At 32.1% G+C, this 144,179-nt stretch overlaps 3 protein-coding genes across 15 annotated transcripts; 1 reads left to right on the top strand and 2 right to left on the bottom strand.

Moving 5' to 3' along the window:
• The first annotated feature begins 74,782 nt into the window (after positions 1–74,782).
• Positions 74,783–128,625, top strand: LOC134685285 (trichohyalin-like). Of its 13 annotated transcripts, XM_063544895.1 has the most exons (23): positions 77,154–77,273; positions 81,421–81,480; positions 92,068–92,184; positions 98,220–98,327; positions 103,191–103,277; positions 107,604–107,681; positions 108,470–108,566; positions 109,499–109,543; positions 110,805–111,041; positions 111,496–111,897; positions 112,148–112,237; positions 112,511–112,591; positions 112,969–113,043; positions 113,838–114,308; positions 114,832–114,894; positions 116,754–116,813; positions 119,047–119,139; positions 120,981–121,101; positions 122,785–122,885; positions 123,520–123,563; positions 124,640–124,681; positions 124,975–125,077; positions 127,527–128,625. In XM_063544895.1, exons 4-23 carry the CDS (start codon positions 98,269–98,271, stop codon positions 127,530–127,532), a joined length of 2,355 nt encoding a protein of 784 aa, XP_063400965.1. In that variant the 5' UTR covers positions 77,154–77,273; positions 81,421–81,480; positions 92,068–92,184; positions 98,220–98,268; the 3' UTR covers positions 127,533–128,625. The 13 variants fall into 13 exon arrangements, with proteins under 13 accessions (XP_063400974.1, XP_063400965.1, XP_063400964.1 ...); XM_063544894.1 differs by lacking the exons at positions 92,068–92,184; positions 127,527–128,625 and adding an exon at positions 125,956–125,992; XM_063544893.1 differs by lacking the exons at positions 77,154–77,273; positions 81,421–81,480; positions 127,527–128,625 and adding an exon at positions 125,956–125,992 and having other exon boundaries at positions 92,062–92,184.
• Positions 128,626–132,225: 3,600 nt separating this feature from the next.
• LOC134683679 (uncharacterized) lies at positions 132,226–136,644 on the bottom strand. Its single transcript, XM_063542990.1, has 6 exons — positions 136,290–136,644; positions 135,328–135,567; positions 134,554–134,783; positions 133,855–134,003; positions 133,281–133,397; positions 132,226–132,547 (listed from the first exon to the last, which is right to left on the bottom strand). Exons 1-6 carry the CDS (start codon positions 136,591–136,593, stop codon positions 132,283–132,285), a joined length of 1,305 nt encoding a protein of 434 aa, XP_063399060.1. The 5' UTR covers positions 136,594–136,644; the 3' UTR covers positions 132,226–132,282.
• A 1,334-nt stretch (positions 136,645–137,978) lies between these two features.
• On the bottom strand, positions 137,979–139,679 carry LOC134684375 (uncharacterized). The gene has a single exon (XM_063543661.1). It carries the CDS (start codon positions 139,668–139,670, stop codon positions 137,979–137,981), a length of 1,692 nt encoding a protein of 563 aa, XP_063399731.1. The 5' UTR covers positions 139,671–139,679.
• Between the last annotated feature and the right edge of the window lie 4,500 nt (positions 139,680–144,179).

Here is a 144,179-nt window from a genome sequence, read left to right as displayed (position 1 = left end):
TTGGATTCAGCTGGTATTGCCGATAATATAATGACAGTGCCATTAAAGTTCTTATTCTAGCGTATGTTTATTAATTGAATGATCAATATGGCTAGCTAACAATGATGTCATATATTGGAAATTTTCATATATAACTATTATTGATCAAACAGTGTGTACGTCCGCGTGACTGAAGATAGCTGTTGAACTCGAACTTGACATTGAAGTTTTAAATAGAATAGAAACATGATATTTGCCTAGAACTATTTATCTATTATTTTCAGATAGGAATTAATGAATAAGTAATAATGCATGATTACTTGGTCATTAATTGAGGCTTTAAATTAGGTTCTATAATAGGCGTTATTTTCCTTTTCATTTGTCAGAATAAAAAATCAGTAATTTTTATTGGTCATTATACTTTTAGAAAAAAAATGTACATCATAATATTTGACAGAATGTAAAAAATGAAAATAAAATAAAACAAAAATCAAGTCAGATTGGTACTAAACGAGCCAGTAACATAATTTAATGCCTTTTCAGGTTTCTAGTTCCCAAATCAGTTATGTTAAAATGGTTTCATTTATTATTTTTATCAACTTCATATAATGCAGGTGTAAGCTGAAACTGACGTCAATTTTATATAAGATAAAATAACTTGTGCTTCTTATATTTCAAGTTTAGGTTTATATATGCTTGGAGACATCATTTGATTTTCAAGCATTTTGTATGAGGTCTATTTTGAGCTTTGTGGACCCCTTTTGTTCATATTTTTAGCCTGTCTAGTCCGGAATGATTCTTCATTGTTATGATTTTAACAGGATTTTTGTTATAAAGTACCAAAAATCTTTTGTTTTTGTGTTGTTTATTATATGTAGTTGGTACAGCGGAAATGACATATTTTTGTAATAAAATATAAAAAAAAATAAGATAAATTCATGGAGGGATAGCTGAGGTGTATCAAACTTTATTTCTGTTGCTGATAATTTTTATTGTCTGGTAATGTTCGTCGATCGCTTTACTTTTGAAATTGTTTTTTTGTTTATAACTTACCAAAAATCTCTTGCTGTTCTGTTTGTTATAATAAAAGAAGGGCTAAAGTTACCAGAGGGATAGTCAACTCATTGAACGAAAAAATAACCAGGTCATGGATAAAAATTAAAAAGACAAACAGAATAATAAGTTGGTAAAGAGAAATTAAAATTCATTTTACCTTTTTTGGATTCGAACGTCACTGATAAGTCTTTTGTAGACGAAACTGGCGTATATACAAAATTTAGTCCTGGTATCTATGATGAATTTATTTATTTATATATCATATAGATATTGGTCAATTGGATAGCTGTGATGTATTTTAAAAAAATAATTCCTGTCTTAAGTTATTTTTTTTGCATTAAAAAAGGATTTGAATTAAAAAAAAAAAAAAAAAAAAAAAAAAAAAACAATTTTATTGAGTGCAGACATTTTAGCGGGTATATTTTGTGTTTCAAATCATACCTGCATGTTTTTTCATTTTTATTGATTATTCTCAGTTTGTGTGTGTGTTTTACCTATCCATGGACTATTTATTTGTAACTTCAACAACAAATCCATACAGCTTATTATGAAAATATTGTACATATATTTTGCGATTTTTAATATTCATGGCTAATTTTTATTATTTGTATCAACAAAAAAAACCGCTATCAATAACTGATTTCATCATAAGTACGAACAAATGGAAACTACTTGTGATTTGTTTTAAAAATGGTTGTAATTTTCCATTAGAAGACGGCTATTATTTTTTAATATAATGCTATTACTATTAGCGCTCAAGTTATAATTTGTTTTCGTTCAACATAGTAAGCGCATGTCATTTTAACAAAGTTCTTGTTCAATGGCAATGAATAATAAAAACAATGCCTTCGTGTTAAACCTAATTGTTTTCCTAAAATGTGGAAATATTCAATTTTTTTTATTCCAAAATATAAGGCAGTAGTTTTAATTTTTGTGTGTTTGAGTGCAAGCATACTTTATATCTACATACTCAATAAGGACTGTGATAAATATATTATTTGATTGTATATAACATAACTAATTTCGCATTTATCATTTGATAATTAACGTATTTCGCTTTGTATACATATCTTTATTTTCAACAATATTTTAAATGACATGTTCACGTACTCTGTCTTGATTCTTTAATATCCACACCCAAGCACAACTATTTAAAGTAGATTCATGGTATACCGCCATCTTGGATTGAACAATCACAAAATAAAATCGGTCTGGTTATTTGCCTAAATCTGCAAATCAGGACAGATTTGCAATTCAATGGTTAAAAAGAAAACTTGCTTTTTTTTGGTTTAAAAATCATTTTTTTTAAGGGGAGATCATTCTTTCGTACTTTTTTGGCCTTTTTAACTTTTTAGCTCACCTTTCCTAAAAGGAAATGTGAGCTTTTGCCATCACTTGGCGTCCTTTGTCGTCCGTCGTCGTCGTCCGTCCGTCGTCGTCGTCTGTCCGTCGTCGTCGTTGTCTTTGTAAACTATTTCAAAGATCTTCTACTCTGAAACTACTGAACCAATTACAACCAAATTTTAGCTGAATGATCCTTAGGGTATCTTGAATAAAGATTGTGTTTTATTTTCCATTTTGTGAAAAAACATGGCCGCCATAGCTAAAAATAGAACATGGGGTAAAATGCAGTTTTTGGCTTAAACCTCAAAAACGAAAGCATTTAGAGCAAATCTGACAGGATAAAAATGTTCATTAGGTCAAGATCTATCAGCCCTGAAATTTTCAGGCGAATCAAACAACCCATTGTTGGGTTGCTGACACTTAATTGGTAATTTTAAGGAAATTTTGCAGTTTTTGGTCATTATCTTGAATATTATTATAGATAAAGATAAACTGTAAACAGCAAAAATGATCAGCAAAGTAAGATCTACAAATAAGTTTCATGACCAACATTGTCAATTGACCCCTTAAGGGGTTATTGTCCTTTAATGACAATTTTTCACAATTTGTTCATCATATTTGCTAACTTTAAAAAATCTTCTCCTCTAAAACTACTCAACCAAATTCAACCAAACTTCAACTGAATGATCAGTAGGATGTATAAAATAAAGTTTGTGTTTTATTTTCTATTTCGTCAAAAAACATGGCCGTCATGGCTAAAAATAGAACACAGGGTAAAATGCAGTTTTTGGCTTATATCTCAAAAACTCCAGCATTTAGAGCAAATAAGACAAGAAGTTGAAGTATTTATTAGGTCAAGGTCTACCTGTCCTGAAATTTTCAGCCGAATTGGGTAACTGTTTTTTTCAGGTATAATGCCCCTGATTTGATGATTTTAAAGAATTTTTGCAGTTTTTGGTTATTTTTTTGAATATTATTGTAGATACAGATAAACTTCTTATAGCAAAAATGTTAAGCAAAGTCTTCAAATAAGTCAATTTGACCAAAATTGTCAATTGACCCCTTAAGGAGTGATTGCCCTTTAAAGATTTTTTTCACAATTTGTTCATCATGTTGGTTGACTTACTTTAAAAAATCTTCTCCTTTGAAACTGCTGTATCAATTTCAGCCAAACTTAGGCTAAATGAGTTTCAGAGTATCTAGTATAAATTTTATATTTCCTTGTATGTCAAGAAACATAGCTCCTATGGCTAAAATAAAACATACGAGAAAATTATTATTTTTTTTGCTTTTGAAGAAAATAGGACGATTCAAAGAACATTTAAATAAATTGAAAAGCCAAAATAATCATTGATGAGAGATTTAACCAACAAAAATTAAGGTGAGTGATTCAGGCTCTTGAGAGCCTCTTGTTTAGATTCGAGCGTTACTGATGATTTTTTTGTAGACGAAACGCGCGTCTGGCGTATATACACATTTTAGTCCTGGTATCTATGATGAGTTTATTTACTACAAAGTTAATACTAGGCCAATAGGTTTTTTTTATTTATTTTTACTTGTAGCAAGAAAACAAGTTCGGTTACACCATGTTTTCTTTTTATTTTCTTAAAAAATATTATGAAACCTATCTTCTCACAATTTATTTCAAAATTCTATCACATTCTATCACATACAATTTTTGTTATGCTTACTAATGTGTTTTTTCATGAACAACCTATCAAAATTTTGGCAATTTTCAACGACCTATAGCTTGAAAAATAGCACGGTGACCATTCTTTTAATAAAAAATTTGAAAAACGCATAGAAAAATATTCATTTTGGCAAATTATGACAAAATTCTGTCTCAAAAAATATACTTATGATCTACCTTAAATCAAGAAATAAATATACGGTCGATATAAGGATAACGATTCAGAAAATAGTTCAATCATATAAACGATAAATCATATTAAGAAAATCGTAATTTCATATATATATATTTTTTTTAAAATTAAATAGGTTTTTTAATCATTCTTTTAAACAAAAAAATCATGATGTACAATTGTTGCACTCATATTATGTCCCATTATAAGTTAACAATTAACAGTTAACCTAGTATTTTATTTTTGTTCATAAAAAATGAAAATCATATATAATTGTGTGTTTTTTTTCTTAGCTTAAATGAATCGCTATTTCAATTTTCTTTTCACATTGTGTTTCATGTTTCGTTTGTTTACAATTTTTTTTAACATCTGTCTTTTCCTTACTTAAAAGCCATTTTTTTATTAACAAGAGTACAAATTATCGATTTAAAACTTTGGAACACAGCGGTATGCTATTGTTGCCTTTATATGTGAGGATGCTATTATTTGAAGGAACTAATTTTACGTATAATATCGACGAATATGAAATAAAATCACCTTTTAATTAGTGATGGTTTTAACCTTTCACCTACAAAAGTATGTGTTTGTGTAAAATATCGAAAATGTCTGGAAACCTGCAAGAGATGTTGATATTTTATAAGTTACATTTTAAAACAAAATCAGCAACCACTGGAGTGTTAAGCTATACTATATGTTTGTTCAACTTAGTAAGTGTAAGTCATGATTTCAAAAATTCTTGCTCTATGGCATTGATTTATAAAAATGTATTCCTTTTTTCAAGAAAACATGGTGATTTGTTATAAACCTCAAATATTTAAACAAATATCACATTTGTGTTTTTAGAATCATTATTTTATTTATTAAAGAAGGTATATAAGTGGAGATCATTCTTTTAGTAAAAAAATATTTGATTTTTAATTTTAGTTTTTTGTGTATAATTCAGAGTTTAGCATGACGTCCATTATCACTGAACTAGTAACGTATTTGTTTATGGGCTAGCTGAAGAACTCACTCCTTCGAGTGCAGGAGTCTCTCGCTGCATTGTAGACCCATTGGGGGCCTTCGGCTGTTGTCTGATTTGTCTGGGAAATTTATTATCTTTACTTGTAGCAAGAAAACAACTTCGGTGACAGCATTTTTTCTTTGTGTTTTCTTAAAACATATCATAAAACCTATCTTCTAACAATTTATATCAAAATTATATCTCGTAGTTTTTTTTATGCACACGAATGTGTTTTTTTCCATGAGCAACCTATCCACACAGAAGGATATTTAGAGGTTTTCTTTGAAAGATAAAACATAAACTTAAAACAATCGTTGCAATTATAGTAATTACTCGTTATAAGTTGATAATTAACCTCTTATTCGATTGTTCATAAAATAAAAATGGAAAATAAAAAAAATAAAAAATTATCTGTTTCTGTGTTTGTTTCTAAACTTAAATCAATTGCTACTACTATTTTGTTTCTTTTCTCGTTGTTTTTTCATGTGTCGTGTGTATGAAACCAGTTTTTGTTTTAACATCTGCCTATTTCCTAAAAAAATATCCATCATTTATATTTACAAGACTACAAATTATCGATCTATAACTTTTGAGCAGCGGTAAATAACATTCGCCTAAATTATATATATATTGGATGGTGTAATTATTTGAATGAAATCATTATAACTATAATATCGACGAATGCGTCACAACAGTGGTATCTGTTCTCACTAAGGTTCCGTAAACATAATAAAGTCATGTGATAATATGAAAACTAATGTCAAGTTCAAGTTCAAGTTCAAGCCAAAGTCACGTGGACGTACACCATATTGATGCAGGTGTTGTAATGATACGAAAAATACTAAAAACTTTTATTGTGATGCTTTTGTCATTGTATATGACACCAAATAGTGTGGTTCACTTTGTGATTTTTTTATCATGTCTTCGACAAATATTATGATTGTCAAGAACGGCCAGGTACAGTGTAGACACCAAAAGACTCAAAAATCTCAAAATTTACTGAAATATAAAAAAGAAGATGTGGTATGATTGCCAATGAGACAACCCAATGAAAACCCAATGAAATGCCAATGAAAACCCGCAAGATGTTGATGTTTTATAAGATACGTTTTTTCTACCCTATCTGAAACTTGATATAGAATAGGGCGCAAATATCTTTAATTTATAATTTCAAACTAAAAAATTTAAAAATACCCATGTGTATTAATTAACTCTTAAGAACATTTTATGTAATGTGTATTCTAAAGATAGGATAGCAGATTTAGAGTTGAAGACTTAACGTATTGTGCATTGCTATCCGGTTATAAAATCATATGGTCCTAAATGGTAAGTTGGTCTCGTCAAAATCTATGTTTAAGCCCTTTGTCGAAAAACTAACACACTTGGATTTATCAAAGGAACACACACCGTAAAAATAACTCTTTGAGATTTAAAAATAACTCTTTGAGATTTAAAAAAACATGTTGATAATAAAAACATGAAAAACTCAATAAGAATCTAAAACAATACCATGAGATTAAACGAATTAAAATCACTCACAGGGATTTGGGAAAGAAAATCAAACAGACACCGAGAATTGAAAGTAACACAATGAAATTTCAAGAAGACGTACTTAAAATAAAAAAACGAAAAATACACATTAAGAATTCATATATAAAACACACAAGCACACACATTGAAAATTGAAAGTATACACTGATATTTCAAAAGTACAAACTGAAATTTATATTCGCATTTCTAATGTACATTCAAGAAATGAATTATTCAACAGATTAAAATATTTGTCACCTGAACTCTTTTTGTTAAACATTATCTATCGGAACTCTTCGCGAGACTTACGTCAATCGTCTCGATAATCCCATTGCATGCAATTTTCTGATTATGTAGATCAACGCTACAAACATTTTAAGGGAATGCTCAGTAGTAGAATATACCATTTTAATTAGAAAATATATTGTATTTAGCTAAAAAATATTATTTTTTTCAAACACTAGATGTAATAATTCTAATAAGTATAGACTAAATTTTGTCGTAATTTCATATATTTGTTTGTTTGAGAGCAAACGTATTCTAACCTTACATCTATATAACGACATTCCATTCTCAATTTTATGTTGTATATTTATTAATCAATGTTATACAACATAATTTATTTTCGTAAAATTGATGTATGTAGCGTCGTTTAAATATTTTCATTTTCATCAATATTTTAAATTACAATTACATATATAAAAAAACACACAATTTTACAAAGTTTGTTTAACAATTTTTATTAACAAAATAATCATAACCCACAATTGTTGCCATAATAGTAAATACTCGACATAAGTTGAAAATTAACCTCGTAATTTTTTTCTTTCTCAAAGTATTTCTCAAAAATGTATACAAATATCTGTTTTTGTGTTTTGTTTCTAAACTTAAATCAGTTGCGTATACTCTTTTATCTTTTTACGTTGATTTTCATGTGTCGTTTGTATAAAATCAGAATTTTGTATTACATCTATTAATTTCCTAAATAAATATGCATCATTTATATTTACAAGACTACAAATTACCAATTCAGAACTTTTGAACTGCAGTATACTACATTTGCCTAAAGTATATATATTATTTAAATGAAATCATTATTTCTATAATATCGACGAATGCGTCATAACAGGTGTATTTGATCTCATTAGGCTTCCGTAAACATTATTGAACTTATATGATGATATGAAAATTAATGTCAAGTTCAAGTTCAATTTCAAGATCAAGCCAAAGTCACGTGGACGTACACCATACTGAAGGAGATGTGGTAATGACATGAAACATACTTATACAATATATTGCGATGCTATTGTCATAGTGCATGATACCAAATAGTTTGATTCCTTCCGTAAAATATTCAGTATGCCTACGGAATTTACAAATGATAAGATTGTCAATAACAACAGGGTACAGTCTAGACACCAAAAGACTCATCAGATTGCAAAAGACTTAAAAGGAAAACCATTACTTGAAATTAGTGATGTGGTTAACGGTACATTTTTCACGTACAAAAGTATTGTTTGGGTAAATTATCAAAAATAAATGAAAACTAACGAAGAGATTTTATAAATTCCATCATTTCTACTCTGTGTTTTAATATATAAAAAACGCCAGACGCGCGTTTCGTCTACATAAGACTTATCAGTGACGCTCATATCAAAATATTTATAAAGCCAAACAATTAAAAAGTTGAAGAGCAATGAGGATCCAAAATACCAAAACGTTGTGGCAAATACGGCTTAGGTAATATATGCCTGGGATAAGAAAGTCCTTAGTTTTTCGAAAATTTCAAAGATTTGTAAACAGGAAATTTATCAAAATGAGGCGCAAATTTCTTTAACTAATAATTTCAAACTTTAAAAAAAATAAGTCTTGTGTTAACCTCTTAAGTCCATTTTGAAGAACGGGTATCAGAAAGATAAAAGATTAAAGGTTTAAGATTTAACGTAGTATATATAATATTCTGCACCGGACATGACTAAAGAGCTATAGAATAAATTAATTTCATACTTTGAACGACAGAATCTTTTTTTATCGCTTCCTGTGTGACGTTTACATTCTGACCGTCAAACGCGCGATTATACATTAGAGTCAATAATAGTCTTACCATTTGGTCCCTGTACTTAAAAAAAAAATTTCAATGGTTATTTGTGGTTTTAACATTCATGAATAAGATTCAAGATTAGGAAAGCAATGAATGAGGTTATTGAATTTGATTTGCTTCTTTGTTAAGGATTTGTTTGTTTTTATTGTGATTAAGATACTTGTAAGTGGTACTTGTTCATCTTGTCAATATTGTTTATGATATTCTCGTATTTTTGTTTTTCATTTGTGCGTTGTCTATATGACTTTTGATGTTTCTTAGATACATATAGCGTGGCTCTGTACTTATACATCCCGTTATTGGGCTATTGTGTAACTTGTTTGTTGCTTGTCTTTTATTTTTTTCTATGTGTTTTAACTATATATGCTTTTTTGTGTTTCTTTTTTAAAAATATGTGACATGGCTCTGTACTTATACATCCCGTCATTGTGTTTTCGTAATAGTGAAAATTTGTATTCTTGTCTTTTATTTTTGCTTATTTGCTTGGTCTATATGCCATTTTGTGCCTCTTCGTAAGTTATTTGTTTATTCCTCAGTTATTGAGATCATAATACAATGTTGACTGCTGGTTTTTTTTTTACACCGTTAATGTTATTTCTATATATATATATAAATATAATGTAATCTGGTGCGACTGTCATACAAATAAGAGATTTAGGTAGCTATTAAACCAGGTTAAATCCACTATTTTCTACATACGAAAACTCCTTTGTCAATTCAGGAATATGACAGTTTTGATTTATTTGTTTGATGTGTTTCGGCTTTTGATCTTGATAGTTGATTACGCACATTCCGTTTTGAATTATTCTCGGAGTTCAGTATGTGATTTTACTTTTTAAATCATATGGTCCTATATGGGAAGCCGTTATCGTCAAAATATATGATTAAGTAATTTGTCGATTTGTCGAAAAATTTGCACATTGGAATTTAAAAGAAACACACTAAAAATTCAAATAACACACTCAAATGTAAAAAAAAATGATAAAAAGATTAAACACATACACTGAGAATTCCAACCAACACATTTATATTAAAAGAAGAAAAAATCACACACTGCGATTTGAAAAAAACAGTCACTGAGAATTGACAATTACACACTGAGAATAATAAAATGAAAAGCACATATTGAGTTTAAAAAAAATTAAAACACACACTGAGGAATCAAAATGACAAACAGAGATTAGAAAAATTTAAGAGCACACATTCAGTTGTCAAAAAAACACACTGAAATTAAAAACAAATGTAAAGCACACATTGAGAACGCAAAAAGACACACTGAGTTTTAAAAAACAGACATAAGCACGAAAAAATGTATGATTGAAAACGGCTTATGATTTGTAATGCGAAAGATATGTTTTAGAATTCGAAGCTAAGACAAATATTATTTTTTTACATACTACTATTTCTTTTTTATGACATTTAAAATTGAGGAAGCAAGATATAATATGTTTTCTTCCAACGTAGTAAGTATATTTCATATGTATTACAAAAAAACATAGAAGGAAGTAGTTTTAATTAGAATAAACTTAATTGTCTCGTAAAATATATTTGGTTTTTTTAATGAAAAAATGTTATCCTTTTGTATATAAATATCGACATGATATATATAAAATTAGTTAATGCATAGATATATATATTTAATTAATTTTATATAACCTTTTTAGTTTTCGAATGTGCTCTTTTGGGATGTTTTTTTTTTAAATATTACAATTGATGTATGCATATATGTCGCGTTGTTTAATTTTTCAGTTGTTTTTAAAAAAAGAAATTTACCGAAATAATCATAACCTATTATTGTTGCAATGATAGTTATTACTCGTTATCAACCTCGTATTCTATTTTTCATCAAAGTAGAAAATACAAAATATATATATACAAGTATCTGTTTGTGTGTCTTGTTTCTAAATTTTAATCAATTGCTTCAACTCTTTGTTTTTCGTTGTGTTGTTTGTATATATTTTTTTAAAACTATCAATTTCCCGAACAAGTAATCATCATTTAGTGTGGTAAATCTGATCTCATTAATCTGTATTCATGTGATAATATGCAAATTAATGTCAAGTTCAAGTTCAAGTTCAAGCCAAAGTCACGTGGACGTACACCATATTGATGGAGGTGTGGTACTGACACGAAACATACTAATAATATTTATTGTAATGCTTTTGCCATTGTTTATGACACCAAATAGTGTGGTTCCCTTTGTGACTTTTTATTTTGCCTTCAACATATACAAATATTAAGATTGTCAAGAACGGCCATGTACCAGTTGTGACACCAAAAGACTCATCAGATTGCAAAAGAAGATTGCAAAAGACTCGAAAAGAAAGAAAAAAAAATACCTTGAAATTAGCGATGTGGTTAACCTTTTACATACACAAATTATGTTTGTCAAAAATATCAAAAATGACTGTGAAACAGAAAGAGATGTTGATGTTTTAAAAATGATATTATCTCTACTCAATCTGTAGCTTGATATAAAATAGGGCGCAAATTTCTTTAACTAATAATTCCAAACTTAGAAAAAACACGTGTTTCTAAGACAGTTTTATGATTACCTTAGCCGTATTTGGATTTGGCACAACCTTTTGGAACTTTGGAACCTCAATGCTCTTCAACTTTGTACTTGGCTTTATAAATATTTTAATATGAACGTCACTGATGAGTCTTATGTCGACGAAACGCGCGTCTGGCGTACTAAATTATAATCCTGGTACCTTTGATAACTTATTATGGAATGAGTATTAGAAATATCAGATAAAATATTAACGATTGAAGATTAAAAGTATTGTGTATTTTTATACGGGTATCAAATCATATGGTCATATATATGGCAAGCCGTTTTCGTCGGAAACTATGATTGAGCCATAACAAATGTCAAAACAAATTAACACACATGGATTTAAAAAAATTACACATAAATTAAAAAAATTAACACACATGGATATAAAAAATTAAAACACATGGATTTAAAATATAACACATATGGATTTAAAAAAAACACACTGTAATAAAAAAAATATCATTGAGATTTAAAAAAAAACATGCTGATTATAAGAAACACACTTAGAATTTGACGACATGATGATTTTAACAGAATAAAAAATCATATACAGGGATTTGAAAAAAAAATAACGATACAGGCACTCAGAATTGAAAGTTACACTAAAAATTAAAAAACAAATACAATGTACTGAGAATAAAAACGAAAAGCACACATTGAAAATAAAAAAAACAACAAAAGCACACACTGAGATTAAAAAATACCCATCCACACACATTTGAAATTGAAATTACACTCTGATTTCACAAAGTACACAGTGAGTTTATATTCGAATATTTTATGTATGTTCATGACATGAATAGTTTAACAGATTAATATATTGGTCACTTGAACTCTTGTCACATAAAATATTAATCGAAACACTTCTCGCGGAACTTAATCCCATCGCCTCGGTGATCAGATTGATATGTTACAACGCTTGCAATTTTCTGATTTTATCAAGGGAATGTTCAGTCGTGGAACATTCATATTAAATTGGAAAAGATATTTTATTTTTCAAAAATTTTCAAAACATTCCGCCCTGTTCTGCTGAAACCATATTTTTTTATTTTTCATTATCATGTTTTGTTCACACCTCCTTGTCAATTTAATAGAATTATATGCGAATGTCATACAAGAGAGAGGTTTAGCTACATGTTTTTCGTTATAAAACGAGGTTTCGTCCAGCGAGGTCTACACAAGAAAATGTCTGTATCAAGTCACGAATATGACAGTTGTTCATCAATTGTTTGATGTGTTTGAGCTTTTGATTTTGCCATTTGATAAGGGACTTTCCGTTTAGTTATCATAAAAGGTCACTTTTTTCTAAATTTTACTCATTTGGTAGGTGGATTGTTGAAAGTTGTTGAATACAGAGAAGGCGGAGTAACATTGTCCGTTTCTATGTATGTTGGTGTTTGTTTTTGTAGCAGTTCTTTGGGTTTTTTTTCTCTCTTAAAAGTGAGGTTCAAGCTTGCTATAGATTCAGAATAGGTATGCTAATTAGATATATGTGCATTAAATGTGCGCACAATTCTAAGGGTTCTCAGTGTGTGTTTTTCAGTTCATCAAATGTTTATTTTCTCAGTGTGTTAATTCAATTCTTAATTTGTATTTTTCAGTTGAGTTTATGTCATTGTGAGGTTTTTTTTAAATTTTACTGTATCTTTCACATTTTCTTAATCTATTTTTGTTTTTCAAAAATGGCGTAAACAACGTTTGATGTAAATGGTTTCCTTAAGAGTCCAACACCCTGTTCATACATAAAGGACATATTTTATGTTATCGTGAAAAAGTTGCAATCATTAAGCCTTAACACACAATTTAATCCCCGGGCAAAATGGCCATCATTATATTTACAAGACTACAAATTATCGATTCATAACTTTTGAACAACGGTTGAGGATGCGATTATTTGAATATAATCATTATTTTTATATTTTCAATAAGTGAGTAATAATTGTGGTATATCTGCTTTCATTAAGCTTCCGTAAACAAAATTGATCTCAGATGATAATTTGAAAATAAATGTCAAGTTCAAGTTCAAGCCAAAATCACGTGGACGTACACCATATTGATGGAGATGTGAAACATACTGTATATAAAAAAGAAGATGTGGTATGATTGCCAATGAGACAACTGTCCACAAGAGACCAAAATGACACAGACATGTACACGTTTTCATAATATATGGCACCAAAAAGTTTGGTTCCCTCCGTACAATTTCCAGTATGCCTTCGGAATATACACATATTAAGGTTGTCAATAACGGCCGGGTACAGTGTAGACACCAAAAGATTCACCTGATTGCAAAAGACAAAAGAGAAAAAAACCTTGAAATTAGTAATGTGGTTCAATTTTCCCATACAAAAGTATATGTTTGTGTAAAATATAAAAATTGACTGAAAACTCGCAAGATGTTGATGTTTTTATAAGTTATGTTTTTTCTACTTTATTTGTAGCTTGATATAGAGTAGGGCGCAAATATCTATAATTAATAACTTCAAACTAAAAAAAAATATGTGTTTCAATTAAAGTCATATGAAACGAGTGAGTGGTGAAACATAATGTTGTCCAATTTTTGAACAAATGCATGTATACATCATAAACTTAGTCCTCTGTGCACAATTTTATCATTATTTTCGCAAATATATCATATAATCGTCAATTTTTTTTCTCTCTGTTTGTTATGATTTAACAAATATGGCTTCTCATTAAATGTCGTGTTTTGAAGCCGAGTTTTACCGATTGTCACCTTATAGTAAACGAATCACAAAAAGCATGGGTATTGAGCACGTGTTTAACATGTATAATGAAATATTTGTTTATTTCAATGACAGATCCATGCGTATTGTGGTCACCGGATTGTTACGAGGAGGGTTACGCTCGGGTCACTATGCATACGGAAAATATGTCGGCTAATTGCTTCCTAGCAGCAAGCAATTAAGAATAAGTAAACTTCTTCTAAATGTGGACAAATTAAATTATTTTCCTCAGAAAAAAGTATATGTACATAAGTTGTATAATGAAAACTATCCATGTAGTTATAAAAAACATATGCATTTATTTTTAATTTGAGGTTTCTTATGACTTTAACCTTTTAAGACCATTTATGTAATGAGTACTAGAAAGATACGGTAAAATATTAAGGGTAACATATTAAACGTCTTGTTTATTGTTATTCAGGTATAAAATCATACGGTCCTATATGGTAAGCTGTTCTCGTCAGTAACTATGTTTAAACCATTTGTCGAACAACTAACAAACTTGGATTTTAAAAAGAGCACACACACTGTAATAAAAACAAAATTCACAGCGGTTTTAAAAAGACATAATAAAAACATGAAAACCATACTAAGAATTCAAAAACGACATGATGAGATCAAAAGAATGAAAATCACACACGGATTTGAAAACAAAATGAAACAGACACTGAAAACTGAAAGTTACACACTGAAATTTCAAAAAGATACACCGAGAATAAGAAAAAACGAATAGCATACATTGAAATTTCAAAAAGACACTGAAATTAAAACACATAAACACACACATTGAGAATTGAAATTACACACTGAGATTTCAAAAGTACACAGACATTAATATTCGCAATTATCATGAATAATTGAACAGATTAATATACTGATCACCTGAACTCTTGTTACATAAAAATATCAATCGGAACAATTCGCGAGACAAACGTCCATCGCCTCGGTGATCCAATTGACATGTTAGAACGCTTGCAATTTTTGATTGTGTATATCAACGTTACAAACATTTTAAGGGAAATTCACTCTTCAGTGGTGGAACATCCCATTTTAATGGAAAAATATATTGTATTTAGTTAAAATTGTCCAAAAGATTCCATTCTGTTCTTCACATCCTTATCAAATGATCGTAAAAATGCTTTTTGGTTGAACTTCATTTCACTTTAAATAAATGCAGATGTTTCACAAGCTAAGACTCTATTGGGGAGATATATAATATTCAGAGATATTTTAATTTGGTTTGCGTACTGCTCCAACTGGTCGACGTACTGGGTAATTATACATTCCTTCTAGTGGATTATCATGTTTCAGTATCTATTAGATTTTACAGTTTGTTCTTATGTTATCTTTTTATATATGTGTTGCAATTTGGAAAATTATGCGTCCGAAAAACAGGTTTATATAATATGTTAAGCCCGATGTTTTTGATGAGTATTTTAACACGACCACATTCTTTATTTACCTGTTCCGGGTCAGGAAATGTAATCCAGTGGTGGCCATTGCCCATTGACTGCCATTTGTAACCCATACATTAACGCAACAATGATAGCAATGCTACCACATGTTTTGTCCTTCTTTTGGCTAGACTTGAAAACAGCCTTTTATGACATCTTGTTAGCAACACTTTAATGTTTTTTTTTGTCTTTTTAATTTTTCGCCATTGCGAATCAAACTATGAGTTTGATTTTCCATCTGGTATCTTTCGTCCCTCTTTTATTGTGTGTAGCATTGAGGAACAATATCTTTCGAGTAACGACAGGTTTAACTTAATATAGCTTGACTGCTGAAACCATGTTTTTTATTTTTCATTTTTATCTATTATGTATGTGTGTTTTGTTCACACATTCTTGTCAATATAATGAAATTTTATGCGAATGTCATACAAGAATGAGGTTTAGCTACATTGCTTAGTTATAAAACCAGGTTAAGTCCAACGTTTTCTACACAAGAAAATGTCTGTATCAAGTCCCGAATATGACAGTTGATAATCAATCGTTTGATGTGTAAGAGCTTTTGATTTTTCCATTTGATTAGGAACTTTCCGTATGAGATTTTATAAGAGATCGTTTTTTTTTTTAAATTTTACTCATTCGGTAGGTCGATTGTTAAAAGTTGTTGAATACAGAGAAGGCGGAGTAACTTTGCCCGTTTTTATGTATGCTGGTGTTTGTTTTTGTAGCAGTTCTATGTTTTTGTTGTTTTCTCTTAAATTATATTTGTTTTCCTCGGTTTTGTTATTTGACTAGGATTTGTTTTCGCTTAATCGATTTGTGATTATTGAACAGCAGTTTACTACTGTTGCTTTTTTTTTTGGTATAACTGTTTTTTACTTTTTTTATTTTTAATGTTCGTCAACTTCAGAGGCAATACCAAAAAAGATGTCGAAATGCATTAAAAAAAAAAACGAAACTTTCTAGATGGAGTGTCAAATAGGTAAGTCAATGTAATACTGTGATCAGAAAAACATTAGTGTTTCTAATAATTTAACATTTAAATATAAACATGGGTACTGCAACAAGTTACGTATATTACATCTGCAATCTAGTTCGCAGTTGTAAGATTTGTGTCAGAAACCTTTTAATCTTCATTCCATGGCATGCAATTTTGACATCGTGCAGTCTGATCGAGATATCTTAATTTTAAATCGATTCTAGATACGTTAACGGTACAAACACGAATAAATTAACCGATACTGTGTCTCTATCTTAACACACATGCAACATGCAAGTATTTGAGGTTTTAAATCTCAGATCACAAAAAGTGGGTGTGAATTCGCATGGCGGATCAGCCACGCATTGCCGGATACGCCTACCCTGTCGACATTAATAATCTACCTGTACGAACTGTGACGCCCGTATATGACACGGAAACCAGGCGTAAAAATCATACTTTATCCTGGTGGCATTGCAGTGTTTCAAAATGCATGTCCAGGCGTCAACCAGGCGTAAATTAGGCGTAACTAATGCCTAAACCAGGCGTAAAATTAGGCGTAATATTTAAATGAGTACGCCTGGTTCACAAAAAAATTGGCGTAATATGCAAATGAGTACGCCTGGTCAATAAATAAACCAGGCGTAATATCCTTACGTAGTACTACACTTATTTTAGTTTAGTGTATTTACCTAGCTGTGTACTTTTGTGTATTTGATACAAACTTCTGTACTGTTGCTTTTATTTCTGATTGTTTGACAAAAAACTTGAAATATTAACCATTGAAGAAGCTTATATAGAAATAAATAAATTTTATGCAGACAATGGCTCAAATAAGTTTAAGTTTAAATAAGAATTATGACAATTATTATTTCTTGAAATAAAAGTAGCATTTTAACTAAGTTGTTTTTGAAAATTATTGTCTTTTGAACTAAAATATAAATGATAATACTGCATTTAACGTACAGTAAAAGATTTTAATGTAATTATCCAAGGATAAAGGTTTTGGGATTTCAAAAATTCTGATAGAACATTATACTTCATAAATTAGTTATACTTACATTATTATCTACCATGTATTACTACTTTTAAATTCCATTAATTTCACAACTTTCATTCATTTATTTGATTCAGTTTTTCCAATTTCAGATTCTTCCAAAAAGAACAAAACAAGCAAATTATCCCTGAATACATGAAGCTGCCATGTGTCCAACTCTTGCAAACAAAACCAAAGAGCCAAATTTTGAAAAAAAAATCCCATAATCCTTTAAACAAAGCATTATGGGTATTTCTATTTACGCCATACCAACAGTTTTACGCCCGTAAGAAAATTTACGACTGCTTATTTCAATTTACGCCCGTAAGAAAACTTACGCCTTGATTATTCCAATTTACGCCAGGTTTCTGCTTTTTTCTACGCCCGTAAGGACTACAAATTTACGTTTCCTTCTCCCTTACGCTTGGATCTAGACACGAAACTACCACTTACGCCTGGTTTACGCCTTATTTCCAGGCGTAATACGCCTCATAATTTCGTACGGGTTGCTTCGTTTGAAGATCTTAGGATACTATCTCTTTTTCCTTGATTTGTTTATTTGGCATGGATTTATAAGATCTGAACATCGGTAACTACTGTTTCAGTGGATATGTAACACACACAATTGTGGTGAGCTTAAAGTTTTACATGAGAAGTGACTTTTCACCCTACTTATCTTGCAATCTCCCATGCAGAGTTGTCGGTCCTTGCTCTCTCTCAGAGAGCAAGGACCGACAACTCTGCATGGGAGATTGCTTATCTTGATCAATGGCGTAAAAGGAAAGCAACCAATTTATACTTGCACATTTCAGATACAAAAGGATGACCAATAATCATGGTAACTTGAACATACAAACAAAATGAAATGACAGCACATTTGGGAAGAATGACAAAAATGTGCTGGATTCAATACTTATATATATATAGTAAAGGTAACAAAAGCTGTTCGTTGAAAATATGTCCGCTGCATGACCACAGTAAATTTATAAATTCCAAGGGTTAACTTCTGTATCAATTTTAATGTTATAATTAATATTGTCATTAGAGCGGGAGGTTTGGCATGTCACAAACCCAGGATCAACTCACCATTTTTTCATAAAATGCCCTGTACCAAGTCAGGAAAATGGCCATTCTTACATTATAGTTTCTTTCTCTGTGTGTTACGTTTCGGTGTTGTGTCTCTGTTGTGTCGAAGTTCTCTTATATTTGAAACGTTTCCCTCAGTTTTAGTTTGTAACCCAGATTTGTTTTTTTTCTCTATCGATTTATGAATTTTGAACAGCGGTATACTACTATTGCCTTTATTTGTAGTTTGAACTTTAAACTGCACTTCGAGTTACCTCTTCTCATCGGTCTTAGCAAGTATCATTAATTTAACTTCCTTTTCCACATTTGCTCTTCCCTGTACCAAACATTATGTTTGTGACATACATTGTACATGTAGTTAAAAGTTATCGACAATGTGTTAAGATCTTCTGAAGTATAATCAGGAAATATTAAAGGTCGAATTATAGGAGGTCTGTACCCACAAGCATGAATGGCCTTAGTTGTATTTGAATAACTGTCCGTAATACTATTGATCTTCAGCTTTTTTTTAATTTGAACTTTCATCTGTTTTGATTTGACTGCCACTTAAAAATGTGCCCTATATACACGAAATCCGCATATTCCACACTATAAACATGGTATCTTACCGTAAACAATGTATTTGATATCAGGGTTTTTTTTTGTTCCAATTATCGTGTGAAAAAAGGTTGACAAGCAGCATGACACATAATCGAAGCCTTTTAGTACGTTTATGATGATGGAAGTTTTTAACGACCTTGACTGGCTATACAGCACTTGGACAAGTCGGATAGTACTTTAACATATACTCTCAATGAATGTTTTTTTTTATAGTAAGTGAATGATGTAGAACAAAAAAACATTAAATCTATCGATATTTTTGTTCCTTTTTTATATGAAAAAAACGTTTTACACAAGCGCATTCAATTGACCAATTAACGATCATATTCAGTGTAATTTTGTTGGTTAAAGAAAAATAAATGATAAGTAAATGAATAATAGATCATTCTTTTTACATCTAAATCATGATTCCATAACATCCACGTTGTATCTGTACATTTTCTATGATATAATATCTGTACAACATATATCTTCACGTTGTATTTATATAAGATTTCTTATTCTACAGATATTTCCTTCATACATCATTTTGTTTGTAATATCTTCGTTATATATGTTTTGTCGTGATGAATTCTGAATAATATATGATCGGAACAGTACTTTATGGTCAACATTGTCTTGTAGTCATTGTTGCTCTTCTTATATTCAATGTGGGTAGAAAAAAAATAACATTCAGGTAATTTATAGTTACCACCACAGAGAAAATAACTGTCTAGACAAAACGGGATAGAAAGTTATAAATAAAACCCCTGGAAGTGTACTAAACTAAAAGAGAAAAGCAGAATTATTACAGTTTGGGATGATCTGATGATGTTATCCGTTCTAATTCTGTAACGAGATCGTTATAACTGCAACAGGTCACAAAAAGGCAACAGTAGTTTAGCGCTGATAAGATATGTGTTATAAACTAACAAAAATCAAGTAGTTCAACATTAAATATTGCAGTAACCAAGAGTTCCAAATGGTGAAGTTGAAATCATCCCTTCGTAAATTTTACGGACGCCATCACGAGTTGATTGACCGTTATGAAATTACCGTTTCACAAATGATATCGGATATGTTCCTTACGTCGTAAATACACTCCCCTTCCCTTTCATGTGACCTACCGAATTAGACTATTTACAGGATTTGTTATCACATAAGCAACACGACGGGTGCCATATGTGTACAGGATCTGCTTACCCTGCCGGAGCACCTGAGATCACCCCTAGTTTTTGGTGGGGTTCGTGTGGTTATTCTTTAGTTTTCAATGTTGTGTCATGTGTACTATTGTTTGTCTGTTTGTCTTTTTAATTTTAAGCCATGGCGTTGTCAGTTTGTTTTAGATTTATGAGTTTGACTGTCCCTTTGGTAGCTTTCGTCCCTCTTTCATTATGTCAGAACTCCTAAAAAGGCTACTTCTATTTAGACTTCAGACCGGGTTTGTAATAGAATAAGCAACACGATGTGTACCACACTTTTGTCTGTTTGTCTGTTTGTCTGTTTGTCATTTTCTTTTTTTATCATGGCTTTGTCAGTTTATTTTCGACTTATGGATTTGATTAACTTTTGCCTCTATTTTACAAATTCATTGTCTGTATGTTATTCTCTTCAACTAGCTTATAAAATTTCCAAATACTAGATTGAATGTTAGTTGTGAAAAAAGTACGAACGGAGCAATGTAGGTCATTTTTTTTTCGAGAACAGACCAGGTTTTAGTATCGTAAAAGTGTATATGTGTATAACCGCGAACAGGTTTTTCCGACGTAGTCGGTATAGTTTCGGTTTGTGCACTTTGAACTTAATGACGCTTCACTATGGCAACAGACTACGCATGCTCGAAAATCCTTTCTGTGATTGGACAAAATGCTGTCATGGTTGGTGATTTGGTTGTGTTTGAAAAACGTCTCGAAAATTATATCGTGATGGAAAACAAGTGAAAAACTACAAATATTTGAACTAGATCTTACAAAGATTTATATTTTTATTAAAATAATTGTTTCTCTAATAGCTCTTTGCATCCATGACAGCTGTTGATTCGGGACTATTATATAATTATATAATTTTTAATATAAACTTTGTTGTACGAACGTACATGACTTTTAGAACACAACTACGCATGTGAGATTTCCGCAGGGTTTAGGTGAATGTAAACAGAAAGATGCTACTTACACTACCAATATTTTCTAGCTTTGTTAACCATGAATTAAGTTTAATGTAAACAGTAGAAAATGTATATTTGTTTCTTTTTATGTGCACTAGATTTTTCGACAAATAAATTTTTTAGGTGTCTTCACAATATTCTTATATATTATTGCATTTCTAATATAACCAGACTTAGTAAAGAATTTCTTGTAGTTACATTCAGATGGAGATTTTACTAAAGAGGTCCTGCGTCTTTAAGTCATTGTGCTTCTGAAGGTTATCGAAATGATAGTTTTAAACATATACTCAAGTTTAAATACGTCGGATATCTTTTTTAAAGATAGTTTTTGTTTCGAGTAGCTTCGAGTGAATAAACCGTATAGATCTTGGTCAAAATGTGATTCTTCAATTAATTTGCTTTATGGGAAAAATGATAATGTAATTTGCAAACCGAAAAGATAAAGCACGTACGTAACCATTACAGACAGTGAATTTGATCATTCTGTTATTACAAAAATAAGGAGATGTGGTATGACTGTCCACAAATATGCAAATGAAGTGGACGTAAGCAAATATAAGCCACCATACGGCATTCACAATGTGACAACAAATTATGCCGTACATTAGACGTGTTGCCTTTACATACTCACAAATAACAGATTTATGATTTGAATGTATTCCGTTTTTATGGATTTGAATATTAATGCTGTACATATATTTTTAATTGATCATTTTAGTATAAACAAAGTGCTTTTAGTTTAGGTTTTTACTTCTTGATTTTAAGCAGGAGACAACAGTTACATATATATGTTATGATTGACAATTCATAACATATGTACAACTGGCTAACGGAAGAGGTCATTAATGATAAATGAAAATAACATTACTGGGATGGAGAGTTGTCTCATTGGCACTCATACCACATCTTCTTATATCATTACACCTGTAATTTACCTGTTATTTACCTGTAAAAAAATCGGCGCAAATGAAAAAAAACAATCGGCGCAAATGAAAGAAAAAATCGGCGCAAATGCAAAACGCCGCCCGCAATTGTGTTATGATTGTGCTGTGGTAATTTTTTTGTATTCTTGTCTTCCATTTTTTACTATGTGCTTGGTCTATTAAGTATGTATACGTGTCACTTTGTTTTTCTTTGCCGGCATATATGTTTGATGTTATAATGATTAAGAATATAACACAATGTCGACATCTGTACCCTTTCTTTTGACATTTTTATCTGTTATGTCTCTTTGTTTTTTCTCACACATTACTGTCAATATAATGGAATGTTATACGATTGTTGTACAAGTGAAAGGTTTTAATTTGCCATCTGTTAAAGGACTTTTCGTTTTGAATATTCCTTTGAGTTCGGTACCGTACCTTTTAAAATACGTTGATACATCAACTTCCGAAGCAAGCTTGTCGACACTCCGAACTTTGCCGAAGACTTTTTTGGCCGTGTTTATAAGCTTCGTCCCTTGGAAGTTGGTTGATACACGTTAATACATCAACTTCCGAAGCAAGCTTGTTGACACTCCGAACTTTGCCGAAGACTTTATTGCCGTGTTTAAAAGCTTCGGTCTTTGGAAGTTGGTTGATACATGTTGGTTAGCAATGTCTTTCAATTTATATAGCAATCGTTGTCAAAGGGCTTTCAACAGAAAACATGTAGCGCCTGATTAACATTTCGAATTGACGGAAAACGCAAATTATTCAAAGAATGTTTCAAGTATGGCCTACTAGTATATGCTCTTAAATGTTCAATTTCCAATAAGATATGACAACCTATATTTTTTTACCAACCAGATGACCAGATTGAGTAACAGTTTTCAGATAGGTGCTGACATCGTGAATATAGACAACACAGTGTTATTTATACTTTAAACATGTAACACGAAAAGACCCTTTTTTTACATCACAAAATGACTTCTTATTGAGAGTTGTGGATATATTCCTTTCAGTTTACAATATTAAAATTTATTCTGGAATTTATTATCCCCTTTCTTATCATCGCTGTTATTTATTTTTTTGAAAATGTATATGATACTGACCTGTAAGTGACACTCACCCTGTTTATATTATCTGTTGTTGCTTATAAATTCTTTTGATCTTTGAATGAGCATGAGTGAATGAAGCTGATAACCGACTAAAAAGAAGGGACATTTAAGGCAAATCGTTTTACTGAATTCAGTCAAGGTTGATATAGTCATGACATATTGTTAACTTTGTACCAATATCTGGAACAATACCTGTCCCTGAAAGTAATATGTATGTGAAGTAAGCGGCCGTTGTTCGTAAAGGTAGTTTGATAAGTTCATTGTACATATAATTTCAGGTAAACAAAATAATTGATGTACCTCTTCATAATAGTTTCCCATTAAATAGTTTTCTACGTTTGTTTGTTGTGGATTTTAGGGAAATGTTAGATTGAGGGCAGCTCACAATAAGGCATCAGCTAATCATATGTGTTTATAGAATTTTATTTTTTGTATTAAATTTCTAAAATGTTATCGTTGAAAACAAGACGATTTAAATGAGACAGCAAGCCAACCACATAAGCAGAAAAACCAACAGAATATTGAAGGCAACAGACAGCCTTCCACGTCTATGTGTCTAATGTTGATAAATATCATAACGTTTTGAAATAGAAACCAAGGAAATATTCTTATTAAAAATAGACATTAACCATAGTTTAAAAGTTTCGTCGAATACGTGGTTATACTATCCACTCAATAAAAAAACTAGAAAATTGATTAACAAGATTTCAGCAGGAGTATACATTTTGCCTTAAATTGACTGATTTTTTAAAAGTTCTTGCAAATGAGTACCATGTTAAAAAAGATATAAGAATATTTCAGAACAAATGAGTAATGTAGTGTGTTCTTATGTTGTGTTGTCACACCACTGTTCCATGTATGGTGGAGGGTTGAGCTGTTGTCACACCACTGTTCCATGTAAGGTGGAGGGTTGAGCTGTTGTCACACCACTGTTCCATTTATGGTGGAGGGTTGAGCTGTTGTCACACCACTGTTCCATGTATGGTGGAGGGTTGAGCTGTTGTCACACCACTGTTCCATGTATGGTGTAGGGTTGAGCTGTTGTCACACCACTGTTCCATGTATGGTGGAGGGTTGAGCAGTTGTCACACCACTGTTCCATGTATGGTGGAGGGTTGAGCTGTCACACCACTGTTCCATGTATGGTGGAGGGTTGAGATGTCACACCACTGTTCCATGTATGGTGGAGGGTTGAGCTGTCACACCACTGTTCCATGTATGGTGGAGGGTTGAGCTGTTACACCACTGTTCCATGTATGGTGGAGGGTTGAGCTGTCACACCACTGTTCCATGTATGGTGGAAGGTTGAGCTGTTGTCACACCACTGTTCCATGTATGGTGGAGGGTTGAGCTGTTGTCACACTACTGTTCCATGTAAGGTGGAGGGTTGAGCTGTTGTCACACCACTGTTCCATGTATGGTGGAGGGTTGATCTGTTGTCACACCACTGTTCCATGTAAGGTGGAGGGTTGAGCATTCACACCACTGTTCCATGTATGGTGGAGGGTTGAGCTGTTGTCACACCACTGTTCCATGTAAGGTGGAGGGTTGAGCATTCACACCACTGTTCCATGTATGGTGGAGGGTTGATCTGTTGTCACACCACTGTTCCATGTATGGTGGAGGGTTGAGCTGTTGTCACACCACTGTTCCATGTAAGGTGGAGGGTTGAGCATTCACACCACTGTTCCATGTATGGTGGAGGGTTGATCTGTTGTCACACCACTGTTCCATGTAAGGTGGAGGGTTGAGCATTCACACCACTGTTCCATGTATGGTGGAGGGTTGAGCTGTTGTCACACCACTGTTCCATGTATGGTGGAGGGTTGAGCTGTTGTCACACCACTGTTCCATGTAAGGTGGAGGGTTGAGCATTCACACCACTGTTCCATGTATGGTGGAGGGTTGAGCTGTTGTCACACCACTGTTCCATGTATGGTGGAGGGTTGAGCTGTTGTCACACCACTGTTCCATGTATGGTGGAGGGTTGAGCTGTTGTCACACCACTGTTCCATGTATGGTGGAGGGTTGAGCTGTTGTCACACCACTGTTCCATGTATGGTGGAGGGTTGAGCTGTTGTCACACCACTGTTCCATGTATGGTGGAGGGTTGATCTGTTGTCACACCACTGTGCCATGTATGGTGGAGGGTTGAGCTGTTGTCACACCACTGTTCCATGTATGGTGGAGGGTTGAGCATTCACAAACATGTGTAAGGCTGTCATATTCTTAATGTACATGTCCCAAGTCAGGAGCCTGTTACTGAGTGGTTGTGGTTGGTTCGTGTCTATCACAATTGTATCTCTTGAATCATATTGTAATAGATTATGCCGTTCGTTTTTACGTTTGAATTGTTTCACATTTTTCATGATAAAGATTTTTACACACGGTATGGGTTTTTCTCATTGTTGAAGGTTGTGGGATGACCCGTATAATTGCGTTTTTCTTCATCATTTATATAATTATCCACTATTTAGAGTATTTGTCTCATTTGAAATCATATCACATCTCCAAAACTCGTAGTGTAACCTGTGTGCGAGGGCCAAATTCCTAACAATAAAGCGTCTCATCTCACATAATAGACTTTCTAAATTAAGATCCTGAATTTTGTCACGTAGATTTACGAGACTTAATATGTTTATTTGGATATTTGGGAAATATTAGTACCTTTTATCAATCAATATACCACGATTCGGTATTGTGCAGATATTATATGCTACGGTAGATTCTACCCTAACAATTAATCATTGAAGAAGATGAAGCAGTAATCATTAATTATGAATACTCGTGAATTATATATTTTTCTTATATAAATCTAATTAATTTCTAATGTAAGTAAACTATGGCATTAACGGTCAGAATATCATGACACTTACATTAGATTCTATCTATAATCGTGCTTATATATTCGCGTAGGGTTTCAATACTAGTTAGTACACAAAGGACACATGCTTTTATGTATATATACATGTGTTGTTATGAAAGCCTTGCAGCGATTCTGTCCTTTTGATATAATTGGTAAAATTTTAAAATACAAAACGCAGCAGTTTTTTGGGGATAAGTTTTTCTATTCGTCTGTCCATATTCCCAACAAATATTTACTTCACATTTTTCTCAGATATTTTTAATCTGAATAACTTTATCTTTTGCACTTTTCGGATCTGTCAGTACACCTGGCGGTCGTTTGTCGATACATTGAATTTTGATTGTAACAGTTGATTGAATTTGAAAATTTCCGTAACATTAAGTCTTTAGTATGATAACATAATAAAATCACATCATATTTACTCAGTAACATAACAGTGATGAGTTTTAATGTGCAAGCACGTATGACAGTTGTTTTCTGGTTTCTTATACTTTTGATAACGAAGTGGGTATGCTAAGGGTCCAGGGGCGTAGCTTGCGTGCATTCTTGTTGGCCATAACTCAAGTTTCTCCCATATAGATTAGCAAAATTGTCGTTTTGTATTTATAAATGAGTAAGTACCTCCATACCCTTTCTTATAAACTGCAAAAGAAACAGTATATCAGACAACACGAACTACCAAAAACTAAATATGTTGGACGGTGATTATGACAGACTATCCGAACTACCAAAAACACCGTGTTTGTATCTGTACCAAATGAAGTGTGCCATGCATTTTATATATATATATATTTACTATAGATAATTTAGCTAATCTGTAACAATAACATCTTCATGCCTTATATATCATGTACTGTAGTACGACGCTAGATTAAAACTGACGTGGAAAGGTAACACATGAGCAGCGAAGGCTCTTTTTTTTAGAGCCCATGTGGTCGTGTGGTCTAGCGGGACGGCTGCAGTGCAGGCGATTTGGTGTCACGATGTCACAGTAGCATGGGTTCGAATCCCGGCGAGGGAAGAACCAAAAATTTGCGAAAGCAAATTTACAGATCTAACATTGTTTGGTTTATGTTTAGACGAGTTATATATATATATATATATATATATATATATATATATATATATGTGTTGTTGATTGTCTTTATTAACACGTTTGGCTTTTCTCTCGAATGTGTCAGATTTTGGTGGTTTGTGTTGTCTGTTGTACTGTTCAATATTTTATGTGTCTGATGGTTTTTGTTGTCTGTTATACTGTTCAATATTTTATGTGTCTGGTGGTTTTTGTTGTCTGGTGTACTGTTCAATATTTTATGTGTCTGATGGTTTGTGTTGTCTGTTGTACTGTCCAATATTTTATGTGTCTGGTGGTTTGTGTTGTCTGTTTTACTGTTCCATATTTTATATGTCTGGTGGTTTGTGTTGTCTGTTGTACTGTTCAATATTTTATATGTCTGGTGGTTTGTGTTGTCTGTTGTACTGTTCAATATTGTATGTGTCTAATGGTTTGTGTTATCTGTTGTACTGTTCAATATTTTATGTGTCTGGTGGTTTGTGTTGTCTGTTGTACTGTCCAATATTTTATGTGTCTGGTGGTTTGTGTTGTCTGTTGTACTGTTCAATATTTTATGTGTCTGATGGTTTGTGTTGTCTGTTGTACTGTTCAATATTTTATGTGTCTGGTGGTTTGTGTTGTCTGTTGTTCTGTTCAATATTTTATGTGTCTGGTGGTTTGTGTTGTCTGTTGTTCTGTTCAATATTTTATGTGTCTGATGGTTTGTGTTGTCTGTTGTTCTGTTCAATATTTTATGTGTCTGGTGGTTTGTGTTGTCTGTTGTACTGTTCAATATTTTATGTGTCTGGTGGTTTGTGTTGTCTGTTGTTCTGTTCAATATTTTATGTGTCTGGTGGTTTGTGTTGTCTGTTGTTCTGTTCAATATTTTATGTGTCTGGTGGTTTGTGTTGTCTGTTGTTCTGTTCAATATTTTATGTGTCTGGTGGTTTGTGTTGTCTGTTGTTCTGTTCAATATTTTATGTGTCTGGTGGTTTGTGTTGTCTGTTGTTCTGTTCAATATTTTATGTGTCTGGTGGTTTGTGTTGTCTGTTGTTCTGTTCAATATTTTATGTGTCTGGTGGTTTGTGTTGTCTGTTGTACTGTTCAATATTTTATGTGTCTGGTGGTTTGTGTTGTCTGTTGTACTGTCCAATATTTTATGTGTCTGGTGGTTTGTGTTGTCTGTTGTTCTGTTCAATATTTTATATGTCTGGTGGTTTGTGTTGTCTGTTGTACTGTTCAATATTTTATGTGTCTGGTGGTTTGTGTTGTCTGTTGTACTGTCCAATATTTTATGTGTCTGGGGGTTTGTGTTGTCTGTTGTTCTGTTCAATATTTTATGTGTCTGGTGGTTTGTGTTGTCTGTTGTACTGTTCAATATTTTATGTGTCTGGTGGTTTGTGTTGTCTGTTGTACTGTCCAATATTTTATGTGTCTGGTGGTTTGTGTTGTCTGTTGTTCTGTCCAATATTTTATGTGTCTGGTGGTTTGTGTTGTCTGTTGTTCTGTTCAATATTTTATGTGTCTGGTGGTTTGTGTTGTCTGTTGTACTGTCCAATATTTTATGTGTCTGGGGGTTTGTGTTGTCTGTTATACTGTCCAATATTTTATGTGTCTGGTGGTTTGTGTTGTCTGTTGTTCTGTTCAATATTTTATGTGTCTGGTGGTTTGTGTTGTCTGTTGTACTGTTCAATATTTTATGTGTCTGGTGGTTTGTGTTGTCTGTTGTACTGTTCAATATTTTATGTGTCTGGTGGTTTGTGTTGTCTGTTGTACTGTTCAATATTTTACAGACACATAAAATATTGGACAGTACAACAGACAACACAAACCACCAGACACATAAAATATTGAACAGTACAACAGACAACACAAACCACCAGACACATAAAATATTGAACAGTACAACAAACAACACAAACCACCAGACATATAAAATATTGGACAGTACAACAGACAACACAAACCACCAGACACATAAAATATTGAACAGTACAACAGACAACACAAACCACCAGACATATAAAATATTGAACAGTACAACAGACAACACAAACCACCAGACACATAAAATATTGAACAGTACAACAGACAACACAAACCACCAGACACATAAAATATTGAACAGAACAACAGACAACACAAACCACCAGACACATAAAATATTGAACAGTACAACAGACAACACAAACCATCAGACACATAAAATATTGGACAGTACAACAGACAACACAAACCACCAGACACATAAAATATTGAACAGTACAACAGACAACACAAACCACCAGACATATAAAATATTGGACAGTACAACAGACAACACAAACCACCAGACATATAAAATATTGAACAGTACAACAGACAACACAAACCACCAGACACATACAATATTGAACAGAACAACAGACAACACAAACCATCAGACACATAAAATATTGAACAGTACAACAGACAACACAAACCATTAGCCACATAAAATATTGAACAGAACAACAGACAACACAAACCATCAGACATATAAAATATTGAACAGTACAACAGACAACACAAACCATTAGACACATAAAATATTGGACAGTACAACAGACAACACAAACCACCAGACACATAAAATATTGAACAGTACAACAGACAACACAAATCACCAGACACATAAAATATTGAACAGTACAACAGACAACACAAACCACCAGACATATAAAATATTGGACAGTACAACAGACAACACAAACCACCAGACACATAAAATATTGGACAGTACAACAGACAACACAAACCACCAGACACATAAAATATTGGACAGTATAACAGACAACACAAACCACCAGACACATAAAATATTGGACAGTACAACAGACAACACAAACCACCAGACATATAAAATATTGGACAGTTTAACAGACAACACAAACCACCAGACACATAAAATATTAAACAGTATAACAGACAACACAAACCACCAGACACATAAAATATTGGACAGTACAACAGACAACACAAACCACGAGACACATACAATATTGAACAGTATAACAGACAACACAAACCACCAGACACATAAAATATTGGACAGTATAACAGTCAACACAAACCACCAGACATATAAAATATTGAACAGTACAACAGACAACACAAACCACCAGACACATAAAATATTGAACAGAACAACAGACAACACAAACCACCAGACATATAAAATATTGAACAGTACAACAGACAACACAAACCACCAGACATATAAAATATTGAACAGAACAACAGACAACACAAACCACCAGACACATACAATATTGAACAGAACAACAGATAACACAAACCATCAGACACATAAAATATTGAACAGTACAACAGACAACACAAACCATCAGACACATAAAATATTGGACAGTATAACAGACAACACAAACCACCAGACATATAAAATATTGAACAGTACACAGACAACACAAACCACCAGACACATAAAATATTGAACAGTATAACAGTCAACACAAACCATCAGACACATCAAATATTGGACAGTACAACAGACAACACAAACCACCAGACACATAAAATATTGAACAGTACAACAGACAACACAAACCATCAGACACATAAAATATTGAACAGTACACCAGACAACAAAAACCACCAGACACATAAAATATTGAACAGTATAACAGACAACACAAACCACCAGACACATAAAATATTGAACAGTATAACAGACAACACAAACCACCAGACACATAAAATATTGAACAGTATAACAGACAACACAAACCACCAGACACATAAAATATTGAACAGTATAACAGACAACACAAACCACCAGACACATAAAATATTGGACAGTACAACAGACAACACAAACCACCAGACACATAAAATATTGAACAGTAAAACAGACAACACAAACCACCAGACACATAAAATATTGGACAGTACAACAGACAACACAAACCACCAGACACATACAATATTGAACAGTATAACAGACAACACAAACCACCAGACACATAAAATATTGGACAGTATAACAGTCAACACAAACCACCAGACATATAAAATATTGAACAGTACAACAGACAACACAAACCACCAGACACATAAAATATTGAACAGAACAACAGACAACACAAACCACCAGACATATAAAATATTGAACAGTACAACAGACAACACAAACCACCAGACATATAAAATATTGAACAGAACAACAGACAACACAAACCACCAGACACATACAATATTGAACAGAACAACAGATAACACAAACCATCAGACACATAAAATATTGAACAGTACAACAGACAACACAAACCATCAGACACATAAAATATTGGACAGTATAACAGACAACACAAACCACCAGACATATAAAATATTGAACAGTACACAGACAACACAAACCACCAGACACATAAAATATTGAACAGTATAACAGTCAACACAAACCATCAGACACATCAAATATTGGACAGTACAACAGACAACACAAACTACCAGAAACATAAAATATTGAACAGTACAACAGACAACACAAACCATCAGACACATAAAATATTGAACAGTACACCAGACAACAAAAACCACCAGACACATAAAATATTGAACAGTATAACAGACAACACAAACCACCAGACACATAAAATATTGAACAGTATAACAGACAACACAAACCACCAGACACATAAAATATTGAACAGTATAACAGACAACACAAACCACCAGACACATAAAATATTGAACAGTATAACAGACAACACAAACCACCAGACACATAAAATATTGGACAGTACAACAGACAACACAAACCACCAGACACATAAAATATTGAACAGTACAACAGACAAAAAAACCATCAGACACATAAAATATTGAACAGTACAACAGACAACAAAAACCATCAGACACATCAAATATTGGACAGTACAACAGACAACACAAACCACCAGACACATAAAATATTGAACAGTACAACAGACAACACAAACCACCAGACACATAAAATATTGAACAGTACAACAGACAACAAAAACCATCAGACACATAAAATATTGAACAGTACAACAGACAACACAAACCATTAGACACATAAAATATTGAACAGTACAACAGACAACACAAACCATTAGACACATAAAATATTGAACAGTACAACAGACAACACAAACCACCAGACATATAAAATATTGAACAGTACAACAGACAACACAAACCATTAGACACATAAAATATTGAACAGTATAACAGACAACACAAACCACCAGACATATAAAATATTGAACAGTACAACAGACAACACAAACCACCAGACACATACAATATTGAACAGTACAACAGACAACAAAAACCATCAGACACATAAAATATTGAACAGTACAACAGACAACACAAACCATCAGACACATAAAATATTGAACAGTACAACAGACAACACAAACCATTAGACACATAAAATATTGAACAGAACAACAGACAACACAAACCATCAGACACATAAAATATTGAACAGTACAACAGACAACACAAACCATTAAACACATAAAATATTGAACAGAACAACAGACAACACAAACCATCAGACATATAAAATATTGAACAGTACAACAGACAACACAAACCATTAGACACATAAAATATTGAACAGTACAACAGACAACACAAACCACCAGACACATAAAATATTGAACAGAACAACAGACAACACAAACCACCAGACACATAAAATATTGAACAGTACAACAGACAACACAAACCACCAGACATATAAAATATTGAACAGTACAACAGACAACACAAACCACCAGACACATACAATATTGGACAGTACAACAGACAACACAAACCACCAGACACATAAAATATTGAACAGTATAACAGACAACACAAACCATCAGACACATAAAATATTGGACAGTACAACATATTTTTCATGTCTGGTGGTTTGTGTTGTCTGTTGTACTGTCCAATATTTTATATGTCTGGTGGTTTGTGTTGTCTGTTGTACTGTCCAATATTTTATATGTCTGGTGGTTTGTGTTGTCTGTTGTACTGTTCAATATTTTATGTGTCTGGTGGTTTGTGTTGTCTGTTGTTCTGTTCAATATTTTATGTCTGGTGGTTTGTGTTGTCTGTTGTACTGTCCAATATTTTATATGTCTGGTGGTTTGTGTTGTCTGTTAAACTGTCCAATATTTTATATGTCTGGTGGTTTGTGTTGTCTGTTGTACTGTCCAATATTGTATGTGTCTGGTGGTTTGTGTTGTCTGTTGTACTGTCCAATATTGTATGTGTCTGGTGGTTTGTGTTGTCTGTTAAACTGTCCAATATTTTATATGTCTGGTGGTTTGTGTTGTCTGTTAAACTGTCCAATATTTTATATGTCTGGTGGTTTGTGTTGTCTGTTGTACTGTCCAATATTGTATGTGTCTGGTGGTTTGTGTTGTCTGTTGTACTGTCCAATATTGTATGTGTCTGGTGGTTTGTGTTGTCTGTTGTACTGTCCAATATTTTATATGTCTGGTGGTTTGTGTTGTCTGTTAAACTGTCCAATATTTTATATGTCTGGTGGTTTGTGTTGTCTGTTGTACTGTCCAATATTGTATGTGTCTGGTGGTTTGTGTTGTCTGTTGTACTGTCCAATATTGTATGTGTCTGGTGGTTTGTGTTGTCTGTTGTACTGTCCAATATTGTATGTGTCTGGTGGTTTGTGTCGTCTGTTGTACTGTTCAATATTGTATGTGTCTGGTGGTTTGTGTCGTCTGTTATACTGTTCAATATTTTATGTGTCTGGTGGTTTGTGTTGTCTGTTGTACTGTTCAATATTTTATGTGTCTGGTGGTTTGTGTTGTCTGTTGTACTGTTCAATATTTTATGTGTCTGATGGTTTGTGTTGTCTGTTATACTATTCAATATTGTATGTGTCTGATGGTTTGTGTTGTCTGTTATACCATCGCATCAGAGTGAATTTGAATTATCAAATAGATTCGGAAATTTTTTCCTTGGAAAAATCGAAACAATAAGGACCAACCTTTACTTAGTGAATGAATCGTCTGCATATGAGAATGAAGAATTCAAATACGATTTAAAATTTGAAGGTCAACCACTCACCTTCTTTACACCTGCATCTGTACAGGAAGTACGTAAAATTATTTTGAAAGCTCCAACAAAATCATGCGAATTAGATCCACTTCCGACAAAGATATTAAAACCGTGTTTGAACAGTTTGGCTGCCGTCATCACCAAGATAGTGAACTTGTCACTCGAACAGTGTTGTGTACCACCATCTTTCAAGGAGGCAGTTGTTCGACCTCTCTTGAAAAAGGCCGGTCTAGACAAAGAGGTATTGAAGAATTATCGACCCGTCTCGAATCTTCCGTTTGTATCCAAGGTAGTTGAAAAGGTTGTTGAGACCCGCCTTGAAAACCATCATACGACAAACTCTCTTCACGACAATGTGCAATCAGCCTACCGTGCGTGTCATTCGACCGAGACAGCATTACTTCGTGTACATCATGACATCACCGTTGCACTTGATAACGACTGTTGTGCCGTTTTACTAATGCTAGACCTATCGGCCGCTTTCGATGTTATAGATCATCCTATTCTGATAAAGCGGATGGAATACTCATGTGGGATTACCGGTACAGCACTTAGTTGGTTGAAGTCGTATCTCAAAACTCGGACTCAACGAATCGCTATTGGTTCTGTTCTTTCAGATGAGATTCGTCTCCTTTTTGGTGTTCCTCAAGGATCGGTCTTGGGACCAAAACTTTATTGCATTTTTTCAAGACCAATTGGCGAAATATGTAAACGCCATAACATGAGTTATCACTGTTATGCAGACGACACACAAGTTTATCTCGTATTCAAGCCACTCGATAACTGGACGAACATATCAAAGCGACTTGAGGCTTGCGTAGCTGATATCAGCAAGTGGATGTGCTCGAACATGTTAAAATTAAACGAGGATAAAACGGAACTGATAGTATTTGCTCCAAAAAACCGAGTGAAGGACCTTTCAAACATGAATCTCAACCTTGGTGGAAACATTGTTAGTGATGCTGAGTGCGTAAAAAACCTAGGCGTTTATTTTGAGAAAACTTTGACAATGGACAAACAAATTAGTGCTATTTCTAAATCATGTTTCAATCAGATCAGAAACATTGGACGAATTCGACCTTTTATTACCGAAGAAGCATGCAAAACCTTAGTATGCTCTCTTGTAACCTCCCGTTTAGATTATGGTAACGCATTACTGTATGGACTCCCAGCAACATCTATCCAAAGGTTACAACGAGTCCAAAACACAGCAGCTAGGGTCATTACAAGGAAGAGGAAGTACGACCACATAACACCAATCCTCAAGTCTCTCCATTGGCTGCCCGTAACATACCGATGCCAGTATAAACTTCTATTGTATGTGTTTAAGGCTTTGCACGAGGAGGCACCGGTCTACCTACAAGAACTCGTTCAAATATACAAACCAATGCGAGCACTTAGATCTAATAATTCCATGATTTTAACAACGCCACGTGTAAGAACTAAAACATATGGGGAAAGGAGATTCGACAAAGCAGCAGCCGTTCTGTGGAATGATTTACCAAGTGATCTACGAAACATCCATTGTGTGAACGTTTTTAAGAAAAAATTGAAAACTCATTTATTCAGTCATGCTTTTAATAGTTCTTAAAATATTTCTACATCATTGTAATTTTGAATTTTTAAGATATTACTTTATTTGAATTTTTAAGATATTACTTTATTTGAATTTTTAAGATATTACTTTATTTGAATTTTTAATTTAGTATACTTTTATTGGTTATTTTAGATTTGTTTTTTTTTAAGCAAATATTTTGAAGTTTTAACTTACTTTTATTGGTACCGTTTCAATATCTCCTTAATTTTATCATGCCCATTTTATATAAATTTTATTGTTTTATCAATGCTATATTTTTCAAATCTTTTTGTTTTTAAAAGTTTTAAACATGGGCTTTTATATTTTATTGTTAATACTTATATATGTATATGGAAATATATTGTAAAGCGCTTAGGGTAATTTTAATATTATATAATGCGCTGTTATAAATACTGTATAATAATAATAATAAAATAATAATACTGTTTAATATTTTATGTGTCTGGTGGTTTGTGTTGTCTGTTATACTGTTTAATATTTTATGTGTCTGGTGGTTTGTGTTGTCTGTTAAACTGTCCAATATTTTATGTGTCTGGTGGTTTGTGTTGTCTGTTGTACTGTCCAATATTTTATGTGTCTGATGGTTTGTGTTGTCTGTTGTACTGTCCAATATTTTATGTGTCTGGTGGTTTGTGTTGTCTGTTATACTGTTCAATATTTTATGTGTCTGGTGGTTTGTGTTGTCTGTTATACTGTTCAATATTTTATGTGTCTGGTGGTTTGTGTTGTCTGTTAAACTGTCCAATATTTTATGTGTCTGGTGGTTTGTGTTGTCTGTTGTACTGTCCAATATTTTATGTGTCTGATGGTTTGTGTTGTCTGTTGTACTGTCCAATATTTTAAGTGTCTGGTGGTTTGTGTTGTCTGTTGTTCTGTTCAATATTTTATGTGTCTGGTGGTTTGTGTTGTCTGTTATACTGTTCAATATTTTATGTGTCTGGTGGTTTGTGTTGTCTGTTGTTCTGTTCACTATTTTATGTGTCTGGTGGTTTGTGTTGTCTGTTGTTCTGTTCAATATTTTATGTGTCTGGTGGTTTGTGTTGTCTGTTGTACTGTTCAATATTTTATGTGTCTGATGGTTTGTGTTGTCTGTTGTACTGTTCAATATTTTATGTGTCTGATGGTTTGTGTTGTCTGGTGTACTGTTCAATATTTTATGTGTCTGGTGGTTTGTGTTGTCTGTTGTACTGTCCAATATTTTATGTGTCTGGTGGTTTGTGTTGTCTGTTATACTGTCCAATATTTTATGTGTCTGGTGGATTGTGTTGTCTGTTGTACTGTCCAATATTTTATGTGTCTGGTGGTTTGTGTTGTCTGTTGTACTGTTCAATATTTTATGTGTCTGATGGTTTGTGTTGTCTGTTATACTATTCAATATTGTATGTGTCTGATGGTTTGTGTTGTCTGTTATACCATCGCATCAGAGTGAATTTGAATTATCAAATAGATTCGGAAATTTTTTCCTTGGAAAAATCGAAACAATAAGGACCAACCTTTACTTAGTGAATGAATCGTCTGCATATGAGAATGAAGAATTCAAATACGATTTAAAATTTGAAGGTCAACCACTCACCTTCTTTACACCTGCATCTGTACAGGAAGTACGTAAAATTATTTTGAAAGCTCCAACAAAATCATGCGAATTAGATCCACTTCCGACAAAGATATTAAAACCGTGTTTGAACAGTTTGGCTGCCGTCATCACCAAGATAGTGAACTTGTCACTCGAACAGTGTTGTGTACCACCATCTTTCAAGGAGGCAGTTGCTCGACCTCTCTTGAAAAAGGCCGGTCTAGACAAAGAGGTATTGAAGAATTATCGACCCGTCTCGAATCTTCCGTTTGTATCCAAGGTAGTTGAAAAGGTTGTTGAGACCCGCCTTGAAAACCATCATACGACAAACTCTCTTCACGACAATGTGCAATCAGCCTACCGTGCGTGTCATTCGACCGAGACAGCATTACTTCGTGTACATCATGACATCACCGTTGCACTTGATAACGACTGTTGTGCCGTTTTACTAATGCTAGACCTATCGGCCGCTTTCGATGTTATAGATCATCCTATTCTGATAAAGCGGATGGAATACTCATGTGGGATTACCGGTACAGCACTTAGTTGGTTGAAGTCGTATCTCAAAACTCGGACTCAACGAATCGCTATTGGTTCTGTTCTTTCAGATGAGATTCGTCTCCTTTTTGGTGTTCCTCAAGGATCGGTCTTGGGACCAAAACTTTATTGCATTTTTTCAAGACCAATTGGCGAAATATGTAAACGCCATAACATGAGTTATCACTGTTATGCAGACGACACACAAGTTTATCTCGTATTCAAGCCACTCGATAACTGGACGAACATATCAAAGCGACTTGAGGCTTGCGTAGCTGATATCAGCAAGTGGATGTGCTCGAACATGTTAAAATTAAACGAGGATAAAACGGAACTGATAGTATTTGCTCCAAAAAACCGAGTGAAGGACCTTTCAAACATGAATCTCAACCTTGGTGGAAACATTGTTAGTGATGCTGAGTGCGTAAAAAACCTAGGCGTTTATTTTGAGAAAACTTTGACAATGGACAAACAAATTAGTGCTATTTCTAAATCATGTTTCAATCAGATCAGAAACATTGGACGAATTCGACCTTTTATTACCGAAGAAGCATGCAAAACCTTAGTATGCTCTCTTGTAACCTCCCGTTTAGATTATGGTAACGCATTACTGTATGGACTCCCAGCAACATCTATCCAAAGGTTACAACGAGTCCAAAACACAGCAGCTAGGGTCATTACAAGGAAGAGGAAGTACGACCACATAACACCAATCCTCAAGTCTCTCCATTGGCTGCCCGTAACATACCGATGCCAGTATAAACTTCTATTGTATGTGTTTAAGGCTTTGCACGAGGAGGCACCGGTCTACCTACAAGAACTCGTTCAAATATACAAACCAATGCGAGCACTTAGATCTAATAATTCCATGATTTTAACAACGCCACGTGTAAGAACTAAAACATATGGGGAAAGGAGATTCGACAAAGCAGCAGCCGTTCTGTGGAATGATTTACCAAGTGATCTACGAAACATCCATTGTGTGAACGTTTTTAAGAAAAAATTGAAAACTCATTTATTCAGTCATGCTTTTAATAGTTCTTAAAATATTTCTACATCATTGTAATTTTGAATTTTTAAGATATTACTTTATTTGAATTTTTAAGATATTACTTTATTTGAATTTTTAAGATATTACTTTATTTGAATTTTTAATTTAGTATACTTTTATTGGTTATTTTAGATTTGTTTTTTTTAAGCAAATATTTTGAAGTTTTAACTTACTTTTATTGGTACCGTTTCAATATCTCCTTAATTTTATCATGCCCATTTTATATAAATTTTATTGTTTTATCAATGCTATATTTTTCAAATCTTTTTGTTTTTAAAAGTTTTAAACATGGGCTTTTATATTTTATTGTTAATACTTATATATGTATATGGAAATATATTGTAAAGCGCTTAGGGTAATTTTAATATTATATAATGCGCTGTTATAAATACTGTATAATAATAATAATAAAATAATAATACTGTTTAATATTTTATGTGTCTGGTGGTTTGTGTTGTCTGTTATACTGTTTAATATTTTATGTGTCTGGTGGTTTGTGTTGTCTGTTAAACTGTCCAATATTTTATGTGTCTGGTGGTTTGTGTTGTCTGTTGTACTGTCCAATATTTGATGTGTCTGATGGTTTGTGTTGTCTGTTGTACTGTCCAATATTTTATGTGTCTGGTGGTTTGTGTTGTCTGTTATACTGTTCAATATTTTATGTGTCTGGTGGTTTGTGTTGTCTGTTGTACTGTCCAATATTTTATGTGTCTGGTGGTTTGTGTTGTCTGTTATACTGTCCAATATTTTATGTGTCTGGTGGATTGTGTTGTCTGTTGTACTGTCCAATATTTTATGTGTCTGGTGGTTTGTGTTGTCTGTTGTACTGTTCAATATTTTATGTGTCTGGTGGTTTGTGTTGTCTGTTGTACTGTTCAATATTTTATGTGTCTGGTGGTTTGTGTTGTCTGGTGTACTGTTCAATATTTTATGTGTCTGGTGGTTTGTGTTGTCTGTTGTACTGTTCAATATTTTATGTGTCTGATGGTTTGTGTTGTCTGTTATACTGTTCAATATTTTATATGTCTGGTGGTTTGTGTTGTCTGTTGTACTGTCCAATATTTTATGTGTCTGGTGGTTTGTGTTGTCTGTTGTACTGTTCAATATTTTATGTGTCTGGTGGTTTGTGTTGTCTGTTGTACTGTCCAATATTTTATGTGTCTGGTGGTTTGTGTTGTCTGTTGTACTGTCCAATATTTTATGTGTCTGGTGGTTTGTGTTGTCTGTTATACTGTTCAATATTTTATGTGTCTGGTGGTTTGTGTTGTCTGTTATACTGTCCAATATTTTATGTGTCTGGTGGTTTGTGTTGTCTGTTGTACTGTTCAATATTTTATATGTCTGGTGGTTTGTGTTGTCTGTTGTACTGTTCAATATTTTATGTGTCTGGTGGTTTGTGTTGTCTGTTGTACTGTTCAATATTTTATATGTCTGGTGGTTTGTGTTGTCTGTTGTACTGTTCAATATTTTATGTGTCTGGTGGTTTGTGTTGTCTGTTGTACTGTTCAATATTTTATGTTTCTGGTGGTTTGTGTTGTCTGTTGTACTGTTCAATATTTTATATGTCTGGTGGTTTGTGTTGTCTGTTATACTGTTCAATATTTTATGTGTCTGGTGGTTTGTGTTGTCTGTTATACTGTTCAATATTTTATGTGTCTGGTGGTTTGTGTTGTCTGTTAAACTGTCCAATATTTTATGTGTCTGGTGGTTTGTGTTGTCTGTTGTACTGTCCAATATTTTATGTGTCTGATGGTTTGTGTTGTCTGTTGTACTGTCCAATATTTTAAGTGTCTGGTGGTTTGTGTTGTCTGTTGTTCTGTTCAATATTTTATGTGTCTGGTGGTTTGTGTTGTCTGTTATACTGTTCAATATTTTATGTGTCTGGTGGTTTGTGTTGTCTGTTGTTCTGTTCAATATTTTATGTGTCTGGTGGTTTGTGTTGTCTGTTGTTCTGTTCAATATTTTATGTGTCTGGTGGTTTGTGTTGTCTGTTGTACTGTTCAATATTTTATGTGTCTGATGGTTTGTGTTGTCTGTTATACTGTCCAATATTGTATGTGTCTGATGGTTTGTGTTGTCTGTTATACTGTTCAATATTTTATGTGTCTGGTGGTTTGTGTTGTCTGTTATACTGTCCAATATTGTATGTGTCTGATGGTTTGTGTTGTCTGTTATACTGTTCAATATTTTATGTGTCTGGTGGTTTGTGTTGTCTGTTATACTGTTCAATATTTTATGTGTCTGGTGGTTTGTGTTGTCTGTGGTACTGTCCAATATTGTATGTGTCTGGTGGTTTGTGTTGTCTGTGATACTGTCCAATATTGTATGTGTCTGGTGGTTTGTGTTGTCTGTTATACTGTCCAATATTGTATGTGTCTGATGGTTTGTGTTGTCTGTTATACTGTTCAATATTTTATGTGTCTGGTGGTTTGTGTTGTCTGTTATACTGTCCAATATTTTATGTGTCTGGTGGTTTGTGTTGTCTGTTATACTGTTCAATATTTTATGTATCTGGTGGTTTGTGTTGTCTTGTTATACTGTTCAATATTTTATGTGTCTGGTGGTTTGTGTTGTCTGTTATACTGTCCAATATTTTATGTGTCTGGTGGTTTGTGTTGTCTGTTGTACTGTTCAATATTTTATATGTCTGGTGGTTTGTGTTGTCTGTTGTACTGTTCAATATTTTATGTGTCTGGTGGTTTGTGTTGTCTGTTGTACTGTTCAATATTTTATATGTCTGGTGGTTTGTGTTGTCTGTTGTACTGTTCAATATTTTATGTGTCTGGTGGTTTGTGTTGTCTGTTGTACTGTTCAATATTTTATGTTTCTGGTGGTTTGTGTTGTCTGTTGTACTGTTCAATATTTTATATGTCTGGTGGTTTGTGTTGTCTGTTATACTGTTCAATATTTTATGTGTCTGGTGGTTTGTGTTGTCTGTTATACTGTTCAATATTTTATGTGTCTGGTGGTTTGTGTTGTCTGTTAAACTGTCCAATATTTTATGTGTCTGGTGGTTTGTGTTGTCTGTTGTACTGTCCAATATTTTATGTGTCTGATGGTTTGTGTTGTCTGTTGTACTGTCCAATATTTTAAGTGTCTGGTGGTTTGTGTTGTCTGTTGTTCTGTTCAATATTTTATGTGTCTGGTGGTTTGTGTTGTCTGTTATACTGTTCAATATTTTATGTGTCTGATGGTTTGTGTTGTCTGTGGTACTGTTCAATATTTTATGTGTCTGGTGGTTTGTGTTGTCTGTGGTACTGTTCAATATTGTATGTGTCTGGTGGTTTGTGTTGTCTGTTGTACTGTTCAATATTGTATGTGTCTGGTGGTTTGTGTTGTATGTTGTACTGTTCAATATTTTATGTGTCTGGTGGTTTGTGTTGTCTGTTGTACTGTTCAATATTGTATGTGTCTGGTGGTTTGTGTTGTATGTTGTACTGTTCAATATTTTATGTGTCTGGTGGTTTGTGTTGTTTGTTGTACTGTTCAATATTTTATGTGTCTGGTGGTTCACTTTGTGTTGTCTGTTGTACTGTTCAATATTGTATGTGTCTGGTGGTTTGTGTTGTCTGTTGTACTGTTCAATATTTTATGTGTCTGGTGGTTTGTGTTGTCTTGTTATACTGTCCAATATTGTATGTGTCTGGTGGTTTGTGTTGTCTGTGGTACTGTTCAATATTGTATGTGTCTGGTGGTTTGTGTTGTCTGTTGTACTGTTCAATATTGTATGTGTCTGGTGGTTTGTGTTGTATGTTGTACTGTTCAATATTTTATGTGTCTGGTGGTTTGTGTTGTCTGTTGTACTGTTCAATATTTTATGTGTCTGATGGTTTGTGTTGTCTGTTGTACTGTTCAATATTTTATGTGTCTGGTGGTTTGTGTTGTCTGTTATACTGTTCAATATTTTATGTGTCTGGTGGTTTGTGTTGTCTGTTATACTGTTCAATATTTTATGTGTCTGGTGGTTTGTGTTGTCTGTTGTACTGTTCAATATTGTATGTGTCTGGTGGGTTGTGTTGTCTGTTGTACTGTTCAATATTTTATGTGTCTGGTGGTTTGTGTTGTCTGTTGTACTGTTCAATATTGTATGTGTCTGGTGGTTTGTGTTGTCTGTTGTACTGTTCAATATTTTATATGTCTGGTGGTCTGTGTTGTCTGCTGTACTGTTCAATATTTTATGTGTCTGGTGGTTTGTGTTGTCTGTTGTACTGTTTAATATTTTATGTGTCTGATGGTTTGTGTTGTCTGTTGTACTGTTTAATATTTTATGTTTCTGGTGGTTCACTTTGTGTTGTCTGTTGTACTGTTCAATATTGTATGTGTCTGGTGGTTTGTGTTGTCTGTTGTACTGTTTAATATTGTATGTGTCTGGTGGTTTGTGTTGTCTGTTGTACTGTTCAATATTGTATGTGTCTGATGGTTTGTGTTGTCTGTTGTACTGTTTAATATTGTATGTGTCTGGTGGTTTGTGTTGTCTGTTGTACTGTTTAATATTTTATGTTTCTGGTGGTTCACTTTGTGTTGTCTGTTGTACTGTTCAATATTGTATGTGTCTGGTGGTTTGTGTTGTCTGTTGTACTGTTTAATATTTTATGTGTCTGGTGGTTTGTGTTGTCTGTTGTACTGTTCAATATTTTATGTGTCTGGTGGTTTGTGTTGTCTGTTGTACTGTTCAATATTTTATGTGTCTGGTGGTTTGTGTTGTCTGTTGTACTGTTCAATATTGTATGTGTCTGGAGGTTTGTGTTGTCTGTTGTACTGTTCAATATTTTATGTGTCTGGTGGTTTATGTTGTCTGTTGTACTGTTCAATATTTTTTGTGTCTGGTGGTTTGTGTTGTCTGTTGTACTGTTCAATATTTTATGTGTCTGGTGGTTTGTTTTGTCTGTTGTACTGTTTAATATTTTATGTGTCTGATGGTTTGTGTTGTTTGTTGTACTGTTCAATATTGTATGTGTCTGGTGGTTTGTGTTGTATGTTGTACTGTTCAATATTTTATGTGTCTGGTGGTTTGTGTTGTCTGTTGTTCTGTTCAATATTTTATGTGTCTGATGGTTTGTGTTGTCTGTTGTAATGTTCAATATTTTATGTGTCTGGTGGTTTGTGTTGTCTGTTGTACTGTTCAATATTTTATGTGTCTGGTGGTTTGTGTTGTCTGTTGTTCTGTTCAATATTTTATGTGTCTGATGGTTTGTGTTGTCTGTTGTACTGTTCAATATTTTATGTGTCTGGAGGTTTGTGTTGTCTGTTGTACTGTTCAATATTTTATGTGTCTGGTGGTTTGTTTTGTCTGTTGTACTGTTCAATATTTTTTGTGTCTGGTGGTTTGTGTTGTCTGTTGTACTGTTCAATATTTTATGTGTCTGAAGGTTTGTGTTGTCTGTTATACTGTTTAATATTTTATATGTCTGGTGGTTTGTGTTGTCTGTTGTACTGTTTAATATTTTATGTGTCTGGTGGTTTGTGTTGTCTGTTGTACTGTTCAATATTTTATGTGTCTGATGGTTTGTGTTGTCTGTTGTAATGTTCAATATTTTATGTGTCTGGTGGTTTGTGTTGTCTGTTGTAATGTTCAATATTTTATGTGTCTGGTGGTTTGTGTTGTCTGTTGTACTGTTCAATATTGTATGTGTCTGATGGTTTGTGTTGTCTGTTGTACTGTTCAATATTGTATGTGTCTGGTGGTTTGTGTTGTCTGTTGTACTGTTTAATATTTTATTTGTCTGATGGTTTGTGTTGTCTGTTGTACTGTTTAATATTTTATGTGTCTGGAGGTTTGTGTTGTCTGTTGTACTGTTCAATATTTTATGTGTCTGGTGGTTTGTGTTGTCTGTTGTACTGTTTAATATTGTATGTGTCTGGTGTTTTGTGTTGTCTGTTGTACTGTTTAATATTTTATGTGTCTGGTGGTTTGTGTTGTCTGTTGTACTGTTCAATATTGTATGTGTCTGGTGGTTTGTGTTGTCTGTTGTACTGTTCAATATTGTATGTGTCTAGTGTTTTGTGTTGTCTGTTGTACTGTCCAATATTGTATGTGTCTGGTGTTTTGTGTTGTCTGTTGTACTGTTCAATATTTTATGTGTCTGATGGTTTGTGTTGTCTGTTGTACTGTTCAATATTTTATATGTCTGATGGTTTGTGTTGTCTGTTGTACTGTTCAATATTTTATGTGTCTGGTGGTTTGTGTTGTCTGTTGTACTGTTCAATATTGTATGTGTCTGATGGTTTGTGTTGTCTGTTGTACTGTTCAATATTGTATGTGTCTAGTGTTTTGTGTTGTCTGTTGTACTGTCCAATATTGTATGTGTCTGGTGTTTTGTGTTGTCTGTTGTACTGTTCAATATTTTATGTGTCTGATGGTTTGTGTTGTCTGTTGTACTGTTTAATATTTTATGTGTCTGATGGTTTGTGTTGTCTGTTGTACTGTTTAATATTTTATGTGTCTGATGGTTTGTGTTGTCTGTTGTACTGTTCAATATTTTATGTGTCTGATGGTTTGTGTTGTCTGTTGTACTGTTTAATATTTTATGTGTCTGATGGTTTGTGTTGTCTGTTGTACTGTTTAATATTCTATGTGTCTGATGGTTTGTGTTGTCTGTTGTACTGTTTAATATTTTATGTGTCTGATGGTTTGTGTTGTCTGTTGTACTGTTTAATATTGTATGTGTCTGGTGGTTTGTGTTGTCTGTTGTACTGTTCAATATTTTATATGTCTGATGGTTTGTGTTGTGTGTTGTACTGTTCAATATTTTATGTGTCTGGTGGTTTGTGTTGTCTGTTGTACTGTTCAATATTGTATGTGTCTGATGGTTTGTGTTGTCTGTTGTACTGTTCAATATTGTATGTGTCTAGTGTTTTGTGTTGTCTGTTGTACTGTTCAATATTTTATGTGTTTGATGGTTTGTGTTGTCTGTTGTACTGATCAATATTGTATGTGTCTGATGGTTTGTGTTGTCTGTTGTACTGTTCAATATTTTATGTGTCTGGTGGTTTGTGTTGTCTGTTGTACTGTTCAATATTGTATGTGTCTGGTGGTTTGTGTTGTTTGTTGTACTGTTCAATATTGTATGTGTCTGGTGGTTTGTGTTGTCTGTTATACTGTTTAATATTTTATGTGTCTGGTGGTTTGTGTTGTCTGTTGTACTGTTCAATATTGTATGTGTTAGATGGTTTGTGTTGTCTGTTATACTGTTCAATATTGTATGTGTCTGATGGTTTGTGTTGTTTGTTGTACTGTTCAATATTTTATGTGTCTGGTGGTTTGTGTTGTCTGTTGTACTGTTCAATATTTTATGTGTCTAGTGGTTTGTGTTGTCTGTTGTACTGTTTAATATTTTATGTGTCTGGTGGTTTGTGTTGTCTGTTGTACTGTTCAATATTTTATGTGTCTGATGGTTTATGTTGTCTGTTGTACTGTTCAATATTGTATGTGTCTGGTGGTTTGTGTTGTCTGTTGTACTGTTTAATATTGTATGTGTCTGATGGTTTGTGTTGTTTGTTGTACTGTTCAATATTGTATGTGTCTGTTGGTTTGTGTTGTCTGTTGTACTATTCAATATTGTATGTGTCTGGTTGTTTGTGTTGTCTGTTGTACTGTTCAATATTTTATGTGTCTGGTTGTTTGTGTTGTCTGTGGTACTGTTCAATATTGTATGTGTCTGTTGGTTTGTGTTGTTTGTTGTACTGTTCAATATTGTATGTGTCTGTTGGTTTGTGTTGTCTGTTGTACTGTTCAATATTGTATGTGTCTGGTTGTTTGTGTTGTCTGTTGTACTGTTCAATATTTTATGTGTCTGGTTGTTTGTGTTGTCTGTTGTACTGTTCAATATTTTATGTGTCTGATGGTTTGTGTTGTCTGTGGTACTGTTCAATATTGTATGTGTCTGTTGGTTTGTGTTGTTTGTTGTACTGTTCAATATTGTATGTGTCTGTTGGTTTGTGTTGTCTGTGGTACTGTTCAATATTTTATGTGTCTGGTGGTTTGTGTTGTCTGTTGTACTGTTCAATATTGTATGTGTCTGTTGGTTTGTGTTGTCTGTGGTACTGTTCAATATTTTATGTGTCTGGTTGTTTGTGTTGTCTGTTGTACTGTTCAATATTTTATGTGTCTGATGGTTTGTGTTGTCTGTGGTACTGTTCAATATTGTATGTGTCTGTTGGTTTGTGTTGTTTGTTGTACTGTTCAATATTGTATGTGTCTGTTGGTTTGTGTTGTCTGTGGTACTGTTCAATATTTTATGTGGCTGGTGGTTTGTGTTGTCTGTTGTACTGTTCAATATTGTATGTGTCTGGTGGTTTGTGTTGTATGTTGTACTGTTCAATATTGTATGTGTCTGGTGGTTTGTGTTGTCTGTTGTACTGTTCAATATTGTATGTGTCTGGTGGTTTGTGTTGTCTGTTGTACTGTTCAATATTTTATGTGTCTGTTGGTTTGTGTTGTCTGTTGTACTGTTCAATATTATATGTGTCTGTTGGTTTGTGTTGTCTGTTGTACTGTTCAATATTTTATGTGGCTGGTGGTTTGTGTTGTCTGTGGTACTGTTCAATATTTTATGTGTCTGTTGGTTTGTGTTGTCTGTTGTACTGTTCAATATTTTATGTGGCTGGTGGTTTGTGTTGTCTGTTGTACTGTTCAATATTTTATGTGCCTGATGGTTTGTGTTGTCTGTTATACTGTTCAATATTTTATATGTCTGATGGTTTGTGTTGTTTGTTGTACTGTTCAATATTTTATGTGTCTGGTGGTTTGTGTTGTCTGGTGTACTGTTCAGTATGCTTTAGGGTTTTGTGTTGTCTTTTGAACTGCACAGGCTTTTTTTTTTTGTTTTTGGTTTGTGTTATACTGTTATAATTTCCTATATGTATAGTTGTTGGTGGTTTGTGCTGTCTGTTATACTGTCCATTTGTTTTACATAGGTTGTTTGTGCTGTTCTTTATACTATATTATTTGTTGTTGGGGTTTCTGCTGTGTATTTTTTTTTTGGTTGTTGACGGTTTGTGCCGTCTTTTATACTGTGCGATATTTTTGTATTGATGGGGTTTCTGCTGTCTATTATTTTATTCGATCTGTTCGTGTTGCTCAGGCTTTCGTTTACTATGTTGTGTTATGTCTGTTGGTCTTTTTCTTTTACGGATAAGCACTTTATTGTCGACTGATGAGATTTAATGTCCCTTTGATATATTTCGTCTCTCTTTTAATCTATGGTGTGAATAAAATTGCAATCCATAAAGATCATATATAAATCTAAGAAAATAAATCATTTGAACGATATTTCTTAATTTTGAACGTCACTCGTTCGGTCACAACACAATTTTTCACTCTAAGACTTTCTCTGGTTTCATGTAGAAATTATTTAGTGTTTACATACAATGGATCCTACTATCCTTTATATTGGTATATTTCGTTATTACGGTATTTTCTATTGCAAATTTGAAATTCGAAGGCCAAACTGAGTCACCGGGTTGTCTCATAATATTTAAGAACTTGATATTGTCAGCACTTCATTGTGTGTTGTTGTCTTCTTTCTTTTTGAATCGTCGAATCTAGACAATGGGAGATAACTCTGAAACTATGTATACACTCAGTCTGATAAAATCTGATATGTTTTATACATTTATTCAGTTAATAAGATTAACTGATTGATAAGAATAAATGAATATAATGTGAATATTGTAAATGAGAATACTCCACAATCCTCCAACAACAAATTTAATATAACTTCTCTCTGTGTCCGTCTTATGATGTTTTTACAGATTGAGAATATCAGTATGACAGAATTATGGCTTTATAGTTTTTACGTTTGAATAATTTCCCATTTTTGTCAAATAGGAGACTCTCTTATTCATTGCAGATGGTTTTACGGTGAAATAAGACTAAAACTCCGTCTTTTGAACTCTGGTGAACAGATGAGTCCATTGGAACTTTTGAAACTGTTGTGTTGTCATTTTGATGCATAATCTTTTACTATTTGTAAAATAACAAGAAGGACATGGATAAAACTATTATAGATCATTTTGTATTCAAACCATTTTGAAATAATTTACTTGAAATTAACTTCAGTTAATACAGTAAAGGAACACCTAATTAAGAACATATTATCATAATCTTAAAAGTATCCTGAATTCTATAAAGCATGCTTACGTATATAAACTGGTTTAGTCGACGCCCGGTCGGAATAATTTTCAATGTAAAAAAGAAGATGTGGTATGATTGCCAATGAGACAACTATCCACAAAAGACCAAAAGCCTGCTGAATGATAGCAAAAAAGCTGAAATAAGGTGACTGGGTTAGGGGACATTCATCGAAAGATGTCAGATATTCAGTAGTGTTAGAAGTTCACTACTAGGAGTAGAATGCAATCATTTTTATAGCGAGGAAAATCACAATAACACTAACCTTAAGAAAAATTAAGAGTAATTTTAAATATGGCCGTATATTGTATAACGCGATCATCTGGGCATGGAGATAATATTTCATGTTTGCAACGCGATTTAAATTGCACGACCATATCAACTGAAATGATTATGTACAAAGAATATTGATCGCGTCTTTATACAAAATGACACAATTTTCATTGAAATTTTGCAAACAACTTTGCTGAAAAAATTATCACTTTAGGTTTTTTAACTAACAACTGAAATCTTAATTAAGCCAGGGACAAGCCAAAACAGTTCCAGTTTGAAATTTATTTTAAGAAAAACTAGGATTTTTTTACCAGTAGCGGACACCAGATACATTGTAATAATTGTCTGTAGTGAGACTAGTCACTACTATATATAGTCTGAACAAAGACGTATCTTAACTACCGACCGTGCAAGGGCTGTATAGCCAGTCCAGGTCGTTAAAAACTTCCATTTGTTGTATCTTAACTAATGTAGAAGTCCTCGTAACCATGCAGTACTAACCGTTCGGATTTGATATTTTTAAATATTTTTAGAAGCAGGGACATTCTATACTTTTAAGTTTAGTAGTATAGAAAGTCCCTGTTAGAAGCTAGGGGCCTAGACTGAATAAAAAAATCATGTTGTGTTCTTATGAGTTATTTTACTATGGTAGAAATACTTTGGCATATATCTATTCTTAAAATGATTCTTTATTATCTCAGATGGTGCCATTAAAACAAAATACATATATGGTTTGGCGATATCTGGCCACAGCTTTTATTCATAATATGATAGATTCATATAATATATATACATGTAGATAGATATGTTGTAGATAGATACTAAGATATGTTGTAGATAGATATATAGACCATAGACCATGTATATGTAGATAGATCTATGGTCGGTTACCCGAAGATAATATGGCAACCAGGTAGATAGATAGATAGATATATATGAAATGCACCGTGGGATACACTGGTGCTTAAAATTTAGAAAACACCGTGGGATACACAAGTGTAGTCTGTATTATCCAAAAACCTAAAATTTCATAGTTAACATTAAGATTCTATGCAGCGAATTCTGCCATTTACGGGAATATATTTAGGATGCTCAAAGTTCAAAAATAAAAGTCACTTTTCTCAACAGCAAACGAGTTAACATCATCAGTCAAATCTGTATCACCACTCTCACCGACAAAACCTGAAAAATAAATACAAAAGAGCAGTATCTTGTTCAATAAAAAGGAGTGGGAGGGCGGGTTTTCAAGTTTACCGCTTACAAAATTTAAACATCTTGCTTGCTGCGATGAAATTCTAAAAAGGAATAAATGACGTCACAGAATATAACGTCACTCATGTCGGGTAAATCTAAAACATGAAACGCAATCCGTGAGTGGCCCCGGCGATAACTGAATTTAAGTCTATTAACTTAAATTCCATTATCTCAGATGGTGCCATTAAAACAAAATACATATATGGTTTGGCGATATCTGGCCACAGCTTTTATTCATAATATGATAGATTCATATAATATATATACATGTAGATAGATATGTTGTAGATAGATACTAAGATATGTTGTAGATAGATATATAGACCATAGACCATGTATATGTAGATAGATCTATGGTCGGTTACCCGAAGATAATATGGCAACCAGGTAGATAGATAGATAGATATATATGAAATGCACCGTGGGATACACTGGTGCTTAAAATTTAGAAAACACCGTGGGATACACAAGTGTAGTCTGTATTATCCAAAAACCTAAAATTTCATAGTTAACATTAAGATTCTATGCAGCGAATTCTGCCACATTGACGGAGGAAAACAGAGACTCTGTCAACCGCCATAAAAAGGGCGGTTCGCTGCAAAGCTGTGAACCAGATACGAGATAACTCAGATAGGTAGATATTTTTATTTAACGTACAACTTGGTACATAATAAATCAAATAATCTAGATAGATAGATAGATATTATTTAACGTACAACTTGGTACATATATAGATAGATAGATAATTTACTGAATGTACAACTTGGTCCATATATATGATAATGTCTAGATAGATAAATAGGTATTTTTATTTAACGTACAACTGGTACATATATATTAAATAATCTAGATAGATAGATATTATTTAACGTACAACTTTGTACATGATAGATAAATAGATATATTACTAAACGTACAACTTGGTCCAATATATGATAATGTCTAGATAGATAAATAGATATTTTTATTTAACGTACAACTTGGTACATATATATATCAAATAATCTAGATCGATAGATAGATATTATTTAACGTACAACTTGGTACATATATAGATAGATAGATATTTTACTGAACGTACAACTTGGTCCATATATATGATAATGTCTAGATAGATAAATAGATATTTCATTTTAAAGTACAACTGGTACATATTATATATGTTAAATAATCTAGATGAAGTTTGTGAACAACTGTTCAAAACATATTTAACTACACAGATAAAAATACTTACCAAAACTACAGCAAACCATAAAATAGTTGATTGTATTTGTATATCATAAAATATAGTATATTATAGTATAATATCAACCAATAATATAAAGATGTTTAAGAATTCATTTCATAAGCAGGTTAAGAATGACAAGTGAAAATCATCCAGTGAAAAAGTTCTGACTTGATCGAATCATAATATTTTATGTAGCAACCCGACAGCTTATTATAAAGGCAATAAATAGTTATAAATTCTATAGCAGCTTAAGAAAGATGAATTTCACACTCCATCGGTCATGTTCTACATCTCATTGGCAAAGACCCACTCTAGAACTACCTGTGTCAATACCACTACAAGTTTATTAAAATTATGTTGGATCTATACAGTTTCATTATACATGTATATTCTGAGTTAACGTTTAACAGCGACAAATATGCCACCACAAAAAACATTTCCATGCCTAGACCTAAGTCAACCCCATCTGGAGGATATCAGTCTACTACAAAAACATACTTACTATTGAGGATTCTACTATTAAAACATCGAACATTAAAAATCTCCTACAATTCTGTATGGCAAATAGCTACATGGAAGTATAGCTACATAGTAATATGATTACAATTTAAAGCATAATAAATCAAGAAAAATATTAATACTTCAGGAAAACCCTGTATTAAGTGTCAGTATTGGATCTCCAACCCATTTATTGATTTTATAATCCTTCAAATTCAATGAAAGGACAGCTTTATTACATTAAAGGACAAGGTGATTGAACTTGGAGATCACAAGGCCTAGATTAAACAAGGTAAACCTGGTTAAAGTTACCTGTTCGGACATCCAAAAGTTATAAAGGATGACCTGTGTTACACACAAAACAAAACACAAACAAGTGCTTAACAACATCTAGATACCCTCATAATTAAAAGCATAACAAATCAAATCGTCCCAGCGTTCATGCTAAAGTTACTGAAATTCAACCTGTACTATAATTTCCATAATAAATAACAACCATAATTTGGAATCAACTGTTGCCCAGCAACCAGTAGGGCCAATCATTTATGCAAAGAAAAGCTCCTCATAAAGCACCAGCCTAAAATAACAAACAGCATCTAAACATACAGCATACGATACTCATAAATTGGGCAACTTCTAGAATCCTCCAGGATGAAGATTACAATACATTCTATACTAGGATATATATAAATTAAGCATTGACACCTAAATACTAAAGATTTTTAGCAGTGAAGCAGACTGTAAGACAAGCTGTAAATAATTACTTAGCTTGTTCTAGATTTGCTAATATAACATGTACATACATGTATATATTTAACTATGACTGACAATTTAAAAAATTAAAAAAACAAAACTTGTCAAGATTAAAAGTTGATTACAAGATAAAACCATGGACCCCTTTTTTCCCTTAATATATATGTATATATATAAAAACAAGAGTGCACACACTGAAATGTCTTGCCTTCTTTACTAATCCTTGAAACTATACTATCTTGATAGCCCTAAATATAAAGCGTTATTACAACTGTCACATAAACTCTACATTAACCAAGAAAAGGAAACATTGATCAATCAACCATGAAAATGAGGTCAAGGTCAGATGAACTATGCCAGGCAAACATGTACAGCTAACAATTCTTCAATACAACAAATATAGTTGACTTATTGCTTATAAATAAAGAAAATCAGACCAAAACACACAAACACTTAAATATTAGCAATTGACCGTGAAAATAAGGTCAAAGTCAAATAAAACCAGCGTAAACGACACGAGGATCATAAAATATGTCCCTACACCAAATATAGTTGACCTAATTCACAAGGTATTAGAAAAATAGATCAAAACTAAAAAACTTTACTTTGACCACTGAACCATAAAAAATAAGGTCAAGGTCAGATGACACCTGTCAGCTAGACATGTACACCTTACAATCATTCCATAAACCAATTATAGTAGACCTATTGCATATAGAATAAGAAAAACAGACCAAAACACAAAAACTTAACTATAACCATTGAACCATGAAAATGAGGTCAAGGTCAGATGACACCCATCAGCTGGACATGTACACCTTACAATCATTCCATACACCAATTATAGTTGACTTATTGCATATAGTATAAGAAAAACAGACCAAAACACAACAACTTAACTATAACCACTGAACCAAGAAAATGAGGTCATGGTCAGATGACACCTGCCAGTTGGACATGTACACCTTACAGTCCTTCCATACACTAAATATACTAGATCTATTGCTTATAGTATCTGAGATATGGACTTGACCACCAAAACTTAACCTTGTTCACTGATCCATGAAATGAGGTCGAGGTAAAGTGAAAACTGTCTGACAGACATAAGGAACTGCAAGGTACGCACATACCAAATATAGTTATCCAATAACTTATAATAAGAGAGAATTTAACATTACAAAAAAATCTTTTTTATTTATCAGGTTATTAAACAAGATAAATATTAATATTATAATGTTATATAAATCAATAGCGTCCTCCATTCAAAAAGTGATAAATACCAAACAACATTTAAAAGTTTCAATGTAATATATTATATAACAATTATATAGAAGTAACCTCATATTTCCAAAAGTTTTCTATTTAAAGCACATGATGTGGCATCCCATCATTGTATGGCCATAAAAATTTGTAAACGTAACACATTCAGCAATTTTAAGTTTAGAAACTGAGATATTATATAATAATAAACGTTACACAAATCTTTCAATCCAACCCATATTAAGATTAGAAAAAGTTGTCTTTATCTATATAAATAAGTTTGTTATACAAATGTATGTTGGAAACACATGTACATTTTGTACATGAGTTGGTTTAACTTAAAAGTAATATACTGCTTTTAACTAAAAAATCTGACGATTACCTGCAAATTTTTCAACTGAAAATACCAATGCGAAGCTCTAGGGGTTAGCATAAATAACATCGATGATGATCCAATGAACAAATGTATGTGACCAAAGGAGTTGAGTTAGTGGCGTGATGAGTCGTGAATCCAGTCCAGTCTGGTAACCCATTTGTAAAAAACTGGTGTGGCTTTGTTGTCCAAGTCTCTGGTCCAACTGTTACAATCCTTGGCCGTGTTCTGTGGCCGAGCAAGGCATCTACTTGATCTACCCAACATGTGCTACAACTCAACAAAAAGTAAATATTAGTTTCCCCATGCTACATAGCATTGACATAACAAAACCAAATCACTGTACCAAGAACAATAACAATTAAAAATTATGTATACTCATACATGTGGTTGTGTCAATAATACTCATAGTTACAATAATTTAAAAATAATTCAAAATTAGTATATATACAGATTTATATTAACTAAAATCCATAGTCAGTTGATAGTACATGTAACATAGTGTAATATTAGTATGTAATTGAGTTATTACGGATTCGTTATTACAACAATAATTCAAGCTGTGGCCTGTTGACATATTTGTTGGCTAACTTCTTGATCTATTAAACTGAACTATTCATACCATATCGAGCTAGTCTAGTCTAGAGAGTAGTAGTAACTATAAAATGTATACATTTGTACATGTCGCTGTAATCAGAGACATGTCTCTGCTGTGATGAATGACTCTTGACAATTTTTAGTACACAAATGTGTAGGTACACGCAAAATGTATAGCCGGATATATACAGATGATAATATTTGCTTAAATCCACCAGCAAGCTAACATTTAGCAATGATTTCTTTTGGCTACTGCTTCTTAACTCCGGGTATGGTCTCTGTTCAAGAAGATTTTTGTTTATTTGTATCGAAAGTTGAACTTCCGGTTATGAACTTGGGTCCTTCGCCCCAAAGAGTACGTCCCTTTTACGTTCATATCCTTTCATGGAATATTTTCTGTATATGTGCTATGAAAGATCCAGATACACATACCGATGTATACCCTCTTAAGGAAAATTTACTTTTAATTCGGAAGTTTCGGGAGTTCATTCGATAACACCTGCCCCACAACACATAACCATTAAAGACACGTTACTAACCTGCCTGATCTGTTACAGCGCAAAATACCATTTGTTAGGCTTACCCATAGGCACTTGACGATCTGTCAATACTCAATTTCAATAGTATAAGATATGAGATCAAAGTAATATATAAAAAAAACCCAAAAAAAACCACTCGTGCATCTAATTTTATGTAGAAATATACAATGACGCCTGGTAAACATTATGATAATCTGCAAATCTTAGGACAATGTTGCATCTAATTACTCACACTGGTAAAAATTAAATAATTATAAAAAATGAAAACGAATAATCCATTCATGAAACCAATGAATTTGTCATTCAGTCTTTCCATGTGCTCTCCACGTGGCGATGTCATATGGTTAAAAAATTGACGATCGATAAAACGAATTCTTTCTAAGATTACTTTTAATCACATTAGAAGCATAAGTCAGGTTATAACCATACAAATTCTTACACGGTTTACTTTACCATTTCAATTTTCAAGTTTACCGCTTACAAAATTTAAACATCTTGCTTGCTGCGATGAAATTCTAAAAAGGAATAAATGACGTCACAGAATATAACGTCACTCATGTCGGGTAAATCTAAAACATGAAACGCAATCCGTGAGTGGCCCCGGCGATAACTGAATTTAAGTCTATTAACTTAAATTCCAATATTGCTGAAAAAAATGATATTTTCGCCAAATGTCTTTTTTTTGCCATATCTTTCTAGTTTCTTTTCCCTTACCGCAGGCTACCTTACACGATTCGATGCACTGTGGCTGGTAACTGGTGAATTATCCTCATTTCTATTCGGTTTCCTTAATTATAAATCTTCAGTGGCGGATCCAGAATTTTTCATAAGCGTGGGGCCCGATTTCATCACGCTTTAGTGATTCCCTATATAAGCAACCAATTTTTTTTCTCAAAAGGGGGGAGGGCGGGCCCCCTGTCCTCCTCACTGTTATCCCCTTGTTTTGATCTTGTTTATTTGATAAAGCACATTAAGAGAGTTGAAAGGGTCTAAGGTGTTACCTTCTTTAAAGTTTTTAATGACTCATAGTCACCATAGATGTACACTGAGACTACTATAACACATGTGTTATAGTAGTCTCAGATGTACACGACCAACAAGCACACCGCATTTGAACCAAAAATTGCTACCTTTGCTTAAAATGGAATAAAACAATGTTAAAAAATGTAAAACAATACATATACATAGGTTTAATCTTGAATTTGGTGACATATACCAGAGGAGAAAATCTGTCATGATAGAAATGCTCCAAATGTCAAGATCTATCCACATTCAGGGCCGTAACTAGCCTCTTCTAATAGTGAGGCAAATATATATTTGTAACACAAATAATTTTTAGCTAGTTTTTCGACAATATTCTGGTCTCAAAGCAAAATCATACACTCATTGTAATTTAAGACTTTTAGGTTTTATGGACAATATTAAAAGACCGATATGTAGGATAAAAGCAAAAATCGTAATTCTCATAATCATTAATACCGGATCTGTCTGCCTGTTCTTGTCTTGTGTTGTGCTTAGACTTTGGTGATTTGTTTATGACTTGACTTAAATATAGTGTCAGTGCAGTATTATACTTTAAGTCCTAGTACTGCTTAAGGGCATACGATACAGTTACAGGGGAGGTAATGACGTTGCTAACGTAAAATGTTATTTTCGCGACGTCAAACTGTGACATATCGGGAAAAGATGCATTTTCAACTGATTTTTATCATTCAAACTGATTTAATTTGAAAACGAGTTCATGGACCCCTATTTTTCAAAACAGCAATTTGTTTCATTTTGCAGGGGGATTATGTGACCCAAATTTTATAAAACTGTAAATAGAGGATTTTTTTTAATTTTGATAAACATGCAGCAAAAAAATGACGTATTTTCCACAATTCATTAACATTTGATAAATATGAGTTATTTCTGAATAAAAAATTCATAATTTTTTAGGATACTTATAAAATACAGAAATTACCGATTATTTAACAAAAAACAATTTGTGTTTATCTTTTATAACAAAAAAGTTATGTCATTCTTTCGAAAAAGAAATTACGGCCACAAATCTGAATTTTGAGCAAATATACAAAATTTCGACCTCATTTTACTCAAAAAGTAGCACATGGATGTATATTTTTTATTACATATTTGATTTAATCAGGTAACAAATAGCCTATATGCAAATTTTCACGAACTTGTAAATACAGGATCAAAACTGTATCGTATGCCCTTAAGTCAACACTAGGGACCATCTTCACCCTGTTTTACAGTATTAATGATTCTTTTATTGTTGAAGACCCTCCACCAACTTTGACCATTGATCATTAGTATTTTCTATGAGTTGACTTTGTGTGTGCAATTAGGTCCTGTGCATGTTTACTCCATATATGTTCCTTTATTTTCTGTTAAAGGGTCTCAGTGCATGACTTATTAATGCAAGTTTAACCCTTCAATAGAATAGGTCATATGGCAATACGTTATTATTTTTTTCTTCAAATTATTTGATACTGGGAATTTGGTGACCTTACTTTAATTTAAACCATGTTAGCTGTCTAGTTTTATCTACCAAAAAAAAGCCAGTCTTGTGTTCATGTTCAATTCTCAATGCAGAAACAACATTTTTTTTCTGTGTCTTGTAGCATCATATATATATATATTCTTTAAATATTTTCTCGCACAATGTCTGGACATCAGTGGGCGTGCAACATTGCAAAACCACATGTTTACAAATGAAAATCAACACTCAGACTATAGTCACAAAGAAGGACAATAAATGAACAAAAGACAAACCCGGGACACAGAAGTACAAACAATAGACCATCAAAGCTGAAAACTAAAAGTAAAATTGAAACATGGATCATGAAAAACATGCAGGGCAACACCTGAGAGTGAAGAGAATTTGTTTCTTGCTAGACACTTGCCTGAAAACAATTTGATATTTTAAGACAATCTTTTGTTTCAGGTTTTTCTTTTGGGGAAATTTCTAACATGAGGTATTTGCCTCAATGTAGTTATTGCCCTGACATTTAATATTTTCTTGAGAGTTATTTCCCCTACTATATATATAAGTAGTTTAGAATATTAATGATTTTTGACAGAGTTTAGCATTTTTGCAATGAAATTAAAAACTGTTCTAAACATGTTTGCCCTAGATGAGAGAAACTAGCTATAAAAGTAACAGCAAAACATGATCTTCAACCAAAATATTGTAGTAATAAATTACAATGTAGTATACTTCAAAGTTAAAGTAATATTACAGTTTGAACCCATAATTTTGTTTTGGGCAATTTATATTTTGATAAATTATATTTATTACTGCATTGTAAACTGTTCATATTCATCTTTTAAAGGTAATGGTTTCCTTCTTATTTTACAGTTTGTTGTTCATAGAAAGAGCTTGAACCAGATGGACATGTATCAAAGCTCTGTAATAGTTTCAGCCTGGCCTGACCAAGACTGGGGTCTACAATGCTTATATCTCTGTTACCAATGGGGAACCAGCTGCCCTTTTCTTGAAAGTTGACTTTCTTTGAAAAGACTTGGAAAGACTTGTATAAGGTATGGCCTGTTTAAAAACATAAGAAAAGGGAAATTTTAGCAGTTTACAATAGACCAACATTTATTAAACAGCATAGAATTTTGATATCTCCTTATTTTTACCATCATTCCACATATAATCCATCACTTATAATGCTATGAAATATTTTTTAATTACATAAATATCCCCCTCCCCCTCAATTTAGAAAGTTTTCATTTTGCATTAACCATAAAACATCATGTGGATGAGATATACCCCTAATATGACTAATTCCATAAAAGGGTTTATATCTTTTATTTATACAGTTATATAACCAGTTCTTTTGATGCCATCTGGTGGATCTGTAATCCAAGGAAAGACCCCCTGCTGAGCCTTCTCAATTAACAGTGTTCATGTAACTTCCTACTTAGCACTATCCAATGAGGCAACTGTTATATAATTGAGATTAGAGTTTGGAACTTCTTGATTTATAAGAAGATTAAAAGCAGGGGAAAAATGTATTCTATAATATATTCTATTTAGTTTTAACTGCTAAAATGTAAATATTTTTTTATAAATGAAATGTTTTATTAAATATAATAAATATTATGATAATGATATGTATAATCAATTCATAAAGAAAGTTTATTTCTGTGTACTCCCTAGTATTTAGTATTGATAGATCTTGGTATAAATTCATTAGATTTCATGTAATAAGACCAGAGACATATATAAATATGTGTATATATGTCTCTGGTATGACCTTGTGTCATACATGCATATATGGGTACCTTATCCAGTTAGTGATCTTGTTTAATTTAGATGATTGCTTTTAAAAATCATAAAGTTTGTGATTAGAATGTGTGTTTTCTTTTTCTATGCGTTTTTAAAACCATAGATGATCATAGGTTGATGTATAAACTATATCACTATAGCTGAAACAGACAAATAATCATTTTGAAATATTAAAAAAAAAATATGTCAGAGAAATAAAATTGAGAATGGAAATGGGGAATGTGTCAAAGAGACAACAACCCGACCAAATAAAAAACAACAGCAGAAGGTCACCAACAGGTCTTCAATGTAGCGAGAAATTCCCGCACTTTGAAGCAAAATTTGATGGTAGTTTAAGCTTTAAAAAAAGCTTGTCATAGTTGTGGTATGTAGTTATCATTTTAACCTAAAATTCAGTATGCTGTTTATGTCTCTCAGGTTGATTACTAGATTCTTTAAAGTAAATAGTGAATTAATTTTATTGTGTAAAAGTGATTTCAATATTTATGTTATTTTAAGTCATGTCAAATATTTTTTTAGCCTTTTTCATGGATTGAAACAATTAGATCCATTTTCATAGGCGGATCAAGGGGGGCCCCCCTTTCGTGGGAAAAATTTGGTTGATTATTTAGGGAATCATTGAAGCATGACTGGAGCGGGCCCCCTCTTAGGTCAGTCAGCGTGCCCCCTTAGGAAAAGTTCTGGATCTGCCACTGATTTTCCAGTTCTTCTTAATATTTTTTTGTAACTCTTACCTTTTCTGATAAGTTCCTCTTACCCTCATATATATATAAATCTTCAAAATGAATGACTTTTTAATAAATATCAACAAGAAATAATGTCAATTGTGCATATGGCAATAATTGGCATTTAGGTACTCCTATTTTCTATCAATCTTTATAAGTAACCCAACAGATCAGAATAAAAGAACAAAGAAAGGAAGAGATTCTTTTAGAACTGATGTACAACAAATTAGACTCTTTTTGTAAAATATGGGTGGTCCTGAAAAGGACCTGAAACTATGAGGCTGTCTATGAATCTAACTGTCATTATGCATATTTTTACTCAGCAACATTCTGTCACCAATAAAAACACAGTTACTACATCTCCATGTATAATACAGACAAGTTCAAATTTTTTCTTGGGCATAACGTTCAACCTGCATGAAAGGACAGGATGGTGAGTCAATTTTGTGTTTCTTGTGAGTAATGTTGAGCATGTCCAGTACCAAATAATTGTAAAATCTGAATAAGTTCATCCCAGAATGCAATTTGCTAATTTCTTCCTTTTTCCTGGTCAGCAGCTTCTTTTGGTCGTAGGTTACAAACACAGTCAGTCATTCCACCATTATGAGGAGTTTGCAATGATTGCCTTGTGTAGGAAGTACTTGCCACAGGTGTATCGGGTATCTCTTCAGGCTGGAGGCTTCTACTTCTACCACTGGTACCAGGTTGGAACCATCCAGGATTTCTTTTTGAGCTGCGTTTCTTAGTAAGAGTCTTGCCTTTGTTCCATGGGATATGACCTTTTGTAAACATGTTGAAGCAGTAATATCTCAACTTGGACTGATATCATAGACTTTGAACATCTCCTTGTTTATCTAAGAGCTGTATAACATCTGCTTTGATTTACATAGTTTTTTTTAATCCCATCTGGTGGATTCGGTATACAAGGCCTAGGGAAATCCCCTGAGCACTGGCAGTTTTCAGTTTCTAGTGTTTTTCATAGCTTCCTACTAAACTATCCAACAGAGCAATTATTTTATAAATCAGGATTAAGAAGCTTCAAACTATAATCTGGATTAATAAAGTTATAAATTTATACAAAGATTAAAAATAGAAAGAAAAAAAAAAGGTGATAATTTTTGTAGAAGTTTAAACTATTGAAATGATATTGTCTATTAAAAAGAACCTAAAGTAAAAAATAAAGAAAGTGCGATTTAAGTGTTTTCTTAATATTTCATACAATTGAGAAATTTCACTCGGGTCAGAAACTTTCATTTCATGTTATTAACCTTGATACATGTATATGAGTTATGTGATTTACAGCTAAGTTGTTGGTTCCTGTGTCATTAGGTCTCTTGTGGAGAGTTGTCTCAATGGCAATCATACCACATCTTTTTATTTTTATTGTTTAATATAGATACATTCAGGACCCAATCCCAATGAAAGTCAAAAACAAATTTGAGAAAAGAAAAGAAATTTTAGAACTGACATACAACAAAATTTAAGACTCTTTTTGTAAGATATTGGTGGTCCTTAAAAGGACCGTAAATATTTGTTGATTCATCTTCATGGTTCTAGTGTTGTTCTTTTGCTGTAATCGTCAGAAAACTGTGCTGTTGACACTGGACTTTGAGACTAGGTGTCTTTAGGTATTTCTGTACTAAGCTTCATTCCATTTCCAATAAAACCACAGGTTATGCATCTCAGTTTAACATGCAAGCCAGATCCTAATTTTTCTGGGTCACAATATTCAACTTGGAATTTAGCACAGGATGGTGAGATAGTTTTGTGTCCATTATAACTAGTGTTAAATAAATTCAGAAAAAAATCCTCCTTTGCCAATACCCATCTTAAGGAAGTACTAATTTAGTTTCTTCTTTTTCCTGGATACCAGCTTCTTTTGGTCGTAGTCTACAAACACGGTCAGTCATTCCACCATTATGAGGAGTTTGCAGTGATTGCCTTGTGTAGGAGGTACTTGCCACAGGTGTATCGGGTATCTCTTCATGCTGTAGGCTTCTACTTCTACCACTGGTACCAGGTTGGAACCATCCAGGATTTCTTGGAGAGTTGTCTTTCTTAGATCTTCTCTTGCCTTTGCTATATGGGATATAACCTTTTTTAAACATGTTGAAGCAGTAATATCTCAACTTGAACTGATAGCAGAGACTTGGACATCTCCTTATTTATCTAAGAGCTGTATAACATCTGCTTTGATTTACATAGTTTCTTTTGATCCCATCTGGTGGATTTGATATACAAGGGAAATCCCCTGCTGAGCCCTCTCAGTTAGAAGTAGGTCCGAGACCACAATTGTCGTCCCTTGATTTTCGTTGTTCACGAATATAGTCCCTAGTGTTAACAGTGGGTTACTTGCCATTACTTTTTATACCCCTTCCAAATTTATTTCTCCATGTTTAATGCCTCAAATTGTAAGAAGGGGGGTGAAATTACACTGTAAAAAAATTAGGGTCCAGAATTTTAAAGGAAAGTAGTGATTTGGTCCAGGTGAAAAAGGTTGAAAAATAGCACTTCGGAACCTGTCAAAAGATTTCAAGACGCCCTAAAGATAAAATTGTCCATATTTTTAGTTAGAGACGATGAAGTTTTCTATAATTTTGATATAATTTGTCCCAAAAGTAGTACAACACACTGTAAAAGTTTCATTGAGAAAACGCAGGTGGGATTTTTTTAATTTTCATTTATGTTCTAAAAGAAATGCACTATGAATTAATTGTGTTCTCGGACCAAGTGTTTTCCATAGTTTCCTACTTAGCAGTATCCAACAGAGGAGTTCTTTTATAATTAAGTATCCAGATTAGAGTTTGGAGCTTCTGAATTGATAAATGAATAAATTTGTAAAAAAGATTATAAAAATAAAAAATAAACAGTTGATAATTTTGTATTTCATTTTACCCGGTAATAGTTTAAATGTCAGTTTTATTTTAAATGATATCTTTTATAAAAAAGGGTCTTCTTTTGGAATATTGAACTAAAGTTGAAATTCATGCAATTAAGAAACTTCACTCAGGTTTAAAACTTTTATTTCATGTAATTGATCTTGTGTTATAGCTGCATATGAGTACACATGAGTATTGGTACAGACAGGACCTTTGTCTAGAGCAAGTGTGTTTTACTGCTAAGTTTTAAATTTCTGTGTCATTTGGTCTCTTGTGTAGAATGTCAATGGCAATAATACCACATCTTAGTACAGTTGAAAATGCAATAGTTTGCAGTAAATTTGTTTATCTTCTTTTTCTTATTTATAAAGGTTAAATGTATTGCTTAGCTATGTTATAAAATAGTATTGAGAAGAACAAAATTTTTTAAAAATAAAACATATTCAAATGGGGAAGTTAGATTTTGATAAATTTGATTAGAAAAAAATTGAGAATGGAAATGGGGAATATATTACAATCATTTAGCTCTTATAATAGAAATGTTGCCTACTATTTGGAAACTGGGAAGTCAAATAACAGGATTATGTAATTTGATTTTTTCTTGTTGTTACAGTGCTTTAGAATCCCATCTTGGGAAAAATATGTATTTTTAAGAGGAGGGTGTTTTCATGTTTAACTGCAGAATTGCAATGTAGCTTGTCAGTTTGTCTGGAATTTCGTATTTTTTGTCTTAGAGACTGATTTTTTAATGCCTGAAAGTGAATAAACTCAATTGAATGAAAGTAATCTATGTCAATTATATAAGTATTAATATTATAGTTTATTTAGTTGTGTTAAAAACCTGGGGGGAAATTGAAATTTAAGATTTTTTTAGCATTTCTTTTGACTGAAAACTATTTTGTTAAATCCCCTATATTTTGGAATAAATTCTAGCTCTCTTTTCATCTTCAAAGAGAACATGGAGAATGCCTTTAAGAAAACAAAAATTTATAGATAGAGATTTAAAGTTGCAAATTGTGCACCTAAATTATAATAGGCAATGTCAGATTCTGTCTGGTTTATCAATATTTTCAGACTATACGTAGTTTGTAAATTTTTAGACCAAGAGGATTGAGACATGCACATTGTAATACTTGTGTATATGATTTTTGATATATTTTAGTTTGGACCTTTGCCCTTGGTAGTGCAACCACGGGGGGGGGGGGGTCTCTTCCTATATAAAGGTATATACTTATGTGCCGCTGGAATGGGTCCCTTTTTTGATCCGTCAAATATATCAATGGGGTGCAATTTTACCCAGGAAATATATCAATAGGTAGTAATTGACCGATTGTGATATATCAATGGGTCATAAATTTCAGTTTTTTGTGCAACGATCTTCACTGAATTTCCCAAACTCTTTGTCATTAAAATTTCCACATCTGCTGAAACTTATTTACACAAGTTTTGATATTGATTAAATTTAATTACACTGTCACAATTAATAATCTTCAGTAAAAAGTAAAATCACAAAAATACTGAACTCAGAGGAAAATCAATTTGGAAAGTCCATAATCACATGGCAAAATCAAAAAACAAAACGCATCAAAAACGAATGGACAAGAACTGTCATATTCCTGACTTGGTACAGGCATTTTCAAATGTAGAAAATGGTGGATTAAACCTGGTTCTATAGCGCTAACCCTCTCACTTTAATAACAGTCTCATCAAATTCCGTTACATTTACATGATGCGTAGATATTACCCAGTAGATATCGAACCTTTTGCACTAGTTGCGTAACACATCGATTTATTTGCACTTAATTTGTTGCGTCTATTCTCATTGACAATTTGTGTGTCTTGCTTAATCACTTTTAATTTGTTGAAAGAATTTGTCATTATTTGATTGCCAAAATGAAAGACATACGAAGCATTGACAGAGGGCTCAGGGAATATAAACTCTAAGCCGGGAATGTCACAGTATATACCCTGTCTGAGACCTGAATAACATGTAATATGCATATAGGTACTATTTGAGCTGATAAATATATGAATGGGTTATGATTTCGCTGTGAAATATATGTATAGGTAGGGATTTCACAATTATTCAATATATGAATGAGTGGTGTTTTTAAGATCCCAGCTGCTTACCCAAAATCCCATGTTGAGACCCCCCCCCCCCGTGAGTGCAACAATCATAACCATTACTGTTGCAGCCATCTGTTTCTACCAAATCTAGTTGGTGGTGTCCTAGATACCCTTGGTCATTTGATTAGGGACTTTCTGTTTAGAATTATCATTTAATTTTGCCATTTGATTAGGGACTTAAATTCCGTTTAGAATTATCGTTTAATGCTGCCATTTGATTAGGGACTTTTTGTTTTGAATTTTCCGCTGAGTTCAGTATTTTTGTGATTTTACTTTTTTGGTCCTTGCAGAGTAGTTTTTATTGATTTTTGTCATCTTGAGGGGGGACCAATCGAATGAAAGAACAAAGAAAAGATTAGAAAATAAATTTTAGAACTGACAATAAACATACAACAAATTTAAAAACTCTTTTTGTAAGATATGGGTGGTCCTGAAAAGGACCGCTCCATTCCATTTCCAATAAAACCACAGGTTATACATTTCAGTTTAAGAAGCCAGCAAGATTCTAACTTTTCCAGGTCACAATATTCAGCTTGAAAGTTAGAACAGGATGGTGATAGAGTATTGTGTCTATTATTACTAGCGATAAATAGATTCAGAAAAAAAGTCCTCCTTTACCCATACCCATCTAGGAAGTACTAATTTAGTTTCTTCTTTTTCCTGGTCAGCAGCTTCTTTTGGTTGGACGCTACAAACACGGTCAGTCATTCCACCATTATTAGGAGTTTGCAGTGATTGCCTTGTGTAGGAAGTACTTGCCACTGATGTATCGGGTATCTCTTCATGCTGTAGGCTTCTACTTCTACCACTGGTACCAGCTAGGTTGAACCAATCCAGGATTTCTTGTAGAGTTGTGTTTCTTTGAATTTCTCTTGCCTTTCTTTCCTTTTGTAGACATGTTGAAGCAGTAATATCTCAACTTGTACTGATAGCATAGACTTTGGACGTACCCTTATTTATAATCCAGTGTTGTGGTATCCCTGCTTTGATGTATATGTTATCTTTTGATCCCATCTGGTGGACAAGACATCAAATGGAGACCTCCCTCTAGATGACAATAATTAACAAATTGGTTTTCTCAGCAGTATCCAACTGAGCAAATATTGCATAATTACTGATCCAGATGAGAAGTTTGTTTAGGATTTAAACCATCTTTTTATATTATGTGGACTTATTAAATTTTTAGGAAAAAAGCTTTTTTTTTTAATCTTCACAGTATATATTTATTAAAAAGTGATTTTTTTTTAGAATACATTTTATAATAAAAAAAAACAAAAAACTGATATTTCATTCAATACTTACCATTTGTAAAATGATCATTTAGAAATTGCACAAATTTGTAATACAACCTGTCACAAATTTGGGACTTGTTATAAAAGGACTTCAAGTCCCTGTAAATTGTTGGATTTATGCTGTATATTATTGAAAACATAATAATAAAAAATATCTTAAATTGACATTATTTTAAGGTAAAAAAAAAAATAAAGTGAATCTTTATTGGAATATAAAACTAAATTTGTTTTATTCAATACTTTTTAAATAAAAAAAAAATAAAAAAAATAAGTATTTGAGATATCCTATCTTTTGAGTTTCAAAAACTTACTCAAGCTTATGCAGGCATTTGATATTTAGAAGAAATTGTGTAAAGCAAAAAAGCTTATGAAATTAAAGTTTTCGTAGCATTATTTCATGTTCTGTATAAGATTTTGTTTACTTTTTCAACAAGGGTAATTTTATCAAATCTACTGAATAAAAAGAAAATAAAGAGAGGACCTTGGGTTCATGAGTTTGTTTTTGAGATTTTTGACATTCCAATGATGTGTTTTCATTTCTCATCTGAAATTACCTGTATTGTGTAGAAGTAATGATTGTTTAAATGTTTGAAAAAATATATATTAATATTTATAAAAATAGAAACTTTTGATTTCTAAATTTATAAACAGACAATTTAAGAAAGGTTTGTTATAATTCATGCTAGTACTCGAAGTACTTAAACTAAACTCTGCTGAATATATATATATATTTAAAAAAAAATTCTTAGGTATTTTGAAAAAATATGAAAAATTCTTAAAATAGTCATGATGCAAGAAAACTGTAGTGACTAATTATCCCTTAAACATGAAATCTAATTCTCCCAGCATGCAGTTCAGACTGCTTTCATCTAAATAACAGACCCACCAGGTTTGCTGTCTTGTGTTAATTGATTAATTATGTTAGCCATCAGCATGGTAAATCATGTTTACCCAGTTTTTTTGTAATTATTTAAAAATTAAATGCTTCTATTTGTAACTTCATTGGGGTGTAAAAGCGGTGACCGAAGTACATTTTGAATTCTTAGAATGGGCGCAAGGTCAATGCTTTTACAACCCTTTGAAGTTACAAATTAAAAGAAGCATTCAATATTTATAATTACATTTTTTACCTAAGATCATGATAACATGATTTTTATCAAGTTTTTATTTAATTTACCTGTGCACTTTATTGTGGGACTTCGATCGTGTCATCATGAACGACACATTGCGTTGTGTAATGAAGTTAATTAAGGAATAACACTAGATTGCAGTTAGTCAATCAGAATAACGTATTATAATGAAACATACATCCAATGTAATTATTGCAATATGTTAATATTCATATACTCATTTTTGTTCTGTTTTACATAAAGTTTAAAGAAGCGAAGGGCAGAAAATACATAGGGATGACAACCTGCCGAGCAAAGAGCAGAAAAAAAAGTCTGATACATTTTATGTGAATTCTGTGGAAATTATCATTTGTGTTTATGGTTTTTTTTCCTTTCTTATTTGTCTCTGTAATATTACTCTTATATAGACTATCTTATCATCATCTTGTCATGTTATGATTATATTATGCATGTGTCCTCTTAAAAAGAAATTTAAATCGGCCTAGGGACTGCATTGAGTCGTCTATTGAGTCTATTTAAAAATACTTCAATTACTAATATGACTGATTTGTGAAGGTTTCACCTACATAATCAGTGATGATATATTCCGAAGAGCAGTTTCCTTTCAGCAAATCTTAGCAAAATCTTATTTTGAATAAATAGGGATGAACTGAATATGTTCTCTACTATTAATAAAACCTGCCTCAGAGTAGTGATTCACTTAAAGCTTGCTCATTTTAAGGTTTAGAATCAAATCATTTTAATAACCAAACCTAAGATCTATTTGAGTATCAGAGGGTATTACAGATTTTACATTTACATCATAAATTTTAAGCTTATGGACTGAAATTACATAAAGTTTTTTTTATAAATAAACCTAACATGATATGTTGAATTTTACATGAAATAAAGATAACAAAAATCAGATTGAATTATCTCCCTTATCACAATCAATTAAACCTTCTCAGTGTGTCAGTATCTGATATTCTTTTCTGTATCTTTACGTTGAAGGTACCAATACTGGCTTTTACAATTGAAAAAAATATTGAAGTTTTGCATACAATTAGACAGCAACCTATCAATTCATTAGAAAAAAATATTTAGAGCCAATATACTAAACAACAATAAGGACACTTTGCCTACAACAAAACAGATATACTTCTTACATTTTACTTTGAGAAACCTTAGATGTTTTGTGTTTTTAGATAACACTATTTTTAAGATTCTATTGTAGCTTACATTCTCGACTGAAAATATGAATTGATTGTTTTTGCGGGAAAATGGTAAAACTGCGGTACACAAATGTATTTGAATAAAAAATCTTTGACTGCTCCTAAACAGACCCAAGAAAAGATTATTGAGGTATTTCTAGATAATTAATTCAAAGTATTCAAACAGCATGTCAAGCATTACCACAGAAAGTTGTTTTGACAACAACTGGAAACCTACGATATTTCTACCCAAAGGTCTAGATTTATAATTTCACAATGCATAATCATGCAGATTTTAAACATTCCATTTAGAAACCCAACTCTTATATGGAAGAAAAAGGATACATCTTAGATGTAATGGGCTTTCTGTTTAAATGTGTACAGATCATCACAGATTAATTTTCTGTTGTGGCATCAGTAATCTATGTTTTGTTATCATCATTATTGCAATGAGCCCAAATAATTTCAAAATATTTATGGTATGAAAGTGTAAATATAAATAATTAAAGGAACAATACTGATTATGAATCTGTTTGTTGTTTATAAAGACGGAAAATTATACTTTTAAAACATAATACATTTTTTTATTAGCTGAATTGATGCATATGAACCCTATTAAAACCCTCCCTGTGAAACCAACTTAGGAATAACGAAAACCAAAAAAAAATTAAAACTAATAAATGGAAACAAAAATAACTGATAAAATTGTCATTTTAAAATGAGTAAAAAGTAAGTTTGCTCATAGATGTAATACATGGGTAATGAGGGTTACATCTATGGTTTGCTTAACTGAGCAAAAATGATTTTGAAGATGATAGCACATCCAGCAGTGACAGAAACTATAAAATAGGACTTGATGCCATGAACACATAAACTGAAGCAGTTGTTCAGTGACAGATTTAATGTCATAGTTTCAATTATAACCTAATTTCAATGATTTTAGTGTAAAAGACAAATTAAAAGGTTATTAGTTCAATTAAATATTCAAAGATGCATGAAACTTAATGAGCATGTAAATTTTATGACAAAAGTTAAGCAACTTCAAAGTACAAGCCTAAATCAGATATTTTCCAAAATTGCTGAAATTTTCAAAATATCTGTGATAAACGATGTTCATGGAAGTAAAATGAAGATTAAACATCCATGGGTGTTCAAGTAATTTAATTATGTTTTTGGGAGTTGTAAAATGAACAGCAGGGGAACTATTAAAGGATCAAGTATTATAATGGAAGAAAGCAAGGTATTTAATAAGACAAATGGGTCCTTCACAAATTGTATTTAAGTGTGAAATTGATAATACTACCCCTATATGAAAGGAGATAGATAAGAAAGTTTACTTATACATTACAAACTACCCAAGTGTAATGTTAGAGGTAAACAGAGCTATCCAGATATTATCTTTAAACTGGGATTTTATTGAAAAATTTCTTGACCTTAATGACACAGTATCTGATATAGTATTCCATCTGACCCAATGGGAACAGTTTAGAACTTTACGATTTTTCTTTTAATTTCTTTAACATATTTTTTATTTCAATTGACTTATGGATGCATATATTTGATTATGATTAGAGGTAAGCCTATATACCTGTAAACTTCTCTTTGCAGCTTCCGCTTTTTCATCAGCAGTATATGAAAGTAGCATCAGCTGACCTGAGTTTGGATATTTTAGAACATTATGAAGATTGAAAGATGGTAGTCAAATTATTAAATTGTATAGTCACTCTGTATTTGAAAACATGCTTAATCTAGTGACATAAATGCATTTGAGTAAAACGTTCATTGCAAAGAATTTTGATTTAGATGTTACCCCATTCAACCAAGAGTCCATCACAGCAATGTTATAATGCTGGGTATATGAATCTGTCAAGCCAAGCTGCTATGAATGAATAGTCTGTGTTTGAGTATGGAGCTTTTAGTTTCAAAAGCAGTACCTTTATTTAAAAAGTTATCAAAGTTGAACTTGAGGTTTGTGTAAAGAAAAAACCTCACTTGGACACATTATTATCTAAGGGTCATGTATTGTTGTGCGACTATTTGTATCTTTGCTATAGATGAGCTCCTAGGTTTATAGTTTTGAACAAATGTCTTCTATTTTATACTTTAGCATGTTGTACTATTTCTTTGATAAACTATTTCAAACTTACAATGTGTACATTTATGAGGGTACAAGGCCTCAAATATGATTTCAGATCTAGGAAAATTTGATGTTAAATAGTTGAAATGCTCATGCATCTTGATGAAGAGGCAAATTAACCAGAAGAATGCAGACTGATGAATTCTCCCTTAAAACTAAGTTTATTTATAATTTACTTTATACAAACTGTCAGAGATTTGAAAGTTCATTTTACCAAGTATAATCTTTTGTTGAGTAAACTTTAATTTAAATACTTTTGATTTTGACAGGAAGACTTGACCTTGATTGACCCGATGAAATGTACAGATACTTGTAATCATCAGATTATCTAGATACATCACAGATTTTACGGCTCTTCGCCTCAACGAACTTCACCTGTAAACCAATTAGGACAAAAAAAGGTAGGTTGTGCACATTACAGTTTTGGTATAATTTACAATTTTCCAGTTTAAAGAGGTGAATTGAGGCAAGTAAATAGTAATTTACTAAGTTTTTGGTATTTGAATGAATTAAATGATGTGATGGGGACGATACCTGTATAATGATAGTAGGTATGTTTGTTGTGTTATAGTGTATGTATGGCTAGAGGTTAGGGGAACATAAATCTCAGTTTTGTATGTTTTTATTGAATGTCTAAAGTTATTCCAAGTATTTGTTCTACAATTTGATTTTAATGACTGATTTTACATTGTCATTATGCATACAGTTTCATGATGAATTGATTGTTGATTGCTTAAACATCTAGTGGCAAAAATTTCATGTATATTCTGGAAAATATACAAAGAAGTATATACTGCAAATTTTCCTAAATATACCTGTAACCCGAGATATTAAAAATAGGAATTTCAGCACATTTTTGGCAAATCTGCCAAGTACATGTAGTTTTTGAAATTGTTGAACTGATGTTTGCAGATTTGGTGAAATGTTGAAGCATACAAATCTTTTTCTAATGAAAACATAACAGTTTAAACCTTCCTTGGACATTCAGATTATTGAAATACAGGCACGGATCCAGAGGGGGGGGGGATGTTCCGGGGGTTGAAACCCCCCCCCTTTTTTTGACGATCAATGCATTTGAATGGGGACATGTAATTGGAACCCCCTTTGTCCTGGGTTAGGAACCCCCCTTTTTAAAATGGCTGGATACGCCCCTGACATAAAAACACATAGAAAAATTTCAATTTCAATCACAAAAATTTTGTTCAAATTTTGGATTAGGATCATAGGTCTGAGGTGTCAGATTTTAAGGGTGAAATATATTCATTACAATTTGTTCAGTGTCACTTGACAAAATAGACTTATTCAGGCATTGGCAAAATGTATTGTATTTAAAAAAGTGATATACTATCTGAGTTATAATCATAATATTTTGTAGTAAATTTTAAAATGTTTGTATCCACCAATCTGGTGATGTTGTTATCAGTTTGTAAACATAACCAACTGCTGTTTCTGGTTTAACATGTAAAAGCTGATTTCTTTTTTTTGTAAGTTTCAGTTAAAGACATGATAACATGACAAAAAATCTAACTGAGTAGGAGATATATGCTTGCAATGAAATTAATGTTTGAAACTATTTATATCATGTATATCATCATTGCAAAATTGTAGGATAATTATATCCCCCATTCAAGGAGAATATATATAGTGATTATGAATTGTCAGTGGCGGATCAAGAGGGGGGTTTATTCCCAGGGGGTTGAAATCCCCTTTTATTTTGATGACAAATGCATTTGAATGGGGACATATAATTGGAACCCCATCCTCTTTTATCCTGGGTTGGTAACCCCCTTTTAAAAATGGCTGGATCTGCTCCTGATTGTGTATGGATCTACAGCCAGTTAGTTAGTCTACAGTCATTCATTTTGGTGCAGCTACATCTTTTAGATACTGACCCTATGCTATATAAGGTGAAGGTCTTAATTGTCATGTTCAGATTTTAGATAATTATTAAGTGACTTGCTACAATTAAATTTTGGAAGGATGTATCATGGGGTGTCTGTATATAGTAGCATTCCACACAAAAAATAGTAACTTTTGACATACTCAGTACATTTTATATTTCTATGATTCATATTGAAATTACTAATGTTGATATATTTCATTTGTGGAGTGTAGCAACATTTCAAGTTTTGTAGTAATAAATACATCAATATATTTTTGAAATTGACAGTAATGACCTTTCAAAGAGATAGAGTCAACAAGAATTTAAAATAGTTGCCTGACAGCAGATATATAATTGTAGGATTATTAGGTCTCAGTATGTGGATGAAAAGTTCCAAGATCTATTATAAATTCCAATGTTGTTGTGATTAGTGTCATGGGTCTGATTTTAGAAAAGGTTTACTGCCAAAATAATCTAATCTGAGTCTAAAAGATTGATGTATTAGTCCAGCTTTTATTTATGATATATTTTTAAGATTTATTTTACAAATTGGAGAAAATTTTGAATATTTTATATTACATTATTTAAGGGGCTTCCTAGATTAGTGGAGAGCTTCAAGCACAAGTAAGCCTCTTGGTTTTTTTTCTCTTTTCTCTTCTTTTTACTGTATGGATCATTTAAATACTTTTAACCTTTCATCTAAAAGAAAGTCGCTGCCCAACAGGAAGCCCTAGTCTTTAAACTTAAAGCACACCGAAAAAATACAGGATGTATACCGTTTCTTACATTCTTAATGTATTAATGACATAACCTTTTATTTTTATTTACATAAGTTTGTTTCCAAACTTTACAGTTATGTTAAACAAGTACATGTACCAATTACATAACAAATTTTACCTTTACCTTGGCCTAACGTTAAATACCTGTACACTGAAGTGTTACAGGTGTAATTGTCTTTTAGTAAAAATCACTTTTTAACCTAATTGTAGTGCCTGTCATTCATACACACCTTTGGGAACTTTATATTGTGTGATAATTCACAGGTATGTAATTTTTTTTTTGCTTAAGATTTTCAAAAATCACAAAAATAAAGATTATATTTTTTGTACCATATGCATAAATTTTAATTATTTCACTAATAATTTATTTGCTTATCGAAACATATTTTTGCATTAAACCTTTTCAAATGTTTACACCACCATGTAATGGCACTAACTACTACAACATGGGAAATTTTGATACATATCGACCCTGTACATGCATATGTTGTATAATTGCTTACACGTCATTTCGTCTCTAGTGGATAGTTGTCTCATTGGTAATCAAACCACATCTTATATTGATATGTTTGTATATTTCATTTCATTGAAAGACACATTTAGTTCTTTTTATAGTTTGTAAATAGTTATTAGATTGGTTAACCATAAAGACAAATCATAGGTATAAGGAGGGGGTAGGAGAGAGTGTCATCTTGAACTTAACGTGACGGTAGCCGTATCCTTCTTTATTGTATAGGTACACCAATTTGATTTTCAATTCATATGGAATCATAGAAAAATTGGTCTGAACTAACCTCCAAACCATCAATGATTCTGTAATGAGGGGTACCCAAATTGCATCTATGATCAAATTTGCATCGTAAAAAGTCGAATAACAGAGCTTTTGTTTATTTTTTTTCAAATATTTTGAACAATTGGATATTTGTCCATGCTTACTCTTCTTTTTTTAAGAAATTGATACATGAAACATATTGTATTTGCTAATTTTAAAAAGATGACGTTTTGATGACGTCGCATAATCTTGCATAATCTTGGATATTTAATTTCTTGGTTTTGCCGAAGTCTACATATCAGCCTATAGAAAAAAAATTATTTGTTGAACATTTAACTTCATGGTTCATATGTACCCACAAAAGCCACAAAAATTGGTATCTAACAAATAATCAACAATTCACAGTACTAGATTTAGAGGTTAAGCAATTGGTCTCAGAGTCCAATTTTATGCAATATTCTCTATATAGTTATAAACATACAGACTTGCTTGCTTTCATCCTTGTTAGTAAATTCAAGGAGGTTATATAACCTCCTTGGTAAATTGAAGTAGTCTAAGAAATGATGTGTTAGCTTATTGAAATGATAAATACTTATGGCTACTTAATGACAGTATGATAAGAAGGCCTCAACAGTCATTTATTTTATTTTCGAAAACCACCTTGAAGATTTGATTTTGATTTTTCCTGTTTTAATGCCACTTTTTAGCACCATATTTAGGCTATTTTGAGGCAGCCAGTTTTTATTGGTGGAGGAAGCCAGAGTGCCCAGAGAAAACTTTTGATAGGAAAATTGATAATTCTAGTCAATTAAGATTAGAGTTGAGTGCACCCGCATGAGGAGGGGGGAGTGGGAGGGGTTGTACTCACAACCTCAGTGTTAACTGGCAAGTGATAGTAGTAACTCATTAGACCACTTGGCCACCGAGGCCCCCAACACCTTGAAGACAAATTGTACCTATATTTTTAATATCATAGTCCTGCACATGTATGACAGAAAACCACAAGTACATGTTATGTGAAGTAGGGTTTATAGTGAATAAGGAAAGCTGACTTTATTGCATTTTGTGGTTTCAAAATTTTGTTCATTTAGAAAAAAAATTGTACTTCGTTTGATGTTTTGACAAGTAATCCAAAATCCATGAATTTTATAATGATAACTCCACAGTACATCTCTCCCACATACTTTTCCCCTAATTTCGACAACAAAGTTGATGATGGAACTTTTCTGCACTAGTTTAACCTCAGTTACTTCTGATCATTGAACTTATATTTTAGATAATGCTTGAGACTTGATTGAAAACCAATTATTGATGTAACCTGCCAGGTTGGTAAGAATGTACTTACAATCATTGTCAGTGTGGTAATCTGAATTATTCATCAGTTATAGTTATATGTTACTATAATTTACTTCTGTCTACCAAAATAACTTTACCAAAAATCTCTGGTATTTAGTGATTTCTAGTCGGAAAAGTAATAAAAAAGATACAGTAAAAAATTGTGAAGTAATTTAGTTTTCAATATGTTTTGTAATGTATTTTTATAAATCTGTGTTTTAACTTTGTGATTTAAAGAATGAGAATAATAATTATGCTTCAACTCAAAAAAAGTATTCCAAATGTGTACAATATAAGTTTTGAGTTAAAACTAATACCACTGACATCTTCTTATAAATATCAGATGAACTAAACTCTTGATTTCAAATTCAACTTATACTTACTCTTTTGATAGTTCTAAAAAAATTCTTTTTGTATTCCAGATATGTTAATGGTCTTTTAGACTCTTGAAACCTTGGACTCTTAGCCAAACACTAAGTTTGAGTCACAGCAACTACTTACAGTCCACTTGGAGCTGGAAACATAACCAGTAGAATTTATAGGTTAGAATGCTATTTCAATTTTATAGAAACCTTTTTAAAAGAACATTGACAATGGACTGAAATAATTCTAAGATATTGCAATTTTATATTTTCATCTAAATAACTCTTTTAAAACCTCAGAAGTGTATCAGAAACACCCAAATCCTTACAAAAAGACAGTAAACACTTAAATAACTATACTTGGCTTATATAGTCTTTTACAAAAAAAAAAGATTCACCTAAGGGAGTGGACTCAAAGGAAAACTTTAAAAGTCAGCTATAATTTGTATTCTCATATCATTGGTGGAACCAGAGAGGGAGGGGATTCACAGGTTGGAATCCCCCTTTTATTTTAAAGATCAATGCATTTGAATGGGAAAGTACTTCCCCCCCCCCCCCCTAAAAAAAAAAAAGGACACAGAAACTAACAACTGCAGCTCACCAAACAGCAAATTATTTAAAGCCAGAGTGGTTGGCTTAATATGAAAATAAGGAGATGTTGTATAATTGCTTTTAATGTTTTTGTGGCCTAATGAAGCACACTTTTTGTATCGATCATTCTTAAAAGTATTGACAAGTCAGACAGAATTGACAATTAGGTGTTATAAAAGACTAGTAATTGTCATGTTTTTATTGGTTGGTCTAGAATAACTAATTAATTTGCATACTGTATTCCCATTATACAGTTGTAATATTCTGTCAAAGTTTCAATAGGTATAACAAGTACACAAAGTACACAGTAACTTTTTGCATAAAATTCACATATTTTAACATGCCCTTTTGTCTAATTGGATGGTTAAGTACACAAAGTACACAGTAACTTTTTGTATTAAATTCACATATATTTTAAAATGCTATTTTGTCTTTTGAATTAATAAATTAAATTTAAACACATTATTTTTTTTTATATGTTTGGACGCATGAGACAGCGACCTATATCAGTTGTTACTATGAACTTGATACTCTATGACCTACTAATGTGTTTCACAATCCATGAACTTTGTGGGGTGTGTCATCAACCAGTCAGATCACTCTAGTTGACCTTGACCTTTTACCCCTAAGATAGTAAAATCTTGTCTACCTTGTGTGACTTAGAGTTTTATACAGTAAAACTTAAGTTGGATTATAGAAAGATAATTAATGTCATCTAGTCATTTGAGGCTTTGAACTTTGACCTTTGACCTCATCCCCGATTATATATAAAAAAGAAGATGTGGTATGATTACCAATTAGACAACTATCCACAAAAGATATGCCTGAAAGCCAAAAATCTCAAAATGTCATTGTACTGATTATCAGGTTATCTGCATGTTGATATTTTACAATATCAATATGCAGATAATATGATAATAGATTTATCGGGCTATATTTGCGTGTTTCAGAAGTGTTTTCTTTGTTTTACCAGCACACAAAAGATGACTTGATAAGTTCGGGTCAAAGTTATTAACATTGGTTCAAACATTATGAATTAAGTCGCTGATATGTCCGGGTCAAAGTTATTAAGGGACGGGTCAACTTATTTGACGTCACAAAGACATGATAGGGAATAATATTAAGAGCTGAACAGAGTGATATAGACAGTGGGACGACCATTAAGTATCAATATTGAATTTCACAGGGCAACTGAATACATGTATGGGGGTTAATAGTTATGCAGACAGCTCTAATTTATCCCATTTATTAACCTAAATGAAATGGCATACTTTATATCTAAGTTATTATATTGTATGGCATGATATAGGAAAGAGTGAAGAAGGCTGCATAAACAAAAAATCTAACTGGGTAATCTTATGCCTTTCAAGGTCCTGAATTAAAAAAATTGAAAAACAAATTATCAAAACCTTTACTTAAACTTGTCTGCTATTACAAAATGTACTGGACATTACTGATTATCCCGTCAAACTTTTAAGTCCTGAAGGAAATATCTGAAATGCGGCTAAAGTGACTTGTTTTCTGATCAATAATGGTCAAGTTTTCCATAATTACCAGTTAAGTATCTCAAAATAAACATTTAAAAATATGGCCTGTTTGGTATTAAAACATATAGCTACAAGATTATGAGACAAATATTTAAGAATCAAATCTGTTGCATTTGTATTTAACATTGATGAATAATTCATTAATACAGTAGATTTAATGATACTTATATGTTCTATGAGTGTTTACAACCTTTTGTAGTGATGTAACACTGTGATAACTTATTATCTGATGTTTTACTGTCATGTTCTACTGATGCTTCAGGGGAGGATAAAGAATTACACTCAGTTTAAATATAGCATTTAATCATTATTACAAACAATAGGTGTGATAATATCGCCACTGTTGACTTAGTCTGAGACCTTGGTTAATGAGTGATTTGTTTCATTATTCATGCTCTCTTGAGATTTCTGAGGGTGTAATTATGATATTTTTGTCCAAATCATTATATATGATTTTGCACCAAATTGGATAGATAAAGAGATTTTGTGTATCTGAAAATAGTTTATTCCAACTTCATAATAGCAATTAATTGCTATTGGTTATTATTATAAACCAAAAAACATTGTAAATGATATACTTTTAATTTATTATTTCTATGTTTCATAAAAATTATATATATACAAGAAAAAAAATTAAACTTGCATCCCCAAAAGATAAAATGATGAATATCCCTTCGAAAAAAAATGCTGTTTTTTGCCAACATAAAACCTACTATTTGACCCTCAGGCCAATAAGTCTCCTGAAGGTGTTGTTTTTTGTGTCCTGACGAGAATGTCTATTGTCTTGACAGGTTAAAATGTTCAGATGTTGAGATTAATATACTGTTCATTTACCTCAAAACCATCAAACAGATTCTTATCTATAGGAGTTATTGACCTTTGATAACAATTTTCCCCTTGTTTTCCAATATGATCTTTTATCTTACATTAAACTAAAACAGATAGATTGAAACTTTAAAAAGACAAAATGATCAGCAAAACAAGATCTATAAATTAGTCTGGTGCCAAAATCATTTGCTCTTGAATGATTGATTGTTGTTTGCTTAACGTCCAATGGCCAATATTTCATGCATATTCAGGACGAGATGCTCTTGAATGAAGAATTTTACAAATTTTTTGTGCCTTTGCCTATATTATCCTCAATATAAAAAAGAAGATGTGGTATGATTGCCAATGAGACAACTATCAACAAAAGACCAAAATAACACAAACATTAACAAATATAGGTCACTGTAAGGCCTTCAATAATGAGCAAAGCCCATACCGCATAGTCTGCTATAAAAGGCCCCGATAAGACAATGTAAAACAATTCAAACGAGAAAACTAACAGTGAACGAAACACAAATATGTAACACATAAACAAACGACAACCACTGAATTACAGGCTCCTGACTTTTGCTCTTTTGTATACAGGCACATACATAAATAATGTGGCAGGGTTAAACATGTTAGCGGGATCCCAACCCTCCCCCTAACCTGGGACAGTGGTATAACAGTACAACATCAAGACTGTTAAATATGAAGATAGACACTTTTAAATAACAAAAATTGCCAGCAAGACAAAATCTACGAATAAGTAATTTGGCTTAAAATCTTGGTGGAATTTTTCAAAAAAGATATAATTGAACTTTTAAAACAATGCATTACTCTTGAAGTATGCTCAATCAAATTATAAAAAACAATTTCAAATTCTGTGAGCAAAACCTACAGAAATGACTTAGAGTATTTATGTTTGAAATTATTCTCTGTAATATGATAAATAGATCATCAAAGAATGCAGTAAGAAAACTGGCATGTAGATAAAACATATATTTAATAAATCTCTATAATTTTTGTATACTTTTTAAAATCTGGACCAAATCCAGGCCATTATAAGTACTATCGGTACAAATATGTGAGAAATCCTGAATTACATCTGAATGTCTGAGTTCATTATTAACTTTGATGGACTGTGATAACAAATAATTAGTATGTAATAGTTACACCTTCACATTCAGACTTTTATCAGGTGATTATACAGTAGTTTTATAGAAACTATCAGATTTAACAGAATCTTTTACTTCAATTTCGTAAGTTGATGTTATTTTATTCAGAAATTATATTACATCACAATTCTGTATGATTGTGTTGAATATGAACCTAATTTTTGTTGAAATGTGTAATTTTTAATGACATTTTTATAATTGCAGACACCTGAGAACAAGGGCCACACAATTGAAGGGTGTTGGTAGCTAGTGCATCTTAAGGAGGTATGTACTTAACCTGTGTAAGGTAAAGAAATATGATATTATCGATATAAAGATGGTGAGATTTATGCCATCATTTGGCATACATTTCCATAGTCAATTCATCCATCTATCCTTGTTATATTTTTTTTGATATCTTCTCCCCTGAAACAATTACTTGTCCAAAAAATTCCCAAACTTTACCTGCTGAGAGAATTTTTCTTAAGGATAATATAAAATAAAAAAGATGTTGTATGATTGCCAATGAAACAACTCTTCAAAATAGACCAAACAAGAATGTGTCCAAAGTACACGGATGCCCCACTCGCACTATCATTTTCCATGTTCAATAGACCGTGAAAATGGGTAAAAAATATAGATAGGCATTAAAATTAGAAAGATTATATCATAGGGAACATGTGTACTAAGTTTCAAGTTGATTGGACTTCAACTTCATCAAAAACTACCTTGACCAAAAAGTTTAACCTAAAACTTGCACTTTCATTTTCTATGTTCAGAAAACTGTGAAATTGGGGTCAAAATTTTAATTTGTCTTTAAAACTAGAAAGATCATATCATAAGGAACATATGTACTAAGTTTCAAGTTGATTGGACTTCAACTTCATCAAAAACTACCTTGACCAAAAACTTTAACCTGAAGCGGGACAGACGGACAAACGAACGGACGAACAAACAGATGGACAGACGGACAGACGAATGGACACACAGACCAGAAAACATAATGCCCCTCTACTATCGTAGGTGGGGCATAAAAACACCATAGTTAACACATATTTTTCATTGTACGGCCTTCAACAATAACTAAAGACAATACAGGATAGTCAGCTATAAAAGGCCCCAAAATGACAAATGTAAAACACTTCAAACGAAAAATTATAATTGCCTGAATAATTTATAAAATAATGAAATAAAACAAATATGGTATAGAGCAGCAAATGACAACCACTGACTGGGGACTGGCATATACAGAAAATTTAAATAAGTTTCAAACATATATCCATGGATTTGGTCCATCATCAAACATCAAAAATCACTAAAAATAAAAAAAATATGAGTAAAATACAGTTTTCTAGATAGACCAAAACTGACCTGTGAAAAATGATTAACAGATGAAGGTCTACCTCCTATGAAAGTCTCAGAAATAATGGACAACCTATTTAAAATATTGCTCCTGAAATATCAATTTCAGCATGTTTTATAGTTTTTTTACTTTCATCTGAAAAGCTATAACAAAAATAGCAAATCTGGCAGTTGGAGAAAAATCAATAGGTTAAAGTCCAACTCCTATTGTTGAAGGCTGTAAGGTGACCCAAAGCTGCTAATGTGTATGTCATTTTGTCCCCTGTGAAGAGTTGTCTTATTAATACTTATTCCACATTTTCTTAATTTTTTGAAAAATTGGTTCTTATTTTCAATATATATTGTTTTTTTCATCATTAGCTTTAGTTAATAATGGGAAATAGTTTATATACAATTTTCAGTCTTTTTATGCAAATGCTATTTACATAGTATAAAGCAGAAATAAATATTAAAATTAGGGTCTGCATAGAATGTTATAACCTCTGTCATAAGTACCAGATGCTTACTGATACTACTCAGAAAATATTAAGTTATCTCCCTTACATAATCATGAAACGTGACAAAACTCATCTCTGGTACTAAAAGATATGTCTATAGCGTAGTAGTTATCTAAGAATAATAATTATATAACATTCTAAGGAGAAGCATCAAGTACATGGCATATTCGACTGCATTCTGTGTTAACTATAATCAGATGTTGGCAAGATTCTGTCACAATTTTTTAGAAATAACCACATTATTTTCAGATCATATACATGATATTGTGTAAAGATAGTATAACTAAAGGCTTTTATAATAGTACATTGCTGTGTTGATGTCCTGGGATTGCTGTCATTTTAAGGCATACATTCTTCAGTCATACTATAATTCTGATGGTTAATTGTAAAAATTGGTCATTGGTCTGATTAGTTAACCATGCAGTCAATTTTTGATACAATTATTGTACTGGGACTACAAAATCCACCTATCAAAATCCTGATTTGGTGTTCCATCACAAGTTTTGTACTCTGTACTGAGTATGGTTTTCTGACCGCTGACCTAGTTACTAAATACCTTTGACTGGCCTTCAATCTGCTCTATTTGTATGGGCCAGCAACGAAGTTGTCGGTGCCATATAGTTTTACCCTTGTCCGTCATGATCCGTTCTTCCGCAACAAACCATTATACAGAGTTTTTCTAAACGCCTTCAGATATTTAGCTGATTTTTTGGTATGTGAGTTAACCAAGATGAGTTATACAGATCAAATTAAGTTTTGTTCCGCCTGGCTAATATTTGCCTAAATTACAGGCTATGGACTTTGATAAATTGTTGAAAATCACAGTTATATGGACTTTTTTCTAAATGCTTTCAGATATTAGGATGATTTTTGGTATGTGAGTTAACCAAGATGAGTTATACAGATTAAGGTTAAATTTTGTTCCGCCTGGCTAATTTTTGCCTAAATACAGGCTATGGACTTTGATAAATTGTTGAAAATCACAGTTATACCAGACTTTTTTTCTTAACGCTTTCAGATATTGCGATGATTTTTTGGCATGTGAGTTAACCATGATGGGTTACAGATCAAGTTTAACTTTTGTTCTGCTTGGCTAAATTTTGCTATAATTTTTGGCTTTGGACTTTGAAAAATTGTTGAAAATTACAGTTATATGGACATTTTTCTATACGCCTCAAGATTTAGAACTTTTTTTTGATATGTGAGACTACCATCATGTTTGTGTCCACATGTGTTATTAAAATTGCCGATTTTTCAACTTTTTGAGAAGGGGGCCATTCATGTCGCTTTGACACATCTAGTCTTTTCTGTACTCTAACTTAAGTTTTACTCACCCGAATATTATGAAACTCATACACAATGCTAAAAAACAAAACTAGCAGACCAGAGTTCGAATTTTGGCAGTGAGTCACTTACCTTTCTATAGATATGTCCCTTTTTAAAATTGCAACGTTTGAGCAGTGCCATTTTTATGATCAGAAATATTTTCCATTTATTAAGTTATGGGTCATGTATGAATGTCATATTGAGGACAAATTTACAGTTCTAGAATATTTGATAAATATTCTTTACTGCTATTTCATACCTATCTTTTTTCAACATAGTAGAATTTTATTCAATATCAATATTATTTGACCTTGACCTTATTTTTACAGTTCATTGCTCAGTGTTAAGTTTATGTTGTTTGGCCTGTTTTTCTTAAATAACAAGCAATAGGTCAACTATATTTGATGTATGGAAGGATTGTAAGCTGTACATATCTGCCTGGCATGGTTCATCTGACTCTGACCTTATTTTCATGGTTCATTGGTCAATGTTTAGTTTTCTAAGAAGGTGTTTCTTTCAGGAATTTGATTCTTGTTAGGAAAAATCATGATACAAAATCTTTTTTAAGTAACTTAACAAAGCTTGGATAAAAAATGGGTACATGTGACCTACATTTCAACATTTCAATAATATTTATATAAGAAAATTAAGGTCTATAACCTCCACTTTTTTTGTAATCTGAAATCTACATATAAGTCAGTTTTGGTGTTTGTAAAAGGACTACAGTATTGCTAACCTTGAAGCTAAGATGATAAAACATCTATAATTGTTTACCTTTGACAGGTAAAAATGTCTTTGATGTTACAGGTGTTCACCAGGAACACCCTGAAGGCTAATTAACGGATGTTTCCTACAAATGATGTATGTAAAATTTGACTCATAAAGTATGCTTTAATGAAAGGTTTTGGTTCTTTTTCTATTTCTTAAGTAGAAAGTTTTGTCTTTGCTGAAAATCCATTTTTAATACAGTGTATATTTTATATTTTGGTTAAAGAAACAAAAGTCTCACATGTGTTCATGCAGAGCAAACATAAACAATATTTTATTCATGTGATTTGATATTTGATGGGAAAGTTAGTAGTTTGCATTTTTTTTGAGAGAACAGCTACTTGCTCTAGTGTCTCTCTTAATCCTAATACATCATAAGAAATTTTAGGCTCATTGTAGAAACTTAGCCATCATTACCTTGTTTCATCTATTTCCCAATTTCATTGATGTATTCATGTATTATGGAAGGTTTATAGGTGATAATTGTCATATATCATACAGACACAATTCCATCAAGAATAATATTGTTTGTCAATTGTTTGTTTATCTGTAGTTCATCTTCATTTTAGTAGCTTCTCTTGTTTATGAAGTGCCAAAAAGAGTCCTACTCAAGAGGAACAAGTTATTTACACATCTTTTTCAGTTTGAATAGTCTCCTGAAATAACATTACAAGGTAGTAATTGTTTGCTATTTATGGATACAATGACCTTTTGAAATTTTGCTTGGGATGGTGTTTAGCATAAACAATATTGTGCTGAATTGAAACGACAGATATAAGAAAATGTTTATGGCATTGTTTACTCATGCTGTTTTAGCTGTTTTAGCCTTGGTTTCATTTAGATCTAATTTTAGTCACATTTTTGGCTAGTTGCATTGAAAAAACAAATGTTAGGTAAATATTTCAATGAGATAGCAACCTAACACTACTAAATACTCAATCAAGACATATTTCAGAGTTTAGTAAGACGTCCATTAATATCACTGAACTAGTATGCATATTTTTAAGGGGCTAGCTGATGGATGCCTTAGGCTGCCGAAGATTTGCCACTATCATACAAAAATTGATGGTGGCTTGTTTGAAGATTTTCCACCGTCAGACACAATTGGTATTGGCATGTTTAAAGAGCTGCCACCATCAGACAATACTGATGGTGTTATGTTTAAAGAGCTGCCACCATCAAAAATACTGATGGTGTTATGTTTAAAGAGCTGCCACTGTCAGACAATACTGATGGTGTTATTTTTAAAGAGCTGCCACCATCAAAAATACTGATGGTGTATGATCAAAGAGCTGCCACCATCAGACAATACTGATGGTGTTATGTTTAAAGAGCTGCCACCATCAGACAATACTGATGGTGTTATGTTTAAAGAGCTGTCATCATCAGACAATACTGATGGTGTTATGTTTAAAGAGCTGCCACCATCAGACAATACTGATGGTGTTATGTTTAAAGAGCTGCCACCATCAGACAATACTGATGGTATTATGTTTAAAGAGCTGCCACTATCAGACAATACTGATGGTGTTATGTTTAAAGAGCTGCCACCATCAGACAATACTGATGGTGTTATGTTTAAAGAGCTGTCAACATCAGACAATACTGATGTTGTTATGTTTAAAAAGCTGCCACCATCAGACAATACTGATGGTATTATGTTCAAAGAGCTGCCACCATCAGACAATACTGATGGTACTATGTTTAAAGAGCTGCCACTATCAGACAATACTGTTGGTGTTATGTTTAAAGAGCTGCCACTATCAGACAATACTGTTGGTGTTATGTTTAAAGAGCTGCCACCATCAGACAATACTGATGGTGTTATGTTTAAAGAGCTGCCACCATCAGACAATACTGATGGTGTTATGTTTAAAGAGCTGCCACCATCAGACAATACTGATGGTGTTATGTTTAAAGAGCTGCCACCATCAGACAATACTGATGGTGTTATGTTTAAAGAGCTGCCACCATCAGACAATACTGATGGTGTTATGTTTAAAGAGCTGCCACCATCAGACAATACTGATGGTGTTATGTTTTAAGAGCTGCCACCATCAAACAATACTGATGGTGTTATGTTTAAAGAGCTGCCACCTTTAGACAATACTAAGAGTGTTATGTTTAAAGAGTTGCCACAGTTAGACTCAAAATTGAAGGTGGTGTGTTTGGAGAGTTTTGTTCATTGAGGAAAAATTGTATTTTCAGGGATATTTGATTTTGTTGTTATGTATTCATTTGGCAGGTGCATAATTTGCTATGCCACAAATCCCTGATGCTCTGTATTTCAATCTTCATAGAATTTAATGGTAGATTTTCTCTGTATTGGATAACAGAAGTTCATCTCTTCATTTATAATATGTATCATTTTTCAAAAAGGTTATTCGTACTGTTATGGTATTGTATACATGATCTCCAAACATGTAAGGAAAGTAGTAAGATTTAAGACATAATGGATTCACAGTATATATCTAATGTGATAGAAAATAGGGATAAGCTATTTAATAGTTTACGGTGACAATAGAAGTTTAAATGTAATGGTTAGTGAACCAGGGCTATTTATGGTTGGTAATGTAGATATTATCAGTGTATCAGTTTTCAAACACTGCAGAAATTTATGTAAGATATTTAAAATATATGACTGACATATGCATACTTGTGGTAACTTAATTACAATGGTTATAATAAAACCGGTTTGTCTTCTTATGGCACCTGATTTAACAGAATTGCAAAAAAATGATTTTACCAATTAGTTATTTGTTACATATAATTTATAGCTAATTGAGGTAGGGGGACTAAGGTTTATAGAATGCATGATAAAAGTTCAATTATAATAACATCTGTCCGTTTGTGCATAATAACTCTAATCTGCATTTCCTCAGAAACCTTGTATCAATGTTATCTAGGCAAACCAGATGCTTGCAACAATATATTAAGTTTTTTGTTGAGGTTTACAAATTATTTGAAACTGTTATATCTACAGCAATAATCAGTAATTATGTTTTGTCACATCTTAACAGAAAGGACTGCATTTCACAAAAAATATCTTACAACTAAACTTTATCTTAAACTTATTGTCATTGATCGGCAAAAAAAAAGGGGGGGGGGGGTTCCAACCCTGGGAACCCTCCCCCTGGATCTGCCACTGACCACCCAGATTAAACATCAATCCAAGATGATTCATTTAAGGAATTTAGATGTTCCATGACCAGTTCTATCTAATGATATTGAGAATGGAAATGGAGAATGTGTCAAAGATACAATAACCCGACCAAAGGAAAATTTCAACAGATGAAGGCCACCAATGGGTTGATCTTCAACACAACTTTACACTGTGAGAAAATCACAATCCCGGTAGCGGGCTTCGGTTGGCCTCAAAATAAAAATGTGTACTAGTTCCATAAAAATGGACATCACACTCAGCTCCAAAACATAAATGAACTAAAATTAAAAAACCTACCAGTCCTTTTTGGTCATATAGCACTTCTACTATTTCAGTTCTTATTTATCCCTAGCTTTAAATATTCTTTTCTGAGAGTTCATGATGAAGGGAAATGCCATTGTGCTTTAATTTCATATAATTTATAAAGTGTAACGTTTTGATTTTTTAATCACTTTTCAAGGATTAAAGTTTTCTGTACCAGATAGACAACAGAAAATGTCTAAAACTAAGACTATATTTAATGAGTTTTATGATGGAAACATCAAATATTTTTGCATTCAACTAGAAAGATATTGAATAAATGATTTAATTATACAGCAGCTGTAAAGAATTCATTAGGCTGCAAATTTATCTGCCGATTAATTCTGAAGTAAAAGTTTTTTGATATTTTAAAACACTTTTTACGATATTATGTTAGACTTAAGTTTAAAAGTTATGTAATCTTAATTTGACTTTGTCATCCCTAATTAATGATGAAGATGAAGAAATTAGAAGCGAAATGTTTGAGGCTGCTTTATTTTGTTCTGGATTATATTGTTTAACCGAATTGTGAGCTGTTTGTCTATCATAAATTCTGTGTCTAAGATAATTTTTAATTTTTGTTGCAAATGAGAAAAGTATGCTGTTATGCAGTATTATCAGAGTAATATCCAAGGAACGGAGGCTGAATATGAGGACTCCAATTAATTTTTTCTTCTAAAAATACTTACAAAAAAGTTTTTAATGAAATAGTCTTTACATTTAAAAATCAATTTGAAGTGCCCTTTTTGTGCAAGAATCTTTTAAAAAATCTTTAAAACATTAAACAGATGCCTTTTGAAGTATTAAAAATAGATATAAAAAAGAATATGGGGTATGATTGTCAATGAGACAACTATCCACAAAAGACAAAAATGACACAAACATTAACAACTATAGGTCACCATACAGCCTTCAACAATGAGCAAAGCCCATACCGCATAGTCAGCTATAAAAGGCCCTGATACGACAATGTAAAAATATTCAAACGAGAAAACTAAGGGCCTTATTTAGGTAAAAAAATGAACAAAAACAGATATGTAACACATAAACAAACTAAAACCACCGAATTACAGGCTCCTGACTTGGGACAGGCACATATAAAAAATGTGGCAGGGTTAAACATGTTAGCGGGATCCTAACCCTCCCCTTAACCTGGGACAGAGCCTTTTTTCAATTCTTGGGAGCTGTCTGGTTTTGTCATCCAGAGTAACAGGATTATAACCATCAGATTTAAGGCTATTTTTTTTTGCTAGTTTTGCAATTGATGAATCTAAGCTTACTAGATTTTGAAAATCTTCTGGTTTGTCTGAGTTATAGGACATTAACAGTTATATTTCAGACATATTGTATTATAACTTGAATATACTTGGATTTATTATATAAAACTACAGAATCGTATTAGATACCCTTTGAATTTGAAAATTTTTCAATTTTATCCTGTTGTGGGATTTTAATCATTATACATAAAGGATTTTTTTTTTACATGTCACTCACTTTAAGTATGCTTGATCTTTACACTATTGTTGGTATTGGTGTATAATAAGAGCCTTTTTTGTTTAAAGGGGCATAACTACGAGATATATAAAAAATCTAAAGTAAGATTTTTTTTGTTCAATCAATAATGAAAGTGAAATAGTGAAATAATAATTCACTTTTAGCAGCCAAAATGGTTCAAATTTGTCAAATTAAGCAAAGAAGCATTGATAATTACTTATTCACTTGCAAGTGAAACACTCAACCTCATTAAATCCGTATTCATGTGAACTTCAATTTAAACCCCTAGCTGGTTATTTAAAGAAAAAGAATGTCAACAATGAAAGTGAAACTACGGTTAATCATTTGATTACTGATTCGATGCACAAAAAATCTTTTATACGGCATAAAACAATGAGAAGCATATATTTTTAATCTATAAAATCAAATCAAACAGGCCTATAAAAATCCAATTGCACGTGTTGGTTTAAACTATTCATATCTTTATTTTTGTTTACATTGCTTATATGGTCATCTTAGGTCAAATCGATCGTTAACTAGATAACATATGGACTGATATATACACAAAACGAATCTACATATTTTCTACCCCATGCTCTGTAAACTGTTTATTTAAGACTTTTTGTACTATTGATAAATGTTTTACATTGTTATCAATCAAATATGAGAATTTGAGTCAAATCGATGACCATGGAGTGACAGCTAGTGCCCCTTTAAATTAGAAAAATTACTGGTTTATCCATATGAGAGTCTCAAGTATAAACCTAATTACTGATAGGCCTAGGTTAAATAAATCTTGTGAAATTTTTAAGTTGAGCCATTTCCCTTTTAACTTTATGGTGTTGTTTATAAACTCATATTGTTTCCAAAAAAACAATCAATTTTCTTCTTCATTTTCCATATTTCTAAGAACATTCCCTTAGAAGTCTGGTAAACGAAAGTAGGACAGAAACAAAAAACGTTTGTCCTTTACCAACAGGAGTCGGATGATGAGAATATATTCTTAATACACTGCACTTGCTGGATCATTATACTAACATCCGTTCACTTTGAATGGGCTAGAATATATTTAACAAGATGTGAATTCAATCATTTTGGCATAGTATTTATGTGAAAGGCTTTACAAATAATTAGTACTGCTTTAAAAGGAGCCAAAGTCTTTCACATATTAGCTCACCTAAAAAAGGAGTTCAATGACAATTTGCATATGCATGATTCTAACTACCAGTAAGACTAAATTTAAAAAGTTCAAACTTTTGAAAAGATCTTAAGATGTATTATGTTTAATTATAGAACAGATTTGAACAATGACTTTGAAAATCACAATAAATCTTGAATATTTGTTCTAAGAATTAAAATAACTTAAAATAGTTTCATTTATAACCATTATACATCATTTATTTTAAACATTAAAGATATTTATTATCTATTTTCCCATAATTTCTATTATATATAAAACTTTACATTTATTTAATGGCCCTTAAGAAGAAACATAATGATTTTAACGAGATCGGTTTTATGTAATATTGATATACAGGAGTAAGTATTTTTTTACTGATAGGTTTTTGATTTGGATCCAATTATGGACATTGAGGGGGAGTTTACATAATATTACTACAAGATAAGGATCTCTTAGACTATATCCAGTTTCATTATCAAGAAGGGGTCTCATGTAAAGGGGTCAGAATCACATAAAATTCAAAAGTAGACAAGAAATTAAATCCTTATATTTATGACTATAATAATTCAATAATTTGATAAAAACTAATTAGATTTTAATTTTTGAAATATAAAAAGATTTATTTGATTAACTTTATTGGCTTACAATTTAGAAAAAATCACATAAAATCATCATTCATGTTTAAAATGCCATAAATTGTACCCCATGGTGACCCCCACATATGGAATCTATTGGTTAATCAAACAGTAAAGCATTAAATACAATCTTTTCTCTATCACTAGTGTGGAGTGCATTTACACATCTGGAACAGACTGTAGCCTCTCTTTGAAGGTCAACGTTTCTCCTCTTGAAATTTTTGTAAAAAAAGTTTAGGATATATAGTCAATCCTGCCTTGCAGGTAAGTGGGATAGTTATTAGAACTTTTAAAATTTAGTAAAATGATTTAAGAAATTGATAAATAACTTTTTACTGATTGAAAAAATATATAGTTATCACTCTCTGATTGTGTGTGATTTTAAGATGCCGGCCGGTAAAATTTACATTCCGACATATTTGATGCACTACTCATCTCAGCGGAAGTTATGTATAGTATTGTTTGTTTATTGTCTGATTAACATTTGTCTTTAGAGAGGTTTTTTTCTTGGCATTAGATAAAACAACATTTAATTGTAAGTTACATAATGTTTTGAAATGTATCATTTGGTATTTAGATGTTGTTGTCATCACTGGGGAGAAATGATGAACTAAGGTAACCATTATTTTTCTTTTAAGGAAGATTACCTCTGTTTTTTTTCATAAATGTTAAGGAATCTTTGAACTGAAAGATACAACTTTCATGCTATTAGATTTTACATTTATTTCATACATGCATGACATGTAAAAACATTACAACTAAACAAAAATAATAATTTTATGATTGATAAGGGATTGTTGTCCAATTTTCCTTAAAGGGAAAAACATTTGTACCCATTTGTGGTCACATAATTTAAACTAGACAAACCAGAGGGATGATATATTATTGATATGAATGAAACATTCAATTTTTATGGTAAAATTCAAATAGAACACAAAAAAATGGAAAGAGATTTTTGGAGTTGATTCTAGAAAATTAAATTATGAAAAGTAATCTCTATGTGCATGATATGTGTATTCACAATCATAAGTTGAGAATATTGGTGTAATTGAGTCATAAAACTTGTTTATAAATACTTTAACAATGAATCAGGTTATATGTTTCTAGACATTTCTTCTCTTAAATTATATTTTTGTACAATAACCAATGGGATTCTACAAGCTTAATCATTGTTAATAAGTGTTGCAGCAAAAATGCAATAGAGAATTGTATGTTAACAAAAAATTATAGTAATGCCTTAAACATGTTAAAGACAATACATTCATTCTTAATAGCTTTATATTCTTATAGAAACATGTTTTTGTGAGAATTGTATTCATTTGATTTTGACAGTACTAGCTATGAACAAGAATTTACAAAACAAATCATATCAAATCAAACCAGAGCAATAAAAAGCTCTTCGTATTAAATTATCAGAATATGTACAAGAAACAAATTAATGCAACAAAACTTGAGTTATCTCCCTTTTAATAATGAAAAACTAAAGAAAAATGAAAGTGTGAATGGATTTGTTAAGGCATAATATAAGTGTGTTTATGTGTCTCAATGGGAAAAAAGTGTAACCTCATCTTCAAGTTTATTTACATATGTGATTTGTATTGGTAATCAGTAGATAATCAAGACCAGCAGGGCACCAGTAATATCACACAAGGAGCAGTGGTTTATTAGATATTAATACCATCTGTATCTAATTAACAGACATTCCCAATTAATGAAGTTCTGAGTAATAATTGTGACACATCGTTAGTTTCTGATCTTTATTTACTTATGAGGTTAGATAATATGTATCTCTATGTTATTGAATACAACTCTTTCTTGTTACGCTTAAATAAGTCTGTCTGTTTTTTTCACCACTGGTTAATTACATAATGTAACTTTTTTATAATAGTATCCAGGTGCTGATCGTAATTTTTTAAAGGATGGGGACCCCTGACATGCCAGTGTTCAAAGTGATACTTGTAAAAAGTCTTTGCATTTATCATGTATGAATCTACTTAAGGCCCCTCCCTTTATCTGCCTCTCACTAAGCTTAAAAAAATATGAATGATAATAGGATATCCAAAAAAGTACTGAGATTCTTCATAGTATTCATATTGAGGGTTAAAAATCCTTGAATTTTGTAAGTATATAAAAGACATATGTGAGAAGTGATCTTAGAAAAAAAGGTCTAAAACCAATATTGTTAATAAAATGGTGTTAAACTGATATAAGGACAGTTAAAGTTGCAGCATGAACATGATGAATACGATTTCAAATTATTTTTTCTCAAAAGTTTTAAATGATTGTCGCACGGCAATGCATGATGTCCATTCTTGAAAAATCAGACTTAAAAATGTAGACAGATCATAACAATTGATGTTTTTATACTGTATTAATATAAATAAATATTTTATACTATTTGTAAAACAAACAAAGTACCATTTGTTCATGTCTCATCATGCTTATTTCAACCTGAAAAGAATGTTTTCATACAGAACTATTGTCTGGCTCTATCAAAGAATCAGCAATTTTCTTATTAAAAATGCTAAGCAAATACTTTTAATAGTTTCAGTCCTACTACATGTAGTACTTTATTGGTTAAAGGGAAAACATTGAGATTCCCCACCCTCAGACTAATATAAAACTATCTAAAGGGAAAACATTGAGATTCCCCACCCTTAGACTAAGATAAAACTATCTAAAGGGAAAACATTGAGATTCCCCACCCTCAGACTAAGATAAAACTATCTAAAGAGAAAACATTGAGATTCCCCACCCTCAGACTAAGATAAAACTATCTAAATGGAAAACATTGAGATTCCCCTCCCTCAGACTAAGATAAAACTATCTAAAGGGAAAACATTGAGATTCCCCACCCTCAGACTAAGATAAAACTATCTAAAGGGAAAACATTGAGATTCCCAACCCTCAGACTAAGATAAAACTATCTAAAGGGAAAACATTGAGATTCCCCACTCTCAGACTAAGATAAAACTATCGAAAGGGAAAACATTGAGATTCCCCACCCTCAGACTAAGATAAAACTATCTATAGGGGAAAACATTGAGATTCCCCATTCTCAGACTAAGATAAAACTATCTAAAGGGAAAACATTGAGATTCCCCACCCTCAGACTAAGATAAAACTATCTAAAGGGAAAACATTGAGATTCCCCACCCTCAGACTAAGATAAAACTATCTAAAGGGAAAACATTGAGATTCCCCACCCTCAGACTAAGATAAAACTATATCTTCTTAGATGCCTTTGATGAGTGATAAAGAATATACAATCAAGCATTTAGATAATATAATTTTATAGAGTGACTGCTTCTTCAACTTATGATCAGCCAGGCATTAATTAGATAGTATGTTGTTAAAGAGTGTGCTTGTTCAATTATCTCCCTTGTTTATTAGAGATCAGTGCTCTCCAGGTATAATTTTAAGTACTCCATAGTAAAAATGTAAATAAGTAGGAATATTCTCTTTTAGAACTGACAAGACATAAAATCTGCACTACTTTGATAACTACTTTGACTGATATCTCATCTGTTAAGTCTTATCATTTTTATTTGCCTGAACAATCATGACAATGTATGTAACAACTAAATGTCAGTCAGCAACCATTCTTACTAATTTATTTGATTACTATGCCAACAACTTAGTATACTAAAAAGTATTTGATATGAGAAAAGGAAGCTGAAAATATGGATGCTGTAGAAGATTTATTTCAACCAATGGAATACATGCCAAAGAATAGGGGAACAAAAAAGACCTTACCTCTATTTATATTAAATAAAAAAAATCCTGAATCTCTGCTGGCTATTTGTTGAAAGTACATGTATTTCTTTGACTCAAGTTTACTTTAATCAGTATAGTCAGTTTGCACAATGTTGTAAATATGACATTTATGATGTTTAGTATCTTTAGCTATTGAAAAATATATGCCTTAGGTGAAAGTTTTTTTGGTCTTTTAATGGGGAGGAGGGCCTCCCCCCCCCCTTCCCTGAAAACTTACCGTAGCTCATTTCCTCTTTCAATTTTCAAAACAATAAACAGCAATATAAATAGAACAGAGCTGTTTATGATATGTTTAAGATGTTTGATGGTTGTGACACTTTTAGACAGGTCACATATCTACATCCTGCTTTCTAAAAATAGATATATTTGAGTTGATTATGCAAAATGCTTGACAAACATGACATAAACATTAGTGTTCCTGTCCCATTGAGGTAATTATGAATACAATATGTATTCCTCAATAAGACAGCAATCTCTTAATCTTTCTTATGTAAAAAGAAGATGTGATATGAGTGCCAATGAGACAACTCACCATCCAAGTCACAATGAATAAAAAGTTAACAATTATAGGTCAAAGTACAGCCTTCAACTTGAAGCCTTGGATCAAACCCAACAGCAAGCTAACAGTTAAACCAAAGGTATAATCTATACATAAAATGAAGAAGAAAAAAACGCCTTTAAACCACACCAACAAATAACTGAACAAGCTCATGACTTAGGACAGGTGCATGAATTGCAGAAGTCTGTCTATAAAAGTTTTGCATATAATAATTTTAACAGAAACAATAAAAGATTTCCATTATCATGATTATAACCCATTTCTTGAAATAAAAAAAACAGTTCAGATATGGCATAAAACAACCCTGAACTACTTCAAGCCTTCAGGTCATAAATAAACCCAAAAGAAGTAAAACAAAACACAAAAAAAAACATAATTCTACAGTTTCAGTTTCTTGAGGTGTATTAAACTTGCAGCAGAATTGATAAAATGGCCATATTTGTTTGATAGCCTTTTGGTCATGACTGTTTGTCTCTAATATTTAATTAACTGTGCATTTGTACTCAGATATCGCAGATCAAATTTATTCGTTCTTTGTGTAATCATACGTTTTTTGATTGAGTTAAGTCTGCTAATTGATATTTTATCGTATGTTTTTATATGTTGTGATGTTATGCTATTGTTTCAGAAAAAGGGAGAAGGTTTGGGCCCATTAAAACGTTTAATCCCGCTGCAAATGTTTGCACCTGTCCTAAGTCAGGAATCTGATGTACAGTAGTTGTCGTTTGTTTATGTAATATATACGTGTTTCTCGTTTCTCGTTTTTTTTATATAGATTAGACCGTTGGTTTTCCCGTTTGAATGGTTTTACACTAGTAATTTTGGGGCCCTTTATAGCTTGTTGTTCGGTGTGAGCCAAGGCTCCGTGTTGAAGGCCGTACTTTAACCTATAATGGTTTAATTTTTAAATTGTTATTTTGGATGGAGAGTTGTCTCATTGGCACTCACACCACATCTTCCTATATCTATATATTAGATGTTCAAATTAAAGCTAGTTGTCAATTTAAAAAACATAGCAGGAACTATTTTTGTTTTGTTTATATTTTATTGTGTGCTTACTTTCGATTATGATAACATTACAGACTGCAGTTTTGTGGGTAAAAACAGATAATACATCCACAGTAGGTCTTGAATAGACATATTTACACTTGTATGCAAAGGAGTAGGTCCGGTAAGGACTCATTTTGGCTTCAAATTTCAGTTTCATCTGACGAAAGATTTTGACCACTTTTTGAACACTTAAAAGTGTCTATTTCAATTGATTCAATTAGTTTTTGTGAAAGATTTTAACTAATTTAGTCATTAAAAACGATCCGAGTCCAGCTCAAATATGGAAAATCTCTCAAATATGCCAAAAAACGTCACTTTTCAGTTGGTTTTTGTCAAAAATGAAAGTGGCCGCATCTGTGTTCATCCACAACCTTTATATATGTTATGTATTATTATGAAATACAAATTACATTTCAATATTAAGGATGAACACGAATGCGGCCACTTTCGTTTTACACGGAAACCGTCTAAAATTTAACTAAAATGATTGAATTTTGAAGATTTCAGCAATTTAGCATGACTTAATGGTGCTACAACCCGATATATGTGCATTGTATTGTCAAAAACAGCCCATATTTATGTAGCAGAAGCATTCAACTGTCCAATAATTGACTAAAAGTTTACATTTTAACAATTTTGTAAAACTGCCATATTTTGGGGCCAAAAAGGGGTCTTACCGGACCTACTCCTTTGTCCGCTATTACATAAAATCACACAGGTTTCCGTAAACTTTGACATCACAATTTGAAATATTTGACGTCACAATTTAAAAGTGATTGTTGATTGACGTCAATAGGTGATTTGGAGTTGATTTAAGGTCATTCGGAGGCAAGATACAGCTTAATACCAAATGTGTGATACGTTTATATATATTTCAATATTTGTGATTAATTCCATTATTTTTTTCTTGCAGGAACATTTTCGTTTTTAGTGGATTATAGTTTTATCGCATACATATCATCATGAGCTCTTTAGAAGAAAGACGTGAGGCCCGTCGTCGTAGGCGTCAACAAGAAGAAGAGTAAGTCACATGTCGTGTTGTTGAATGCTGTTGTCTCCCCTCTTCCTACTCTCCTGTAATTAGTTTCAATATAGGATTTATGAACCACTAACAATTTCTTGTAATATGTATCTTGATCGTCAGAAAAACTTACATAGAAATGGACTTTTCTATCATCTATATAAATTTCAAAACAGTGATTTATTTTTATAAAGTCTCTATATATAATAAACTGTTCAGATGAAAGCTGAATAATTCATAGCTCTTTGCCATGTTTACATGTATTAGTATTTACATGTTTAGAAGCATTAAAACACCAAATACAGCATGAACTATTAACTACTTACATTCTCAAACTTGACTTAAAGGCTCAGTATGACTTTGTCTCAGACTCTAGTTGATTTGGTTTCACAGATTACAAACAAACTAGAAATTACAGCCATGATGTTTGTATTTGTTGACTTTGAAGACCTTTAATAGTTATGCCCCTGCCTTAACAGAGTGGGCATTAAGTTTTATCCTTGTCCATTTGGAATTCTGTGCGTCCCAAAATTGGTTTCTATTCTCTAACTTTAGTTTGCCTTCAAACCAAATGTCATAAAACTTAAATGCCAAATGCGTTTCACTACAAAAATTGCCAATTTTACCATTCTTGACTAATGTCCTTTTATAATTTTATATGCAAAAAAAGAGGGGTGGGGGGGGGGGGTGGGGTTGTATTCTACACATTTCCATTTATTTTAACTTTAAAGTTCTTCCATATATGATTTAATGTAGGAGATTTGTTATAATATTAAATCTGATGTATGTCTCCATGTTAAACTAATTTAGTAGTTTAACAAGATTTTAAGGTAGATTTGTTATACCTGTCCAGGCAAACATTGTCATTTGTCAAAATTATGTTAATTTCAATGTTTCCAACTGACTTTTAACACCTGTAGACAATTTGATAGTTAGTTTACTTACCTTGAGGTGAATAGTTTGGAAATAAAAGACTTCTTGGTAAGTTCTTAAACCATTAGCAGTAATAAAAAGCATTGACTGCTTTAATAAGAACGAATCAAAATTTAGATTTTTTTCTAAAATTGAAAATTTGTAAGAAAATAAACAGAAAATGTTGAAAAATAGAATTGAAAAAATTGGGTAAATGTTTTTATGAGCAAAAGATAGATGGTTATTGCAAATATTTTTTAATCCATTCGCACAGAATTAAGCATTTTTACTTCCAGATGCATTACCTTAAGAGGTGAATTGATTGCATTGCATATTTATGATAGTTAGGTACATCAATAACAATTTTGTAGGGATTTTTTTTTTTATTAAATCGGTGGAGCTTGAAAGCATAACATTACAATCATGTATACAAAAACAGATATTTGACAGTTAAAAAAGTCTTTTTTTTTTAATTTTCTCTTCCTAAGTTATTCTTTCTTTCTGTCTGCTTTCTCTGTTCTACCTCTCCTTTCTTCAGTGTCCCATTGCCCTACCTTCACCCTTCAAAACAATGATCAGATGATAAGAATGTACAAAAGTCAAATTATTTTATCAATAAGACATTTTTTTGTCCACTTGCCAATTACATGAACATGATGAATATGTGTTATATACTAGTAGCATTTATGAAAATGATCTTTTTGTTCAGGTTTGAATGATGATAAGGTTAAAAATGATACAGTATACATGTATACAAAAATGAATGGCACTTGTAGAGTTGATCGAGTTCAAGGGTAAAATGAAATGCACTTGTACTTGTGTTAAACACAAATATCAATGCAGCTTGTACAAAAGTTTGTTGTCAGACAAAACAATATAATGCTTAATGCAAATGCTTTGGCACATTTTTTTACGTAAATAATATACACGATATGTTTTAAGTTAGCTATTGCCTTGTCTTTTCATGAAACAGCCAATCAGGTAGTCTCAAACATTGCTGCCTTGACAGATCTTGTATCCTTGTCAACAGAAAGATTAGCCAATCAAATCTCTAGGAACAATACCTTTTGACAAGTTTGATACCTGTAATAGGAAATGCACAATTTCCATTTCGTATCTCAGGGGTTTCAAAGGGAAATTTTTACCAAAAAAATTAATATTAAGACAGAAAAAATAACATTAAAACTTGCATTGAATTTACTGAAACAAAAAACATGTAACAACTCATGTCTGTGATAAAGTTAAATGATAATTGAAGTTATACAACTTTTTATACAAGTTTTTCCCCTTGTCTGTCCCCCTTTCTGAGATTTATTTGTTGTGTTTGTTGTCATTATTAATTAGTTAAAGGGGGGAAGAAATGAACAATAAGTAAGATATTGTTGTTTCTCAGTTTCGCATCCGATCTGGATTAAGGTAGGCTTTATTTTGCATTATCATAACTGTGCTGAAAAAAATATATGTTTATTTGTTAAGTGGTACACACTTAAAAATGATTCAACAAGCTATTAAATTAATTGAATATGCTTTATGAGCAAGGTTTGCATCAAAGATATAGGCTTAGTGGAAAGTTTGTTCGAATTTCAGGTACATTCAAACTATAAAAGTTAATTGTTTTACTCTCAGAGACTTTTACTTATTTTAAGCCATCCTTAATTACTATTGAAAACCTGTTTTATTATTAATGAAAACAAACTAGGTACTTTGTGTCTTGCAGCCCTCATAAAAGAAAGCTTGCTTTACTACAAAAGTTTGAATAATTAAGTTTCTATTTTTGATTCCTATTCTAAAATTAAGACCTCTTTTATCAGCATTTTTTTAATCTGGTAAATTTCAAATTTAGAATTTGTTTCTATTTTCAAATAACCTTGACTTTTGAATTGCATAACATTCTTGCTGTATTAGTGTATTCCTTTGATTGATAGAGCAATACACATTTATAAGGCATCTTCCTGTGGATTTTGTATGTGTCAGTTTGATATGTTATATTTATAACTTTCTGGTGTATACTCATCTCAGGATCTTCTGTTCATGTTTGTATATAGAACCACCATTAACAAGTAACTGCAGTGAAATATTTTCATCCATTTAGTAGAAAACTAAATTAAATGTTGTTGAATAAAAAAAGATCAAACACAATGCTTAAATTAGTATGCAGTAGCAAAGAAAATTCTAAAAAGCAAAATGACCAATTCGATTTGATGCTAAAAATATTTGTGTGGGCTTCTTCCTTTTAATTCCCCATCCCCCTCCCGTCAATTCACCCCTGTAAAGGACCCAAAGTAGTTGAATGTTTTAGAACCCTAGGATCAACAAATAATGATCATTAGACAATGTTAGAAACATAATGATTAGAGAACATTTATGCCTGAATTTCACAAAACATCAAGTTTTCTTGCATAAAACCAGTGATCCCTGCTGCTTGTTATCTTTTGGTTTGTTATAAGACAAGTGAATATTAATGATCTGAATCAATAGCAGATTGTATGCACCATTCTGGTGCACATCTTTTCAATGAAGGTCAATGAATGTACTTGGTATCTGAGATGCAAAACGATTTAGTTTTAAGAACTTAATAAACAACTTAGAAAAATATAGGAAACAGATGAAAACTTAACATTGTCTAATTAGCTAACAAAATGTTGTCAAGGTCAGATGAACCCTGCCAGACAGACATGTACACGTTACAATCTGAAGAATATGAATTACATACATGTTGAACATATATACAGGGTTTAACTTGTAGAAAAGTATAAGAGTTGCATATAAAGTGTAGATAATCCAAGTAAATGAAATTGTGTTAACAAGTTCAGCAAAAGTTTTCAACATCTACGCTGGGACTTATAGATATGCATGTATAATGTGCCCCATTTATGTCATTATAGAACTTAAAACAGCCATCAGTGAAAAAAAGTAATTTAGAGAGAATGACAGAGGTATAACGTAAGGGTACCCAAATTGCACCAAGTACCAAAATTGCACCTATTTAGAAAAAAATAGCAACAGAAATCTTACAAGATTTCCTAGAGACTTACCAATTTGTATTTTTATGATTTGATACTATGCACATCTTTTAACATAGGTAAACATATTTAGATATACACAAAACGTTCACAGTATTTATCTATAGATGGACTGTTTAATGAAAAAAACAAAATGTACGAAAACGTCATCATGCGACGTCATCAAAACGTCATTTTTTTAAAATTAGCAAATACAATATATTATAAGTATCCATTTCGTAAAATATGAAAAGTAAGCATGGACTAATATCCAATTGTTCAAAATATTTGAAGAAATTAAACAAAAGCTCTGTTATTAGACTTTTGACGATGTGAATTTAAGCATGGATGCAATTTGGGTACTCCTCATTACAGAATCGTGGACAGTTTGGAGGTTGATTCAAACCCATTTTTTTATGACTCAAAATGGGATTAAAAATTAAATTGGTGTACCTATACAACAAAGAAGGATAGGGCTACAAAACAGACTCATTAATGACATTTATTTCTTGATCATAAAAAATCGTAGGTGAAAAAACTGTCAAAATAGGTGCAATTTGGGTACCGTCACGTTACAGGACTAAATTTAGGTGTCAATAAAGAAATTTGTATTTGGCTTACCCTTACCATATTCAATTTTCTTCTGTTGGCTACATATATATTCTTTTACCCCTATAAGTTGATACAAATTTTACTTTTAAAAGGCAAAAACAGGCTTCAGTTGACAATCAGAAAAGCGCAATACTGGATATGTTTATAGAACTGAGTGAGATATGATAAAAACATAAACATAAACATTAACCTTAAAAAGCTTAACCCTCAATGTACATTTAATTGAATCTTTATATTAATCTTTAATATGTTATAACATGGAGTAGTTTTATGATTTTGCATGATATCCTTTGTTTATCCTGTTGTTTTTGCATGGTTATGTTTTTTGCATGTGCAGGCTAGATGTAAAAAGTTCAGTTACCTCCCCTGATGATCCTTTGAACGAGAAGAAACAGAAGGAGCGAGAGGACCGCCTTCAGAGAATGTAGGTCATGATAATTTACAGCTCTAATGTGTAAAAAACATTTAAAAATATTTAAACTATTAAAAGTTTACATTTGTAAATTGTCAAAATTATGAAAAACAGTAACAGAATATTAAGATAACAGTTCTGGAATTTTCTTAGTTAAATCACAGGTCAGAAAGAAATGGCATCCATCATCAATTTCATTTTAACAAAGAATGCATATTAACCTTTCGCTTTGATAAACATTTCATCTTCCAATTTAAATTCAGAGTGTATATTCACTGTTTCTTTAATTTTTATTTCATCATTATTCTATCATAGCTAGAACCTCTAAGTTTTGATGATTAAGACGAAACATCAAAAGATTACTAATCGATCTCAATTTAATAAACATTTGCATCTTACATAACAAAAGTACAAATTTTATCATTTCAATATTGAACTGAATATATTTATTGGTTAAATAAATATTAGAAAGTTTATTTTTAAGCAAGATGACTTTCAAGGGCTTCACATGTAGGAGTAGAGTAAGAGATATCCCCACTTCTAATGATTTAACCAAAGTACACTAATCAGGCAAAAGGGTGTTCCCATGCATTACTCTCTTTTGAATCTTAAAACATATGCAATTGGTTATATTCATCATGTTCATAATGCATGTTTGTTATGAGATAGTCTGTAGTTCTAAGGTAAAGTTTACACCTGTGTTAATCTAGTAATTTGGCCTTGGTGCACCCTACATTAAGGAGATGCATACATAGAAACTTGATCATGACAGTTGTTTATAAATTAATTTTCCTAGATGTACAGGAAGTTGATCTCTTCCAGTCCACTTCAAACGTAGAAATCTCTCCTTCCCTGGCTTCTGGGTTACGTAATTTGAAGTGCAAAGAAATAAATCTTTTTGATTAACAGAAATTAGGTTTACAACAAACTTCTTTACTTGTCTTTCATGTTTTCTTTCAATTGGAAGCTGCCACTAAAAACACTCTTAATGCACTTTCATTAATCATTTTACGGGTTTTCATAATGGCACATGATAAACAAATTAGACAGAGTTGTAGATGATTTGAAAAACGAATACTAAAAATGTCTTTTTGGTTTACTATAAAAAGCAAAATTCAAGAATTTCCTAAGGGTGCCTCTTTTTGCAAGACTGTAAGCATCTTTCAGCATGATAAAAGTGATTTTGCTGTCTGAATATAAGAAGATATGAAAAATGTCCTACAGCTGTTTAAAGAAGCAGCCTTATCTTACCCAGCTTACAATGATAAATTGCTGTTTCTGGACAATCATGACAACACAATAGATCATGATATGATTTGAGTTAGTAACTATTGCAGGGGTGGAACCATCTTTTTTGAAAAAGGGGGTTTTCAACCCAGGTTAAAGGGAGTTTCCATCCATATGTCCTCATTCAAATGCATTGATCAACCAAAAAAGGGGATTTCAATCCCAGGATCCCCTCTGGACTCACCACTGTATTGAGCACATGTTTTTTTGTGCCTATGTCCACTATTTGTTCTAATCCAGTTTTAGTTCAATATGTTCTATTAGAATAGAAAAAGCTGAAGAATACTATGGACTACATTTAAGTTTGAGGTATATAAGAGTTTATTATTCCTACTGATATCTGAATAGAGACTTAGTTATAGTAATTCTAAATGATACTTTGTAGATGATTTTGTCATTAACTCTACATTTCTTTTTTTTCCTTAGATTTTTCTTTCTATTTCTAATATAATATTGCCTGTTGAACTCACCCTATGAGTAAAAGTCAACCTAATAATAGGGGAGGGGCTCTATAAATACTACCTCTCCAAAAATAACTTATTCAGTCATCAGAATTGCAATATACTATATGTATGTTGAAGTTAATACTTTTTAAGGACATTTTAACATTTTTAATGGTTTAAACATTTAAACATTAATAAACTGATACAAATGTTGTATTTGATAGGCACACTATTGTCATGTATATTACTCCTCACACCCCATCCTTTTATTTAATCTGAATTTAATATTTTAACAGTAAATTAAGTCAACACATCACTGTCTTATATTTCTATTCTCTTCTGTGAAAATGAATGAGAAGGCATTGGACCCTGTGTAGACAGTATTTTATGTTTGTATTCAGTCATGCTGTTGACCAAGGGTATGACTTTCAAATTTAAATACAACAGAAACATTCCTTTGGTCAGGTCTAGTTTCATTTCTTACTTTGGTCTGATTTAATAAAGCTATAGAATCTTATTAGCATGATAATGCTTCAATGGTGCTTTGTTTTGTCTTCTTTCTTGTTGTCTCTTTGGGTGACTTAAGACCAGCCCTACTTTCATAACACATTTGTCAAGGGTCTTGTTCATATTTAAAGTTTTATGAGGTTTTTTTAAAATATTTTATTTTATTATACTTTTGCAAGTTATGGTAGGTTTTTATTTATGTATGTATTATTATTTTTTGTTATTGGTGGTTTGTTTTCTTATGTAGTATATAATATTTAAAATCTGTGTGTATGTTTCAATGATTAAATTGATTATTAACTCAGTAGGAAAGGAAAATGATCATTAAAATAATTTTAGAGGAAACAGTAGACATTTGAAATTGATTTTATGCAAATATTTCAAGTAATAAGGTGGATAGAAAGTTTTTTTTTCAGTCCAGTCATTTTTACAATATCAGCAGTTCTTCACAAACAATAAACTTGTTATATACTATGCTATCATTAGTAGAATTATTGCTTTCTAAATGAGAAAATATAAGATATAAATGATATTATTGAAAACTTGTGGATATTTACTGTGTAGCAGGATTTATAAGAAATTTGCCATGTATGATTGGCATGTTATGACAACATTAATTCATCATAACCGTGTTGTTTACTGAGGGAGATATTATGTGTATACCATTGATTTGTGACAAAAAAGGATATAACCTGTGTCTATTTATAAGTGTGGAATTTTTGTTACCATGGAAACAAGAAACATATGCAGTGATAGCTAATTTGCCCAGAAATATGATCTGGTATATTGTTATTAGTACTGAGGACCTCAGTATAGTGTTATTGGGATGTAATATAGCAATGATGCAAATAGAATCAATATGGTGGAATCGTGAGCAGACAAACAGGCTTGGACTTGTGCCAATATTCTAGACAAGATTATTCTGCTGATCATGCATTCTGTTTGATTAAATACCATCAGTTAATGTGTGTGTAGTGATTGTGGCAAAAACTAGAGAATAAACAAACTAATGATAGCATAGTATATAGTATATCACAAGTTTTGAATTAAGATAGCAAATATTTACACATAACGTTGTTAAAATCGTGAGTGTCCTCCTACACAAATTTTTGTTTTAAGAATGAGTTTTTGTGTTTTGTAGAATATTCTGCCCTATAATTAAAACAGGTGATACATGTTTCTAACATGCCAACAGGAATCCTTGTTTATATTTATTTACCATTTCAACACTAAATTACAAAATTTATTTTGCAGTTTAAGTTTATATAACATGTAAGATTGACAGAAGGGAAGAATAGTTTCATTCCCTACCAATATTCTATCAAAATCATATATATTTTGAAACTAACAAACGAATAATTTAGATAATATCAAATGAATAGGGGTAAAAACAATTTCAGCATTTATAGATATCCTACAAATTTATTAAAATGTTACATTCCCAAAAATGTCAAACCATTTACTTATAAATGAAAGGGAATACCATCAATATATATTTATGACCCCTCCTCCCCTCCCCTCCAAAAAACAAAAAACGAACAAAAAAACAACCGAATATAATAATAATTGTAATTTGCAATATCTTTCATGTTTATGTACAAAATAGAAGTGTGATATTTGATCTCATACTTACCCAATTGAAAAGAAACTATATAATAGAATATGATAAGTTTTGAGATATATACTTTTTCTTTTTGCATGGAAATTTTCTAGAGTGGATTTAAATTACAAAATTTCTGTTTTTCAGTTTTTCAGTTGTGAAAAGTCAAAAAGTCATGTAGCTATAGAGTTTTATTTTGTTCAAGAAATGATATATAAATTAAAAAATATGCATTATGAAATAACATTAAGAAATTATGAATTCCCATGACTTTTTGAATTCACAACTGAAATTTATACAATTTGATTTATATGAAAGCTCCAAGTTTACCTAAATTCCTGTAAACAAGTTAGAGTTATCTCCCTTCTAACATTAAGTTTTGTAATAAATTAAGAAACTTGTAGCTTCCATGGTTTGATTTGATTATAATTACCATTCCTTTAGAATGTTTTGTTTGAGTTTTGATTTAACCAGAGTGTCTTTTTTTCACCACTAATTCAGAGCTGCCGGTTTTAGTACATTAAATGGAGAAGATGAGTTAGAACGTCGTCGCAAGGAACGTCGAGAACAAAGATTAAGGCAAGACTTGATGTTGTAGTGTATAAATACATTGTTGTTATATGTTTTCCGAAACTATGTGTACATGTGTAAAGGGTAAGATATATCACAGAAAACAAAAGTAGAAAACTACACGACTACGAATGAAAACATGTGGCATTTAGGGTATAACAGAGAGGAGAATCGATCAGAATGAAAAAGATTACACCTACACAATGTGTGAATTGTTTATCACTGCATGTTTTTTGACATTCTAGTTTTCATGCATCAGACTTTCAACCATCAGACATACCCTATTTCAGTTTTATTTCCTCCTTGTTAAGCATCCTCCATGTCAATTATGTATGTTTTAGTCATTTCCATCAGCAAAACATTTGCCAGCTGGTGAATCTATTATGAAATAACCACTTTATTCAAATAGTACTATGTGACTTCAGTGTTGTCATATACTATCTGTTATAATTGGTGAAATCCATTTTGTCATCTTGGCTGTATCAATTGAAGAATATACATGATTTAGATCTTTCTATTTTGAAGTGAAATATTAAGAAATTTTACTACTATATAGATTAATAGCTGACTAAAGCATACAAAATTGAATTTTAATTTGATTTTTGATAGTGAGATTTAAAAAACAATTTGCAGTGACTAAATATGCCATCATTTGCATGTTTACCAGGTATACAAAAAAAAAATACAAATTGTATACTGTGAATTGAGACAAACAAATAATATCACTAACATGACTGATTGATTGAAGTAAAATTCTAAACGTTAGTTTAATTTATAAATCTTCATATTTTTTTTAGATCTGGTGAGACGGAAACACCCTCAGAAGACACTTCCTCACGCAGAAACCGAAGAAGGCGTGGCACAGAGGACGACATCGACACATCAGCCACAGAAGTAAGATTTCATTGCAATCTTACAGACCTTTTCATGGCTCCTTTATTTATCGGATATAAAATAATACAAGTTCGAGTAGTAAATTGTCAGGAACAGGGTGCAGACTTCTCATAACACAAACATTACAATGCAAATCAGAACTAGAATATTGGGAGTAAAAATATTTTATTTCACTTCATTATCATAATCATGATAATTGACAATCTCATCTTATTTTTTTATTTAGTATTCAATTAATATTTGATTATTTCAAGTTGATTTTGATCCAATTTTTAGGTAGAATAGGACTTTATGAAATAAAATGACAGTTTTATTTCATACTACTGTGAAATTGTTGTTATGTTGTGCTCTCTAGAATAAATATATTATAAAGTATAGGGAACTTTGATTTTTTTCAAGCTACAGGTTGTACAAATACCCATATTTGTTAGGATGGACCTGTTTTACAAAAGTGACAAAGTTTTGAAAAGTTTGACATGTTTGAGTGGGTAGTGTGTATCAAATATTTTTAGAAAGTAAAGTGATTAAAAGAGATTTTATAATTCTTTTCAATTTTTCCCGCTATATACCATAACAAAACAGTTAAACAGATAAGTTTACTACTTATTACAAAATTATCTGAGTTATCTCCCCTTCTAAAGCATTTTTTTCAAAAAAGGAAAAACTTTTGTTTTTCTGTTTTTGTGAGAGAGAAAAAATACTGCCTTCAAACAAAATCATGCATTTTTTTCTTTGGATACTGCCCCATTAGAATAATTATTTTGTGATTCAAAAGTGGTTTTGGCAAAGGAGGCTGATAAATAAAATAGAATAGATAATGAATGTTTAAATGGAACAGCCCAATATATATGCTAAACCATGAACACTGGTTCATTTATTTGTTTGTATCATATTCATGTTCATTGTGTGTCTTCATGTGTGTTCATTAACAGGAAGTAACAAGTACACGCTCACGTAGACGACGGGGTGAAGAGGAGGTAAACATTTAGATAGAGCCTGTTGCCATGGATACATGTCTTAACATATATGTACTACTAACCTTGACCTTACAGCCAGATGATCATCAGTAATGATCAATTCATCAATGTCTTATAGTCAATATTGACTAAGTCCATTCCTTCCACATTCAGTTTTCAAATATCTAAATTGAAGCTGTCCTTTCTTTTCATTCTACAGTTCCTAGCTCACATTCTGTCAATTCCTCTATCTCTCCTTCTTATTCACTTGTGTTCATTTTTAATTCACTGTTTTGAACCCCCCCCCCCCCCCCAAAAAAAAAAATCTTTAAATTGTTATTTAGTACTTCAGTCTTGATTCATGAGATAGAATTCCTAATTTTACTGAAATTTTCCTTATAAAGCCCCTGTTTTGTCGGCTGCATGTGATGCACTCATTTAATTGAAATACGTAAAAGGAATGCCAGCTTTGCCAAGGTAGATAGATAATAGTTAAATATATGAAATGGGAAGCAAATTTCCAGTTCAAAATAGTATAATCTAGATGTCATTATTACTTAGTTCTTAGGCTTTGTAATTCAAACTTATTCATTCAAAGATATAGCAAATGCTTTAGCATAATTATTCTTATTACAATTCACAAAAAAAATGCATGAAAATGTAGATTCTGCATTATACATGCCACTTTAGTTTTAGATATGCCATGTGTAATAAGGAAATGCTTCAGTCTGCTTCTTGAGGTGCTTCAATGTAAAATTGTTTTACTCTATACTGTTATAAAAAAAAAAGTAAACTAGTTTTTCCTCAGAAATCTCAATTGGAATAGGGTTTATTGCTGTCCAGACAAAAATAACATCACGCTTTTATTGAATAGTATGCTAGACCAATTGTGAAAACTAAAAGGAGAATTGTTCAGGATGGACTACTTTTTTTTTAAGGATGCCTTTTCATTTGTATGTAGAAATGTTATCAATCAACAGAAATATACTGTACAAAACAAACAACTAAGTATATTTCAGAGGAACTATTTTCTTTTATTTAGTTAAATGCTATTATGAAAGTATTCACCAATTAAAATGTAAGCTAGAACAGTACACAATACCAGCAGTTAAAAAGATGAGTTTTTGACCCAAGAGTTTTTGTCTCACTTGGAAAGTACTCTTGAATTAATATTGTCTTAAGTATGGTTTTGACTCATTACATTTTCAATAAAAGACTGTGTTCAGAATGTTACCGTAAACATAAAGATTTTATCCATGATAAATGATATTTTTTTTAACAGGAAACTGACAGTGCACCAGTTTCAGTTCCAGAACCAGAACCAGAACAAGAATCACAACCACAGGTAAACAACAACGCCGAAGAAGAAGAAAGTCGTCGACGGGAAGAAGAGGAAGAAGCTGAGAGACAACGACAGGCAGCAGAGGAGACAAGACGTAGGCAACAAGAGGAGGAAGATAGAAGACGACGAGAGGACGAAGAAAGAAGACAGAGGGAAGAGGAGGAACAAAGGAAAAGGGTATGTTAAAGGGTTGGGGAAAGGAACAAAAGTATTGATAGGCCATTTTGGAAAGTGTAGAGAATTAAAAGGCAATGAGGGAATAAGTTTTAAGAGCTACTATAAAATGTTTAGGAACGTATCCAGGGCAGAAGAGATATATGCTTTAGTCGAGGGAGGTAACAATAGAAATCTAGAATGAACGATGATGTGCAGGATGAGGAAGGTAACATATAATGTAATCTTTGATCGATAGCATGTAATTTTTGTTGTGAATACATGTAATGCATTATTTGATAATTTCAATAATGTATGACCTTATATAAAAAAATACACAGAATAAAAAAAAAAAAAAGAAAATGTCCCTCTTTAGAATGACTAAATAATTGCATGAACATTTCCTTAATATTTATACATAGAAGTGTTGTGTTTTGATGTTGCATGGTTTGTTGATTTTTGCATGTGTTGAAAAAAGGAAGAAGAGAGCAGTGAAGAGACAGACTCTGAATCAGATATGGACGAAAATGATAAGAGGTCTCGTGCTCAACAAAAGGACCATGACGATCACGAGAGAAAGATTGATGAACAGCTAAAAAGGCTTAAAAGTTTAGAAAATGAAAATGATTTGTTACTGGAGGAAGAAGGGTGGAATGGGACTTCTAATGGTGTCACTTCTGTTCGTAAGAAGTCTGATGAACGAGGAAAAAAATTATCACCTAAGGAACCAGTTAGGCGTTCACTTACTGAATATTCATTACGAACAGCGGAAGATGGAAAATGTGGGAAATTAAAATCATTTTTTGAAGAAAAAGTTGAAGGTCATGTGAATGGGGATCATAACGAATTGTCAAGGAGTCTGAATTTTAGTAAAAAAGTAGTAAGTAATCTATATAAAAGAGATCATTAAATATTCAAAGCTTAAAATCTTATTGTTGTCCAATGCAACAGTTTTTTCGTAGAGACATATTATTAAATGTTAATGTAGAAAAGTTTAAAATAAACCCAATAACTTTTTTTTTTAAATCTTTTTCTATACTCTTAGATTATTTAACATTGATTTATGCAAAAAAAAAGAACAGTTAAAACAGATATTCATTATAAAGGGATTTTCCTTTAATTTAATGTAGACGGGACATACGTCTTTAGAGGACAAATCCCCAGTGCATGAAAAATGGAAGAAATTTGAAATAAAACAACAAACAAAAGACTTACAGCAGGTATTTAAATTACAGATGAAAACATAAAAGGATTGTCAGGATATTTGAAGTTATGCAATAAGAAGTTTGGAATTTTTTTTATTAAAAAATTATATATTTTTTTACAGTTTAGTTATGTTTCAGTACATGGTCAAATTACAGTTTTTAATTATTTTTTTTTAAAATGGTTATAATTGATTAAATTTTAAAATATTATACATACACTATTCTGTCACTTTATTCTAGCAGTACACTTGTTATGTCATTTAAAAACATACAATGATAATATTCTAGGAAACTAAAAAAGATTTGGCTGCTTACCAAGCCAAGGTTATCTCCCCTGGTGCTTCTAGACTCAAAGATATACAAAAGAAAGTAAGCCACTATCATTTACATTTTTTATTTGGGAGGAGGATGACAGCAAAGGTCTTTTTGTAAAGAAAAGGGATTTATATAAGATTTAAGTAATTTAAACAAAATGCAAAATCAGTAATCAAAGAGCTAGATAAAAAAAAACAAAAAAAAAACCAGAAAACAGTAAAACAAACACATAAAGAATTCTACTTTCTTTTACTGTAAATAGATATTTTTCAATGATTCGATGGTAAAAAAATAATTTTAAAAGACTGGGTAAAAATGATACATAAAGATCAGTGGCAAGTATATATTTCTAAGTCTGACTTTTTTTTACACCAGAATATTTGTGTTGGTCAGAACAAAAGCCAATTTCTGTATCACTGTTACGTTTTCAGTTTGAAGATAAAACTAACACAGAAAATTCTAGGAGTTCCTTAGGAAGACTCAGTGCCAGTGAAAGTCATTTAAATGTAAGACATCAAAATTTAATTAGCTATAAATATTAGTTTTGTCCACTGTGTAATAAAAGAAAAAAGTTACACAAAATACTGAGGATTCATTTATTTTTGCGGGTACCAATTTTCGTGGATTAGGGACAACTTGAATGTTCATGAATATATAATTTTGTGGTTTTGCCGATGTCTGCATATAAGCCTGTAGATAATTTGTTATTCAATGATCATTTCATTCATGATTCACCTCTACCCACAAAATTGATATCCAACAAATAAAAATAATCCACAGTAGATACACATGATACATGTACGTAAAATATTGAAGGAATTTTTTTTGTTAAATACTTTGATTGTGGATTTTTTTTTAAAACCACAGTGTATGTTTCAAATCAGAGAAAGGTGTACTTGCTTTGTACATGCCTGGATTATCCTTCATCAGGAATTCTCTGAGCTTTAAGTTTGAACAGTAAAGACAGCTTAATTTATTAGGTGTTGTATAACCGAAAGGAAAGTAAAACTAATGTAGAATATTTTAAAAATGGTCATTTTTGCTTCAAATGAAGGGTTTTAATAAGTGTACAGTTTATTGATTCTGCACCTTGAAATACACTTTCTCCAATCAACTTACATTTAAATGAGATTTAAAACAATAAAACATAGTAGAATTTAACTGTATTAACTAAGGTATTGAATCCTTGATACTAATTACACTTTGAAAAAATAATTCTTAAATTTAATTCATTTATAAACATTTGAAAAAAAATCTAGATTGTCTATTTTGATTTCTTGGTTATTTATTCACTGTTTAGGAAAAGCCTATCTCAGAGAAAGACAGCAAGAAACATATCTTAGATCGCTGGAATTCAGCTGTAGAAACTAAGAAAACTCCATCAAAAACTCAATCATGGTTATCTAAGTCTATGAGTGTTAGTGTTGAGTACGATCTAAATAAAAAGGGAGATAAGATAGAACGATTGACATCTAAATTTGACCATAATAGAAACGAAAAGCCAGATAAGATTATTAAAAGTGCTACATTACCCATCCAAACAAATAAAGATATGTCCTTGCTTAAACGCCAGTGGTCAGCAAATACAGAAGAATCGGTCAATTCAAGTGACATTCCAGAACAAAGATCTACAAATAGACATTCAGTTCCTAAAGTTACGGATCGATGGCTTCGTAAATCACAATCTTCCGTAGAAACAGTAACTGCACTTCCTGCAGTGCCAGAATCTAGGACAAGACCGTTGTCTACATCATCTGTTGAGAGTAACAAAGTAAGAACGATTCTTATTTGAATCAATTTTGATTAAGAATTCAATTATGATATTTGATATAAAAAGTCTTATATATGAGTAAAACTAATTTAATTTCAGTGCTGTTTTCAATTTAAGGCTGATCTGGCAAATTTGAAATATATTTAAAAAATATGTGCCATTAAAATAAAAGACTTGAAATTTTGACAGTTTCATTTAATTGTAGGTTAAAATAATTATCTGTTAATAGAAATCATACTCCATAGAAAATCAGCAGTCATGTTATTCATTTCAGGTGCATTTGTATGGGTAATAAAATGGCATGAATATTATTTTCTGTTTAAACAATTATGTTTGCATCCTGACTTCTGTAATTGCATGTAAATCCTATTTACACCCAGTGTGAATTTCTCATTTAAAACACAGAGATTGATAATCTGCACTGTCGTCATAACATTCTTATTCTAAAAAAACAATTTGTTTCTGTAATTTGAATGAATGTTTTCATTATATAATAAAAGCATGTGCATGTAATTGTTCTTAGGAGAATCAGTCAGATCCTCAACCTCGGCCAGACAGTTGGCGACGGAGAAGTTCTGCAAAAGCGGTAAGGTTAAATGACAATCTGAAAAAGTGATGATTTAATATTATATTTGTTAAGAGATTATATGTATTGTTTATTTAGATATTATATGTGACTTGCAAGGTAAAATAATACTGCATTATGAAGTCATTTATCTGGGCCTGAGTTACCTAGGTAATTGGCAATTATTTACTTCAATAAATATCATTAGCCAATCACCATAACAGTAGATTTTGAGTAACTTGTTTGCTCTTTGCTTATGTAAGAATTTGATAAGTTTGTGAGTTACTTGGTGAAGATTAGGAATTTTCCAATAATACTGAGAACTTCTTAGAAATTTTTGATATAATATTTAAAGAAAAGGACATATAACTCAGTTGGTAAAAAATATTCGTAATTAACCTTCTACTTTACTCACAGACAAAATTAAAAGTTATGTCTGTCAAAAAAGGGGAGGATTCCAAAGGGCAATGCAAAAACCAAATGTAAAGGAAAGATAACAAAACCATTACAAAATTAAAAAAAAAAAGATTAATAGACTAACAACAGTTAACCAAGTACTAAAAATTGAGCAATACAAACATGATCAAAACAGGTTTGGTGAACTTAGGTGCTCTGAGAGAGTAAGCAGCTCCTGTTTGGTGAACTTAGGTGCTCTGGGAGAGTAAGCAGCTCCTGCTCCAATAGTGGCACTGGTTAACTTAGGTGCTCTGGGAGAGTAAGCAGCTCCTGCTCCAATAGTGGCACTGGTGAACTTAGGTGCTCTGGGAGAGTAAGCAGCTCCTGCTCAAATAGTGGCACTGGTGAACTTGGGTGATCTGGGAGAGTAAGCAGCTCCTGCTCCAATAGTGGCACTAGTGAACTTAGGTGCTCTGGGAGAATAAGCAGCTCCTGCTCCAATAGTTGCACTGGTGAACTTAGGTGCTCTGGGAGAGTAAGCAGCTCCTGCTCCAATAGTGGCACTAGTGAACTTGGGTGCTCTGGAAGAGTAAGCAGCTCCTGCTCCAATAGTGGCACTGGTGAACTTAGGTGCTCTGGGAGAGTAAGCAGCTCCTGCTCCAATAGTGGCACTGGTGAACTTAGGTGCTCTGGGAGTAAGCAGCTCCTGCTCCAATAGTGGCACTGGTGAACTAAGGTGCTCTGGGAGAATAAGCAGCTCCTGCTCCAATAGTGGCACTGGTGAACTTGGGTGCTCTGGGAGAGTAAGCAGCTCCTGCTCCAATAGTGGCACTGGTGAACTTGGGTGCTCTGGGAGAGTAAGCAGCTCCTGCTCCAATAGTGGCACTGGTGAACTTGGGTGCTCTGGGGGAGTAAGCAGCTCCTGCTCCAATAGTGGCACTAGTGAACTTGGGTGCTCTGGGAGAGTAAGCAGCTCCTGCTCAAATAGTGGCACTGGTGAACTTGGGTGCTCTGGGAGAGTAAGCAGCTCCTGCTCCAATAGTGGCACTGGTGAACTTGTGTGCTCTGGGAGAGTAAGCAGCTCCTGCTCCAATAGTGGCACTGGTGAACTTGGGTGCTCTGGGAGAGTAAGCAGCTCCTGCTCCAATAGTCCAATAGTTGCACTGGTGGACTTGTGTGCTCTGGAGAGTAAGCAGCTCCTGCTCCAATAGTGGCACTGGTGAACTTGGGTGCTCTGGGAGAGTAAGCAGCTCCTGCTCCAATAGTGGCACTGGTGAAATGAATTTATACTTCATCACTAGGAAACATTACAGAGTGTTTAATCTTGAAAGTAAACTTGATTCTGATGTTTTTGATGTCCATGGATGAATAATGTAAAACATTTTAAAATATGATAATCAGGCTAGAGAAAATTATTTCTTCCTCAATTACTATTTGCAAAGTTTAAAAATTGAGATGCATCATTTTTTAATTGACTATTTCAGGAAGAGGAGGAGAGATTAGAGAGAGAAAGACAAGAGGCAGAGGAAAGAGAACGTGAGGAGGTAAGTCAGAAAACTTTTGATTGATCTTAACTTAGCAAAATGTCACACACAAAAAGTGTGCATTTTGAGTCATACCTATGACCAGAAGTTAGGTGATTTTAAAACCTATTTTGTATGTGGGATAGGAAAGACCCATTTATTCCTGTCATCTTTTAAACTTTGAAATAAACAGAGAATACTTGTATGGTATTTCTGTATTGATAATTCTTTGTATTTGCGTTTGAAATTTTCAAATACCCAATATACAGCAACAATACTGAGGGGGGAGGGGGGAAGAACCTTTTTAGGGAAGTCGTATTTTGGTGTTTTTAAGCTCAGGATTTCGAGATTTGATCTTTTCAGGATCAGCGATTCTTTATGTCGGGATTTAAATTTCTTTAAATTCATGCAGAACTTCAGGATTTCATGTTTTAAGTCCTGCAATTTCGGGATTAGGACCCCTCCTCCTCCCTCAAAACTGCAAAGACAAAAAAGCAAAGTGGCAATGTTTATTCTGATTCTGTTTGTTGTGTAGAATAGAGTTGTGAAATAGAATCCGAATGAACAGTGTTTTCTTATCTCAAATCTGTTACCCCAAGGTCCAGCATTTGTTGTAGGACCAGTTTAGATAAATGTTTAGTAGATAGCTTATTACCTCTTATACATGTTGTGTATCCATGTGACCAAATGTGTGTGTATTGTATCTGGGTAATTGTTTGTTGTAAATGATTTTATTCCACCAGTCAAAGTATTTTGAGTTGGAACAAAGCCCATCAGAAATTAAATTTGTTGTCCACTGTCTGTTACACTTGAGTTTTACTATATAAGTCACTTTATATAAATACATTTTAAGGTGGTACCTAACACTACAGGGAGATAACTCTGCAAAGTCAGCTAAATGTTTTAGTTATGTTGTGTTGTAAAGGGAATATTAAGCTTCTCAATGATCGCAATTGGTGTATATCAAACTACTATATAACCAGTATAATTTTTCTGACAAAACGGTTGGTTCAAAATTTTTGAAATTTTTATATTTTTGTTAAAGGGTCAAAGTAATACATCGTCAAAATGTTATGAAAATTAAACAAGCAAGATTAATTTTAGTGAAAGTGTTGGGTACCACCTTAATTATGATTATTGTTAACCTAAAAAAAAAATTACTGTCATAAGTTTTACTTTCAAGACCTTGTATAAAACTTAAGAAGATGAGCTCTTTTGTGCAGATTATTTGACAATAATTGATAAGAGAATACTTTTGCTTTATATATATATAAAAAATAAGAAGATGTGGTATGATTGTTAATGAAAGTCAAGATGTGAATAAATTTACCAATTGTAGGTCAAAGTATGACCTTCAACAGATACATTTATATCATGGTTACAAAGAATTATTTTGTAAACAAATTAAAATACCATGGATAAACTTATAAATTCGCCAGTATACATGTAAATTTGTGATCACTACTCATGGCAGCACACCACTATTTATTCAAAGTAAAAAATAAACTTTTTCAAGAAATCTCGTTGAATGTGTGTTTTCCATACATGTAGTACAATGCGTAAATTCATGCTTGTTTTAAATCCTGTGTGGTTTTTATATATTAGAAATACCGTTTAAAAATATAAACATTGCCTCTTTAAATGAAATAAAATGCAGATATTATTTTTGTACAATGGCTTATCATATTTGTAAATTTTGATTACGTGATAGTGTATGAATAGCCATTGTCTTGTTGTCATCTCAGACTTGCTTTAGATTTCTGAATTTTCTGCTGATGTTGAAAAAATTGTTTCAATAATTTTATATTCATTGGTATAGCATTATTTACTAAAATACTAAAAACAAACAATTTGATTCATGCACAACTTTTCTGAGATGATAACTTTTTGTCAAGTTTGATTCAAATATTATTTAAAAGTCAAGTTTTAGTGAGAAAAGATTTAACTGATTTATATTGGTAATTAAGAAACATAAAAAGTCAAAAATACAAAGGCAAGATCTTTTGAATTGTATTTCTGCTTTTGTTCCTTAGAGCTAGAGAAAGGCCCTTTATCAAGACAACAGTGTAAAGGGTAGACAACTCTCATTAGATAAGAATATCATATTTGTCAAAAGAATCAATTTTGAATTTCCAGTATTTTAATTTATATTTTGTAACATTTGCAAGAACAAGGGGATCAAACTTGATATAAAATATCTGCATAACATTCCAAAACATTTTATATGAAAAATTATGGCCCCTTTTGTTCCCAGGCAGCCAGACAAATGGAGGAACAACAAAAGAAGAAGAAGGGAAAGAGGAAGGGACTGGGTGGTCTCTCTCCAGAGAAGAAAAAGATGTTAAAAGTAGGTTCACTTACAGGCACTTGTCATTCATAAATGTATAGATATTAAGAAAAATAATGCTCATTTATATTTAAATTTTACAGGCACTTGTGATTCGTAAAAAATATAATGCTCTTTCATGTTATTTTAGGGTCTAAACATAGTTATGATGTAGTAAAAGCTCTGAAAATATGCTAAATCATGAATGATGTTTTCTTTCACGAAGATTTTCAAATATTTCTTACAATAACACTTGTTTTAATGTGTAATAATTATCCTTAAAGATTTTGACAATACTTTGTAGTAATCTTAAATTATCAGAATAATTCTATTTTAAATTGATTTAGTAGTAACAATTGTATTTGAACATACCACAAACATTTATTGCATGATGAAATGCATGTTATGATTCTTGAAATTACACCACAAAAATGATTATAACATGTATGAATTCCACAAATTTAACTACATAGCATTAGGCTATTCTTATTGTTTTGCATGTTTGTAATCATTTTAATTAAGATATTGAACATCAATAGAAACACATATTTTGTATTTGCATGTTGTCCCTGAGAATGCATAATCATTTGCATAATTTTGCATGTTATTTAGGACAATGATTATTCATCAAGTGATGATGAAGATGATCCATACTATACTTTTATTGAAGAAGGATCAAAGTTTTGGAATGCTGAAAAGAAGAGAATTTTAGAACAAAGAATTACCCATTTGCATGACCTTGAGAGCATGGATAAAGGTAGCCATATTGTGTTTGTACATTCCAAGGGCAACAAGTTATTATCCTTGTGTCTTTAAATTTTCCAAAATGGCAGAAAATGTGTGGATTTTAATGAAACTGTTAATCAATTTTCATTCTAAAAATGTTCCTGGGGTAGAAAATTCTGACCTCATAAATTGAGATATTTAGATTGACCTGTAATGAATTATTTTAAACATTCAAATATCTAAGAGTTGGTTTAAAACCTAAATAACTTTAAAAATTAAACCTTTTGATTAAATTCAGTGATAGAGGAGGACAGTTAAGGATAATAATGAGGTGCCATTTTTGAATGTTCCAAACATCCACCAATCATGCAACTTTCCTCAATAATAGTTCATTTTATCTTCCCCTTATGATTATTTCAATCAATCTTCATTTTACTTCCCAATACATAATTCCTATGAGGAAAGAATGACCAATTTTGATTTTCAGTGTCAAAGTTTGAAGGTCAAACAGAGATCAAATCTGGTAACACTACAACAGGTATAGGTCAGATTTGGTGTCTCTACTTGAAACTAATTGACAGTTGATGCTCAATGATTTTCAGGTTAGGTGTCAAAATAAAAGCTAGGTTAATTTTTCTTCATGAGTGATATACATTCAAATCATAAATACATATTTCCATTCTCAATTTTTTTTTATACAAATCATAAAGAATTGTTGCATACCAAGTGAAAGAGTGAAGGAAGAGATGGAAATATTGAAATTATTTGAATTCAGTCTTTTAAACGGAATAGTTTGCTTCATGAGTCATTTGTTTATTTGAGGGTTGTCCCAACACTCTTCAAGTTTATCTACTGGAATAGACCTTTTGCAATTTTTTACAATCATCGCATGTTTTGTCTTGAAAAAGTATATCTTGAAATTTTTTCAACATCAGTTTGACCTTGATTATTCATATTTATTTTCCTTGTTAAATACCTTTGTTATTGTTTCTAAAACAAAATGTCTCCTAGTCTTGTGTTTGATGTTGCATGTTGTTTTTGAAATGAGTGAAAAAGACTGTTTTCAACCATGACAAAATAGCATGAACCAGAGAAGTCTTTGAAAACAATTTCGAAAATTTGCCATTTATTTTTAGAAACTTATTATGCAAAAAGCTGCAGAAGATCTTCGTAATGAGGCTAAAGCTAAAGCAGAAGAAAAGGAACGTTATATTAATGAGCGTGTCGGTCATTTAAATCTTGAAGGAAAAGCTGAAGGTACATTGTTGTGCTGCATGACCAAGATTTCCCTCTTGTTTTACTAGCTTTTTATTTCATTTCTACTTTCGCTTTGTTTACCGAAGCTACTTCCATTCTTATATTTGACAATGAATTGAAATTATCCTTGTTTAATATTCTAGTTTCTGAAAAAACTTTGTTTAGCATTTTATGATTATCTTGGAGATTATAGTTCTTTTCATTACCACAGATCAAGAATGTTTTAAGGGGATTAAAACATTACTGAATTTTTCATTTCCATTCTCTAATTTAAGTTTGACTCAACCAAATGTTATGATTTTATGGACAATTCTTATTACAACAAAATATTGATCAGGTTTGAATTTTGTGGCATCACTATTACCATTCAAGAGTTGTGTCCCCTTTTTACTGAGATTTTCATTTCTGTTACTAAAGTTTGCCTCATTCAACTGTCAAGAAACTTATTCATAATGCTTATACACCTTATCGCTATTTGTCCGCCATTACTGGATATCACACAGGTTCACTTATAATTTTGACTTCATAAAACAAAACATCTGACGCCACAATGGAAAAGTGATTGTTGTATGCGTGAAAAGGTCAAGCGGCTGGGTCGGCCGGCCGAGTAGACTAATAGCGATAAGGTGTATTGTCACAAAAATCAGGTCAAGCATGAATGTGGGTAGAGTCACTTATACCATTAATAAGTTATGTCCCTTTATAATATTATGTATAAGCCAGAGCATCATCATTCCTCATTTATATGTTCTCTGGTTTTAGATGAGTGAGTTTGTGTTAAATGAACTCCTTTGAATGTCTATTATTGCTTATAGAGGTCAACATCTTTAATGTGGGAAACCCCCCTGTAAATCAGGAAAGTTTTCATTAATCATACAAATACTTTGTTTTAATGTCTGGGTTTTTTTCTAACATCTTTTCTTTTCTATTTATTCTGTGTGCTTTTGTTTTCTTAATTGTTTTGTAAACTATTTCCTTCTTTGTTCTACTGTGACCTTTTAGCTTCAACTAATAATTACAAGATAATTATTAGTAAAATCATTTTTAGGTTGTCAGTCAGTGTCTGTCCTCATCTGTTAACTTTTTCAAAAAACATTTTCAACTGAAACTACTTGAATTTATGAGTACAGAATATTCTATGACTGAAATTTCAATCACAACAAGAAACTTCATTAAAATTATAGAATTAATTATTATAAGATTTTAATCTGGCAGTGTTTGTTTTTGAAAGCCTATTAAAAATTGTACCACATGGTAATCTGATTCAAATGTTATCATATTCTTAATTTTATTATTTCTATATCATTTGGTTTCTTGTGAACAAATGTCTCATTGGCAATCATATCACATCTTCTTCTTTTTATAAAAAAACAGATTATTCAAATCATGAAGTAAAGAACAATCTTGCATTATGTTTATAGATTGGGTCTCAATGGGGTCTAAGCGTGACGTGGGATTGCCGAATTTTTTCGAAGGCGTGACACGTGAGATTCATTGTGCCGTGAAAACGGGAAATGAAGTCTAGGGGGACACAGGAAATTACCAAAAAATGATAATTGCTTACTAACATAGTGTAAGCCGGATATGGGAATCTGATAAAACAGTAAGCGGATCCCGAATCAGAACCCCCAAATAAGACCCCCTATAGAACTATGTTATTCACGTCTTTGTTTTCCATTGAAGGTGATTTGGTAAAACTGTGTAAACAATTACATCAACAATTATCTAAACTAGAGGAAGAAGTGTATGACTGGGAGGTGAAAATCAGAAAACAAGATCAAGAGGTTAGTTACAGTTATAACCTTTGTAAAGTTTGGAGACTGATCATTTTAAATATTAATGGTGTTACTTTAACAATTCTAGAGTTATGCCTGATTACAAATAGACAGATTGCTCAATTTTTGTTTCTGTACTATAACTTAAGTTTGCCTCAATCAAATGTAATGAAACTTATACGCAATGCCACAAAACACAGATCAAGTATTAATTTAAGTGGTGTAACTTTCAATGTCCTAGTATTATGCCCTTTTACAATAGACAAATTAAACGAGCTCAAAGTAGAACATGAATGAGGTGATATAAATCAAATTAGATTATTTGGTCAAGACTGAATGGAGAAAGTTATAGGTACACCCCTTTTAAATGCAAACTTGTGAAATTTCAGAAAGAATTTTGATAATATATTTTAATGAAATATATTTCTCTCAGCAAGGTAAGCTGTCATTTTGTTGCTGAGTAAAATAAGATTTGAAGTAAACAAAGCACTCAAAGGAAGAATTATTTTTGATTTGATTCTGAATAACATCCTTGAAGAGCAATCATATCTTGAACTGCTATTAAACTTACTGTCTTCTTTTAGCCTTTAACAACAAAATATTTATATTTTAATGTGCTTTCATAAATCTTTTTTTATTGCAGATTATCACATTAACATTAAAAGTAAATGATTCAAAGGGAAAATTGTAAGTATCTTATTAGTTATGATAAACAAACTCTTATCCTGCACACTGTCATTTTATAATACATGTACAAATATCAAGTCATGGTATTCTTTTTCTGTTGGGAACTTGGGAGTAATCAGTCAGCACCAAAATCGTTTCCAACTACTAGTCAGAAGGCTCAATATTCTAACATTTTTTCAAAGTTTTGCAAACACTTCCTGAACCTTATAAAATTTTACTATTGTGGGACAATGGACTAGTGGTGCAGATTTAGTAAATGAAAGCATTCAAGTGTATTTCACATCAGTATCTTTTTGGTGTCTTAGTTCTGGTAAGTATCTTAGCTGTGTCATTTTTTGTAAAAGGGAAAATGTGTGATTGTACTTTAGACTGTAATAACATAAACATTTGTTAATAAACATATGAAACATCTTTACAAAATGGTTAATTACTAAAATGAAATTAACATATAGTCAAACCTGTGAATAAGATCAACTTCAGGATCAATAGGGCTCTCCACGGTTAGTCCGGCCATATTTGATAGGGGGCAGATTTTCATAATGGAGGTAAAAATAGTGTGGAAAATATGGGAACACATTATTTATACAGAGCAGTTGCTTAGAAACATGCATAGGATTTCCCATACTTTCATACTATTTCCACCTCTCTCCTGAAAATCTGCCCTCTATCCAATATGGTCGAACTAACCGTGAAGAGCCCTATTACAACTGACTGCATAAGAGAGGTAATACATGAATTGTGGATAAAACTGCAAAATGCATCTTCAAAACTACAGTTAAACAAGAAGAAGGTGACCTGACATGAAATATTTTCACTTAATAGAGTATGGTTAACCTTTATTGCAGATTTTACTGTATATCAGATACACAGACTTTCTATTGGTGTTGTTCACCTTAATAGTCTTCTGCAATTAATTAAAGAGCATGCTTCTTACAGAAGTCAGGACTTGGGGACTTGTGTGCTACTACAAAAGTCATTCATGTTCTGGCAACACTACAATATTGCGCTATGACATTAGTATCTATAATTTAAGAGTATGTTTCCTGCTAATAACAAACATATTGTTTTCTTTTCAGCGCCAAACCAGTCTTAAAGAAAGTCAACAAAACAGAAAGCAAGTAAGTAAAAGTATATTAGTAATAAATGTGTGGAATCTTTCAAAATCTTCGTTTTTATGAAAAAAATAATTAACTTTAACCATTTCATTGTGTTTGCATTTAATACCAAAAAGCTAGAAAAACTATTCTATATTAATAAGTGATAAGCTGTATTCCTTATAACTAAAAAATTAAAAAATCAAAGGCCATTCTGTAACCTATACTGAGGCTACAATTGCTTACATTTAAGTCTTTTAGACTCTGGTTAATACTTGTCTTTAGCTGTATTATAAAATAACCATTTGTAATTTCAGATTTAAAAAACTAACTAGTAAAACATCAAAAGATAAAGCAGATTTCCGAGATAACCTGAAATCCACAGGACAAAGTAAATTTGCAATAGATGAAGAAGAGAAGGTAAGAATTGTGTAGATGTTTTATAGGAAACTTGTACTTTATTACATTACAAAGAGTTATACTATTATTAAAATCTAATAAAACAATATCACTCCTATAGGTAGAAATTTAATACCATTATTATACATTTGTTGTCAATGTGATGTGTTTTTAATAAACATCTATTGGATTATGGCTATATAGCATTAAAATATGTATTGTTTGTGTTGTCTCTTTGACACATGTCCATTCTCAATTTTATTCCATAAAAGGAAGAGGTTCAAAAGGGCAATTGCATGGCAGCTATTTCTAGCTATAATGTTGAAATTTAATAGCCATCACAACAATATATCGTATTTCAACTTCAATAAATTTTACTTAGGCCTTAATGTTGTTGAATTGTATTATATAAATTTCAATCACAATTGTTTGCCTATTTGAAAAGTACATTTTAAGTTTTAAATAAAAAAAATCTTGACAGAAATTACTCTTTTTCACTTTCTCACTTGCTAATGCATCAATTTGAAACATTTTTCTTCTTGATAAAATTGATTTTTCCACACCTCATCCTCTTAATTTTATATGTAGGAGTTAAAACTAACTTCTTAAAAGAAAACTTGATGCTTTCATAATGTTGAACTCATTTAAAACTTAGAATATTTCTTAAAAAGTTTTAATTCTGTTGTAAATCTTCGCTTCCATATAATTTCTAAATAAATATTAAAAAATAACTCTTGTAAAGTAGAAAAATTAACATCTTTCAACAAATTGTTTTTATACCAATATAAACTGAACCAGTTGAAAAATGTGTAGTAACATGCTGACAGAAGATAAATATTAAACCAAAATTAAGAATTATTTACTATTATTCTACGAGTGAAATTGATATGATTTTTCAGGCTGAATAACTTTGACCTGTCATCATTTTCACCAAAGGTATGTCGCATCATTTCATTACTAGATCAAAGCATTTACCTAGCACACTTTAGCGCTATCCTAACTAGCACATAGCACTTACCTAGCACACTCTAGCGCTATCCTAACTAGCAATATCATTTAGCATTCTAGCACCTTACAAGACCTTACAAGACCTCACATCTCTTTATTATCCTAGAACACTGTGCACTATTTCATTAATGATTAATATATCATAGCATTTGCCTAGCACACACTCTAGTGCTATCTTAATTAGCACATAGCATTTACCTATCACACACTCTAGCGCTATTCTAATTAGCACATAGCAAGATCATTTAAAATACTCGCACCTTACCAGACCTTACAGCTCTGCTATTCTAGAACACAGTGCAGCATTTTATTAATAGATCATAACATTTACCTAGCACATAGCAAGATCATTTAGCATTCTAGCACCTTACAAGACCTTACAGCTCTTTATTATCCCAGAACACAGTGCATCATTTCATTATTAGATCATGATAGCATATATTCCTAGCAAACTCTAGCACATGCCAGCGCCATCCTAATTAGCACATGCCAGCGCCATCCTAATTAGCACATAGCAAGATCATTTAGCATTTTAGCACCTTACCAGACCTTATGTAGAACATTCTTCATTACCACAGATCATAACAGTGCTTTAATTTATTATTCTTTCCTACAGGATTATAATGCTTCTTATTGTTTCTTAGCACTTACGCTGGATTTGAGTTTTTGGTTTCAGTCATTTCAGTTTTCCAACTTATCATTACTTACTGCTAAAAGCATATCTAGCAAAGAAACATACACAAAGTGTAATTTAGCCTTACTTATTAGCTAGCTGTGGCATTTGTTCTGTAAATCTAATACTGTAAATTTGGAAATCATTTTGTTGTTTTTATGATTGCAAACATTGTGCCTGTATGGAATCGGCAAAAAAAATAAAAAGATGCCCATTTTGAAATTTGATAAAACTATTTTGTTTCATTCAATTCACTGAAACCCAATAATAAATGCTCACAAAAGTATCTGAATTTACAGAACCCATAGTATTTATAAAACCTTTTTCAGCTTTATCCAAACTTTTTTTCTACCAGGAACTTTATGAGTTTAAAGTCACAATATTTTATGAAGTTGCATGAAAACATTTGTCTCCTTACTTTACCATCAGTATCAAATAAATAAAAAAGTGTTTTCTTGTTTTATGATATTATATCTGATCAGCTTTAGAGTACTTTACATTCAATTATCTGATTCAATATCATATATTATGTGTGATTTCAGCATACATACATACAGTAAAGTCAGAAATTATTGTGAGGTTTATTCAAATTGAGAATAATGATAGTATAGTCATCATCAAATTTTTTGAAGGAATCAATGATAGGGTCTTCAAAGATACATTTGATTAAGTTCAGTTATAAACCAGACCTCATTTCACATTAAGGACATTGAATTGTGTGTATGATTTATATCTTTAAAATCAAATCATCCACAGTAACAACTTATACCATTGTATTTTCCATTTTAGAAATAATCACCCTTTTATAAAGAAGATATACAGACAACAGATGATACAGCAGCAAATGGAATTAGAACTTTGACCTCAATCCCATCATCCTTACAGGAAAGGCAACATCTCAACAGATCCAAGGTTGTGTTGTAATGACCTTGAAAAAATAACATCCACCATCAGAGAACCCATTTGCCATACAGAACTATCATTGAATAAAAGTGTGCATTTTTTGTATCGTAAAAGATGACAATTTTACTTGTAACTTTCGTGTCTGTATCTTCTTTTACTTATATTTGTGCAGGTTAAATGCTGTATCTTCTTTTACTTATATTTGTGCAGGTTAAATGCTGATGAAGCTGTAATTATATCTCCATGTTTTTATTTTTTACTGAATGTGAATATTTTTGACAGAATGTTGTGAACAATATAGTGATATTATTTATTGTAGTGTGACGATAGCCTTTACATTATAAATTTACTGGCAGTTAAAAAGATAATTATATTGTGTTCATGTCAGTGTAACGTTTCGGAATAGACAATGTATCTATATTATTATAAGGTGCTTGACAATATATTGAGATTTTATCCAAATAATATTATAGCCATATAATGTTGTGATATTCAAAACTTTATTTTTACAAATTAGAAATATAGTATTTACAGTTTATATAAAAAAAAAAATGTATTGGTATTTAGTCATTTAAACACAAATCTCTTTCAGGGTATGATAGATCTGAAATATTACAGGCTTTTTAAATAATCTAAATCAAATATTAAGAAATTTAGAAAATTTTAAAGAAATTTTTCTGATTGTTGAGTTTTGTTTTTGTCTTGTTTTTGTAAATTTTCTTATTTTAATTGTCTGTTATATTTACCTCATGTTTCCAACAATTCATTAAGACTAAGAAAAAAGTTCTACTTACCTCCCTTTTTGTCCATCTCTTGTCTCTGTTGACAGTTGGGAGAACCTTTCAGCATTAATTATTAACCAATCAGATGAATACATTGAGGTCAGTCAGAACATAGTTGTTTGTATTTAGATATAGAATGTTGTTGTGTCAGAGATATTTATTTAGTTGTAAGCCTGATTAAATCTGTTATCATTTGCAATAAATCTCATTCCTTGCCAAAAAAAGACTTTCAATTCATGCCTTTTACAGAAGTGTTCAAAAATTAGTTGGGGCCTGAGTATACCAACTTCTGTATCACTATCCAGTCAACACTGAGGCTGTGAGTTTGATACCTATGGCAAAGGCATTCAACTTCAATTGCTGTCCAGTAGGTCTGTAAATATCCCTACTGAATGTTGGTGGTTCTCTCTGTGGGCATACCAGTTTCCTCCTCCAATAAAACTGAATCCCAAGAAATAGCAAAAAATGCTGAAAGTGAAGTTAAACACCAACCAATCAATCAAAACTGGTTTTATTAGTTCTTTTCGTATAATATATGTTCCCCCTTGTGGTATAACTTATTATATTTATCAGTTGTAAAGAAAACTATTTCAAGTTGTGTGTTTGCTTTCCAAACTTAATAAAATAAGAAGATGTGATATAATTGCCAATGAGACATCTCCACCTAAGACCAATTACTGTAGAAGGTTAGTGCAAGACTACAGTAAAGTTTTATTTTGAAAAAAAATAATAGAATTTCCTTATAGATGCAAAGTTTTAAAATAGTAATAGTTAATCAAGACATGATTTTTATTTACATTATTACTTTAATTTCTCTGATGAAGAAGAAACAAAAAGCAAATTGCAAAATTAATTTGGGTATATAGGAGTAATACCATCCATTCATTTGTCTTAATCAACATCTTTGTCCATAGTTATTGCACTGCAAAATGCAGTTGACCATGAAACTAATGCTTTCATTGTATTTCCTAGGTCATTAAGAATTGTGCCCTTTTTACCAAGTTAATTTCCAACACAAAATATTTGGCATTGTTTAATGTTTCTTAAGAAAAGTTGGTGCATTGTTAGATTATAAAATGAAATTTACATAATATGCTTTGACATTGTGGTGTATTGGATTTTGTTGTTAATCTGTCAATTGAACTTATAAAGCAAAAGGTCTCATGTGAAGTCCCTTTAAACTAACAAAAATCACGAGTTATTGTTACTGATTGATAGTTAGATAGACTAATTATTGTTTAATGTTCAGTGGCATATATTTCATGCATTTGATGACGAGAACATGCTGATGTGATATGATTATGAACCAATAATTTTACTAGACAAAATGTCTGAACAAAAAGAGTAGCTGTAATAAGTGGAGGCACTTGTTCATTTTGAGATCACTGGTCAAGGTCAAGTCATCGTTACTGAACAAAATGTGATATGAGACAGAAAAGGAGTTTCCAGAAAAATCACCAGAACCTTGCATGCAATTTCAACAAAACATTTAAACGTGGTTGTAAATAATAACAGGGATTTCTCTTTTGATTTTGAGATCAGTAATTCTAATTTAAAGGTCAGAGCAGAGACATATAATACTAGACGTATCTGGTCATACTAGTTGCTAGAAATAAGACGAAAGTGCAACAAAATGGAGATATTAATACCAGAAACCATACTTGGTCACACACAGTGATATATTTAGTCTGAGGTCATAATTTCTTGGAGGTAACGACAATGAGTGTAGAAATGGGTTTCTCGAATATACTTCCAGTCTTGTCTTTTATATCACTTATGTTTCTTTATCATTTTACCATTACGAGGTCATGATAAATTTTTTTATTATCTTATCACTTTAAGATCCGCAAATGATTCGAAAAAGAAAAAGGTTAGTTAATGCTGTATATTCAATATTTAGCGAAGTTGGTCTAGATCGTCTCATGTAGATACGTATGAAATTTAAGGCTACCAGTTCTGATGGTGGCATGTAGTAGAACCTGGATTTTCAGTCTCTGATTGTTCTTAGGTAGAAGATTTCTTTGGTAGCACTCCACAGTTAGGTGTGTAGTTTCGCATTTTGGCCCCTGCGGATTTTTCAAATATGAGAGCTAGTGTGAAATAAAATTCATTTTTGGATAGCTGAGTACTAAAATAGCCTTCTTATTGGGTTTATATGAACATCAAGATTATGTACTGCATGTAATATAGGCTGTTTTCTGTATGACAGTCCGTATTTGCATGCCCATACCATACATTGGTCCGGCAATTATTGTAATGTTTTTTTCCAACTTTTTGTCGCACGAACTTTGTGATTAGATTTTACGAAAAAATGAGGCGAAAGACACCCATTTTTTATTTGATCATTAGGAAGATATATGCAAACAGTTTCTAAAATGGTATCACTCAAAGGCATTGAAATTCTAGTTTTAACCAAATGTTGGGGGGATATGTGTACATGTACATGTGCACATGTACAACTCAAACAGTAAGGTTAATGTATTAGAAATCCAGAAATAGGGGATGATAAAACATTTTGTGGCTCATTTTTAATTTTATTTTCTAACTTTGGAGTGCTACCTTTACTGTTTTCTGATATACACGATGCTGCTTGGAATCTGTTGACGTTTGTGTTTTGTTTTGTATCTTTATGGTGGATTCAGTCAACAATGACAACTATACGTTGGCAAGTCACGGTGTGCATCAACGTCAATATCAGTCTCAGTCGATCATTTTGCCGGGATTTTCTATTCAAGTATTTCATATAATCAGAGACATATAATATAATTGTATTATATCGGTCTCCATATAATATAATTGTATTATATGTCTCTAAGTATGTTTAGCATGGAAGTGGTAGTTACATGCGGTGTTATGAGTATAGTATCTATTAGTAACGAATATTGTTGCTCCTTTTTGTACCATTCCCAGTCTATTTTATTATTCTGGCAAAATAGTCACTAGTCTATATTTTATCTAATACTACTATAACTAAGTACATGAAGTCTCAGTTGTCATGTGCCCTCTTTACCATTACTTACTAACTTTAAGAAAAGTCACATCCGAAATAAAATAACACATGATACACAACATTTTAAATAACAGTTATCGGGTTTTTTTTTAATTGTAACCCATGCAACGAAGTTTCGTAGGGTATAATGTTTAGCCCGTCCGTCTATCTATCATCACTTAGTTATCGCGTAGATCGGTCGTTGATTTTAGTCGAATCATCTTCAAATTTGGATGAAGGGACCCACTCATTAATATCTCAGATCAGTGAGATCAATATCGGGAAAATATAACTATGGGGATAAAACTTGTAAAATATCACAGTTTTAATTCTTGTTGACGGGACATTGAGCTACTTCATTGTTTATCGCCATATCATCTCCGAGTTTTAATGAATTCAACTTGAAATACATAAGACCCGCTGCATGAAAACATGACAATGGCAATTTCTTAACATGGATTTGTCAGTTCAATTGAGGTCATTTTGTGAAATTAGGATACCCCAGCCATACACAAAAATAAATAAGTCAACATTAAAAAGTTATAATTATTTTGGTTTATACCACTATCATTTTGGATACTGGTAGACTATTGGGCTTTTAAAACATAAGATGACACGTTATTCGCTTTCACTATAAACAAATTAGTGCCAGACTTTTTTGCAATTTATAAGAGAGGTTTTCATTCAGATTTGACAAAGAATCCATCTTTTATTAAAAGTGAAAGCATTCATTTTGAGCTAAAAAAAAAAAGTCCAATAATACAGGCTTTATTTTAAAATATAATATATATATATATTTTTTTAACAAATTCCTGTTGCAAAGAAACCTATTTATGACAGTACTGCATCACAAATATTGAACACATTATAATCAACCAAAGGTGGTAGCTGAATCTGACATTGAAGGTGCAAATGTATATAAAGAAACTGTTCCATCGTTATATGCGGGTACAACTATGTCAGTATAGCCGTCTGCGTTGACATCAGCAAATGCAAACTGTCCAACTGTTCCCTTTCCAACGTCTACAAACTTATGTGATTGGTAGGACCAGTCGTCTGTATGAGAACTGGATGGTTCCAATATATACCCCTTGCCATCATCATCACCGGATACCAGTATGTAAGGTTTCTTATCTCTGCAGAAAACAAAATATTGCATTTTAGTGTTCATTTAAGTTAACCTGCGTTTTCTTTAGCATTTTACTTTGAAACATTTGTAGAAGACTTTGCTGTTACAATGCTTACGTTGCAAACGTTTTTAGAACGTTTCACAAAAATACATTATGAAAAGGGCATCATTGAAAACGAATGCATAGTACGTTTTGAGTATATTTCTTTTAGCGCAAAGTCCTATTTATTTGGCTTTGCGATTTCATTTTCCTGATAAGTTTGACATGGTCATTATGTTTGAAATTTCTCTTTTTCCGTCCTTCTAGTTAACAACCGGTAAATCATATATAAAGTAAACACTATATATAATAAAAAACCAAGCTTCTCAATATGATGGGAAGCTTTTAGATTTGAATTCGTTTAGTAGACGGGCATTATGTTTTCTGGTCTGTGCGTCCCTCCGTCTGTCACGCTCTAGGTTGATGGTCATGGTAGTTTTAATGAAGTTGAAGTCAAATCAACTTGAAACTTAGTACACGTGTTCCCTACGATATGATTTTTCTACTTTTAATGCCAAATTAGAGTTTTGAACCCAGTTTTATGGTCCACTGAACATAGAAAATGATAGTGAGAGTGTGACATCCGTGTACTATGGACACTTTCTTGTTTGAAAATTGTGATGCCAGGTAATTATGCCAGGAAATTTATAATATACATTTGTTTCTTCATATGCGTTGGAAGTCAACATATAATACGTACGTTGTGTTTTGTTTCATTGGGTAGAACCCAAAAGCTGAACCTGGAGCACCTTTTCCTGTCCCTGAAGTAGCTGGTGTAAACCCTGTAGCTAAAGTGTGACGTTCGAATTTACCAACCCTTTTAAAGGAAAGAGTTATGATCAAATCAATTATATTTTCTTCTCAGCCATAAATTTAAATAAATACATATGCACGTCTCAAATATGCAATATTGAATTTAATGTTATAGTGGTGACGTAAACGCATACATTTTTTGAATGTCATTTTACTGTGAACACTCCAACAGAAGAAACAAGACAGGACTGATCATTTCACTGTGAACAGAAGAAACAAGACAGGACTGATCATTTCACTGTGAACAGAAGAAACGAGACAGGACTGATCATTTTACTGGGAACAGAAGAAACAAGACAGGACTGATCATTTAACTGTGAACAGAAAAAACAAGACAGGACTGACCATTTTACTGTGAACAGAAGACCAAAAAAAATATTAGTCGTGATAATTTTAATCAGATTTTTATCTAATTTTCATTGAATCATCAGAATATTAATACACAATAAAATTCAATTTACCTAAAATCGTCTGGTATTTCATATGCCAATACAGAACCATTGTTGCCATTGGATACTACAAGTAAATCTTGTTTACCATCCATATTTAGATCTCTAATTTCTATATCAAATAAGGCACCTGCATTACTATCAACAACACGAGAATGGATCTGAAAATACGGTTAAGTGTTATAGAAACAATGGATAAGCGTTGATTCTTGAAAAAGAAACCAAGAGCCCGGTAAATGAAAAGGCAGACGTCACGGTAATGGTTTTATTAATAGAAAACAACGTTTTACATTCACTTTTATAATTATAAAATAAACAAAAGAGTTTACAAACTATTCATCATTTCTTATTCTCCGCCTGAATTATTCATAATTTACGCAAAGAAACTTTTGACTCTACTGTATTCTCATTGTGTCTAGAATACTTTTAATCCAATGCCCGGAATCATCGTTATTTTATTCGTCAGATAACTGGTTTTTACAACAGAATGTAAATGTCTTGAATTTCACTAGAAAATGTATGTTTGAAAGGCATTTTTGTTCGCTTTGGCAATATATGTAGTTCGTTGATATTGTAAAGAAATAACGACTTATGTGTGATTGATACAAAAACACAGTCGCACAAAAAGGGAACTAAAATAAAGGAGTTAAAATCCTTTTTATACTAATCATAATCTCAAAAAAGTAAGTTTTTATTTTCAAATGTATTTACTTTTGACTTATCTGTCCATCTGTTCTGGCTGTCGGTCGTCCAGTGAATGGATAGTTTACGTGTGAAAAACTCTGTTGTTGCAATAACATCAAGTGTTCCATCAGGCGTAGCTATTTTCAAATTTCTAAAGTACACATCAGGACCATGTGTGATCACGTGTTCTTGCCATACGGATGTGTATTGGTGGTTGTCAGGATTTTCCAACCACAACAACTCGCTGTCTTTTGAGGCTACAATATATAACAAAAACACGTAAGTGAAAGGCTTTAAGATAATATTTTTCTGTACGAATTGAGTAGACAATTTCCAATTTAAAGTTATGGTACATTATAAAGGTAGTTATAGAAATTCACAGAAGAACTAGCTATATATATATAGAAGCATAAGAGCATAAGAAATTATATCAAAGATAAACATAGCAAGAAATAATACAACATTGCAGGTTTATTATACACGTACAAACAACGCGTTGAGAACGTACGTTGCCTACTCCAGAAATCATACTCGGGCAGTATAGTCTAAGATTCAATCATAGTGGTTTTATAAATCGTTGCTTAAAAACGTTCTGTTTAATTCTTACAACAATCCCATGATATCAGTTACCCCTGTGTTGAAGTTAATTTCAACTCTCCTTATTTATTATACAGTTTTTTATTATGAGCACAGAACATTAAAATTAGCTGCGAATACAACGTTGAAATAGATCTAAATACTGATTTACCAATATTTCGTATTAAAATGTTTTCATTAATGATGTGTTCGAACAATACTTACAGAATATTGTAATAATAGGTTCTCTGGCTCTGCATGTGACTATGTCAAGGTCACCATCCCCATCCATGTCCTTGAACAAAACTCTGTGATAAAACCAGTTTCCTTCCTTGGTCCCGGTTATTTTGTATGGACCTTGTGGACTACCAGTAGAAATATCTACCAAATAGATGGCACCTTTTGTATGAAATGGTACCAAAAACCCATCAGGTATGACCACCATTGATTTTCCAAACACTGAATCTGAAATGATGTAATTAGAAAGTTAATAAGATAAGTATCTTAGAAATATGAAAACGAATATCTTATCGGAGCATCATGACTTCTCTAAATTTAAAGCAGTTAGTCAATCAAGATATATAATCATGAAAATGGAAGACATAAAAAACAGAGATAAATCTATGCGATAACTCTTAGAAAAACCACAAGCACTCGAATCAGCACTGAAGCATCGATATGTTTCTGTACCATACACTGTTTTGTGGCTAATAGTACAAGTCAAAATGTGGAACAACTATAATTGTTTTTTCCCGTTGATGTAGTTTCATTTGAAAACATGATAATGTCATGTCTTCTGTCTCTGTTTAATTATCTATTCTCGTACCGTTTTCAAAACAAACTTCTATAAAAAAAATTTTTTTATCAATGTTTTAACAGTGGCATCTGTATTACAGATATAATGATTTATATAATGAATATGAGGAAACAGCAATACAAACAATGCATTGTTTATTAATTTTATTAGAATATATTTTAGGGTAATTTTTTTTTATAACATCTCATTTGAACCGGTCTCATTTGTCCTCCTTTTTACCAAATTTTAATATTTCAGGATTTCAATAGTCTTTTTTGCTTCCTGTTCAATGCTAAATCAATTAAATTGCAAGAAAATGCAACATTTATATTAAAATAAGTCTATCCGGTCAAAATAAAGTTACCCGAAAGATTCCATTATGACTACTTACCGGGTACACCTGCTACTTCGTTAGGCCAGGCCAATCCTCCGGCCAATTTAACAGTCCGTGTCTGTCCAAAGTTATCATAATGGTCTCCCACATTTGATATCATTTCTACATTACCACCAGAGAATGGCGAACCAGTAAATGTCGAAATTAACAAATCATATTTGTTCGAGTTTGCTGTGTTTGTTCTAAAGTTTAGGAAAGCTGCATTCTTTACACTGATTTGTCCAATTTTCCGCGGTAAATCAAAACAGTTCAAGTTTGCAATATTTATTGCAAACAATAAGGTGACGAATTTATAATTCATCCTTAGAAACAGAACCTATTAACTTAAAGTATTCAAACGTTGAGGACTTGGAATATGAGGAATATTTAAAGATAACAAGTTTCATAAAAGCACATGGCTTTCCACGCGCTTCTTTTGGAAAGATCAGGTGTTTCTTATCTCGTTGAATTATATAAACTGGCCAAAGAGAAGTCTTTGACTTTTGACACGGTGAAATGTTAACAGCCCCAGTAGTCATGTTAACAATGAAAGTATAAACAACTCTATGCTATACATATTGGTAACTCTCGTATACATTTCTAACGAACATGCACAAATTAAGTGTACACATTTTGATGTGTCCCATCTTGTTTAGTTTTTAAAGCTCACCTCTCATGACTTCACAGTTGCTGACAAAACCTATACAGGATTTTCATTGTACACAGTCAATCTTTAATTTTTTCCAGTTCACGCTTAATCTGTTTATAACCAGTTTTCGTAAGGACAAAACAGATGTATCTTTGATTTGTATCCCTATTCATTTGCAAACATTTTACTGGTTGCATCCAGAAGTGATTAAATATGTTCGTTGTAAGGAATCCATTCGCTTGAAGGGTTGAATAGGTAATCCGTTCCTTGGTGAGAATGTACATTGATTGTTGGGTATTCAATCTATGTATATTCCCACCAAGGAACGGATTACATCTGTTTTGTCCTAAATGAGGAATATGTCAAAATGACAACAACCCGGGCAAAGAGCAGAAAACAGCCGAAGGTATTGAACAGCAGGAAAATCACACACCCGCTGGCTCCCAAACAGGGTTACTAGTTCAATGAAAATGGACGTCACACCAAAATTTAAAAATTAAAAAATACCATACCAGACTAAAAAAGTGGAGATGCTCCTGACTTGAGACTTATATATGTTGTAAGATCTCAACCCTCTCTAAAATGCCTATCAAACTTTTTGGACCAATATGTAGTTGTTGACATGTCCTCATGTTGGTATGAGAAAATTTACCATTACTTTTTAATTCATCAATAGCTTTGTCTTGATTCGAAGAATTGTATAGCGTGACCGCTTGTTTCAGACTGTGTTTTGAAATGCCTTTGTTTTTGGTTGACTTGTGTTGTTAAAAAAAAAAGAAACAAAGGTACATATATACAGAAATATGTTTGATAGACGTCTCCTACGTCGAATTTTAATCATGATGAAAAATATGTGTTGCATGTTTTGCATACTGTTTTACTAAGAAATTAAGGAAAGAATCTAAGCATTCATTGTTCTGTGTTTTTAGTGTCTTTGAATTAAAAATACAAAACAGATGCATGTAGCAAACACACATATACACAACTTATCAATTTAAATCATTTTGCATGTGTCTGAAATTGTTTGAACTTACATGCTTTGAATAAAATGATCTAATTTATATAACTTCATATACCATCACAGTAAAGTTTTCATTTGCAACCAAAAGACGATTGTTTTTTCTGTCGAAATGTATCGCAATAGGACTTTTCAATCCGTCATCATGAGATAAAACTTGTCTGTTTTGAAGACCATCAGGAGACAATACTACTACTCGATGTAACATTGAACAAGTTACGTACACGTTTCCGCTGTTATCTACTGCTATGCCACGAGGACGTCTTAAAATATTCTCATCTTCAAACGTCCAGATTGCTTTGCCGTTTATGTCACAACAGCTAACAGTTTTAGCTTTAGTATAATAAAGATTGTTACCGAACATCTCAATGTATGACTCAAGTCCTGTAGATAAATTAAACTGTACTATAGCTGTACTACTTCCGTCTTGTGGGTTTAATTTGAATAAACCCTTTGAGGATGCACAGATAAACAGTGATCCATTGTAGGATATTAATCCACAGCATTCGTAATCTGTCGGAATATAATTAATTGTTTTCGTATCTATATCTATAAAATTGACACCTTTCTTTTGACGATTGTTTGACGCTACAACTACCGTTTTATCGTCTATAAACGTTACATCAGATGCATATGCAGGCTTTACTGAGATATAACTAAGTCTTTTCCAATCAGTACTGAATATGCATACACTTTCGGCAGTTGAGTGATAGTCACTTAAAACATAATTTCCACAAGGCAGAACAACGATTCCCCTAATAGATTTCAGATCAGTTTGGACTTTTTTAGCCAGTCTGAATTTAACTTCAGTAATTAATTTAATTCCCATGCCTTTAAGATTTGATTGAGCTTGTTTATTTTTGTGTGTGACCAGGGCAAGTGCACAAGGACCAGTCTGCACTTTTACTAAACCAAACGATCCGGTATTCTTGGTAATGTTGTCTATTTTGTCATCGATGTTTAAGAGTAAAGTAACTTCATCCACACTGTGGTCTCCAATGAGCGACTGTGTGTAGGACTCAATACTACCTAACTCTGATGAGATCTTTCGCAATCCAAAGTATGTTTGAAGGTCAGTCGCGTACCTGTCCATATCTTGTAACTGTTGTTCAGCTTTATTTGTGATATCAGTCTTCTTTTCAAGGATCTGTAGAGTGTGGTTTATATCATTTTTTATTTTTGCTGTAATCTCAGATATATCATCTCTGATCTTCTTTTCCAATTTGTCAAATTGGTCATTAATCTTTTTCCTGGCATCGCTGATCTGGGACAACGTAGTTTCTTCTTGCTGCTTTATACTTCCTTGTTGTTTCTTTAATTCGTTCTGTAGAGTTTTGATGTTTGCATTATTATCTTTCAAACTTTGTAGTGTTTCATGGAAAAGTATGGACTTTTTAACGTTTTCTGTCACCTTACTTAAGGGAATTATCCCTTTGCATCCATCATGATTTTCAATACATTTAGGACAGATGATTGTATCGTGAGCTTGGCAAACCATTTGGTATTGTTCGTTATGTTCCATGCACATATTACTGGTTTGTGGAATGGATGACGACATCGACAAGTAGTCCCGAATCGATACAGTCACGTGATTTTGGGACGACTTGGAAAAGCCATGATAATCATTGCAATCGTCACAAAGTCCTTGTTCACATTCGGGACACCAGACAGTGGACGGGTTTGTTATATGCCGATGGTCACATATATCGCAATGTTGCTGAGTTGATGCCATTTAAGGTTTCCTGCAAAGAAAAGGTGTCTGCATAATGGTTTTGCAGTATACAAACAATCTGTATGGAATTGATTTTCTTGTTTAGTGTATTAACACAAAATGTAAACAATTTCTGAGGTTGTCTGCACCCTATTGAATCGACTCATTAATTTGAATCATTTAATATAAAGGTTTACATATAGATCGAATTAACACAAGAATGGTGACTAAACTATACGAAACATCTCTACCCTATGAGAGCAAGAACATTTTTAAAATAATAATTATAAAACAGTAAAAAAGGATAAAGAAAAATAGACAACATTTACAAAAAACAAGAGTGCACACACTGAAATGTCTCGCCCTCTTTACTAATCATTGATATTATGTTGATTGTCCTTATAATAGCTTTATTACAACTGTCACATAAACTTAACATAAACCAAGAAAACTAAATATTGACCTTTGAACCATGAAAATGAGGTCAAGGTCAGATGAACCATGCCAGGTAGGCATATACAGCTAACAATGCTTCCATTCAACAAATAATATTGACTTATTGCATATAGTATGAAAAACAGACCAAAACACAAAAGCTTAACACTGAAAAATGAATCGTAAAAAATGAGGTCAAGGTCAAATAAAACCTGCGCCACTGACATGTAGATCATGAAATATTTCCATACACCAAATATAGTTGACCTATTGTATATAGTATTAGAAAAAAAGGCCAAAACTCAAAAACTTAACTTTGACCACTGAACCATGAAAATGAAGTCAAGGTCATATGACACCTGCCAAGTAAACCTTTACACCTTACAACCATTCCATACACAAAATATAGAAGACCTATTGCATACAGTATAAGAAAAAGACCAAAACACAAAAACTGAACTATAACCACTGAACCATGAAAATGAGGTCAAGGTCAGATGACACCTGCCAGCTGGACATGTACACCTTACAGTGCTTCCATACACCGAATATACTAGACCTATTTTTTATAGTATCTCAGATATGGACTTGACCACCAAAACTTAACCTTGTTCACTGATCCATGAAATGAGGTCGAGGTCAAGTGAAAACTGTCTGACGGGCAAGAGGACCTTGCAAGGTACGCACATACCAAATATAGTTATCCTATTACTTATAATAAGAGAGAATTTAACATTTCAAGTAGTCACTGAACCATGAAAATGAGGTCAAGGACATTGGACGTGTGACTGACAGAAGCTTTGTAACACGAGGCATCCATATACAAAGTATGAAGCATCCACCTTTTAAAATATAAAGCTTTTAAGAAGTGAGCTAACACCGCCGCCGCCGGATCACTATCCCTATGCCGAGCTTTCTGCGACAAAAGTCGCAGGCTCGACAAAAACCATATACTTGCAGTTCAAACAACATCAATCAATACAGGAAGTTGAACAGGTAAACAGTTACGTGAATTTGATTAACTTGTTCAAGTTATAAAACGCGCCAAATTTTAAATGTCCTTAATTTAATAATAACACAAAAATATGCTGTTTAGGAAAACAAGGCTACAAAGTATATACCTAACCAATCATAACAATCGCATTACCAATGATTAATAAACAGTTTATGACAAAAATATATATCTTCAATATCTTAAACAGGTATATCAGAATAAAAAATACCGACCTCAATTTAAAAAATGGGAGGTAAAAAAAAACTGACAAAATAATGGTCGTCAACCAAAGGAATAAATGAAACCAACTGTCATATTATATACTTTTTGGAACTTTTGGATTATGACTCTTCATCTGTTATATAAGCTTTGGATTTTACCTCTTTTGGCCACAAGCATCGCTTAAGAGACATGTATTGTCGAAATGCGCATCTGGTACAGAAAGATTGGTACCGTTAATGTTATTAAAACCACTGGGTATATGCCTCTGCTGGTGGACTGTTAGTCCCGAGGTATCCAGGGGCGTAGCTAGAAATAAACGCTGTGCAAGCACCTACCGCCGAGCGTATCGAGGCGAAAAAATTTTGGGACCCTTTTATGCAGGAAAATGTGTTTTTTTCGGCTTTCGGTCATAGGACAGTTGAAAGAGGAGCTACATGTAGATAGGACTTTTAAACAATTTATGAATGTAAAACTATTCATAAAGCTTCTGAATAAAGTAAATCATGGTTAATTGAAAACATAAACTACACATTTTTTTGATACAGAATTTACTCAAAATTGTCCAAAATCTGCTCTTTGGGTCTAGGCAGAAACGAGCCTCTCTATTTATTTGTCAGTATTCACACTGAAATATCGTTGAATATGCAGTAATGCTAGCGATGATAACCTGTCATTGTTCATTGTTGATCGTACATTTGATTTCAACAGACGTAGTATACTGATAGATCACCACGGTAGCACTCGCGAGATGTTATAAACCAGTGTACGTGTTTGCAATCGAGCGACCTCCCAATTGAATTCGTCAAAATTACATACCAGGTCAGTTTTGTATGTCTCACACAATGTTGAGATTTGTTCGTTTGTTATATTTCCTACAACACGAGGAAGCAGATACGGCACAAAGAAGCGATTTTCTGATAATACCAGACGCGACTCCACTCTCCAGTTCCATTATCATATGGTCTATAAACGCAAAATAAAATGAGACTTTCCAATACTGTTTTGGCGTGTTTGCAGGATGAGTGGCTCTGGTAGTCCCTCGAACACATCGCCGTGGCATAATTTCAACGATATCGAAGGGTTTAAAGCTAATGCCGATTGGTACATCTCATTCCAAACAGATAAACCGTACTCTGTAAAATGTGCTCCGAAACTACATGTATTAGACTGAGTATAACAAATTCAGATCTTGTAAAAGATACAAGTTACAGTGTCCGATTTTGTCATGCATCATCTCCAATAAAACTTCTATTTTGAAACCAAATGCCGTTATTTAATGACATTTCATCAATCAAAACAGTGACAACATAGTGTAAAATTTGATTTATAAATTTTTTATTTTGCAATAATTTTTTTTGCATGCCGAACCGTCCGATGTACACGCAACTGCGTGTTGGCGTATAGGGAGCTACGTACCTGGACTATCACCAACCCAATAGCCAGTACTCGGTACTGGCATTTAAGTACATGTACGTATTTTTTGTGTTATTAAATTTCTGTTACAAAATATTAAAAATCATTATAAATTAAGGAATGTATCTCCCTCATGCAAAGCTCTGATTATCACGGATTTGGCAATACTTTTTGGAACTTTTGGATTATGGCTCTTCATCTGTTATTTAAGCTTTGGATTTTACCTATTTTGGCCACAAGCATCACTTAAGAGACATGTATTGTCGAAATGCGCATCAGGTGCAGAAAAATTGGTACCGTTAATGTTATTAAAACCACTGGGTAGATGACTGTTGGTGGACTGTTAGTCCCGAGGGTATCACCAGCCCAGTAGCCAGTACTCCGGTACTGGCATGAAACTACATGTACGGATTTTTTTGTGTTATTAAATTTCTGTTACAAAATATCAAAAATCATTATAAATGAAGGAATGTATCTCCCTCATGCAAAGCTCTGATTCCTGTCACGGATTTGGCAATACTTTTTGGAACTTTTGGATTATGGCTCTTCATCTTTTATATAAGCTTTGGATTTTACCTATTTTGGCCACGAGCATCACTGAAGAGACATGTATTCACAGGCACTTGTCTCAGAAAAAAATTTCCTATATACCTTATTATAACACAAGGTACTTAACTTGCATTTTAGAAAAATGTTGGGTGGTGATGAAGTTCCGTTATATGCCGCTTTATAGGCTGTTAATCCCACTAAAGCTTGTTTTAACGTAAATCTAAATTGATTTATCTTTACAATGGTGTATAACATGCTTACATTTATTGTCGGAATCATCCGTAGCAATCCTACCAAAGTATGTCAATCGTTATAATTTTGCAAACCGCTGAAGAATTGGCAATAAACGCGTCATGATCCTTGTATATCTCGGTTTCCGATTGGTCAATTCTATGGGAAAGTCTAAATGATTCTCGGAGTTATCTGATCTTGTTTCATTTCATACGTAAAGTCAAGAGAGAGTCTGAAAGACATTGACGTAATGGGAAAATTTGTAACTTATTAGACATACCACAAACAACGCTTGTTAGATTTTTTTCACGGTATATCATACAATTTTACTAACTGTATGATAAGTTCTATTCATACGAAAACTAACAGCTTTTTTAAAACGATTTTTATAATAAATCATTTACTGCGGCCGTTTATTGCCAATTCTTCAGCGGATTGCAAAATTATAACGATTGACATACTTTGGTAGGATTGCTACGGATGATTCCGACAACTAATGTAGGCATGTTATACACCATTGTATAGATAAATCAATTTAGATTTACGATATAACAAGCTTTAGTGGGGTTGACAGCCTATAAAGCAGCATATAACGGAACTTCGTCACCACCCAACATTTTTCTAAAATGCAAGTTAAGTACCTTGTGTTATAATAAGGTATATAGGATTTTTTTTCTGAGACAAGT

The sequence above is a fragment of the Mytilus trossulus genome, chromosome 9, assembly GCF_036588685.1.
Source record: "Mytilus trossulus isolate FHL-02 chromosome 9, PNRI_Mtr1.1.1.hap1, whole genome shotgun sequence".
Lineage (NCBI taxonomy): Eukaryota > Metazoa > Mollusca > Bivalvia > Mytilida > Mytilidae > Mytilus > Mytilus trossulus.
Note: the sequence above shows the minus strand (reverse complement) of the source record. Positions and strands in the feature narration are given on the sequence as shown.

What these genes read in the sequence shown, in the direction of transcription:
- LOC134685285 (XM_063544894.1), top strand. Translation starts at nt 98,269, where the DNA reads ATGAGCTCTTTAGAAGAAAGACGTGAGGCCCGTCGTCGTAGGCGTCAA. An exon ending in TCAAAGATATACAAAAGAAA is followed by an intron (nt 112,592 to 112,968) that starts GTAAGCCACTAT and finishes TTACGTTTTCAG; the next exon opens with TTTGAAGATAAAACTAACAC. An exon ending in CCAGTGAAAGTCATTTAAAT is followed by an intron (nt 113,044 to 113,837) that starts GTAAGACATCAA and finishes TTCACTGTTTAG; the next exon opens with GAAAAGCCTATCTCAGAGAA.
- LOC134683679 (XM_063542990.1), bottom strand. Translation starts at nt 136,593, where the DNA reads ATGAATTATAAATTCGTCACCTTATTGTTTGCAATAAATATTGCAAAC. An exon ending in CGAAGTAGCAGGTGTACCCG is followed by an intron (nt 135,568 to 136,289) that starts GTAAGTAGTCAT and finishes ACATCATTTCAG; the next exon opens with ATTCAGTGTTTGGAAAATCA. An exon ending in ACCTATTATTACAATATTCT is followed by an intron (nt 134,784 to 135,327) that starts GTAAGTATTGTT and finishes TATATATTGTAG; the next exon opens with CCTCAAAAGACAGCGAGTTG.
- LOC134684375 (XM_063543661.1), bottom strand. Translation starts at nt 139,670, where the DNA reads ATGGCATCAACTCAGCAACATTGCGATATATGTGACCATCGGCATATA.